Here is a 144,179-nt window from a genome sequence, read left to right as displayed (position 1 = left end):
CCCTCCAGCCGTTTGACACCGCGACACTTTTGCTCACCACGCCCCTATTTTAGGAAGGAGTTGAGCGTCTGTTTGTGTGTACGTGTACGTCTGTGTGTGTGTGCGTCTGTGTGTGTGTGCGTCTGTGTGTGTGTGTGCGTCTGTGTGTGTGTTTGCGCATCGCATCTCCGACCCCCCTCCACCCTTGCTCACCGGCAGCCTGCACGGGCACTCGCGAGTCCAGGAAGGACTCTGAGAAAGCCACGGAGCCTAAGATACTGAACCGCCCCTCCTCCAGATCCGGGATGTCATACACCAGTAGGCTTGCCTGCACGAACAAAACATAGAATGAAGATCCCGCACCCCGTATAGCCTTGACAGACAATTGGGGCAAGTGCTGTTTTAACGAGCACGAACACAAACACACCTCGTATGTGATGGGGATAATTCCCTAATTCAACTCATTGCAACTGTTAACAAGAGGCTATATTTTGATTTAAAGCTTTCGTGACTGCAGTGATTCATATTCCTAGTTATTTCGGTAAAGTCACGTTGAAGGGAAACAATAAAATAATAAAATATATATAAAACAATTAAATTATCACGACGTTTCGACTGCAACACAAGCAGTCATCATCAGGTGTGAAAACCAACGGCACCGCTCCACCCCCTTCGACATCCCCGCCTGCCTTCTTCAACATAACCACGCCTCAAATTTTGATTTAAAGCTTTCGTTGGTTTTCACACCTGATGATGACTTCTTGTGTTGCAGTCGAAACGTCGTGAGAATTTTATTGTTTTATATATTTTATTGTTTCCCTTCAACGTGACTTTACCGAAAGAGCCAAGAATAAGAGGTTATATTTTCCGGGTAGCCAGATTGGAATGCTACCAGAGTGTTAGTGGCAGATGAATGTTCAGCATGTCATAATACCATGCTCACGTCAGAAATATTAATTGGCCAAATCACCAAAGCTCTTCTTCATAACTCCCAGTCGATTAAAATAAGACGATGTTGAACATTAGAATGTGCTATTTGTTGCAGAAATAGTTTTTGTTTTGCTCTGTGATATTTATTTAATGATCATGGATGGCTTTGGAATTATATAATCAATTGCAACTTTATAATTGAAGGTGACATCAACACAGAGACTCAAACCTACTATCTGAGGAAGAGCTAGATGAGTGTTCTGATGTGAAATAATCCCACTCAGACACACAGGCGATCTATTTAATAATCAAAAAATATACAGATGTAAAATTGACACACACTTCAACACATTCATAAGTAGCTAAATGCAAAAAAACATTGTGAAAAAACACTGCCTTCAAAAGGGAAAAATATATAACTATAATAGGCATTGTTTCGGGCAATGGCCCTTCTTAAGAGCACACAAATATGTCGCTTTTCAGAACTGTCAACCCACTGCTCGATGAGAATTGTTTGGTCATACTTCAATACGTTGCTCAGTGCGGGTTGGTGAAAGGAGAGGGGGGAGGGATGAGGGGTGGTGTAGCGGCATTAGTTCAGATACTATCCGCCACGGATGTTGGCTGTGGTCAGGAATTGAACTTGGGTTGCTGGGTTCATAGTACAGTGTGCTAAATGCACTGCCAAAGAAGTGGTGGTGGTGATGCTGTGTTGGCAGTGGTGCACAAAGCACAGTTAACAAAAGCTCACACTTGTCAACAATACTGATTCTTCCCCTATTAAGTCAATGTTGTTGAGAAGTGTATTGAACTTTTAACAAAATTCATGGATTACCATAAAAAAATAAAAATAAATCCAGCATCACATGACTTTGTCCTGTTGGTATCGGTAACCTTTGAGTGCAGTATGCATAAAACGTAAGAATACATGAAAAAAACAATCCCTATATGCTTACAGTTTTCACGTGAAATCTACAAGCATCTTCATCCATAGAACATACCCTGCAAAAATGGTACACATGAATGTAAAAACCAAATAAAAAAAACACATACAAAATTAACCCAAAGGTCATCCGGCAGTCATACATGTTTTATTTAAATGGACTTCACTCAAAACATAACATGCGACAAGGCGTGAAAAACTAAAGAAATAAAACACATCGGGGAAAGTGAAACACACTAATATAAGTAAAGGCTACTCTAGCATGCAGGCCACATAGGGGCACTATAGTGGCGAGATGTTAACTACCTCGCCTGGTATAGAGGAGGTCGTGGGTTCAATATCAACCCTGACGCCTGCTGTATATTTGGAGTTTGTGTGTTCTCCCTGTGACCGTGTGGATTTTTCTCTGGGTCCTCCAGTGTTTCTCTCCACATCTAGAATCAACATGTATTTAGAGTATTTGGCTGCTATAAATTTCCACGCGATAAGGTACTTCGTTGGGCTATCATTGGTGACAGCTAGGTAGTTTTGAAAAACAGCTATTATAGCTCAGTGGGCCTTACTTGGTAAAATAAAAAAAAAGTTTCGTAGTTTATTTCAACATTCAGACCGTGTTGTATAATCACAGAAGTGTGGCAGTCACGCCACTCATTGTGTCCCAACGTATTACATCACATTAGCAGTCATATAATGGATTCACGCACTCGTTAAATCGTCCCCTTTGAAGTCTGACGACTTTACACTTGTAAAAAAGTAACTACAGTAATTAAAAGCGTGGGTAGTCTTACCTCCCCTGGAGGTTTACTGGCTGAATGGTGAATGACAATGCAGATCTGGAACAACAACAAAAGCCCAAACGTACAGTGAGGGAAAATGTATTTGATCCCCTGCTGATTTTGTACGTTTGCCCACTGACAAAGAAATGATCAGTCTATAATTTTAATGGTAGGTTTATTTGAATCCAGAAAAACGCATGTCAAAAATGTTATAAATTGATTTGCATTTTAATGAGGGAAATAAGTATTTGACTCCCTCTCAATCAAAAAGATTTCTGACTCCCAGATGTCTTTTATACAGGTAACGAGCTGAGATTAGGAGCACAATCTTAAAGGGAGTGCTCCTAATCTCAGCTTGTTACCTGTATAAAAGGCACCTGTCCACAGAAGCAATCAATCAATCAGATTCCAAACTCTCCACCATGGCCAAGCCAAAAGAGCTCTCCAAGGATGTCAGGGACAAGATTGTAGACCTACACAAGGCTGGAATGGGCTACAAGACCATTGCCAAGCAGCTTGGTGAGAAGGTGACAACAGTTGGTGCGATTATTCGCAAATGGAAGAAACAGAAAATAACTTTCAATCTCCCTCGGTCTGGGGCTCCATGCAAGATCTCACCTCGTGGAGTTGCAATGATCATGAGAATGGTGAGGAATCAGCCCAGAACTACACAGGAGGATCTTGTCAATGATCTCAAGGCAGCTGGGACCATAGTCACCAGGAAAACAACTGGTAACACACTATGCCGTGAAGGACTGAAATCCTGCAGTGCCCGCAAGGTCCTCCTGCTCAAGAAAGCACATATACATGCTCGTCTGAAGTTTGCCAGTGAACATCTGAATGATTCAGAGGACAACTGGGTGAAAGTGTTGTGGTCAGATGAGACCAAAATGGAGCTCTTTGGCATCAACTCAACTCGCCGTGTTTGGAAGAGGAGGAATGCTGCCTATGACCCCAAGAACACCATCCCCACCGTCAAACATGGAGGTGGAAACATTATGCTTTGTGGGTGTTTTTCTGCTAAAGGGACAGGACAACTTCACCGCATCAAAGGGACGATGGACGGGGCCGTGTACCATCAAATCTTGGGTGAGAACCTCCTTCCCTCAGCCAGGGCATTGAAAATGGGTCGTGGATGGGTATTCCAGCATGACAATGACCCAAAACACACGTCCAAGGCAACAAAGTAGTGGCTCAAGAAGAAGCACATTAAGGTCTTGGAGTAGCCTAGCCAGTCTCCAGACCTTAATCCCATAGAAAATCTGTGGAGGGAGCTGAAGGTTCGAGTTGCCAAACGTCAGCCTCGAAACCTTAATGACTTGGAGAAGATCTGCAAAGAGGAGTGGGACAAAATCCCTCCTGAGATGTGTGCAAACCTGGTGGCCAACTACAAGAAACGTCTGACCTCTGTGATTCCCAACAAGGGTTTTGCCACCAAGTACTAAGTCATGTTTTGCAGAGGGGTCAAATACTTATTTCCCTCATTAAAATGGCAATCAATTAATAACATTTTTGACATGCGTTTTTCTGGATGTTTTTGTTGTTATTCTGTCTCTCATTGTTCAAATAAACTTACCATTAAAATTATAGACTGACCATTTTTTTTGTCAGTGGGCAAACATACAAAGTCAGCAGGAGATCAAATACTTTTTTCCCTCACTGTAGGCGCAAATGTGTTCAGTGTTGAAGCATCAACGCAAGTCTAACCATTTAAATGCAATCTGATAATGATGCGGGCATCTTGACGTGAAGGGGGCGGATATGCAGTTACCTCAACGTGGATTTGTACTTCGAAAGGTCGTACTTGTCGAGGCATGAGAAGAACAGCTGCTCAACTGTGGCCTTGGTCTTGCGTAAAAAAAGCAAAATACGCACATGGGGAAAAGAAAGACGAATTGTTATCATCATTCCATTTAAACGGTAGCACCAAGTGTTACGAAGAGTTCATGAGAACATAATTTAAGTAACAGTGTGACTTATTCTCTTGGAATTCAGGCACGAGGTGACATGCTGTTGTCGGAAAATGCCTCCAAACAAACAATACTCCTAGTATTGCCCACCATACTGAGCAAACACCAAAACAGACACCCCTGTTCAGTATACAGGCATGCAGGCTTCTTTGCAGCATTTCACAATAGTCTACTTACTAAACAATGCAATTTAAAAGCAGCCATGCCCTTAATTCAGATGCTTTGTAACAAATGCACTTCAGTAGTTGCAACGAACCGATGCAGGGTAAATAAATGTACTATTACGTAAGGACACCAATGTTAAAAAAAAATATTCCACCATTGCCTGCTTTGTTTAGCTGTTGAAAATATCCACCTTGGCAATCACTTCAAGGCCAAACTCAGAGCACTGCCACGCCTGTGTTATGTTACAGTGGTTTCTTCCAGAGAGGTCTGACCAAATATGCTTTCTGTCCTAATATATATGTTAAAACCAGTCATTGTCAAAACATGTCTAACGATCACATTCGTTTGGCAACGTTGGAGACATTACATAATCTCAGGTGACAAATAAATTGCACATAACACGTAACATCAGTGACAAACACATACTGTATAAATTTTGATTTAAAGCTTTCGTGACTGCAGTAATTCATATTCTTAGCTCTTTCGGTAAAGTCACGTTAAAGGGAAACAATAAAATAATAAAAAAAATATTTTATTACATACTGTATAAATTAACATACACATCAAAGCACAGAAGTATAGTGAAAATGTGTAGTGCAATATTATAAATAAAATAAAATCAATCACAGCTAAATAAATACTGAATTAATGGTACAGCATTGTCTGTTGATCGCCAAAAAGTAACACTGCAGTCCTTCAACCAGTGGGCCTATCAGATTAAACAATTTAAACTCTTTTGTATGTTACCACTGAACCATGTAGCTCGTTTTAAGAAGCGAAATACTCTAATTACGCGTTTAGAAATGTGGAGGGGAAAATCCACGCGGCCACGGGGACAAACTCCAGATAAACAGCAGGCGTCAGGGTCGGGACTGAACCCACGACCTCCTGCATACCAGGTGAGGTAGTCAACATCTCGCCATATTTTTCCCAAAAGCATTTGTTTAAACAAAATAAGCCTTGGACTGGTTTCAACGTTTCCAAAGGGTTACCCTTGACCATACTCATTAGCACCCAAAACTACTATTTTACAATGGGCTTCAAGCAAGCAAAATTGGACAAGGGGGCTGGCATCAATTCCAAGAACACTGAGTAGTGTCAAGACACTCTTTCAGGGGAGTCCTTCCAAGATTTCACAGTACGGGACGATGTTGGCGTGTAATCCCAGAGTACATCAGTGTACTGTAAAGATCATCATACAGAACATTCAATCAGCTGTTAGAATTCTGTTTGGAAAATCACAGTAGGACCCGATGAACATTGACCACAAACAAAAATGAGCCAAGCGCCAATCACCACATTCAGGCGATGTGTTCGAGGCCCTGGACCGCTCCCCCATGCTTCACGCTTACGACTGCGATTGATCAGACTCGACGTGCAACATGTCACGTCGTTAATCCACACCGCTCGTGATCGCCACCGGTCCCACGTATGATTTCCGCACTGCTGCATTGCCCTCGCAGATCACTTTGAAGCTCGCGATGCCCGCGGCGCGCGATCGAAGAATTTCATCGCTTAGTACCGTCATAATAAATTGCCCAAGTGTGAACCAGGCTTCAGCCTACACGGCCAGAAACGTTCGTAAGAGACACGGCCTTAACGCAAGAGGTTCGGGTGCCATTCAGTGACTTACGGTGAAAGCGTCTCCAGTTTCAGTGTAGTGCACAATGCCGGCCAACACTGCTTCCACGCCAGAGGCGTACACTCCAGACAGCACCCTGTGCACACGTGAAACGTTAAACAAAAGGAGACGAGTCGTAATTTAGGATCTTTGTATTTAAGGACAAATCCTTTTCCCGGCCTATAAAATACACAGAAAGGGTCAATACGTTTCACGATCGGCAGCCTGAACGCGATACAAATGACGCATTGTGAAGTGGCAAGTTAAAAGATGATTCTGAAAAGCTCAACAAACCTGAGCACTGGGTCCATCTGCTGTTCATTGTTGTTATCTGCAAGAGATCACATTAATTTTGTTTTCACCAATATTTTCAATGCAATTTTTAAAAAAATACAGTAAAACCTTGGATTGCGAGCATAATTCGTTCCGGACACATGTTTGTAATCCAAAGCACTCGTATATCAGTTGTGATCACGTGACGCTCGGCAGACAAAGCGTATACGTACTACTCGTATTGCAAGACCTTGCTCGTTTATCAAATATTTATTTTTTAAAAAATTCTCATCTTGCAAAACACTCGCAGACCAAGTTACTCTCAATCCATGGTTTTATTGTATATAGCCAGCTATTTGGTGTTCAACAGCAGGAGAATAACTCACCCATGTAAGGTGTGTGAGAACTTCCGAAGAAATATGTTCTGGCGCAGGATAGCGGTCCTTTTGGGTTTGAACACTGGATAATCTAGGGAAGTGGAATAAAACCAACCGGGAAAAAGTTACCACTCCACTATGAGTGCCCAGTCTACAAAGCCTGGTGTCTCAAAAATTGGGTGACAATTTCAAATTTTATGTAAATTCAAACACCAAACTGCATAGTGAGCATAGTCCATTTCGAAGCGGAAGCAAATTTTAAATATTCCTGTTCTCAAAATGTTTGGCCTCGCTTGCATACATATATATGCAGTGATTCATTTTGTGCAGTGTTTATGCCATTGACAAGTACAATACAGAAGAAATCATTACTTATTATAATACACACAAAGGCTCAAGTCAATCTCAATTTAAAATTGTGCATAGTATTTCAAAGATAGGGGGGCACGGGGAGATACAAATCATGCTTTTAAGCCACTCGTGTGCAGAACAACAACAACAACAACCTACAATAATGAACGACTCCACCGGCGCAGGAATTAAATTTCGGGCACTCCCTTGGGTCAGCGCTCGATTTATGTTTACGAGTTCGCCGTCTGGGCCTGTGTGGACGTTGTGCCGCCCGACAGCTGCGCTGGGACTACAACGCCGCTGCCGCTCCAGCCACCGACCATGTGACGCGCGTGCGACGCCGCCGGTCCCGTGTTGCGCAGCAGGTGGCTCTCGGACGGAAAGCTGAAGTTGTTGTCCTCCTCCTCCATGCCCTGCCGTCCCGTCCGGATCCCGAAGAGCACCAGCGGCTGCCTCCTGCTGCTGCTGCTGCTCGCGCAATGAGCAAATTTAAATAATGGCAATTAAACGCCGAATTGCGTCTGTAGCGCTTGTTTGGAAAGCGTTAAAGTGGTCTGTGCTCTGTACTTTACAGAAAACATGCTGCGATTGTTAAAGCAGCATCGCACCCCAAAAATAAAATTAAGATACAACATTACAGAAAATAATGTTCTCTTTGTGGTAACACTAGCTTGGTGTCAAATGCCAGGCGGTGGTGGCTAGGCATATCTGTAATCCAGCACCATGGAGGTGTGGGTTGGTGGATCACACAAATGTTTTGAAACTCCCTCCCTGTGGGGCGTCGAGGTGCCATACCCTGGCTTGCAAGAGAAGTCAGAATGAATCTCCATCTGTTCCATCTGTATGGGATAGTGTTGCCCCCTTCACATTTAAGAGTTTTATCCGAGTGCTCCAGTTTCCTCTCACATGTATAAATACTCATTAATTGACTGAAATTTGTTTTATATATAAATGGAGGACTGCAGAGCTTGGGGAATTGTTGGCACCGGCGCACTGCCTCCCGACTAGCCTGTGGTTCCTCAAGCCTCGGTGTGTTACAGATTGTAAAGAGTGGTGAGATGTCATCTGCATGAACGATGCGATGTAAAACCAAAATATGATTCTAATACGATTGGCGCTCAACTAATTTATAAGTTATTATATAGGTTATAGCTGTGCAGTAACACTGGGTCACTCCTGAAAATGACACTATCCTATTCTCTTGAGTTCTCACCTAGGGTTAAATAAAATATAATCTAAACTGCAATTTTGTAAAGCAGGTGTTAAAACATACTCTGATGTCACTTGCAAGAGCACACCATTGTCCAGTGTCTTGTTCTATTTCTCTCGTGAGCTGTCAAGCGGACATTTGCAGAGTACATAACTTTGTACTTTTAGTTGCATTCCAAGCGAATGCACATTAATGACCAAGTGTTTATTTTGTAACCATCTGATGATTCAATTAAAACGAAACATTAAATCATTTGAGCAAATAAAAAATGACTGATTACAATTGACAACATTTATCTGCAAATGTAAAAATTCCAGCTAATGTGCTGAGGGAACTAAACAGAAGAGATGAGAGACAGGACAAACAAGACAGTGAAAGCGAAGCTAATTAATCAAAATTACTCTGAATCTTGAAGGTTCATTCAATAGCAGGGGAAGTGGGTACGGATTGGAATGGGGGTGCAATTTTTAGATTCGGAGTCATGCAACTAGGCATGAAACACTGAGCCCACATTCTATTTCAATCGTGAACGCACTCACGTTTTACTGGGTATGTGACTCGAGAGCATTCCATGGTTGAAGTAACTTCTGAAAGGCTGGTGGACAAAGACAGTGCGTACATAAATACTGTAAGCTTCCCAGAAAGACTACCCTGAGCAGTGCGCAGTGATGATTCCCATCCAGCAGAACTTAAATCCGTTGATATCGGGGGACCCTATCCAAGGATCCAGTAACTCTCAGCACAGCGGAGGTTCCACCAAACAATCCGCAAAAAACGAAGCATCGTGGGAGAAAGAGCTGCAGGATCCCATTCATTCACGAAAAATCTGACGGTTTACAGGGGAAGCGTGGGACATGATTAGCGGAAAAGTTAATCTATGATAAATTCAGAGGTTACAATGTTATGATTTTTTTCTAAGACCTAAATGGTGCAAATTTGCCATATGGGTCTGTGAGTGAATTTTGTTGCAATTTCTTTATACTCATCATAAGATTCAGGAATAATTTCTACTTCAGAAATTGCACGAATACAAATTGCAAAGTGTAAAAATATAAAAATTCTTCCTCCGGATTTTCCTGCAGCTCCTTCTCCTGCAGCTCTACTATAGCCCCACCCACATCTAAGAATTGCTGGTAATGGTTTGTGAAGCGTTTTTACTGGTAGGAACCTCCTGGTTACACCACGTCCGTCGTGCATCCAAAAATGGGAGGGGTGGGGCTGGGTGGAGAGAGGAGGGTGGGGAGGGGCTGGGTGGGGAGGGAGGGGCTGGGTGGGGAGGGGAGGGTGGGGAGGGGCTGGGTGGGGAGGGTGGGGAGGGGCTGGGTGGGGAGGGGCTGGTCACCCCGTGGTGCCCTTATAAAACTCAACGTTTAACCTACTCACGCCGGCTTGTGTCCGCCCTCACAGTCGGGCATATTTGCAGAATACACCACGTGGTGCCGCCGTTGACCCTGGCCATTGACCGAGCAACCCAACGTTCCTACCAGCTCCCTCCGCAGGAATGTGTTAATCCGCCGTGAATTAAGGGAGCAGTCACGATCTCGACAAAAATGCGCTAATTACAGGAATTCACAGATTGTTCGAGTTCCGCTGTAACTTGGAATTACTTTCATGTTGATAACCGAGGAGCGGTGTTCAAGATGACCAAGATCACAACGTTGTATGTACAATTTTCAAACTAAACAAGGCTTACACAAGCTTAGATCACATCACGGTGTGTAGTAGGTAATGAAGGGAAAAAAAATGTGACTGCACCTCTCCGACTTGGGCTTCAGACAAGTCGAGAATGGAAGCTGGGCTCTCGATGTCAAAGTTGGAAAAAAACGTTTTCCACTGCCACTCGAACAGTACGAGTTCCTGAAAAAGTTATCAATGTTAATTCTCTGTGCACTGAAACTTTACACTTTAATTTTTGCAAGTTTAAATGATTAGCACGACCAGGGTTGCAAACATGATTCATATTTGTGTACAAGTAAGGCCCACTGAGCTACATAGCTCTTTTTCAGAAGTGACCTGGCCACAAATAATAGCACAACAAGGTGGCTTAATGTATAGCAGCCAAACACTCTACACGCATGTTGATTCTAAACGCGGAGGGAAAAACCGTACAACCCAGAGACAATCCACAGGACCACGGGGAGAACATGCAAACTCCAAATATACAGGCACCAGGGTCGGGATTGAACCCACAATCTTCTGTATACCAGGTGAGGTAGTTAACATCTCGCCACCTCGGTGCTCCAAGTACTCAGGTTTTCCTACAACCTACTCACCCTGAATGCACTTGACCTCATCAGAAGATAAGCAGGTACATCATGGGGCCTCCTTTGTGAGTACCAAAATATGACAATACGTTTTTCCCCTTTTATCTAGCAACAAAACAGGTGTTAAGTTGTTAAAATATTATCAGAGTATGTTTGTTGTTTGCATTTTGACCACAAGTATTGTGGTTAATGCAGACATGATTCCTTGTAAAAGGTTTCATTTTGGTGTTTTAACAACTTAACACCTCATTAGACCTCCTTTGCCAGTGCCAAAACATAATAATAGGGGTTTTCCCCTTTTTTCTGGCAACAAAACTGAAAGCTTTTTACAAGGATTCATGTCTGCATTAACCACAATACCTGCAGTCAAAATGCAAAAAAAACATGCTATGATAATATATGCATTGTCCTTGAAACTGATTGGTCCACACCAAGGGACGGCTTTCTTTTTGAGCAATTAGATGTTACGTTTAAGCGCAGTTGGCTACGTACGGTGCGAAAGAAGTTCAACACACGTACATTACACATTGCATATTTTCTCTTTGTTCCTTTTATTTGTAAACTAATTTGAAGAAGTGGTTTAATCCTAAATATCCATATGACATACTATACCAAGGTCACCCAGTGGAAAGGAGATGATGGGCCTCAGTGGGTGCTCAACTGGTTATAAATAAACAATGTGATTGGCACGAGCTGTAGCGGCAGATAAATGTGTACATAAAACAGACATTGACTGGGTACCTCGGTGATGAGCGATTCGAGAGAGACCGGGTCCAGTCGACTGTAAACCTCCCACAAATCTTCGCTCAAATCGACCAGCTGTGAAACACACCAAAGCGACGCTCAGCCACACCAATATACCGTTTCCCTCCTTCCAAACCCACACCGTTAAAAAAAAACTGGAGTAAAAGGAAAGTGATATATATATATGGATTACGGTGAAATATCGATATTTTCCAGCACACGAGCAAAACGGATTGTTCTGATTCAGAAAGCAATACATCAAGTGACTGTGTGTCAATGAGGGACTTTCATAATGTGATCTTAGACAAGATGGGAGAAGGCAAAAATTGTGAACGCTCTAACGAGGTTTCACTGCATTGATATTTATCCCTAATGACAGTCTTTACCAGAAAATATAGAATGTGGCACAGGTGGAATTGTTTGGTCATTTCATCTGAAGTAAAAATTTGCTCTCGCTCTCTTTACATTTAAACTGGAGAAACGTACATGAAAATGGATGATGACCTTGATGACAATGAATTATTTTTAGTTCTTTGCTGTTGGTTTCCATAAAGTTAAAAAATCCAGGTAATTGCGGGGTTTAATGTCAAACCAAGGGGAATTTATGTTAGAAAAGTTAGTTTAAGGAACGAAAAATAGACTGCATCAACATTTTCCCAGCAATATTAGCCGGACAGTTTCTATGAACACCTAGCTATGTGTGCTATTAAAAAGTGAAATGTCATAATTAAGGTTTTATTGGATCGCATTATACAACAAAAATTGTAATAGAAAAAAATATCATCGTTAAAAACTGAAATCCATAAACAAGGAAATCCAGCCATTCTATGCAACAAGCAAACGCAATCCCATGCACCTCGTGTTTCATTGTGAAGAAGCCTCCTCCACCAAGACCTTCCAGAGCAAAAGCTTGAATCATCGGCCATTTCTCCATCACGAACATATCAAATTTCTGTGGGTGGCCTACATGGAGAAAAAGCCAACCACACAAAAAGGGATGCACAGAGATTAATGACAACCTCCGGGAAGAATTTTCCAAAATGTTCAACTGCCTACGAAACGAGTGCTCGTGAATGGCACCTCAATGTATTGATCCAATGAGTGCCAGGGATGGGACATCATGTATGAATGCCACATGTAATTTCATCAAAGTAAAACAGCATGCCCTACAGCTAGCGCTACATATTTTTCCACGCCATGTGTGGGCCGGATCTTATAGACGCAAGAATAAACGGTTTAAAATAATGAACGCACGCGAATATCCTTTTTCTTAAAGTTTGTATATAATAACACTTTGGAACTCGATCTAACTTCCAAACAGCAACGAGCACCACTATAAGACTGCTCATGACAGATGGCCTGTGACTAAAGTAACAATGTAACGGATGCGAAAAGATCCATCTCATGCACAAACCTTGTGCACTGTATGGGACTCCCACAGTTTTGCAGTCTTGCACCATGTTCACGAAGCTTGTGATCTTGAATTCCTCGCCAGCCTCCTCATCCTCATACTGTGCCAAAACAAGAGGTGCTCTCCAGTTATTTTACTGATCGTCTGTATAAAGTGACTCACGATAGGCTGCTTGCAAAGAAATGGCTTTAGTGATTGGTGGAACATCCCAAAATGCAATTCTCATTAAAAAAAGTCTTGAGACTCGGTGAGGCTTTGCTGGTATAAAGAGTCTAGCCACTTTAAAACACACACCCAGTGGATGCTTATAATCGTAAGTTGTAAATAGCATTCCTATCACATTTAACAAGACTGATCTTATCTATAAATCGGCTTGACATGATCATTTCAACTGACTTATGGAACGGTGGCATTTTTAAAAGATGAGCTGCCGGAGAATATATATTTTTGATGCTAAAGCTTTCTTCACTTCTTATCAGAAGTCACCACTGCAATCCATTTCACACATTTGGCCAAAGTTGAAATACTTTTGGTGACATTTCTGGTGGAGCTCCTAGTTAATCAGTTCTGTTGACCGATGCTCCTGCGTGATTCACTCCAGTCTCTCTCTCTCTCAGCATTATTCAGTCACTTCCTTATCACGACTACCTAGGTTATTTTTCCCATGAACTTCATGCCTTAATACCTCCTGTCAATGTCAAGAACTCACTCTACCAGATTGACTCTGTCGTCTTATCCATACTATTTTCAACAACTTTTTTATATGTAAGGATTTCTCTTCCTCCTATTTTTTTTCTCCTGACGCTCCACTTTGCAAATCTCTTCCGCTGTCTTTTTCTCTAAGTCTCCGTCACCGTGCTGAATTAAATAAACGCGTTCATTCTCATCTGTTATATAATCACAAATGCTGTTTATTGCTGGCCGTTTTGCAATATATGCTACTGGGCCCTGTGTACAGTGAATGCAACTGTATGCGAATTCATTCATATATTTGTCTTAAGGCAACATACTGTAATTTATACACAAATGACACACCATATTTCAATTCACAAAAAAAACTATAAAATATGGTGCTTGTTCTGACATGTCATGTAGAATTAGTTTTTATTATAACTAAATTATTAGTGTAAAACAACATTAGCTCTTAAAGATAGTGCAATGCCAAAGCAAGATTCTTAACAGAGTCTGACCTTCACAGTTTATTGATTGATACCATTAGACACATCCACAGTCACTACTGCCTATATCGAGTGTGCAGCTTTCACGATATACACTCACAAACGGTGACGTAATGGCAAATTCAGCTGGAATAAAGGTCACCACGTTACAAACGCTGGGCAAGAGAGGAGAACAAAATGTCACCGCACTAGAGGGCACACAGCCGCTGCCTTTGTAGGTGCGGGACTATGGAACCCCATTGGATGAGTGGGGGGCATTCCGCTACCTCCATTGCAGTCATGCAGTGGATTTGCAGGTTTCTCCAGCGAGCCACGTACGGAACGAGGTGCGGGTAATTGACGGGGTTACAGTAGAGGTGAACGCTCTCTGGCTTCACCAAGATGATCACGTCTGCGTCGCGCACACAACACAGACCGCACGAACGAGGCGCGCGTTTTGTAATGCACGCGCTCCCTGAAAAGAACATTTGTCTCTAAGCGATAAAAAGTAGATTGTACAATGCTCGAAGGTAAAGGTGGAGCCCTGCAACTGCATGCTCACGCCACCGCTGGAAGAACGGCCTACATTAGAGGGAGCTCGACAAAGCCTCTCTAGGGGGTGTGTTGGCCTCCTCTTCCACACTGGCCAGAAACCGTTGTGTTCCGCTGGGGGGGACAGAGACACGGCGAGGGGGAACTGGAGACCCTTGCATCATCATGTCAAGTGCCATGCCGGGAGACTGAACTGGCAGCCTCTGGGTTGCAAGTCCAGTGTGCTGACAGTGACATCATAGAAGCATCCCACGCCGATTAAAACCAGGATCAATATGAAAACTAGAATGTTGTTTATCTTAACCCTCGCCTGAATGAAAGGAATTACTGCACAGTGCATTGTTGGAAATTTCTTTTAAAAATTTCTACCATTATAGCGGTCACATTATTCACCTGTTAAAATGTGAAATAAACAAGGCACAAAGTAAACAATCATCCATAATCATGGGACCTCCTTTGCCAGTACCAAAATATGAAAATAAGTTTTCCCACTTTTTTCTGGCAACAAAAGAGGTGTTAAGATGTTAAAACACCAAACTGAAACCTTTAACAAGGAATCACGTCTGCATTAACCACAATGCTTGTGGTCAGAATGCAAACAAAAACATACTCTGATAACACACCGGTGTGCTGTACTCGTAACTAATTGGCATGTTCTATTTACGTGACAAAGCTTACTAATTGGCTGTGTCGGGTGGTGGCGGGTTTAACGACACATTTATATTTACGCGATGTAACCCAAACAAACTTTATTATGAATATTGGTCGCGAAAGCCTACGCGTTAAACGGTAAGCAATCAATTGCCATATTTCTAGCTCTTTAACACGTGGAGTCACTTTAGACTATAAATACGCACACATGCAGGAAACGTGGCTTACATCATCTTCCTCTCCACTCCTTCTTGTGGAGGAAAAAACAGCGTACATCACCAAGTTCACGGATATCGGTGAATAATTGTGCAGCGTCCGCACGGACGTTGCACAATTGGCAACGGAAGCAAACGCACAATCTTTTGTCCGGGCCCTTACCGTCCAGCACTTCCTCTGGAAAGCTCTTCCGGTCCAGCTCAGAGTGGTCTTGAGCATAGAAGCCAAACAAGAGGTAGTTGGCCAGTTCGCTGCAACCTTCATTGTATCTGCTGTCAATGCCTTTGAACATAAAACACATACAGACCAACGAGTTTGCATGTCCTCTCTCTGTGGTAGTGTGGATTTTTCTTCGGGTCCTCCGGTTTCACCCTCCACGTTTAGAAACGTGCGTTTATTTGGCTGCTACAAATTTCCACGTGATAAGCCACTGCGTTGAGCTATCATTTGTGGCAAGGTCGTTTCTGTAAAAGAGCTGTATAGCTCAGTTGGGCCTTACGTGGTAAAATAAAATAAACATTGCACTGGCAGACTGCCTTAACTGCAACACCACATACTGTGAATTGCCTTAATTGTCACATAGGAGTCTTCTATGGTGCTGTGCTGTATTGTAACCTAGCTGTGTGTGGATGGGCTACCATGGCCTCTACTCATCTGTCTGTAGCCACAATAAAGCAAACTCTTGGATGCAATTGACAGCGATGGAGTATGGCACAAAGTAAGCAACCCAGTAATTTTTGTACTTAGCAAATGTATTATTTAATATATATAACAATATTATTTGGGTCTTTTGGTAAAGCCACGTAGACAGAAAAAATAATCCAAAAATAGGGAAAGATCTAATAGTTGTGTGGAAACCCTCCCCGTAGAGGTGGTTAAATCTTGACTTAAAGCTTTCGTGACTGCAGGAATTCATATTCTTTGGGTCTTTCGGTAAAGCCACGTAGACATTATTATTATTTTGATAATTTTTTCTATCTACGTGGCTTTACCGAAAGACTCAAAGATTATGAATTCCTGCAGTAACGAAAGTCATTGAGGGTTGGGGAACGAAGAGCAGAGGACCTCTACAGATATCACTGTGCATTGATGTTAGCCATGACGAGGAATGTAACTTAGGTAACTGGTTTTATAGCAGAGTGCGCTCACCGTTATACCACCAATTCACCCACATATGAAATATGGGAAATTACCGTCATGGAAAATTGATCATTGTCCAACTATTTTGGAACTACATTAATAATAAAAGGGACTAATTCCCAGTTATTCGTCATGCTCACTCGATGACAATGGTGCACACTCTTAACTATGTTTCAGGTTAATGGTTATCTTGTAAAAAAAAGTATTTAAAGCTTTCGTGACTGCAGGGATTCATATTCTTGGTTCTTTCGGTAAAGTCACGTAGAAGGGAAACAATAAAATAATAAAAATATAAAACAATAAAATTCTAAAATTTTCTTGCTGTGGTTTTCACACCTGATGATAATTGCTTGTGTTGCAGTCAAAACGTCGTTATATTGCAGATTAAAAGAAGAGCAAGTGTAAAAAAAATTGGTTCTTGTAAGACAAGTTTTATTGAAACATAATGCGAATTTCATGTCCACATCACAGTGGGATTTAATTAAATGTGAAAGCCACTTTGCCATAATTTACACGTGGTATGGGCAAAGGAGGTCCCATGAAATTACACGTGGTATGTTTTGATAGGCAGTCCTAAAATCGCAGACTAAAAAAGGGACACTGCTGTACTTATCAACCTTGGAATATTTTGTTTTTATCAGAGAGCTCACCAATGTAAAATAATACAACATCAAGTTAAACTACTGCAGGTCAACAACGTGAAACTTCCAGAGTTTTAAAAAGCCAGTTCATGGTTGCAGAGTTCGACGAGTGGCTATGCAGCAATCGACAAAATGTTACCTCAAGTTTAGTTTTGTTTTTGCATTCAAAACGTTACAATGAGGGGACCTTGAAGCTGACAAAAGCAATTTGCATAATGTGCTTGGCATGGGTCCTGGTGCAAGGAATTAAATGGGGCCTCACTGTCCACCGCGCCCTCCCTCTTCATAGCCCAGCCGGAAGGGGTCTCCTGTGGGACCTGGTGCAGTTGCACCGCCTACACTCTCCACAGTTTCACCACTGAGGAAATGCCACCATTCTCTAGCGTATTCACTTGCTCTTCATCAGAGTAATGTAAGTAATCGTGGGGCGTAGTTCAACGGTAATTCCCTTTGAACGTGATTACAGCCGGACGGAGTTCTGTTTATATTCTGTGCTTGTTTGTGTCGTACGGTAGTGTTGTCCAAACCATCTAGATCTGATAGAGCTCCATCTCACTGGGAGGACTACGACACGCTCACTGGATTTTCAGCGACTAAGACGCCACAGCATGTCAGCACAAGGCTTTTTCAAGGCATGCAACGATTCACACCCCAGTGATTCCATAAACAACGTCACAATTTAGGGCTGTAATTCAACTTTTAAGAATAAATTTACGCAGATTTTCTACATCTCTTTTGCATCGTTATCCATTATATGTCTTGTTTGTACGGCTGTTTGCTTCATTGACTTCATTTTAACATTGGCATATCATTTGCATGCGATTTGCATGAATTATAAACGTAGTGAAACACCTCCCGTCCATACTATGGGGGAGGGGTGCTATCATCCACATGCATCCACACATCTGACTCCTCTCATCTGTGTGAAGGAGCACAGATAACCAGAGCAAAGAGGATTAATTTCCCACCATTTCCCAGTTACTTCTGTTATTTTCACTGGGTGTGGATAACAGCATCAATGACGGAATTCCAGTCGACCAATTCCAGGTCAAATTAGATCAGGAGAAACCCACGTACAAGTGCAGAGACGAGAACGTTCTGAGATGTCCGTTATCTTGGGGGGGAAATATGACGTGTAACAGGAAGAATGGACGAGTGGATAACAGGGAGGTTCGCAGACCGATTAGGAGTTGCTGATAATAGATAGGGCGATTACTAAGAGGAGGGGACATGGAGTGTTTTATTGTAATTGTTTCACAAGTCAACAATTTAAAGCGTGTATTGCAAAAATCGATTTAATGGACAAATCAATGATTCTCTACGTGCAAAGTTTTTTTTCCCGCTCCAAAATCCTTCAATGGTTGAGTGGTGGCACAAGTGGTCAGCACACGGCACTCTGAACACGGTGAGCTGAGTTTGATTCCCAGCGACGGCTAACGTCAGTGGCGAGTGATACGTGAACCTGTCCTGTCTCCCCCTCGCCTTTCACCAACACACACTAACATGGTGAAGTATGGTCAATTAACCACTCCCCGCCCCCTCCATGAGATATGAAATAAAAAGGTCTTCATCCATTAGTGGATTGAGAAAGGGCTAGTCATCCCTCCCTCCCCATGGCACCAATGTACATCACAGTCCGGTGCTGCAGCCTCATCAGAACAGGTCGGCGTTAACATCCGCCCGACTGCTCCTAAACAGGCCACGTTGGGCTGCGAGACTGGAAAGCAGCAGGTGCTTCGTTTATTGGAAGAAAAACTGGGAAATGGTTAAACACTTTATAAAAAAAAAACACTCCGGCCCAAATGTATGTGGAATAGCCGTTCAGGGAACATAAATGCTCACCCAATATGCACAGCAAAGCGTCTGGTTTAGAGTCCGAGCCTCCCAGTAAGATTCGCTGCACTTGGCGAAGTCTGCTGCACCTGCAAAAGACACGTTTCAAATACAGAAGTCAAAAAAGCTGTTCATCTCAACTACTGACCAATCAATTACAGTACTGCAATCCAAACGGTTGTTTGGTGCTTTCAGTTATTTCCTTCGCAGTAGATTACCGTAGTGTACTGCATTTGCAGCACACGCTAATGTTAATTCCAGTGGAAAACCATTATTGAGATTGATCGTGGAAAATTGAATGCTGTAGTTGATTTGTTATGTTTGATGTCTACATACACTACTATGACTATTGAATAACTTTCTGAGAGTATTAATTGTATGTACTGTATTATATTTATTTGTACTGGACAGCATACCTGTAAACCCCTTAACAGTGCCCTACCTTATTACAGACCAATTCAGGCCTTATTGGTCACCCCGTGTCCTTATAAATCTCAACGTTCATCCTACAAAGTCCCATCACAAGGGAGAAACACAAACAAACATACCATTTTGTTGCCCGTATTGAAACGGCTGTACGCTGTATGGACCTGTAAACTAAATTTCCCTGTTCAAGAATACGGGGTAAACCATATGGGTTGACAGGTATAGTACAGTATTCACCACAATCAAAACTGTCATATTGCAGTCTTTGAAACAAGGTTATGTTCGCAAGCATGAAACATCCAATACTAAATTTTCATTATTGTAGCCGTACTTGTCAACCCATACGGTTTACCCGTATTCTTCTACAAGGAAATTGAGTGTTCAGGTCCATACGATGTACAGCCGTTACAATACGGGTAACAAAAAACCTGTATATATTTGTTTGTGTTTCTCCTTTGTGATGGGACTTTGTAGGATGAACGTTGAGATGTATAAGGGACACGGGGTGACCAATAAGGTCTGAATTGGTGTGTAGTAAGGTAGGGCATTGATAAGGGGTTAACAGGTATGCAATTGTCACACCCAACACGAAGTTAGAGACGACATTGCTTTGTGCGTGCTTCACTGCTACAGAGCTCAATTTAAGCAAAAAAACTCAACACTTTCTCTAATAACACGACCTTAAAATGAAATACATCATTATACAGTGAGGGAAAAAAGTATTTGACCCCCTGCTGATTTTTTACGTTTGCCCACTGACAAAGAAATGATCAGTCTATAATTTTAATGGTAGGTTTATTTGAACAGTGAGAGACAGAATAACAACGAAAAAATCCAGAAAAACGCATGTCAAAAATGTTATAAATTGATTTGTATTTTAATGAGGGAAATAAGTATTTGACCCCCTCCCAATCAGAAAGATTTCTGGCTCCCAGGTGTCTTTTATACAGGTAACGAGCTGAGATTAGGAGCACAATCTTAAAGGGAGTGCTCCTAATCTCAGCTTGTTACCTGTATAAAAGGCACCTGTCCACAGAAGCAATCAATTAATCAGATTCCAAACTCTCCACCATGGCCAAGACCAAAGAGCTCTCCAAGGATGTTAGGGACAAGATTGTAGACCTACACAAGGCAGGAATGGGCTACAAGACCATTGCCAAGCAGCTTGGTGAGAAGGTGACAACAGTTGGTGCGATTATTCGCAAATGGAAGAAACACAAAAAAACTGTCAATCTCCCTCGGCCTGGGGCTCCATGCAAGATCTCACCTCGTGGGGTTTCAATGATCATGAGAATGGTAAGGAATCAGCCCAGAGCTACACGGGAGGATCTTGTCAATGATCTCAAGGCAGCTGGGACCACAGTCACCAAGAAAACAAATGGTAACACACTACGCCGTGAAGGACTGAAATCCTGCAGCGCCCGCAAGGTCCCTCTGCTCAAGAAAGCACATATACATGCCCGTCTGAAGTTTGCCAATGAACATCTGAATGGTTCAGAGGACAACTGGGTGAAAGTGTTGTGGTCAGATGAGACCAAAATGGAGCTCTTTGGCATCAACTCAACTCGCCGTGTTTGGAAGAGGAGGAATGCTGCCTATGACCCCAAGAACACCAACCCCACCGTCAAACATGGAGGTGGAAACATTATGCTTCGGGGGTGTTTTTCTGATAAGGGGACAGGAAAACTTCACCGCATCAAAGGGACGATGGACAGGGCCATATACCGTCAAATCTGGGGTGAGAACCTCCTTCCCTCAGCCAGGGCATTGAAAATGGGTCGTGGATGGGTATTCCAGCATGACAATGACCCAAAACACACGGCCAAGGCAACAAAGGAGTGGCTCAAGAAGAGGCACATTAAGCTTCTGGAGTGGCCTAGCCAGTCTCCAGACCTTAATTCCATAGAAAATCTGTGGAGGGAGCTGAAGGTTCGAGTTGCCAAACGTCAGCCTCGAAACCTTAATGACTTGGAGAAGATCTGCAAAGAGTGGGACAAAATCCCTCCTGAGATGTGTGCAAACCTGTTGGCCAACTACAAGAAACGTCTGACCTCTGTGATTGCCAACAAGGGTTTTGCCACCAAGTACTAAGTCATGTTTTGCAGAGGGGTCGAATACTTATTTCCCTCATTAAAATGCAAATCAATTTATAACACTTTTGACATGCGTTTTTCTGGATTTTGTTGTTGTTATTCTGTCTCTCACTGTTCAAAGAAACCTACCATTAAAATGATAGACTGATCATTTCTTTGTCAGTGGGCAAACGTACAAAATCAGCAGGGGATCAAATACTTTTTTCCCTCACTGCAAGTACTGTACAACTTTCATGATGAACATCCAGCATACTACCCTGACTGATACATTGCTTGAGTTACTAATTACTAACAGTGATGACTGAATGCTATTTGTTCTTATACAAAATACTGTCTTAAATGTTGTATTAAGCAGATTTTTTTTACTGCAAGACACACTCAAGATTAATGAGCACAAATACTGCAACATGCTAGGGTGATGCATATTTTCCTTATTTTGTTATTTGTTTAGAAATGTTACTGATGTACATGCTATAGAGATGGTACATAACTGTATTGTACTTTAATTCGAATGACCACAATCATTATGTATGGAAAAATACCTGCAGACATGTAACTTGTTCCCTACAAACATGCAGCTTGAATAGCCAAGGACACTTTGTATAAATAGTGAATGGGGCAGGTGGGTTGCCAAGTACATTATTGTATGCACAATACAGTACTTGTATTCTCTACAGTAGCTAACCCTGCAAAGCATGTCTGCCTCTTGGTGCTGTAGTCAAATCTGCAATACTTTTGAACACAAAACACTCATTAATGGTCAAACATCCTAATCCAGGACCACCGTGGAGCAGTACAACCTAAGTTTGATCCCCGACCATGGCTAACATTAATTAGTCATGAGTGATATCCAAACGACTGCTGGCACTGGCCGTCTTGGGCTCCCCATTCACCAACTGTCACTGAACAGCGTGGTGAAGAATGAGCTGGTCAAACAAGCCCCATTAATTCAGCAGTGGCCAGAAACGGGCTGTAAAATATTGTTAGCACAGCACTGTATATGCTAACATTAGATCAACAGTGCATTGCCATCACGGTGGCTAAAGCAATTCAGTGATATGTCTTTGGTAAAATGCCACGAGGAAGAATCAAATACACAAAGGCCGATTGAGCAGCAGATTGGACACACAAGTGGGTTAAGCCAGTGGGTCTCGGTGGTGATGTTGGACCACACAGATGGTGGCCAACGCAGGGGGAACACGGCCACAAGCTGTGACTGTGACAGCCCCAAGCAAGTAACGCCTATCTTCTGCAGCGTGACCAGGTTGCTGGGCAACTTGCTGTTTGTGGTTTTAACAGTTGCTAAGTAGTAGTAAGGATAAGGGTTTCTTTCATCATCAACGGTCTGTTTTGTGAGTATTCCTGCAACAGAAGTAACCGCATGGGCTTCACTCATATCTGATTTCAGTAAAAGCGAAAATTTACATGCAATAAAAGTTAACTTTCGCTATTATCCAGCATCATCCTTAGCGGTTCCGAAATGCAACACAATCCATCTCTCAAGAAGCTCCATTAATCTCAAGCTTGCATTTCCGTAAACATTGGTTAATGAAAAAAATATTTTTGCACATCCGTATGGGATACACTACACCGTAGAGGACTGTATAACAATAAAACACAACTCAGTGAATGCGTTTTTGCTCTAATGCAAAGGAAATTAAATTAAGGCACAACACAACCGCCATTCGCCACTAAGCGGCGGTGACATCACCACGATGCTTGTGCCAGGCTATGTGCACTTTGAGGTCACGTGAAGTGTCGAACGCCCGCTGGCAGGAGGTCACGGGGCAGACCCAGATGCCACAGGTCGACAGAGACGACTGGCTGATGCACCAACTGTGCCCCCGACTGTGCCAACTTGCTGTGTGACGAGTGCGGCAAGACGTTTTCTCGCGCTCGGCCTACAAGTATATATATTTTTTCCACTTGTGTGTTAATCTGTGTTTACCCCGGATATTTTAGAGATGGCAATTCTCCTGCTGTGTATCCCACTGCTGTCCCTCCCGGCCATATCTAGTGCCACATTCAACTCTACAAACAGCTACCCTCGTTACTTTGCGTCCATACTTGTTGCTCGATTTGCCACTACACCTGCTAATGAAACAGCTCATAGACACTTCTACACTCCATCATTGTATCCTTTTAAACCCTATCTTTGTCCCATTACTTCACCAGCACTCCTTCCAAACTTAATTCTGCTCTTAAAAATAACACCATCTGCGAACTACTGCTATTCGTCCAAGGTTCGCCGCTCTTCATCCTTTCACAGAAAATACTTGTGCAAACTAATAATTCTACTTTTCTTATTTCTGGGTGGTATTGAGCTTCATCCTGGCCCAAATGACAAGAACTCGTATAATTCTGTAGATGTTTCTGGCAGGAAAGGTGTTGGTGTTCTACATGTCAACATCAGAGGGCTTGTGATTAAATTAAGTCAACTAAAACTAGAAGTGGCAAATCTTGACCCGGACATTTTTTACCTAACAGAAACATTTCTCACTCCTGCCGTCAATGACTTGCAGATTAAGATTGACAACTACAACCTTTTTCGGCTTGACCGAGGATCTAAAGGAGATGGAATTTCCATCTATGTTCGTAATACTATTGCATGTTCACTAGCTCACTCCTTGTTTAAAAAATGTTGCTTTGAAGGTCTGGCTCTCAGAACAACTCTCTCAAATAATCAACAGATATTGGTAGTGTGCTGCTATCGACTGCCTAGTGGGAAGGATGTTGAAGCTGCATCTGCACTGAGAGAGCTTTTTGGAGGCCTCCCTAAAGGTGAAATAGTTTTAGTGGGTGATCTAAATTGGAATTGGCTAAACCCGCCGGCCGTGGCCACAAATTTTGCAGATGAATTTAATCTGTTTCAATCAATAAATGTCCCCACAAGACCCAACCTAAAAAATCCGGGACAGTCATCTCTGCTTGACATCCTATTGACAAATGCCCCTCACAATTTCACACCGACTGGTGTTCTGGGTAATATCCTTAGTGATCACTCCTTCATTTTTGGGGTGAGATCATCAGCCAGACCCAAAGCCCCCCATAAATTGGTTGAGAAGCACTCTATGAGACACTTCAGCAATCAGGCATTTACTAATGATGTGCTTCACTCGGATATTGATAAGGTCTGTGATATCCCCAACCTGACTACAGCTTTGGAGACCTTCCGGTACACATTTCTCCAAATTCTTAACAAACGTGCTCCGTTGGTTAGATTTAAAACTAAAGGCAACCGCTCACCATGGTTTGATCCTTTGATTACAAAGCTCATGAAAACTAAGGACAAGGCTTGGGCATGTGCTCAGAAAAGTAATTTGGTCAATGACTGGCTAGAACACAGGATTTTAAGGAATAGATGCATCAAAAAAATACGGCATGCAAACAATGCCTACTTTTCCTCCACTCTCCTGGAATTAAATGGAATTGCCAGGATTTTCTGGAAAACAATCAAATGTATCGAAAAGGCATCAAAAACAGACAATCTGCCCGCTGAGCTTAACCGAAATGGGGAATATTTTTCAGATCCCAAAAAAATAGTTGACAATTTTAACCTTCATTTTTCTGAAGCTGGTAATCTTTTTGATAATGTATTTGGAGTCACCCCTGCTCATGCAAATTCCTACACCCCTGTCCAAACATTAAACGAATTTAGTTTCTAGCCAATCCACGAAAGTAATGTCCTGAAACAACTGTCCTACCTCAAAGGGTCCTCCTCTACCAGAGCAGATAGTATTCCCGTCTTTGCTCTACAAATTGTTGGTCACCTAATATACAAACCTATAGCCCATATTTTCAACCTGTCCATCAAAGAAGCATCAGTTCCTCTAGAATGGAAACATTCCTATGTCCGTCCACTTCACAAAGGGGGCCCTAAAGATGATCCAAATAACTACCGACCTATCTCAATTTTGTCCCCGTTGATGAAAATGGTTGAAAAATTATTGACCTACCAAATTAGCAGTTTCCTGTCCACCAACAATCTACGACATCTAAAACAATCTGGGTTCCGAAAAAAATACAGCACCACATCTGCTGTATTAGACTCTCTGAATCACATTCACAGTAGCCTTGATAATAAGCAGTACTGTGCCTGTCTTTTTCAAGACCTGTCCAAAGCTTTTGATACAGTAGACCACAACACCCTGCTTAGTAAACTGTATTCACAGATGGTTAGAGGTCAAACAGTGTTAAGATAACAAAAGGGGTTCCACAGGGTTCCATCCTCGGCCCCCTTTTGTTCTCTCTTTATGTCAATTACTTGGGCACTGACCTGGATCATTCCAGGGTAAATCTTTTTGCAGATGACACGAAACTGATTACTGCTGGCCGCTCTCCGGATGACGTGATTGCTAAGCTACAGGGTGATTTCAACAAACTACAACATCAGCTAGTTTCCCTTAAACTAGTCCTGAATACCTCCAAAACCAAGGTGCTATGCTTCTCACCAGGACTAAAGCAGGAAGGTATTTTTCTCCAATTACATCCCTTAAATAATTAGAGCAAGTCCAGATCTATAAGTATCTTGAGGTCATCCTGGATTCAAAACTGAATTTTGAAGATCACATTGATTATATTGGTAAAAAGACAAAAATAAAAATTGGTTTTCTGTATCGACACAAGCAGTGCTTCCCCCCAATGTTCCGTTTGGAATTGATAAAAGCTACCATACTGCCTCTACTTGACTACTGTGACATCGTGTATAAATCAGCCCCAAGTACTGTACTGAAGAAGCTTGATTCCATCTATCACTCGGCCTTAAGATTTACATTGAACTGCCCATATAGGACTCACCACTGTGATCTCTTCAAACTTAACATCTCTTAATGTTCGACGGCTTGTGCACCAGATCGTATTTATTCACGATGTACTTACAAAAAATCCGCAGACTACCTGCTGGATCTCCTCTCTGTTTTAAAGAACAAATTTTACCTCAGGTCTTCGCTCATTTACCAGCTTCACATTTCTTATTGCCGTACAAAAACTGAAGGGCCTTTGCTATTGATGCCCCCAGGGTCTGGAATGCTATTGCCAAAAAACTGCAACTAGAATCGCTACCAATGAGATCTTCTCTCAAAACTGCTCTAGAGGAGTTGTACACCCCTAGCTGCTACTGCTATTCATTGGTGTAAAATTAAATAAAACGTTTCGCTCCGGATGACGCTGCAAAGTATTAACTGTATTTTGATTTAGCGTACTGATCTTAAAGGTGCATTGAAACATTTGATACTCCGACTGATGCTTCTATTGTTATGGAGTAACTCATGCAGCCAGCTATGGCTCTAGGATTTGGTGTTACATGTTATTTATGTAGTTTATTGTAAAAATTCGGTCATAGTCCCTATGATCACTGTTACGTTGCAATTATGGCTTTATTTTTTGGTGATTTCGAAAATGTTTTTTGGTTTGGACATGTTTGTTTTGTTGTAGTACGGAGTTAGACTGATGGCCTTAATCTAAGTTTTCTTGTGGTTATTGTTTGACTTGCATCCCACTAGGATTTTTTTGCACACAGCGTTGGTGTACGGTGCTTTTTTCAGGAATATTTGATGTTTTTTTCATGGATTTTCTGTTTGCACAGTCACATAGTCACTTTAAGATGTTTTCTTGTTCGTGTTTTTGTTTTTTTGTTTGTTGTGGTTGCACCCGATTCAAGAGCCGAATGGCTCACAGGGCTATACCAAAATAAATAAACTGAAACTGTGCTTTAGCCACCCGGCGCTCCACTCGTTGTTGTGAGCGTCGCTCCTCCGCCCTCCATTGTTGTTGGAGGGCGACTGCCTCCAACTGCCCAGTAGCGTCCTTCACGAGCCTCCTCCACAGAGGCCAGATCTTGACACTGCTGGGACCAGTCATCGGCAAGTCCACTCAGCTCCACATCCTCCTGTACCACATCACTCCATCTCTTCTCTAGCCCGTGCCACGCCCGATTAGCCCCCTCAATCCGGCCGAACAAAAGCTGTTTAGCCAAGCGGTGGCTGGGCATGTGGGCTACATGACCCAGCCAATGCAGCTTTGCCTACCGGAGGAGCTCACTGATGGGACTTTGTCCAGATCTTTCAAGGATATGTGAGCTCCTCACACAATCCAGCCTGGTTAAACCCAGGATGGATCGTAGGCAGGCCAGCCTAAATGTTTCTAACCGGCGAAGATGCTTCATTAGGGGTGTCCAGGTTCCCCAAGCAGAGAGAAGGGAGGGAATGACTGTGGCCGAGAAGACCTGAAGCTTCGTGCGGAGCTACAGACCAGGTAGCTTCCACACAGCGTTACGCAACCAATGAAAAGATAATGCCGCTCGACTGATTCGGAGTGAGACCTCTGCTGTTAAACCGGAGCCGGTCATGAGCACACTGCCCAGGTATGGGAAACTCTCCACAACTGCCCTATCACCAATTGGGAATTGTGGGGGTGGAGTGTCCGATGGTACAAAATACCCAGGCAGGTGCTTAGATTTCGTGGGGCTGATGGTAAGGCCCCACCTCTTAGTGATCAAGCTCCAGGTTCAGCAACTCCTCCTCTGAGCGAGCAGCAATTATCAGATCATCGGCATACATAACATGGTTGAGCAATAGGGAGCCATTCCTTGACCGCACCCGGGCATCGATCAGCCTCTCATTGTATCTGTACCAGATGGAAATTCCTATTGAAGGCTTCATGAACTACGTGGTCAAAATAGATGTTAAATAATGTGGGAGCCAGAGGACATCCCTGTCGCACCCCAAGGTGTACAGGGAATGGCTGACTCCCGGCCACGTAGTTTTACCCAGGCCCGCTCACCATCATGAAGGTCCTTAATGATCGTGAGCAGAGGGTCAGGGACTCCAAAAGCACGAAGAACAACCCAGAGCCCAGGCCTACTGATGGTATCATAGGCCTTGACCAGGTCAATAAAGCAGAGATGTAGGTCATGTTGGAATTCCCTATACCTCTGCTGTAGCAGACGGACAGAAAATATGGCATCTGTGCAGGACCGCCCTTTCCTGAAACTGCATTGGGGCTCCGCAAGACTCTCCTCAGCGTGCCTAGCAAGGCGATGTTGAATAATCCTTGCCAGGACCTTTCCCAGCACACTGAGGAATGAGATGCCCCTGTAGTTGTTACAGTCTGTGCGGTCCCCCTTCTTAAAGAGGGGGGACTGCCAGGGCATCCTTCTAATCCTGCAGAACCCGTCCAGTGGTCCAGACTATTGTTATTGTCATATACGGCAGTCTGTGCACAACCGCCACCCTCTCTCTGCATTTCGCTTGGGAGATCATCTCTGCTGCCCGGTGCCTTTCCTGGTCTCAGACTCTGTATTGCCTTCAGTACTTCCTCAACAGATGGCACCTCAGCCAGCCACTCACAGGGGGTGACTTCTTCTTCACATATTTGAGGCACCGCAGCCTTGGCAGGGTCATCCTCACTTTGTGCCACAATGTTTTCCAGGCTGAAGGATTTCCCCTCCCCCAGGACCTCACATAAATGCTCAGCAAATCTGCAAACCTGTTCCTGGGGGTTGAAGATTGGATCACTGTTCTTTCCCCTAATGATGGTAATAGGTGTGGTGCTGCAGGTTACTTTTTTATGTAATTTAAGAGCGATTTGTGATTGTGGGCCATTGAGGCAGACTCCATCTCCTCCGCAACCCGCGACCACCACCCATCCCATCCTTGCAGCGCCTCACGGCTCTCCGAACCTCCGAGCGAAGGCTGTGGTAAGCCTCCTCATTCTCCGACGTGGGATGCTGTAGCCATGAGAGTGGGCCTGTCGCTTTTTCTCAGCCAGCTTGAATACCTCCTCGTCAGCCAGGGTCTCTGGGGAGGTCTGGTCCGTGTACCCAAAGCAGCCATTGCAGCTGCATGAGCCACAGTCCGAAACCTCACCCATTTCCCCTCGACATCAGGAGTGTGTATGTATACGTACAGACCTGCATTTCCTTCCCAAGGCCAACTAACAGATGAATGACTTGTATTATTGTGACGAGACAAAGACCATCAGAAAATCAGGCAAGCCCACATGGCAATCTGGGCCCCTTAATCATTAAACAAAAAAGTCGAATGTAAGCCACCTCTGTGAGCGATTAACAGTTATTCTGCTGGGGAGACAGAGTGTGAAAGCACCCATGAATACATTAATCTCAGCCCTTTTGATTGCATTCATTACTGTATTAGACGGATACATATAATGGACCCTCTTTTACATTAGATGCTCTTTGCATCAGATACAAAGTCATGGCCTCTGCAAAACTAGCAAAGCATAATTCTGTAGCGGATATCCTGGTAATCTACTATTGAACTACAAATAAATATACAATACGCTCCAAGACTGTGTTGCAGTAAGACCATTTACAGCAATGGTGTAACATAGTAATTGTGTAATCAGTTTACTGCATGGCACCATTAAAAACAGATTTTAAATATACTACACTACTTAGACAATACAGGGATGAGGATACATCCTGTGCAGCACTTGTAATTACAGTAATTGGCCAGTCCACTAATAATAAACCATGCTTGGATTATGCTTATTCAGGTGATTAAATATCCCTAAAAAATTAACCGTTAAAGTACATTATTAACGACCAACGAACGTGCGACCTGATAACAATATCCGCATTTTTAAAATAATGTCATTTCCTTTTATTGTTATAGTTTCTGGCTGGGGGGGGGGGGCAGGGAACAAAAAGGAAAGACCGTCTCAACGAATTGTGACCAATATCCCTTCGGAGGGAAAAAATGAAGTCAGGCGTGGAGATTAAAAACACAAATCCAGCGGTGGCTTTGTGAATGAATCTTCCAACACAACGGAGGTGACTCATTCACGCGGCACAGCAACAACGGTACTCGAGAGAGCTAATTACGGATTCTCATGACCTCTAGGGTGCGTAACGAGCGAAGCCAGCGTGGCTGATAACATCGGGCAAAAAAAGACTTCCAAGTGGCACCGCGTCATTGAAATTTAAATGGAACGTGATTACTGCATGGATTTGGATGCTATCGAGAAGGGCCACTGGCCGCAACGTCGCCGGTTATATACTTTTGTCGTTCAAGGCCAGTGTTATTGACAAATGTGTTGCGTTTTGGTGTTATTTACACGTACAGCACAGGACGTTTGTCAATCCACTGCTGGATGAGGGCCTCCCCGGGTCGTGGAGGTTATTTGTGCATACATATAACATGTAGAGTACTGCATCATTTGCAGTGATGTAGTGTACATTAAGTGGTCGCAATGTATGTCTTGTAGTCGTTCGTACTGTCACAGTATAGTATTGTAGTGTATGTAAAATGCAACACCGGTGAACCTGCGTTTGCATCGCAGTTTTTATTTACACCACAATACTGTATAATCATCATAATCACCACCACGAGCCATGACCTATCCACTGCTGGATGAAGGCCCTCGCCATCTCTCAAGAGTTAACGCTTTGTAACAATCCACAGCAGTTTAGCTCGAGTGCATTACAGCACATACAACATTGGGATAGTGTCACAAACATACACACAAATTAACATGTCCACAAATGCACGTCATGTAACTTTTTCGCCCGATGAAGACTGCTTGTGTTGCGATCGAAACGCCGTGGGTTTTTTTACTTTTATTATTTTCAATTTATTATTTTAATTTAAAATTTTATTTTATTTTCTACGTGACTTGACCGAAATAACCATGAATGTCATACAACTGTACTGTACGCCGAGTACACGAGAACAAATCACACACATCTGCACCGCAGTATTTAACGTGCATATACTGGTCACACAGCAGGATACGGTACTAGAGACACATTAAAAAAAAACCCCACGTGGAGTAACTGCTCACACGTTTACACACAGCCGCAACATTCTGTTGCACTCAGCGGCGGCGCCAGTAAAATGTCAACGCTCGTCACACGCAGCAGGGCATGTGGCATGTCAACGCTCGTCACACGCAGCAGGGCATGTGGCATGGCTGCGTGTGTGTGTGTGAGCGGCTTCGGTAAACAACAACACGATGTGAGACAACTCCCGTGGTGCTTCGGCAGAGCGATCAGTGTGGTCCTCTTGTCAAAGTAGGGGATTCTTTATGAGACCTCCTTTGCCAGTAACAAGATATAGTAATAGGTTTTACCCTTTTAACCGGCACAAAAAAAGGGTAAAACCTATTACTATATCTTGTTACTGGCAAAGGAGGTCTCATAATGTAAATGCTCACCCCGAGCCCGCAATACTCTGATAGTGCGTTGTTTTTGAGTTGTACGCCTTTTGGCATCTTCTGGTCCAACACCAGTGGGGACTAGGCTCTAAGAAAAGCTGTCTCGGGTGTGGACCAATCAAATTCAAGGACAGTGCATATTGTTATCAGTTGTCTCTTTTGTTTGCATTTTGACTGCTTGTGTTGTGGTTATTGCAAACATGATGCCTTGGATAAAGGTGTCAGTTTTTGTGCCAGTTAAAAGGGTAAAACCTATTACTATAGGGAATTATTTTTCGTGTCTCCTATCCAACCTAGTCTGTTCCCAATATTCTGCACAGGACCATCGCTTCTGGTGTTGGCATTGCCATATCTTGCGGGAAGTGCATGTGGTGCTGCAGGCCATCTCAGGAGATGAAATAAGGGGCCATTCCCCAAAACGTTAACCCGCTATACTATACGATGTAATATATACACTGAATTATCATGCCTGTCAACCCCTTATCAGTGCCCTACCTTATTACAGACCAATTCAGACCTTATTGGTCACCCCGTGCCCTTCTCAGTCTCAACGTTCATCCTACAAAGTCCCATCACAGGGGAGAAACACAAATATAAAAAACCTGTTTTGCCCATATTGAAATGGCTGTACGCCATATGGACCTGAAAACTCAATTTCCCTGTACAAGTGTAGCGAGTTCAACTGAGTCGCAAACGCACTTCTTGGAGGCAACACATGTATTTAAAACAACACACGGGGTACTACCCCTTAACAAGACAACAACCTATCTATGGTGGTGGACCACCAGGCTAACTACACGAATTACACTGGAAGTAGCTACGACGGACCGGACCCCAGCTTGGGTCCAGGTCCACGTGTTGGTGACTTTGTAGAACGTAGATTTCTTCAGGATGAACGACAGCGCCGGTCCCTCTGGGGGACCCGGCTTATATCCTCCGTGGCAGGGCTGGTTCCGCCCTTAGCCACGCCCACCTTCTAGAATCCTCGAGCAGGATCTCGATCCCTGACACGTGACTACCCCGAGCCCCGACCTGGGGGCCCTGTGGAGACTTTACCGGTCACGTGTCCTTCGGGGTCAACCAGAGTGCCATGGCCCTTAGTAACCCCATTCCCATGGCCGACACACTCACACCCTATCCTATAGGGGTCGGCACTGCACGCAGAGCGTGGTGCCTTCCAGCGCTGTCAGTCAGTGCTAAGCGAGCCCCTCTAGGGCCGGTGGTACTGCACCCACATGTACGTGGTGCCCGCAATGTCAATACACAAGAATACGGGGTAAAACGTATGGGTTGACAGCTATGCATTATATTACACATTACCTACTACTGTATGTATTAATGACCGAAACTTTTCAATCCACTGCTGAATTGACAATTACCACGACCCACGTGGTGGGCGCTATTTGACCACACTTCTCCATGATGCTCACTGCGGGGGATAATACAAGCGGGGAGCATAGAAGAACACAGTATAATATTTTATGTTCTGCGCAGCCCACTGCAGCAAGCATCTTAGCAACCCGGCGTGAATGGTGGCCACCCAAAACAATCTCTCGCCAGAAGCCAGCCCCTTGCTTGGCTTCTGTGACACAAGCTCGGAAGCATGCCCGGTGACGGCTGACAGGTGATATAACGTCACGCGGCATCACCACCGTACCCGTGATGTGTGGGTGAAGCGTTGCCTCTTGATCAACAGAGCACCAAACACGACATAGCGTTAACCATTTCGGGTCTTAATTGATTGTTCACGCCAAAGGTGGCTTTCAGACCGCATCCATTATTTTTCGTCTCTCCCCCTCCTCTTTTCCGAACATAGATGGACTCGTCCATCTGAACAAACTGTCAAATCGCTCTCCGTGGTGCCAACGTTAAAAATAACCGCCACTTTTTTCAAATTTTCTTGCTGTGGTTTTCACACCTGATGATGATTGCTTGCGTTGCAGTCGAAACGTCGTGAGAATTTTATTGTTTATATTTTTTTTATTTTATCGTTTCACTTTTACGTGATTTTACCGAAAGAACCAAGAATATATATCGTTGACCAGTTTATACATCTCCCATATGAACGCCACGGTGTTTTTTGTTGTTGTTACAACATACAAACCGCTCTGTAGAAGCCCTATAAACGAATTAAAACCGCTCGATACACGGATCCAAATCAATACATCAAACTTGTAGTCATAGGCAACGCTGCAAATCCCGTCATTCATATACATTACTGTGATATAAAATACACACACACCTGTGTCAATGATGTCTCAATAGGACATCGCAAACACAGCGGAGGGGGGGTGAGCTCAAGCGGCTCGCGAGTTTTAAATTAACGGTGCCGCTTAAAACCACCACTACCACATCACAACCTTCTTCAAACGCGCTGCGGTGCACACATCGACGCCAACTTACGTGGTCGACCGAGCAGCCGCGTCGCCTTTAGCGCTTCGCCGCACCGCAGACGTTTGCAGAGACATCGCCACGCCGCCTCCTCACGCCTCACGCCGCCGCTCGTTATTTACCTCGCCTTTTAAAGGCACGCCGCCATTGACGCGCGTCACCGTGGAGCGGGCGAGTCCATCACGAGGGGGGGGGGGTGAGGTGGTGGAAGACGATATGACGAGAAAAAAATCACGCAAACACCGCGTTCGGAATGCAAATTAATTTAACTTGTGTAAGCAAAATGTAAAGCATTCGAAACAAAACGGCCGTCTGTTTGGCTAAAATCGTTAACGATTTTAAAGCGATTCGGGAGGGGCGTTGGTCACAACGACCACCGCCGCACACCTCCCCCCAGCGGTGCGAGTGGTAGAGTCGCGGGTTGCCCCAGCGACGCGCACGTGTTGTGCCCGGGATGAATCGCGCATTGGGTGGATGGCGATGATGGTGGCGATGACGCTCAAACAACATACGTGGCACATCGCGGCGAGGGGGTTTATTTCCCCCACCCCCCCCCCAACTGTAACCCCCCCCCCCCCAAAAAAAAAAGCAGGTATAGAAACAAAAGTTTCGTCGCGAAATGTTTTTTTGCAAATCGACTGTGTAGGTTTCCCCGTTTAAAAAAAAACGGACCGTTAAAATGTACAAATGCTCCAATGGTGGTGAAAGCAAATTGTTTTAATTTAAGCCCATACACACGCGTCCACATTGAAATGCAACCTATCTTTTGACATGATGCCTGGAATATATTCCAGTATTACATTTTACGTATTGTTGGTAGTGCAAATCGCTCGTTTTTCATGATTGTGCGAAAATATGTCGCGGGTTTTCGAGTCGTACTGCGTTTGGTCCGACATTTCGCTCCACGCAATTATGCCGAACAGCACGCGGTATAACGAAGAACAAGCTTCGGGAGATATAATACCCTTGTTAAACAATTCATTTTGCACGCTACTTTTACAGTCCTGGCTGTGACCAATCAACATTCGAAAACTTTATATATTCAATCTAACAGTATTTGCACTACAAAATACTGTAATTGGGTGTTAGGGAATATTAATTACTTCCACAAACCTTCGTTTAAATTACTGAAATCTAGTTTTTTCTAGAGCTATGTAAAATGCTTAATTACTGCCATCAATTTTTAAGCACAATTGTTGCAGTTCCAGGGGCAAATCCATTTTTTGTACAACATAACATGCGATGTGACAATGTAAAAATATCTGCCTGCACATCAAAGACCAAACTTTCACTTAATTATGTATATTGTATTACCACACATGTTGGATGTTAAGATTACCAAATGCTTCACGGCATATAACACTTATAGTAATTCCAAATGCAGGACATCAACTGCTGCGTAAAGGATTATGTGCACATTCTTGGAAGGTCAACAAAGTAGAATTGAACCAAAACTAATTAGTCAACAAGGCATACACGATATTCAGAACACTTCTATAATCAATTATTTTACAATTCTAGCATTCATAGCTCCATCGCTTAAAGATTAGCGACTTAAAATTAAAGACACTAAAAAATATATTGATCAGAATGTAATATATTCTTGGTTCTTTCGGTAAAGTCACGTTGAAGGGAAACAATAAAATATATAAAACAATAAAATTCTCACACCTGATGACTGTGTTACAGTCGAAACGTGAGAATTTTATTGTTATATATAGTTATTATTTTATTGTTTGCCTTCAACGTGACTTTACTGAAAGAACCAAGAATGAATCACTGCAGTCACGAAAGCTTTTAATCAAAAATTTAATATATAAACCTAAAAATATCCCTTTAGAAATACCTAGGCTGTGACCAAGGTACAGTCGAGTGTTTGACCAGACACCATCATAGCATCCCAGTGATATTGCTGGATAAAAAATGTTAAAAGCCATCATATCTGGAACTATATGATGCACGTATTTCAAATACCCACATCTACTTACACTTGGGCCCTCACGGGAGAGGAGGTTTTACCCTGTGCCAAGCCAGAACCAATCCGTGATACACTGGCCTCGTCTGGTTTGGGGTCAAGCAGGGCCAGGGGCCGGGCTAATGACGTGTTCATTGCTTGTGCATTCGGTACTCTCCTCTCCGTGCATCTCGACTCATTCAATGCGTGCGATGTCAGCTCCATGGGCTTGGCTTCCGCAGTGTAAAAACCTGGTATTTCCCAAACTGCGCCCGGCCGGCTGAATCTGAATGGCCCAGCACAGCTCGTTTTAACAGTGGAATAATTGAGGTACAAGTATTTTCTCATTTACAAAGATTGAAAATTGTGTTGGACAGCCCAAGACACACAGCCTGGGTACATATCAGACATTTATTTGCTGGGCTGCATCGTCCTTGAACAGCTGCACTTGAACATGTTCATTCAGGGCAGTGCAGATACATTTGACACGAGGCTAATCTTTAAAATGGAATACTCCATTAACGCAAATATGAAACATATATACACAATCATAACCAAGATTTAAATCGGTACCCATGGTACTCACTTTTGATTGCCATTTTGGTAACATATTCGATACGGTCCTTTCAAATCCATCCTATTTGCACAACTGTGTTGTTTCTATTACAAGTACATGCCTTGACACATTTATCCACGTGACCAACTATATCATGTGTACGCTATTCTATATTACACACACACAATTAGTGTACATATTCCTGGGAATTTAAGGCATTTTCACGTTGAGGAGAGGTTTAGTGGAGACAGCTTTGGCATGGAGGTACTTCCAGAGAGGTCCAGGGACATATCCACATTGCTCGCTTCCCCCTCAGCACGCAGCTGGGAGATCTGTCGCAGTAGAGCCTTCCCTTCTTCCCGTGTCTGCTCACCACACAAGACAAACATCCTCTGTTTAGCCTTATACACATTGTTGCCATGAAGTGCCGTTAAAATGATTCTATTAAAGCCAAGCCTGCACAGCACTCACCAACCCTGTAGATCAAGTGCTAATATTACACACAATGCACTTGATACTCATTTGAGGCCAAGTCAAATAAATTAAACCAGCGTAGGCCCAGGCCAAGATCAGAATCCACGTGCATTGATAATATCCACGGGTAGGAAACAAAAGCAAGTTGCCGAGTTCTTAGAGCACAGCAAAATCCACGATGCTACCACTTATTACACGTAAAGATACACCAACAAATCGGCATAATCCAGATGTATATTAAGAGCTACTCATATCTCTTTACACATCTAATAGTCATCAATTCATTATTAAGAATGTTGGAGCCCACAGCTTAATCAATGTATCCATTCCATGGTATATTTGAATGCATTAATGTAGGACAATTTATTCTTTAAAGCCATGATGTATTCGGGGAATTGTATGCCAATCACTGCAAACAATTTCAGCAGCAATGCATTTTCCGATGAGCAATTATAGTAACCTAGCAGGCTCAAAAAATTACGGCTATAACACAATCGTTAAGTGTGCAACAATCATTTCTGATAAACTGTGACAATATCCTTAAAATTCGCCATCAGGTACTCCCCGACAGCCAAAGGTAAGTCCGAGTTATAAATCAATCGTGCAACATCTCGTAAAAACCGAGGTTGAATTTTCAGTACTGCAACAGCACTCAGTCCTATATACAGTACATCGCATAGAGCGCGTGCATTTCTCACATCGTTGTAGCTGCAGCATCTCCGGGCACACACGGAAGCATCCTCCCAGCGTTTGCACTTGAAGTAGTAGTGTGCGAGGTTGCGGAACGCTACACTCAGCTCCTCGTGCTCTAGTATCTCCTGCCCGAAAAACAAACGCATCAAAATTACAGGTCCCAAAAATATTTAGAATTCAAGGTGAACCTTGCAAGCTCTATATGATCTTATTCTTCATTCTAGACTTGTATTAAATCAAGGCAGTTATATAAAAAGGCATGTACAGGCCTATGAACGGTTGCTTTTAGATTCTGCTGAATTTAAAACACGCCAAAAATATGGATGTGTTGAAATGTTATGCTGTCATGTCACTATTCTGAGTTTAACAGAAAATAGAATATCTTCCTCACTTTCAACTCGTATCCTTTGCATGCTTATGAAAAGTACGCCTTCTATGGAGAACACATTCTTGACATTTCTTAACAGAATGTTGCCATTTTAAAACACAGCCATGTGAATTTGAGTGCTAAAAAGGAGTAAAGCAGACGAACGAACTACACAACCCATGATGGCGAATTCAATGTCAGCTTTTCATCTCACAGCTGACTAAGAATGAATGCCCATGCCTATTTGTGGAATGTTCAACAAAATATGATTTGGGATGTATTTAGCACATTGGGGTACAGTGCTAATATAAGCGGACGCATTGCTCTTCAAGAGTTGTGTTGTTTGATGTTAGAATCAGAATCTTTATTCATACTGGAGGAATCCAATGAGCTATAAAGCTCTTTTTAACAGATGTCCAGTCGGAGGAATGTGTTGGTACAGACATGAACAATGTACAATGCAAGTCGACTCACCCCTTCACACATGTCCTGTATATACTTGTAGTAGCAGTGGGCAGCTTGGTCACTCTCACCCAGACGCTCGTGAAGCCTAATGCATAAAAAAAATAAACGTTAATTGAGCGATTGTCCAAGAAGCATTACGCTGCAATGAGTAAGTGCCGCTTGTTTTACAACCTGTAGGAGTTGTATATGCAATTGCCTGCGATTGTTATTATAGTGATAGCCACCAAATACTGTTGGCATGTTACCTTTTAATTTCGTCAACATTTTTACCTCTTGCACAATCTGCATTTCACATCAGCCCAAGTCCCTTTTGTTTGAGTTGACTGTTTTTTCAGTTTAAATTTTCATTTTGTCTATTTTGCCAGGTCCTAGGCACTTCCCACAAAACAATAAATAACAATTCCCATATCTGACAAATACCAAGAGACATACAAAGCAATTGCTGAAGTGATGCTATTGGTCACTCACTTTGCAAGCTTCATGAGGGCTACTTTTTCCACATCTCCAACCGAGAATGCTCTCCAGTAGCACTGTCACAGACAAACAACAACCACGAGTTCAGTGCTGCACGATTTACATTGGAAATTATTTATAGCGCTGCATTATCTTCTTTGGTTCTTTCGGTAAAGTCACGTAGAATGAGAAAATTCTCACGACGTTTCGGCCACAACACAAGTGGCCACTTGTGTTGTGGCCGAAACGTCGTGATAATTTTATTGTTTTATTTTATTCTCATTCTACGTGACTTTACCGAAAGAACCAAAGAAGATGAATCCTTGCAGTCACGAAAGCTTTAAATCGAAAGCGCTGCATTACTTTGGAAGATTCACCATTTTAGAAAAAAATGTGAATGCTGAAGAAATCATACCTTTTTTGCTTCCACTAACTTTTCCAGCTTTTCGTAACTCTCGCCCATAGCCACCAGCATTCGGGAATCGCTCGGCCTTAAAAAGATCACCAATTTAGCGAGCGTACCACACTTTAAATCACTGTTGCAAAGCAGGATCTTCATTGCAGAAGAAATAAAGTATTTAAAAATTAGTATGAAAATTTACAGATCAAATTCCATTTAAAAATTAACACAGGACCACTACAGTCACATTACACCAAGTCCAAAGGCAAGAATATTTGTAATGGAGGATGAAAATATTCTGATGATCAATTTTAAGAAATATTATTCTTATAGCAGAGATAACGATTGTTACAAGTGGTTAAAGTTAATACGCAACAAGCGGATAGAAACAAATGTTTACACATTCGAAAGAGAGTGGATATACCTGAGCTGGTGTGCTTGCCGGTAGTAGTAGAGGCAGTAGAATGGCATCTTGAGGATCTCGTAGGTCTGTCCAAGGCCGTACCATGCACGATAGTCCCGTCTGTTTACTTCTATTGCACGCCTATCAACAAAGAGACAACCAGCAACAACGTAGGTGACCTTCCTATTTTTGTTGCTTTTCCAGTGACTATTGACCTCAAGCTCGATTGTTAACCTTTGGAACACTATACCGTGACTCGGGCAATGATATAGCTGAAGCCTCTTTGAAAACTGCAATACTACAAGCGGACTGCCATATCTGGATATGTTCATTTGAAATACCACCAAGTCGCATAAGATACCGAAAATATAAACCCCTCAACAATTCGCGCATCAAAAATCAAAATTGTTCGGAAACTGGCATAATTACATTGAACATAACCGAAACGGCAACTGCCTTTAATACAATGGCCAGTAGGGGGCGAGATGGTCATTGGCTGAGGTGAGACAAATTAAATACATAAACAATTTTTGTTTTTTTCTACCTACGTGACTTTACCGAAAGAACCAAAGAGTATGGATTCCAGCAGTCACGAAAACTTCAAATCAAGATAAACTATGTATTTATATTACGTGAATAATTAATCAGCCTAGATCAATCCACTGCCCGACAAAGGCCTCCTCACATTTTAGCCATCCCACGTGGGCCCAAACTTATCACTCCACCTCCACGGTGATCATGCTTTGGGACGCGTTTTCCCCTTTGGCGACCACTTCATCATCAGTTCTAGTCCAAGCATTATACCTTCCTGCGGTGTCCTACTCAAGCCCACTTACTTTTCACAAGTCAATGCAATGTCTATACTTTACGTTTATTCACCGATCTATGTATTCCTGTATCTCAGCGTAATTCCCAGTATCCATAACCCATGCTTGGTTGCAGTTTTTTTTTACTTTTGTAAAAAAAAATGTCAGTATCTAAAAACACCGATATAATTAGGGGTAATATTCACGGATTGAAAAAAAATATTAAAATATTATTGATGAACAGTGAAATAATGTTCAAGTGAACGTATGATTTTTTTTAGTTCTCAAGCATACTGACAATGCAACAGGTTAAAGATGGAATCCCGATACCGCGTGCAGCACCTGTAGGCCTGAATGGCAGCGGAGGTGTTCTTCATCTCCATGAATTCGTGGCCAATAAGCGTCCACGCACTGAGGTACTGTGGGTTAAGCTTCAGCGCACGCTGGAAGTACAACGCGGCCTTCTCATGCTGTGTTCGTAAGCTGTAGTAGTTTCCTACAAATGATGAAAGTGCAGTAATTAACACTATATACACGATCATATTACGCACCTCCACAATGTTGACACATGGAGATATATGCTTTCTAAGTTCGTAATTCAGTGAAGGGTGTATGCTACACAATGCGTGTGCCATGGCGGGGGGGGATAACTCTTGTAAATACAAGTGAAATTGTTAACACTGGTAAAACAGGTTGAGAGTTGGGTGTAAATGTGAAGTTCACTGTCAAATAGATAAAATGCAACATGTATAAAAGGTACGAGGTGTCACGAACTGTACAGTTACAAGGAACAAGAGTGAAATTTACCAATGACACAACAGGTCTCCACACGATACTTGTCAATTTCACAAAGACTGTGAGCGAGGTAACTTAGTTCCGGCTTCTTGTTCTGGAACAGAAACAGGACACGCATTTGCTGTGTAATTGAACCTAATAATGGTCGAACACAAAACAATGTGAATATGACCATCGGAAACCTCATTTGCCAGTGACAAAATGATAATTGGTTTTTTACCCTTTTATCTGGCAACAAAACTGACACCTTTTTTTACAAGGAGTCATGTTTACATTGACCACAATACCTGTGGTCGGAACGCAAACAAAAAAAACTCTGATAATGTAGGCGCGCCTTTTGGCGTCTTCTGGTTCAACACCATGTGCGAGGAGGCTCTAAAGAAAGCTGTCTCGGGTGTGGACCAATCAATTTCAAGGACAGTGCCAATACATTATCAGAGTTGTTGTTATTTGTTTGCGTTCCGACAGCAGGTATTGTGGTCAATGTAAACATGACTCCTTGTAATAAAAAAAGGTGTCAGTTTTGTTGCCAGATAAAAGGGTAAAAAAACAATTATCAATGTGAATATGAATTCCTGCAGTCACAAAAGTCAAGTCAAAATTTAATGCGATTTTACATTCCAACTAATTTTGATCCCGTCTCTTTAATTAATCAAATAATGAACACTAAGTGAACTGGAAATTCAGGGATGTTTGGGTTAATAAACAGCACCTACAAAAAAAAGTAAAAATGGTTCCACACTCAATTGAGCATGGGCAACTCGCCTCCACTTCAGAGCCCTGAGCAAGTGGTGGAAAGTTCACATTCCCACGACAGGGACGACTTCCCCACAAAGTGATACTCATTTTATCAACCCCAGTAAGGTGAAGAGCACTCCACTGCTGTGCCAACCGACTGGACATAACACCCTCAATAGGGTTAAATACTTTGAATACATTTCTAAGCTGTCAGGCCTAACTTTGATTTGCGAAATGACCATGAAACAGAATGTCATTGGGCTTGGGATGATTAAAAAAAATAACGGGACCAAATGAAAGAAACTCACCTTCACATACAGCAAATTAGAGTAAGTGTCCATGTTCTCTATCCTGTATGGGTCGCGTTTTCTCAGATCGGAGAAAAGAGCCAATGCATTGTCTATATCTGTTACAAGAAAAAAACACTTCAAGGATTACATTTTCAAAACTTAAGAGTTATTCAGGAAAATGTTTTGATAAAATCTCATTTTAGAAAAAGTAGCCTTGTTAAGAGTATCAGGATGAAGTGGATACAAAAAACAGTTATTAAGTTAACTGTGCAGCCACCTGTAGGGGAGACTATACAACAAAACAAAGGATTACATTTTTCTTGTTGTGGTTTTCACACCTGATGATGACCGCTTGTGTTGCAGTCGAAACGTCATGAGAATTTTATTGTTTTATATGTTTATTATTTTATTGTTTCCCTTCTACGTGACTTTACTGAAAGAACCAAGAATATATCAAGTGTATTTTAAAAGTGTTTTTCTCATGTGCTGGCTGACACTTGCCTCGTATGTTGTGGTAAGCCACGGCGATCTGCGCCACGATGTACGTGCTCCTGCTGAAGCCAGCGTCCAGCAGCGCCTGGTATTTGAGCAGCGCCTCGCTGATGAGCTGCAGCTCCGTGTACATATGGGCCAGGAAGAACTCGCGCATCCAGTGGTCCGGCAGAGAGAGCGACTTCAGCTGGAAACAGTCGTCAGCAAATAGGCTTATACCTCCAATAATAATAACCACCAGGTTTGATTGTTTTACATATATGTGATTTAGTGCACTAGTTAAGTGGACTAAATCAATGTATCCGTATTACATAAAATTACCCAAGAGAACCTTCTTACTTATGGTATGCAGAGGACACAAAGCAGTGATAGAAAAATAATACGTTGAACAGGAAAAAAAAGTTAGTCACAGGATCTAACAACATCACGTACGACACCTTTACCCTGTACTTTTTGGCTATTTACCTTGTTCCTATCTGTAATAAGGCAAGAGAGCTCCTGCCAGGCTCCCCAATGCAAAGGGGTAGCGTGCGTGGCCTCCAACAGAATGGTAATGGCCTCTGACCCTAGATCCAACTTCCGCAGCACTACACCATACCTGTAATGAAAACATGTTTTTCAATTATTCAAATTGTATGCAAGTATTTACAGCAGAATAAAACATTATAGCGAGGACAAAAATCATGCTTGGAAACTGTTACGACAGCCAGAAGGACGTGATTCTGAACATCGTGACACATGCAGTAAATGTGATTTCAGTTCCAGATTAAGCTATTGGATGAACAAGATAAGCCATTACAAGCAGCTGTCTATAGAAATAAAGGTACATCCCAGAGGCGGTACGCACATGTACAGGCCGAAACCATCCAGCTGGCCTTCACGGTGCTTTTTGCCAAGTTCGACACGCAGCTTCCGCAGCACCCCGTTCTTCACCTCCTTCTCCAGAACCCCTGAATTCCAGGCAATTTAACATAAAGTATTAAGGAAATACACCGATTACGTTACTGAATACTGTATTAAAAAAAATATTAAGCATGTAGACAGGGGCAGAGCCAAGATTTTCAGCCCGGGGTGACATTGAACAAATTTTAATTTCAAGAATGACTGAATGAGAAATCGGCTATACCTCATGCCACCGGTTGGCGACACTCTAACAATGCAGTTGCACGGAGGCCGCCAGACCGAGTGTCGTACACTTATACGCAGAATGTTTCAGATTTTCGATTTTTTTCGGGGGTGACAATTGTCTACCCTGTCACCCCCCTGGCTCCGCCCTTGTAGGTAGAGCTTAAGTTCGCACCACACGTAGCCAACCGGAGTAGCAGAGTATGTGGGAAATAAAATATATAAACGTGAATTCTCACCATGACTGTCGAGCGATTCATCCTCTTTCTTTTTTTCTCCAGCCTAAATTATACAAACGACATGTTAATCTTGACAAGTAACATCTGCATTGTGTTTAGTTTAAACAAGCAACGCAATTATGAAACAATATCATCAGAAAAACATGACACGCATCCCAAACTCCATATCAATGCCATGCGAAAATATACATGTCCTTACTAGGTATCGTGAATACATTTGCAGGAAATATGCTTTTGGACTCCGGCAGTCTTTCAGGCTGTGTGCTGCTCTGTCAAACTCCTTCAGATCAAAGTATGCTTTGGCCACTGTATACACATCAAAGTCAGCCAAGTCTTCCTAGAAAGAAAAAAAAGAAGTCATTAAAAAACGTGCGTTTAAGAGCTGAAGTTAATAAATCGATCACATTTCTATTTTGAAATAAACAATATGGAATACTTTTTTCTTACAGCAGTAAAGGGTGCAGGGGTCGGGAATCCATCTTCTGCTTTCAGTGGGTCTAAGCAGAAGGCAAGCTCAGCAGACCTGCAAAGAACCACGAGTAGGGTAGATAGCTCAGTCATTATAATTAAACAAGTGTCTACTCAGTCTGCCATCACAAGTATTGCTCTGGTTGTAATAAGACGAGCACCGCATGTTTAGACGAGAGCACTTTGAGAAGTCAAAAGTGGTTGTGATATAGTGCACTGTTGCACTTTACGAGAATGTTGAACTTCCACACACTCTCCAGTGAGATCTAAAAGTTAGAGGAGCACCACAATGCGTGCAAGTCAAACATGTTACAGACGACAGTATAGGAAAGTAGATGAACACAGACGGAATGAGGCCAGACGGACAGTCGCCAAGGCGCTGGCTGACACCAGACCGGAGACGATGCACATCGCGGGATTCTTCCAAGCCGAATTTAAGGTAAGGTGCTGGGTGGACCTCACGTTAATACCAACCACATAAAACACGAGGGACAGCGTTGGCAGATCTGCATAAAGAGAACGTGTTTTTTTTTCAGAAGACATGCGCCTTTAGCAGGGGGAAACAGCGGAGGGCCTATGTCTCCCGTCTGCATCTCTAAATCTGTGCTTCTCAGCACGCCTCTGCGTCACTGTCGCGTTGTGCGTCTCTATTGTCTGAGCTTCATCTGGTAAGATACAAAGAGTTAATAGTTTTATTTGTATACGTTTTAAAGTTTGTTCTCACCTTTCCTATACTCTGCACTCCTATCATTTTTGTTGTTGCACTGTTGTTGTTGCGACGTTCTTGATCGCGTGCACCCTATCCTGACATCGGTGAACATACAAAAAAGAGCTTTATAGCTCCTCGGATTCGGGTAACCGAATAAATAAACTTTAAACTACGATTCTACCGCAAGGCCTCAGGCTAGGCCTCGACGCGCTCAAACCACACACGCGCGAGAGCCGGCTTACGCTCACGGCTGCCAAGGGATCGAGGTGAGGACTACCTCACCCCACCGCACACACGTACGTACCACTTGGCGCTGTGCAGGAGCCCCCGATCCCGGCAGAGCTGCACCACGGCGAGCAGCTCCCCCTTGATCGCCTTCAGCTCCGCGCCCAGCCTCAAATGCGCCGCCATCTCTCTCAGCGGGGGGCGGGCGGGCGGCGCTCGCCTCCCGACAGGCTCCGCGGCGGTGACTCGCTCGCTTCCTGTCCTCACCACCCGCGACTTCCGGCAGCACTTCGCGCGCTTTTTATTCTTGTGGGGCGGGCGGCGCTGGGGGAGGGGCTATGTTGGGGGGAGGGGCTGTGTTGGGGGAGGGGCGGTGTGGGGGAGGGATTGGGGGGAACGGGGCGGCGTGGGGGGAGGAGCGGTGTAGGGGGCGGGGCGGGGTAAAGGGAGGGAGGGGTAAGGAGGAGGGGCGAGGCGTGGGGAGGGGGCGACTGCCCACGTTTGCACACAACGAGCTTTGTAGCTCATCGGATTTCTCCAGCATGAATACGGATTCTGATTCTGGGGTCGGGGCGAGCGGGGTGGAGGCTGAGAGAGCCGCGTGGCTCTGGGGAACCAATCCGCGTTGCCGCTGCCTTGCAACATGTACAATGAAGAAGGGTTACTGCCTGAAACGTCGCCTACGATATATATAATTTAACGGATATTGACGTATGTGTTGGTTTTTTGTTTGTTAATTGTGCTTGTGCGGCACTGTCAACGCAGCAGCAGCATATAATAGAGTAAGTCGTCCTGTGGTGACATCCCCAATGATGGTTTACAAACTGCAATTGTGAACGCGTGCCTCTGGGTGGAGATGCAGCACAGCTCCTGGGCAATAACTTCACCACGAACTTCTTGACCAACCCCCGGGGATGGGGTGATGTGCCGAGTCGGTGTTTACTGGGGGGCACGAATCAGAGCGTTGAGGCTCTAAATCAGCGTAGGGATGGAGCGATGCAATCAGCCCTTGTGCAGCCGATCACTGACATCGGAGGATCGTGCGAGCCGGCGACGGCTTGGCGAGCCTTCGTGCCGACGTGGATTGACCCTGGCTGCTGACGACGACGACGATGACGACGATGACACTGATGGCGATTAAAGTACGGGCGGGTGATCGATCGAATGCTGACTTTTTCGTGAAAATCAGAGCGCAAATAGACGGAGATCACACAATTCGCGACCGTCTGTCTCCCCCGTTGATCTCCGCTGTTCTCATCCTGCTGCTGTTTGCACCTCTTCATATTTAATGTTTGTTTAAGGGGCGCGGGGGGGGGGGCGGTTATTTGCCCCCTTACTTTAAATCGATGTTTGGTATTACCGTGTTTGCCCCACTCGCGTTGTTAGCAAGGGGTGATTTGATAAAATTAAAGTAAACTCGCTGATTCGCTTACCTTCCCTAGACGTTGCACTCCTATCGTGTTTTTCTATTGGGGCCCGTCCATTAATGACGTCACGCACCGAGGGAGGGTCAGACATTTGTGACGATGTGTGACGAGGGGGGGTGGGTTTGGAAAATGTGGCGTCATATCAAAATGCGCAACTTTAAATAAATACAGACAACACGTTCTACTTATATTCTTGGTTCTTTCGGTAAAGTCACGTAGAAGGGAAACAATAAAATAATAAAAATATTAAACAATACAATTCTCACGACGTTTCGACTGCAACACAAGCAATCATCATCAGGTGTGAAACCACAGCAAAAAAAAATGAAAAAGTGGCTTTTTAACGTTAGCACCACGGAGAGCGATTTGGCAGTTATTCAGATGGACGATGCGGTCTGAAAGCCACCGTAAGCGTGAACAATCAATTAAGACCCGAAATGGTTTATCAAATACTTCCAATGATTACTAAGCCAGAATCCATCCTCTCGGTTGAAATTGTCTGTGTTTGTATATGTGGATAGCCTCATGAACGAATCTCTCATGGTAGCCAGATGGCTTGCAGAGAACCTCTGTCTTGGAGAAGTCAATGTCATGTGAGCCTACTGAATTATAACAGTGGTCTGCCACGGCCGAGGTGTTGGTCCTACCGTGTTTTAGGTCTGCTTTGTGTTCACGGATGCGGTCCGAGACATATCGTTTGGTTTCTCCAATGTAACTACTACCACAGGGGCAACTTACAGACAGAACCAGATCACAGATTTTATGTAATGTGTTGAATCGGACCTGGATCTTGTGTTTATTCAAGATTTTGGAGATCTTTTTTGTGATCCCCGCAATGTAGGGTAAAGTGATGGTTTTGAATGGCTCCTCAAGAGAGTCCTTCTTCATGGTTGGAGTGATAGCTTTGCGGATTGTGTAGTCGGAGTAACCATTAGCCTGAAGAGCTTGGTGTATGTGCTTGAGTTCACTGGCTAATGTGTTCCTGGTCGGATATGCATTGGGCTCTATGGTGTAGAGTCTTGATGAGGGAATTCTTCTGGGATGGATGGTGGTGGGAATCCGGTTTCAGGTAAGCATCCGTATGGGTAGCTTTCCTGTAGTGGCTCATTGAACCATCAGGTCTCTTTCTACTTAATGAAATAGACTTTTTAATAAATGTTTTCTCCTACAACATCAGAGTGCAGCACCACATTAAATACGCACTACAATGACAATAGTTTAAAGCGATTTGAAGCATGTTTTTTTTTGGGGGGGGAGGGGGCAGAGCTTTGTGACGTCATATTTGAGGGGGGTCTGACTTTTTGTGACTCCGTGTGACGAAGGGGGGGGGGGTCAAAAATTGTCGAAAATCGCGTGACGTCATTTATGGACGGCCCCTTATTTGTTTACACGTTCTGATCGCGTGCCCCTAACTGGACACCTGTGGAAAAGAGCTTTATAGCTCATCGGATTCCTGCAATATATATTAAAAAAAATAATCTGCTGATCATGTTGCATTTTGCAACGGTGTGTATGATTATTATATTCTTAGTTTTTTCGGTAAAGTCACGTTGAAGAGAAACAACAAAATATATATAAAACAATACATTCTCACGACGTTTCGACCATAACTCAAACGGTCATCATCAGGTGTGTATGATTGTTTGGTGATGCATGGGACGAACATTACCAACACACTTGAGCAGGGATTAAGCAGATATTGTACCATAATCTTGTTGGAGCAAAATCACATAATACCATTGGCAAGTACTGTGTCATCTATCGGGGTGCAACGATTCAGGAATGAATATTGATTCGTAGGCTCGCGGTACATGCATCAAATGTCGCGAATAACAATCGATGTTATTCATTTAGTATTCGTGAAACGGATTCACGTGAACCCTCCAGCCACCGTAGACCACTACATTTACCACAATTTTGAGAGAGAGCGAAAAAAAAAGACACGATTAGAAGCGAAAATATGAATTGTAACAATGTTTTTAATTGTGTGGTGGGCTAATAAAATCAACTATAATTATCAACGTTGCAATACGCCAGAGCAGTAACCAGAGTGATGAATTTCACCCTTGCGCTTTGGAAGGGTCTAATGAAACCTTGGTATTTGCTCAGGGGAGGCCACCACCTCTCAGGTATAAAACACTGGTAATGAACCCTTCACATTTTAATAGCCGGCCCTTGAGGACAATGCAATCTGGATTCCTCAACTCCCACTGCAACCACGTGTGAGCAGTCTTCTCCAAGCAGCAGCAAAATAGTTCGCAGTATAGCAAGCAAACCCACTATATTAACACGTTAAGCATATGCTGCTTCAAGCATGGTTGACCTTGCAGATCATTTCGATATGCACATTACTGTGCCCTATCCTCTATGTGGACCACTCAAGACCACACAACACTGCACGGAGTGTAAATGTAAAGCTGAGCCGACCTGGGAATGGGCCATATACCACGTGCATTGACGTCCGCCGTGGCTGGGATTTGTGTTTCCAGAGTAGGAGGAGCTTGAGAAGAAACTGCATAAACAGTCGCAGGGAAAAAAATCGGCTCAGGTAGAGAATCTGCAGAAACAGCAGCAGGCGAAGAAGCTGCGGTGAGGGTCGGTAAATGGAAGAGCTTTGTGAACTTTGGAAATCTGTGGTGCAGCTTCCAGTCACAATACCACTATCATACAATAAGACAGTATATCTGAGAGCAGTTTTAACATATCCAGATTAATTAGAATACAAAGATTCACTTTAATACAAATGTGATACCAAACATTGCCAAGTTTAACATGCCACAATTTTGACTAAATTGGAACAAATTTGTGTGAATATAGAAGTGCTTGCACACTACTACAGTGCTTGTACTGCCTTGTTATATTCTTGAGCAACGTTTACACGAGGAAGGCTTAGAAACTCGTACGACTTGGCGATGGAAACATATGATCGCAATCATAGCACTCATAAAATTGTGTTATTCCAAATCAGCAAAATGCACTTCAGAAAATGTGGCACCGTTTAAAATAACAATGCGGGACCCAATTTATGAACTCGTTTTTGTTTCGTTAAAGTTTTTCAGAAAATCTGCTGACAATTTTGTTTTCTTTCTGGAAAAGTCATTCTGCCAAATTCACTAAGATAATTTGCCACCAGTTTTCCGGAATAAATGGGCATGGTGCTAAAACGAATTTTTTCATGAACTGCTTTTTGTGCTAGGTTCGTTGTCCTTCCACCCGCAGCTCCGATTAAGCACAGCTGGCTATGCACGGCGCGAAATAAGTTTTACATACATAGAGTACATCTCCTGTACGTGTCAGTGTCTATTCCACCACGTCGACCCCTCTCTGCGATGTTCGTGGTACAATTGCACGCGCGGTGAATAGCGCACGGGTCGGGGTTGATAGGTTGACGGCACTCCGCTCAGTGAGTGGCCACGCGATTCCTCCCACCTTTTAAATAGCAACTTCAGAAACATCCTACACTTATTTTTGGCTCTTGCCCGAATTTCGATCCAAGGCCTACCCTAAACCTTGCCAAACCGTGATCCATTTCTGGCGCTCCTCCAAAGGTCGGAATCAGAAGCACCCCTCCCCCAATCCCCATCATGTGAATCTCAAATGTAGACCTGGCCCGAAATTTCAACAAAAACGACTGCAATTCCTCTTTGTTTTTTTCGGTAAAGTCACGTATAAATAAGAAATAATAAAATAACATAATAGCGTACGACGTTTCGGTTGCAACACAAGCAGCCATCATCAGGTACAGAAGAGCTAAATTTACGAGAGAGAGGAAACACATAACCCCAGATGTATATACAGACACCCAAGTAGGGGGAAGTAACACATACAACAGGGGACACAGAGAGAGAATCACACCAAACAAACAGGGTTTAGCAAAATTTGGAAACCATATAAAGCAACACAGACGGTCGATCAAAACACAATTAACGCATAGTCTGGTTGATTACGCTATTTCAATTCCACCAAAATGTTGCAGGACCGCCAAAACATTGCTTCGTGAATTTGACCCTGTGTTTCTTTTGGTTGGCTTCTCCAAATGTAATTGTGACCAACAAGGGTGCGTTTAACCTGAGCATAACCAGTCACAACAACCCTCTGCAGCACACCGCAAATATACAATCGCACCAACATCCGGGGCGACAGCTGCGTTCTCTTTTTGTTGAGAATGAATACTGGAATAACATTTTTTTATTTGACGACTTGCCTTTGGAAATAAATGCACTATGCACTCCTGTGTGCAATTCAAGTGAAATTCAATGCTGTAGTTTATAGAAACATAACAGGCACTGCATTAAAAATAAGTTGATGTAAGACCCACAAATGTTCCCTTTGCCAAGTATTTACACTTATAATTTGTTCGGAAATCTTTTTCACATTTCATAGGGCTACAGCCGGCAGTATAGCAGCACTGATTATGCTCTGTGCCTTTGGCTGTTTTTGTTTTGGAATTAACAGTTTCATTCCAGCCTCCATAGTGGAAATTTCGAGCTCGCTTTTGTATACCTATGCAAAGTGGCTCCAGTCCACGTAGAATCTCACGAACGTTTGAGTCTTATGGCACACAAGCCAGCTGGTATGTGCAGGTGCATTCATAATTGTATTTCATTAGTGAACAAAGACCCACTATTATGAGTAACATGAAAATAATGTTCATTAGGCTGTTCACAGCCTTAGCTTGGTCTGAGTTTAACTTTCAGAAGAAATGCAGCCATGCTGACAACCAAGTATTTGTAAAATTTGGATTTAAAGCTTTCGTGACTGCAGGGATTCGTATTCTTGGTTCTTTCGGTAAAGTCACGTAGAAGGGAAACAATAAAATAATAAAAATATAAAACAATAAAATTCTCACGACGTTTCGACTGCAACACAAGCAATCATCAGGTGTGAAAACCACAACAAGAAAATTTGAAAAAAGTGGCGGTTATTTTTATACAAACACAGACAATTTCAACCGAGAAGATGGATTCTGGCTTAGCAATCATTGGAAGGATTTGATAAACCATTTCGGGTCTTAATTGATTGATCACACTTACGGTGGCTTTCAGACCGCATCCATTATTTTTCGTCTCCTCCTCTTTTCCGAACATAGATGGACTAAATTTTGATTTAAAGCTTTCGTGACTGCAGTAATTCATAATCTTAGTTTTTTTGGTAAAGTCACGTTGAAGAGAAACAACAAAATAATAAAATATATATAATATATGTAATATATATTTTATTATTTTGGGATATATATTTTATTATTTTGTTGTTTCTCTTCAACGTGACTTTACCGAAAAAACTAAGAATATAGATGGACTAGTCCATCTGAACAAACTGTCAAATCGCTATCCGTGATGCTAACGTTAAAAATAACCTCAACTTTTTTCAAATTTTCTTGTTGTGGTTTTCACACCTGATGATGATTGCTTGTGTTGCAGTTGAAACGTCGTGATAATTTTATTGTTTAATATTTTTATTATTTTATTGTTTCCCTTCTACGTGGTGACTTTACCGAAAGAACCAAGAATACAAGTATTTGTAGTTTTTATTCTTGGGTTCTTTTGGTAAAGTCACGTAGAAATAGAAAATAGTAAATTACATATCATACGACTTAGGTTTGTTTCTTTCATTTGTACCTGATGATGATTGCTTGCGTTGCAATCTAAACCTCGTATATTATGTAATTTATTGTTTTCTATTTCTACGTGACTTTACCGAAAGAACCAAAGAATAATTCCTGCAGTCAAGAAAGCGCCAAATCATATTTGTAGTTTGTTCCCTGCACCGAGCAAAGACGACCACTAGGGTTGATTCAGCCTGCAGTGACTAAAACCCGTCTGTTGCCAATGGTACGTTCATTCATTCATCTTCGTCACGAGTTTAAATGTTTCCTAGTACAATAATTTAACACGAAAAACAATTCACGGCCCTTTCATTAATCAATTGCAGCATGTGAAGGCCTCCCTTGCACCGTGTCAGGGTGGTTTTGGCTTTACTTCACCACGCTGGTCAATGTCAGTTGGTGGGGCCTGGAACTGGTTCTGATATCACTCAATATCAAGCGTGGTTCGAGTTCCTCTCAGATGGGGGTGGCCGGTAGAGCTGTTGTTTGGGGAGTAAACATGGAAGGGCCATAAGGGGCATTCGATGGTGCAGGGCCCATCCAAGTGTAGTGGCCTTATCGACGTCGGAGATTGTTCTTAGAGGCAACACGTATTTATTATAAACACTTCTGTTTCAGTATCGAATCTAATACTTGAAGAGATAACGGCCTCTTCACCCGTTCTCTACAGAGGGAACGGTCCCCGAGCTTTAGCCCACGCTAGCTCCCTGGTTCCCTCTATCCTGGTCCTCTCTCATGAGGCTGTCTGACCTGGCCCAGCTTCGGCGCAGGTCCCGACCACCAGCCACACGAGTCCGGCCCTCAGAAGGACATCGGCCCTCGCGGCTCTGGTGTCACACCCTGGCTTGCTTTGCCCGGCCCTCAAAAGGACAGCGAGCCAAAGGAGTTCCAGGGTCTAGCGAGTCGATCTTTTTTCTTCACTGGCTCTTCATCTTGTTTGAGTCGAACTGCCTCTCAGCTCCCCATGTCCCACCTTTTATACTGTCCCTCACTGAGGGGTGGGGCTGGGAGGGATCCCAGCATCCCCCACAGCCCCCCAGGGTGGTGGCCGTAGCGGACGTGGTTGTAGCCACCGCCCGACAACCGCGTGTCCCCGTCCCATAACACCTCTACACAAGCAAGCCCTCGAGAGTAAGCCCTTTTCGCTCTACTGTTGCTAGCTGTAGCCACGCAATCAAACTCGGGTCATCGGACTCGTAGTGCAGCATGCAAAATGTTCAGCCGCAAAAAAACCAGGTATGGGGGAGGGGGTCACAGCAGTCGAGTATTCCTTCCGCGACGTTCGTTTTGCAGCAAGAATCGCTGCCAGAAAAAATCCGCCGGCAGAGGCCACGGGGCCCCACGGGACCCATGTGACTTGGCTTTTGCCTCGGCGGCTCTTGCAGATTACTCCTTAATCCCTCGGCAACACTCTTGATGTGCCTTGCCAACTCCTTGCAATTAAATCAGAAGCCAAAAATTAAGACAATGAGTAGACAGGCTTAACTTTATTTTTGAAATGCACAAAAGCGTTGTTGATCCCATGCAGGAGTGAGTAAATCACACAGGCTTAATGGTCACGAGTTTTTTTCTTCACGCTCGCATGGTTTATATGCTAACAGCAGTTCGGAGATCATTATTCAAACCACTTTACTCTGAACATGCCGAAGCAAAAACACAATTATTTCGCCAAAAAAAATCGGAATTGGTCGCAGCTTAATTCCCGATGTTTTGGGGGGCAGTGTGCAACCGCCATCTCTGTTGGGGGAGATGCTGCTGCATTTGAGGACAAAGTCAAACTGGGGCAGCGCAGACCTCGGTACCCAGTTGAACAGAATTACTTTATTTGGCGAGGCCTCATGGTCTCGAAGGGCTGTCGGGAAACCCACAATGCTGTGGGGGATCATAACAGCTCCTGGACAACGGATGCAGGAACGCAACCAACCTGTGCAACATTTAAAACTTGAAAAACAATAAACATTATACACCTTCGTTTAGTAGGAATTAACTACAAGATTGTTTCCAAATCCAACAATTTTGTAAAATTTATCAATAAATTAGGTTAATAAATCTAATAAATCTTTGTTGTAAATTCTGCCATAAACCATACTGTAATAACTGCTTTGCTCTTTAGAAGGCAGACACTTACATGTAAATATATTTATATATTTTTTATATATAGGAATGCTCCAGTACAAATCTAAACCATAGTGTTACAGAGTATATCCCTGCCTTACACAGGAAATTGTAAATGTATGCTCTTTGTATCTAAGAGCCAATATTATTTAAAAATTTATTTCAATATACATATTCAGATATAGTTCTTATTAAAAGTAAAATTGGTCGTTGATATTAACCAAACTTGCGTAATATTGTATTAAGTGTAAGTACAGCTTTGCTCTTTAGGCACAATGGCAAGAGATCGGTGTATTGGCACTGCAAACGGACATTCACAAGGAAACCCAACCATAGCCTGCAGAACATCCCATGTAGGCTTGTCTTGGAAGCGCCACCATCTCCAAAGTATTGCCATTCAAAGTATAGTAGTTGTTAAAAACGCACGTGCTTGCCTTGTCTGGATTCCATATAAAAATTGTCACTGGTACATATATGCAGAGAGTGAGTTTTCAGGTCCACGTGCTTGCACCACTCTTGAAAAGTCCACCAAAGAGCCACGGGCAGCACAATCTTCTTTTCGCAATGTGTGCGGGCAGAGGCGCATGGACGAACACAAAACGCCGATCAGCCTGCAATTTTTCTTCCTCAACGTCACTTCTTATTTCGGCACGCTGTTTGGGGGCAGCAGGCACTGGAATGTCCACACGAACTAATGTACAAACTATAGACACGATCAGAGTTACAATCTTATTTTACAAATCACTAACAAGAGGAATAATACGGTTAGCATTCAGACTTCAGGAGCCCCTTAACTGTGCCATCATGGTGAATATACATCTACTGCTACGTGTGTAATCTTAAGCCTCGCTTTAGATGTCAAATATACCAACCACTAGCAGCGTTGTATTAGTACTTATCAATAAGCCTGTAATTGTGCATAATACAAAACTGAAAGCTGTTAATTTCAAACAATACAATTTGTTAAACATGTATTCAGTTTGCTGTAAAAAAAAACCTCCTTTACCGTTTAATCGTGGTTAGATTTCATCATGAATGCAAACTGGCCTAACATTTAAAACATGTATACACACACATAACCATACGTACGAATGCATCTTAAATCCATATACAGTATAATGTGCTGTATGTCATCGTGAATCGCCAATGAATTGTACCTAACTTTGTAAGCGGGTTGTATTACCTCTTGCTGCTTTCTTATGGCGAAAGCGATATGTAAATATTGTTACACCCCGGCTCCCGGAAGGCAGATAAGGTTGAAACCCTGAGAGCGTCCGCACAAATGGCTTGTGTTCCTGGTTCACAATCGGCCAAAGGGCATGAGTCTTGCAGAATAAATGTGTGCCTTTTCCATTGTCCTAACTCATTTGCAGTGCCCTGTTATCTTGTTATCTTCTTCTTCTTCTGACTAATCTTATTTCCAGCGCCACACACGAGTGGCACTGTCTTGAGAGCACAGATGTCCGCAAAGTTGAGTGTTCATTCAGATGATAAATATTTTTTTTTTAAATGTACATATCTAGTGTCATTAGTACTAAAAAGGTATTTCAGATGTACCGTGAAAACCGAGGCAATGCAAAAATACATTTTAAAAAAGATAAAATATCTGGCAAATACAAATTACACCAGTCATTAAAGTTTAAATTAAGCTACAAATTTAGCATGTTTTTATTTTTGTTAAAAAATAAATAAATTACTGTAGTTCGAACATTTAAGTTCTCAAATTTGTGTTGCAAGTTTACCTACATTCAGCCATTTCATGTTTCAAGGAATCAAACGTGTACAAATGAGTGAAGTCTGACGCTACGCCCAACAACAACCGCTGTGGTGGATGAAATTTCTCCAAAGCTTGCAGTAGCACCCCTCCGCCCCTCCTCATGTTTTCACAGAAGCCTCATCGTTTCTCCCCTCCGTCTGTTGCTCACTCACGAGGTGAATCGCACACCAGAGTGGCGCTGCTTTGTTTTTTACTGCCATTGGAAACAAGATGCTCCTTTGGTGGTTCTTCCAAGGAGCTCATTTGGAGGCAGACGATTTACCATTCATTCTCCCAGACCACGGGTTGTCACTTGCAAATATATTAACGAAGAGACAACAATAGCAGGCTGCCCCCACCACCAATCAGTCTGATGACGAGGCATAAGGTGTGATGGGCCACCCACACAGAATGTGTTCAATGTAGGCTGCATGTTGAGTCGTTTCTCAAAATATAGCGGCATCTACGGGGGTGATTTATCCAAAGAAGTGGAATATAATGCGACCTGCATTATTATTTAATGCCGGGGCCAATCAAGCGATGGCGCCGCATCCAATTTTGAGCCCCCCGTCAGCTGCTGACCATAGCAAAGGTGGCTGCAATGAAAATGCGTAAATATTTTCTTGGTGTTTCACTTCAAGTCCAGTCCGTATGGTATATTGCTGTGAGATATGAGAACCGCGGACAGGCATAATCAACCCACGAGAGCTGACGACTGCTTTGCCTCAAAACGCGTTCAGGCGACGGTGCGTTTGCACTACGGGAGCCGATAACTGCTCCTTTACGGCTCCCGTTTGCAGTTTTTCAAACTCCAAAAGCGACTGTGTGGGTGCCGTCGCATTGGCTTCTCAGGCTCCCCGAGGGTTACAAGAAACATACCTGAGGCCACCATTCAATTGGCAACGAAAATACATTCAGTCCCGCTGGCCACCAAATGAACTGTATAAACGTAGCCCAAGGCACCGCTTTGAAGATAATTTTGGGAGCCCCCCCCCATCCCACCCCCGTCGGTTGTCATGCAGTTGGAAGCTTCACCGGGAAGTAAGGCCACCTCTGCTCGTCCACTCGGGTCCGACACAGGCATCCCGCAATGCACAGATCCTTTGCGTACGGTGATAAAAGGAGAGGGGCGAACGCACGGATGAGCGGGGGTGGGAAACGCGTTAAGGCCTGACCGGCATCAAGGCTAGAAGATCGCACAGCGCTGCTTGGAGGATTTTCGGCTGTCACTCACGATTGCTTCAACAAAGCAGTGACTGCAGGAACCTAAGTTGACGACTTAACCACGGGCCGGCTTTTGGAGTTACATCTGGGCTGGCGCTCTGCCAAGTGTGATTAAACGGAGACGCTTGTCACACGAGCATTAAATCCTTCACGGATTCCCAGCGGGCCTCGTTCAAGGTCAGGGAGGGCTGGCTTGTCGTACGGGGGCCCTCTCACCGAGATTCGATAACAACAACGCGGCAGGCAGCGCTCGCAAATGCCTGCAATAGCTGATCATCGAGTCCCTTTGAATAAATTCTCCCAGCGTCTCATTCATATCCGAGCGTCTCTCTCGACCTCGCTTCGCTGAAGGCGCTAGCAATGTCCCGTATGTACACAGTTGGGTCGGCAGCGGCGGCACGGCTGCTGCGCCTCCGTTACGTTGAAAGCTGCAGGGAGGGCGACAGGGAGGTTGGCATAGAGGACGCCAGGGTGGGCGCCAGGGTGGGCACCAGGGTGGGCGCCAGGGTGGGCACCAGGGTGGGCGGTAGATACGGAGGCGGGCTTGGCTCGTCGGGTAGGGGCTCGGTGGAGAACACGGAGTCGTCGCCGGAAGAGCAGGTGCTGTGAGTGTCGGGGAAGCTCGGAGAGTACTGCTCCAATGGGGCCGACAAGTCCAGGTATTCCTAACGCATGCACGTAGAGGGCCACACAGTACCAAAAGGGTTAACATTTACTCGGTGAAATTAACGAACATTCGTCGATGCCATTAAAGTATCTCTCGGTGCAGAGTGGTTAAATGATACAGGGGGACTTATGAAGGGAGGGTGGTTTTTACTGGTACATATTTGTTTTAAAAACATTACTGGAAAATAAAACTTAAAGAGACATTGCACAGTTTAAATCGTCATTGGTCAACAGCCACAAAAGTAAACAAGCAACTTTAACAGTAACGTTTTGATAGTTGTAAATGTATTCCCGATTCAGAAACTCGTTTGTAACCTTAAGACTTTTCACCTCCGTGAAACAACCAGCACACGACGCTCAAGATCGTCATCAGCAACGCATGGCTGCATTCGTGGACTCGGCAGCTCACACGCGCGTTTGCGTTATACCTCCTGAGCGGTCATGGTGAGGATGCGATCCAAGTCTTCCACCAGCTGCTTGAACGTGGGCCTGTGCGAGGGGACAGCTGCCCAGCAATCCTTCATCATCATGTACCTGTGCACGCAGACAGCACGGGCAGCCGTTTACTCCAGGCTTTGCCTCATAAAAAAAAATATAAGGTCACACTCATTACACACACAAAGGAACTGCAATACCTTGCCGATCTCCATCAAGGAGCATCACGCAAACTCTGGTCATCCTCGCAGCGGTGGCTTTTGGCTGGCCATCGAACCAAGATGGTCACCGCATCGCACGCTTTCGGACGTTCTTCCAGGGCCGTCTGGAACGCTCTTCCTTCCTATATTAGGAAGCCACTGGAGCTATGGACTTTTAAATCTCGATTGAAAACTCATTTCTTTAGAACTGCTTTTTGTGTTTATTTTCTTGTCCTTCCCCTCGCACATCCGATTAGTACGGTTGGCTACGTGCGGTGCGAAATAAGTTCAACATACATACATACAGGCCTGGGTCATGCAGCTTGCACACACACACGCGCGTTGGCACTGTTGGACGTAACTTACTGCAATGCAGCAATGAAGCACCCGGCATTCAAGTGAGATGCTACAAGTCAGAATCAGAATCTGTAGTTAGACGAGAAGATTCTGATGAGCTAGGCAGCTCTTTTTCACAGATGTCCAAGTAGAAGCACGGGTCATAAAGTTCCAACGAACAATACAAAACAATACGAAAACCTAAAGGGTTGCAAAGTATAGGAAAGCGAAGCAAGTCACTAAACATAAATTAAGCATACAAGTACAAATTGTATATCTCATATCCCTTTCATGCCTCAATTTGAGTGTTAAATTAGACAGATTAAGCACACCACCGGTACCGTGTGTTTTTTTTTCAGTCGCTACGATAAAAGCAGCCGCTTGTGCAGCAGCAGGCAATACCAACGGAGGAGGACACGAAACCGCAACGCGTCAAAAGCGCGCAAAATTTCACAATCTCCGCATCGACCCCTGGCGACCCTCGCCGAGTTCACGCCCTTCCCGTTTCGGCGCGGCTCATTACTCGCAGCCGGCCTCCGCGGCACGCGCGCGCCACCAGCGGCGACCGGGGGATTTAAAGCATCGGCCCACGTGACTTCTGAACGCGACTTCAGAACGCGGTTTCCGAACGCGGTTTTTCCGATTGAGATTTACGAGCGCAATTTGTAAACGTGATTTCTGAACGACCAAAGATGAGCAAAGCCACCTGAGAGAGTGTCCACCGGCCTACGAGAGGCTTCTGCGTTTGCCTTTACGATTCCGTTGAGAAGGACTTCCACAGCTGTATCATGTTTCCCGGTGACTCGTTAAATGTGTAACACACTGGTTACAAGACTATAAAGATATCCACATGTCAGCGCTGAACATGGTTGTTAATTGGTCGATCATTGTTCACACTGATTAAAACCAAGTGACTGGGGAATAATGAATTAAGTGGCAAATTAGCGTAATGCTTAACCCTGTTCGCATAAACACTTAAATCAGTTTCCATTAGGCAGAGAAAAGGTTTCCTCAGCTTAGCACATAAAAGTGAATATAATACAATGTGATATAAATTTGACAACTTTGCACGCAATTTTCTGCAGCGTTCACCCCCCCCCTTCCCCTTATAAATCACGACCGTACATAACTGTAAACTGTGAACTACACCCTCCCTAATCATTTACCTCGTGTATTTAATTTTCTTTCTTTTGGATTTCTGCATTTAAAATACATGCACATTTCTGCCAAACAAAAAATCCCAGGTAATGCATCGCTTAATAGCTGACATCCTTCGCTTTAGGTGTGGAGCAGGAATGCGAAGTGGCCGCAGTGGAGTGAGGGGGGATAGACGCAGACAAAAGAACGCGAGGGTTTGAGCCGTGCCACTTTGCACGAACTTTGCTCGCTCCAAATTAAATATTTCACACCTGCACGCACTTGCAGTAAATCACCTACGGCATCCCAATTCACACAGGGAGGTCGAGGAGTTTGGAATGCGAAGGGGGAGGAGGGAAGAAGGATGTAAGGTTAGGGCTAGGGTTAGCTTGGGGGTAGACATTGGCATCTGATCGCAGGCCTGAAGATAAAGTAAGATAGGCCATCTTCCACACAGACACAGGTTGCTTGTGTCACCGAGCCAGCCAGTCTGAGTATGCCAGGGTCAGAGTTCAACAGGAAGGTTCAGAGAGAACCAACCTAGCATGTGACCCAGAGCCAACCCACTGTATAACATTCCATCTCTCAATCAGTCCATTATCATGCCATTTCAGGCCAATGCTGTTTATCAGCAGCCTGCATATTACAGCACACATTCCTCGCGCTCACTCACTGCCGTGTTTACACAGCACCCCCGAACGGCCCCCCTCCTGCTCCCCGCCGTGTATAAATCACCGGACGCAAGAGATTTCAAAATCTGCCTTGCTTCATGCTCCCATGTCGTCGGTGCTTACGCGATTAGTACCCCGCTGTGGACAGACAGCCATTTGTTTTATGTCTGCGTTACACAAGGCCGGGCCGCCCCAGCGCTGTTTGTGTTGGTGCAAGACCCTCGTTGAGTGACACAAGTGATTGTTAAGTAAGCCAAAGTAAACATTTAAAGGTGATATTTGCTAAATATTGGAGTAATAGATCTGATTTTTAAACACTACTCGCTTTTTTGTGCACGCAACTTGGAGGGGCAGAGTTGGTTGTTTTTAGACCCAAAATGTTAATACGGCAGTCACTTTGTTTAAAAAAAAGGTACACAATACAAGAAGTGACGTTTCCAAAGTGTAGCGCTTCACGTTGAAATGACGTTAAGATAATTTTAATTACAATATAGCCAAATTGGCAAAGGTGAAATCAGTTAAAGGAGAAAGTGCCAAACAATTTCTCTTTGTGCGGCGTCCTTTCTCAGAGGCGTGGCGCCTTCCTTACATTTAGTTCTGTCCATGATATTTACTCAAGAGCTTTGCATTGGATAGCCCTCCCAATTGTACCCAATTGCTTATACAGTATATTTAATGAAGTCCACACGATATTAAATGTCTTGCTTTCTCATTTTTTGCGTCCAAGAATTTGTACTTGCCTTGCTTTAATTATTCTAAATACCATTGTTGGTAGGTATCCTACTGCTGTCTGTAATACATTTATGTTACGCATATTTGTCTGTCTGATAAATGTTTAACATCCTTCTTAAAAATAGCCTACCATCTCAAATAGCCTACATACTATTTGACATTTTATACGTGCCAGATTTTGCACAGGATCTTTCTTAAATAAAAAAACAGTCAACACGTGCCGGCCTATTCAAGGCAACTCCTCCTGCGAGGCATGGTGTTTTTTTGTCATGCTGTAGTGGGGATGCTGTTTTTGTCATGCTGTAGTTGGTGTACTCATAGTCATGCAACAACTTGGCTCTGTGCCCACGATTCCATTCCATGTTTTGTTTCCACAAAACTCTGCGATGGACAGCGCCGCTGCAGAAGGATGGGGATAGCCCTGTAGGTGTCGGGGTAACTTATAGTCATTCCCAAAAACTTTGTCGAGGAAAATCACGAGAGACCGAGAAAGGGAGCTTAGAAACATAACTTCTGCTGTGAAGAGCTCGACTTTATACTGTAATTCATGATCGTCGCCATAATCATCATCATTATCGTCACTTTTGCAGAGCCGAATCATTTCCCCTGCGATGCAACGGCTGAATTTCAGCGTCGTTGGGCATAAAACCAATTCTTGGTGGCACCGCTTTGGCCGTGTCCAAGGTAACGAGGGCAGGCAAATAAACTGTATCGCTAAGGGCAGCCCATTCATTGTGAACACTGACGTGACTGACCATGTCCGTGGACTGGGATAAATGCTTTTGTTAGAAAGCTTATCTTGCATGGCTTAGTTTTGTGGGGGCTGTCATCGAGTCGTTTGCTCGGTTGAGATGGCTAACCTGCGATGTTGTGGCTCCAACACCAAGTGACAGTTTGGAATGGATCAAGCAATGGCCGGCCCAACAATCTGCCCACGCATACGGCGGCAGTGATCCACACGTCCGGCAGATCGTGACATCGAACGGGGGTGGGTGGGGGGGGTGTCGTCAATGAGTTGCCATTGTGTTTGGATTTTGGGGGGGAAATTCACGATGCTCTCTCGTTATCCATTTAAATTTGGAAAAAAAAAGTGTTTGTGATAAATTGCTGTTTGGTGTTTGGAGCATGCACCGATGAGTAGCAGTCCATTGCTCTTTATTTTTCTGTACCAGTGTCCAATTAATGCGATGATGCCAAGTTGTGGCATCATATCCGACTATTATGTTTAAAAGTCGTCCCACGAGGCTCGGTTTGTCACCATCAGAAGTGGACGTGGTGCTACGTTGGTCGAGAATATTTCTCTTTCTTCGTCGGGAGTTCAACATGGCGGGGACATAAGCGCTGTCGATGGTCGAGTCGTGATTATTTTCCAAAAGCAGTTGGAAAAACGCGCGATGGGTTAACGCGTGCCTTTGGCCAGGTTCTTATGTTTTTTTAAACGATAACGTCTTCCGTTTGCTAAACCAACACCTGATTGTTAGTTCAATGTATGCAGTATGCACAACAACAATGCTACATTAATAGGAATTGGACCAAGTGAGCAATAAGCAGCAATGAAGCACACAAGTAAACAACTGGTAGGATTTTGACTCAGCCAGGTATAGCTGTTATACCAGCTTGGTGATCTGCTAATTATCCTGTAGTTATGGTTAACGTAGCGCTCGGAGTGGCAAATCTCAAAGAAACACGACGCTCACAGGTTAGGTTCGACGCCGCGTGTATCGTGAGCACAAGCTGTGGATTTTAAGAACTGATGCATCAGTGCATGCTTATGAACTGTGGTTGACACCTACGGTTGCTATGACAGAGCCACACAAACGGACACGTACGAAATAAATAAACACACAATATCTCATTTCACAGAACTGTCCCTCCACGTAACAAAATAAAAAAATACACTTCCCATCAACCACAAGACCTTCTGGGAATGCATAATTTCTCCAGCATCGGTTCAATACAAGCAAAGCTCTGGATCAGTTTTTAACACAAAATGTTTCATCAGCAGAGTCGGGCTCGCTTGAACCAACGCCGAGTGAACTGCCAGACGTTATTGGCAAGGATGCTCTGTGTAAGACACGGGTCCTACTTACAGCTCGGTGGAGCAGAGGGCCGGCCTGTCCATGCGGTGTCCCTCCTTGAGGAGTTTGAAGAGCTCCTCCACGGGGATGCCCGGATAGGGAGAGCCCCCCAGCGTGAATATCTCCCACAGTAGCACCCCGAACGACCACCTGAATGCGACGAACGTGGAGCAACGGACGTGAGCGAGCAGCAGACAGGGACACACGCTCGCACACTGCCATACTGCCCACACTCTCTAACTGACGGTCGCGCTGTTCTGTACGGCGATGCTGTATGAATGCAATTTGTTCTGTAAGGGAGAATGCGTTCCCACTCAGATGTGTGTGGCCTGGTGGTCATCTCCATCCACCACAACAACCGCACATGATGATCCTCATCTTCATCGTTGATACAGCATCTTACACATTAACAGCGATGGATTTGCAGTCTATAGGCATGAGTTTTAAACTTGTCAGTCGTTACAATTACAATCATTTTTTTTTTCATTTACAGACTTGAACAGAAGTTCCCATAGCCGGGCTGCGCGCAGCAAGTTATGCACGCGGGTTTACGCCATCGCCGGCTGTACGGCAACGGACGCTTCTTGCCGCGTCTCGCACCGGGCCAGCCCCTCTGCGGCACCGGCGAGCGAGCGCCGATAGCCGACAAACCGGCGATATCGCAAAACGCGTTCGGCACTCGGTGGTCGTGCCACTGGCTCACCTGGCGCTTAAAAGTTAAAGCCAAGTTACCACCCCCCCACCCACCAACTCCCAAGCCCGCTGCGGAGGTGTACTCACACGTCGCTCTGGTGCGTGTACACGCGGTCGAACAAGGCCTCCGGCGCCATCCACTTCACCGGCAGACGGCCCTGAAAGGCGAGAGCGACGCAACGATCCGGTCGGTGGAATCCAGGCAAAAGCACACTCATTTTGGGGCAAGGCCAGCTGTGCTTATATCCAAAGCAGTGTGTTCGTATCAGAAACTTTCCCCTTTGCCTTCCCCCACCCCCCCGCCACCGTCACTAGCGTAATGTAAGCGCGTGTCTAGATTTTATCGGAGGCGTGCTTATATAAATTGCACTTAGTGTCCAGCGTCTACCGTCTATAACGGCTTTGCGGCAAAACCACGTGTACCAGCAACATGTCTGCCGCTCCGGAGCGAGTTACGTCTTCCTGTGTGTGTGTGTGTGCGTTACTGCGTATGCGTGCCTGCGTGCGTGCAACCAAAAGCGCCGACAGATGCCCAAGTCAAGTGAGCCACCGTGCTGTGGCTACAACGCCGAACGTGCTTCTTCTTTGTTGGGGCCTTTTAAGCGGCGCGATTTACCCACGCAGCCTGGCTCAGCTGCAGCACGGATGCCGTTAACAGACGTCTCTTTTGGGGAACGGCGCACCACAGGTCTCCGTTTTCATTGCAACAATCTACATGCAGCGCACCTGATCCTCTTTACGTGGACGTTATGAATGCCTATAATCCCTCTACTTTTTTGGGATTTGAGCGGTGTTAATGAAGTGCACCTGCATTATTAGACTTGGCCAATATGTAAGGAGGCAATGTGACAGATCAGGCTCAAGAATGATTAACCTGTGAAGGAACATTGCATGCCGATCTGGAAAATAAGCACCATACCCTGCACTGCAAAGTAGAACGAGTAATATTCTCATGTTAAAATGTAAGGAATATTCTTGCCATCATCTAACGTAATTATTTTGAACTTTAAAGAATTTAGTTTTAGGAATTGTCTTAATCTCAATGCAAGTTATTAGAACAGGAATTTTTAGCGACAAAAAAAGCAAAAAAATGTTCACGATAAAGATATCTATGGAAGGAAATCTGGTTGGGTTTTGGCACTGTGGTATGTACAGCCTTTGTTCGTGTTAATATACTCATATACCAAAAAAATCATATCCAAACAACCCAATAAAAACATTCAAACTCATCCTTGCCGACCACAGCAAGCCTAAAAAAAATAATTCATTTCCCATGAGCTACACAAACGGTTTCAAAGGTCTCTGCCCTCCTCTTCTTCCAATATAAAATGTTCAAGAAAAATAAATAACCGTGCTTTCCCTTCCTTTCACTATTTCATGACCGTGACAAATATTCTGTACGCCGGTGTTGGTGTCGAACGTCGCCGGTGAAAGCAAAACAAACTCACCTCACGGGCCACCTCTCTAAACCCGCCACAAACCGCAGTGACAAAGGGGAGGGACTGATGGGGGGGGGGGGGCATAGTGGGGGGGGCATGGTGGGGCTCTCCAATGCCTGCACACAAAGGGCGTAAGCTAATCTGCTTGACCTGTAGCTGTAAAAATGACCGGTCATGAAAAGTGCATAAAGCCTTTTTTGAGGAAATCGTGCAGAGGGAGAGTTGGGAGAAAAACAAAACCTGCTCGTGCCATATGTTGAAAATTGTCGTTTTTTCCCTAAATGTCAAAATATTCACGTAAAATATTAGACGTGAACACATTTATAGACGCTTAAGTTAACCGACAATGTTATTCACTCACTTGGCATTGCTGGCTTGGCTTAAATTTACTTGGTTATGCAGCTGGGCGTTACTACGGCTACTGTAAAGCCCAACTGCACACGTGCTACACAAGGCTATTTTATGATAATGATCATTGCATTTTCAATTGTAATTAAAGCACATTTTCAAAAGCAATTAGAACCGCAACTGTACCAAAAGTGGATGTTTCAACTACCTGAAATAATTTAATAGAATTATATTGTCATCGGGTGTCAATTAACCGTAATTACATTTTATATAAACCCGGATTAAGTTTGTTTGCAGCGGTTAACTGGGTTGCCGCTTAATTTTAATTCGGGTTCATTACTCGTAAAAACATCTTTGATGACACGTATGCACGCCGACGGCTAAACTGACGGTGCATAAAATCCACCGGATGTTTTGCCGCACTCCCGTTTTAAGATTTAGTCAAATGATGTTCACCAAAGTTAAAAATGAATCCCATGTTGAATTGGACCAATGACAACTCACCAAGTCGCTACGGGAGGTGTACCGCTACACCATGAGAGAGGTAATTACTTGTAGCCATTTAGCAAAAGAATATAATAAGCGTTGCGTTCATCAGCCGAAAGCTTCGGCAGTGCTCAATGGTTAATGTGATGGTGGCTCTGAGCTGCAAACAGCCAAGGAAGCAGCCTCGCTCTTTCTGAACCACAAACATAAACTATTAAAAACTAAACTATTTTTTTATTTTACCTGGTAAGGCCCCCTGAGCTACATAGGTCTTTTTCAGAAGTGACCTGGTCACAAATGATAGCTAAACGAAGTGACTTATCATTGGTAAGTCATGTTTCTAAATGTGGAAGGAAAAACCAGAGGACCAGGAGAAAAATCCACGTGACCACTGGGAGAGACACGCAAACTCCAAATACACAGCAGGCGTCGGGGTCGGGATCGAACCCACGAACTCCTGCATACCAGGCGAGGGAGTTAACATCTCGCCACCACTGGGCCAAGGGGCTCCCACCCAATGCCGTCCACCCATCACGATCCCCCGCCGCCTCCATCTTGCGCGCTCCTCCAAATATTCTACCCTCGCACTGCCGTTTCATTTACTATCGACCTCCCTTTCTCGCTCCATCGGCCTCCATTCTGCTGTTCACGCTGCCCATCTGTCACGTGATGTCCTCGCTAGATGTCCTGCCCAAATCCGTTTCAATATATATTTTTTTATCTTGTGAATTACGCCCGTTATTCTTGTTTCCAATTCTCCGTCTAATTGTCGTCCCTCTTCGTTACGTTCGCAGCCTCCTTTCCCGTTGCTCTCGCGGTTAAGTGGGAGGCCAGTACGAAGCGGGACGAAAAAGCGCGAGACGCCAGGCAGTACGAGGCCACGGTGGTGGGGGCGGAGGCGGTCGAGTGGCTCGAGACTCACGTTGGACGTCTTCTTGTAGTAGTCAATGTAGTTGACGTCACGGGCGAGGCCAAAGTCCGCGATCTTCATCACGTTGTCGTCCGTCACGAGCACGTTCCGTGCCGCCAGGTCTCGGTGGATGCACTGCGTCGCACAAACATCATCGCGAAGAGCGCGCGTGACGCGAATCGACGAAGATTGGAGGCAAAAATGCGCAGCCCTGCAATTGCTCGCTCATACCACTGTGGACAGGAGGGGCCTCCCAGTCGAAGGCGCTCGAGAGAGCCCTTGCAGAGGGCATGCAGGCCTACTCATCCATGCAGGCCTACTCGTCCATGCAGGCCTACTCGTCCATGCAGGCCTACTCGTCCATGCAGGCCTACTCGTCCATGCAGGCCTACTCGTCCATGCTCGTCAAAACATCTTGGAAGAGGGCGGAAGTGTACCCACGGTTTGCCCCACCACACGTGACCTCCTCTTGCACAACGAATGTGGTGTGCCCGTTTATGCCGCTGGGTGGACAGAGGCAGGGACTTTGGAAGCATCTAAAACAACCGCGTGTGCAAGTGGCATAATCGCGTTCATATACGGCAGTACCAATCATGATAAATAATAGTGGTTTAACTCACTCTATGCGGGTTTGGTCCGTACGGTCTACCGTATATCCTATTTCTACCCAAAATTCCCTCCATCTGGTTTGAATTCACCCATAACGCGGCTATGCGATCGGACGTGGGACAACACTGTGTGTGTACTGTACCGTACGTACCGTGTGCGCTACTCGGCAGCCAGCCGTGCCGTGCGCTTTCGCTTTGTGGAACGCATATACTGCACCGTATCAAGCGAGGGAAACCTGTAAACTGTCGTCGATGCATTTTCGAGCAATATCGGGGAAAAGAGACGTTTGTCCGATTCCTTGCGGCAACGTCAGAAAGGAGAAAGGGGAAAAATTTTGACGCGAGCAACGTCCTCGGGCGTACACGGCGAACCTTCTTGGAGGCGAGGTACTCCATGCCCCGCGCCACCTGGTAGGTGAACGACACCAACTCCTTGATGGAGAGCTGCTCGCCCTGCGCGGCGGCGGCGCCCTCGAACGTGTACTCCGTGCCGGGCGGCCTGCGGGCGCGCAGGAACTCGCGCAGGTTCCCCTTCGCCGCAAACTCCACGATCACGTACAGGGGCCCTAGGGTGGGGTGGGGGGGATTAAGGGGGTTGGGGGGGGGGCAACGGAGGTGGTTGGATAAGCGCTGGGAATGACAATTATCAGAATCTACATTTTGAGACCGAGTTACGATGACTTAACACTGCTGTTGTCAAATCACTTATGAATCCAAATTGCAACCGGAGGGTCAAGATGTCAAATCGCAGTCGTGGATCAACTCGGCCCATGGTGCCTCTGGGTCGACGTGCATGACTCTGCGGGAGCTAAGAAGCGGTTTCCCGCACCTCCGATTAGCAGAGTTGGCTACGTACGGTGCAAAAGAAGTTCAACATACAGTACGTGAATGGACTGATATAACTGTCAGGGGAATTCCATCTGCTGAAGTAGGACTGACAATGAATATTAAAACCCCCACCGCCCACCTCTCAATGTTTATACGAACATCAAGACTCGTGATTATTTTTTTTCCTTCAGTCATCCGTTACGTAATGCATCACACAGTATGCGTCTAAGTGAGCATCAACTCATTACCAAGCGCCTCTGATGAGCACGCCTGGCTAAGTAGGGTGTCAAAGAAGTTCAACGTGCGTGCATGCATACATACATACGAGCGATCGGCTTCTGTTCCTGCACCACATTTGTCCGCGTTGCCTTTGCACTAACGGAACTGTGCAAATCCCCCATCGCGAGGGAGTCGCCGCTCCACACTCACCGCCCTGCGTGCACGCGCCCAGCAGGTTGATGATGTTTTTGTGCTTCCCAATGTTCTTCATCATCTCCATTTCTGACACCAGGTCATACAGGTCCTTGTCTGTGGCATCCTCTGCGTGTGGGAGATTGGACAAAAGGGGCGAATGAATTAAATCACTGCGGCCAATGGAGCTATGCCATTAGGTCGAGTAACAATACGTCGGTGCATTTATGGTGCAGTTAGAGAGTGCGTTGTGAACAGACACACGCGACTGTCAAGAGCCCATGGGTGAAGTCGATCGGTTCAGACAAAAACACAGAATTATAAAAGCGGTCACGATTTAATATTTGTCGACGCGCGTCAGCGGCAACGGTTCGTGCGTGCGGAGCGCACGGCGTGCCCGGAACGCGTGGCTCACCCTTCAGCATCTTGACGGCAACGCGGAGGCTGCGGTTGGGCTTCTCCTTGTCGATGCCCAGCGCCTCGGCCATCACCACCTGTCCGAAGCAGCCCTCGCCCAGCGGCTTGCCGAGCGTCAGCCTGCAGACGCGCACGCAATAAAGACAATGATCCCACGCGTGTAGCCGTAACAGACTGTTGGGGCAACAGCGAATGCCGCGACCGCTAGGCCACCTGACGAAGGACCGATTCGTTGCTTCACATCGATTCGCTAGCTCACGATACGGCACGATCCATCGCGTGCGTTGAGAGCGGCTCTTTTCAATGCGTGTGTTTTACCGTATAGCATGGGTTCAGCCGATCCCTGCAGGAACTGGAGGCGATACATTTAACGATAAAATAATATAATATACATAATCTTGAACTGAATCAGGGTAATAGATTGTGACTACAGCTGGGTGATTCGTCTATTAAGGCGACTAAAAATAGTAATCGGCTACTTTTTGTGGTCGATTACTCGGGACCGTTTATAAATTGTGGTTGCCCTGGCATCCTGGATCCTCATGAAGGTGGGAAACCCCCTACAAGCCACGCCCTGCGTGACGCAGCCAACGGTGGAATCTTCCCCCCCCCCCCCCCAACTATTATTCGTACGGTTAGCCCGGCTCTACCTCGGATGGCAGGGCAGGTAAAATCATTTGCTTCGTGCTGAGTAACAAGCGATAGGAACAAGAATAATAAGATAAATTATCATGATGAGAATAACAGGTGACGAACCATTCCCGAGAGAACTCCCAGCGTGGATCTTCGGTCAGCTCATACTCGGAGACCCCGGCCAGCGTCGGGGAGTCTCCCGACGAGAAGCGGCCGCCTCGCATCACGAGCGGGACGCTCGAGTTCATAGAGCCGTTGGACTCCACCGATACCTGGGGGCAGCGGGATCCCATATGTGGTTAATAATGGACGTCGATGTTGAACGCACGCATGGACACGGCATGCCCACGACCATACATAATACCCAGAGCCACACACACCCGCAATCACAAACTCGCACACACTTGCACACCCACAGCCACACACACAGACTGAGACATTTGACATTGTCGATTTCCTATTAGAACTATTCTAGCAGTTTAGGAGAGGGCTTCAGAGATAAAAAAAAAACGTGTAAATCCCTCGGTGCACAGACCTGTTGTCCATGCGCAGCAAGTGCTGTTAGTGAGCACCTCTGAAGGTTGGCGCGGCACATGAAAGTAATTTAGCCAACACCAAACCTGGCCTCCTTTGTTTACCCAGGCAGTTTGTTAACACACCGCTGCTAAAGATCGTCCGGCATGGTGTGGGCTTCTTGCTGCCTTATGCTCCACAGGGAGCGAAGAGGAGTAAGTAAGCACCTGGAACTCATGTAAGGCTGAGTCGACAAAGGGGAGGCCCAGAATCAGTTTAGATATACCCCACTGATGTTCGCCGCAAGTGGGAATTGATCCCAGGTTGCCGGGTTCGTAGCGCAGTGCACTAAACTAATATGCTACCACTGACACACACACATGGTGCGACTGTGAATGGTGGCACCACCACCAAAGATCTCCCGTGTAGCCTTAACAGACTGTTGGGGCCAGTGCTGTTAAGCGAGCACGTATGAAGGCCGACACTGCACACGAAGGGGTGGGTGGCCAGCACCACGCCCGGCCGCCTTTGTCTCCCCAGTGGCGATGTTTACACACTGCACCAGGTACTCATTTGAGGCTAAATCGACAGGCAAAACACAAGGCCGGTTCAGATAATCGTCACTGGTGTTGGCCGTGAGCGGGAATTGAACTCGGGTCGCCAGGTTCGAAGCGCGGCGTGCTAACCGCTACACCACCGCTCCCCATTAACCACTACGCTACCACTGACACACACACACAACACAAACATTGTGCGACTGCGACTGGTGGCGGCACCACCACCATCATCATCACAATCACCTGTCTCTTGAGAGGGATGCCCTTGGAGAGCTTGCAGAGCTTGGGCTCATTGAAGGGCGGCTTCTGCGCCTTAGGCGTCCGCATTCGGCAAAATACCACGACGGCAATCATCATGAGTACGAGCAAGCCGGCCGTGCAATAAATGCCAATTTCCAAATAATCTGGAGGAGCGAGGCCGACCTTCACCTCGGTGCTCTCCGCTGTCGGGAGGGGGGGAAATCATGGTGGCACGAGGTCAAGCAACGCAGTGTGAAGCAAACGCCCGACGCAACGGTGCCGTCCAGTAATTACGCGATGTAACTATGTATGCATTTCTGTGTTGATAAGCTGCATATAAATAAGTGCTAAATGTTAACGATTAAACAATGCATTTGATTATGGCAGGTAGGAGCACCTGGTCCTTAGCACTGTACTGTGTTAATCTCGTTAAGTTTGCTAAACAAACTCAATGCGATTAATAAGCATCACTAGTTACTTAACTAAAACGCGCTGACTGCACACACAAAATGAAAACAAAAGTAAAAGAAACATTCAATATCTCAGCAATGTTTTCCTGATAATCCAGTTTGAAAATCTCAAACTTTCAACCGTGAACATGGCATTATCAGGAATACCGAAACGCGGGCTGCTTTAGCGGACCGAGACTGCGGAATGTGTCAGAAATGCGTTAGAATTTGTGAAAATATTTTTTATGAGTCCCCTCTCGTGCACATGTTTCAAAATATTAATTATTTAATAATAAAAAATCAGAACTTTTATTATAGCTTTTCCTCAACATAAAGTTGCATTTTTTAATGTTGAGCTTAATCAGTGAGACCCACCCTAATTGCTAGCCTAATATCTATTTCACAAGATCTAAATAATGTACCAATAGTGTTTAAATGAATTATTAAATCACTCTAAAATGTAACTTAAGGCCAACATTGCATGTGAGATGTTCATAATAATATGAATAGCCTTTGTGATTATTTAACATTGCATTTTTTCACGTAATTTAGCATTCGTACATATACAAAATTAGCATTTCAATTGAAAAAAAATATTCAATTGTACTCCAGTACTGTAGTCAATTATGCAACCCTAAAAAATAGACTTGACTTGTAAAAAAAAGCCATATTTGGATCAAGTGTTTGTGTTTCGTCAGCTAAAGCAGTTCCGGTTCAGTGCCTAGCAGCCCCTCTCGGCCAGATAATCGAGTTTAGAGCAGCATCTGCCCAAACCGGAGGCTCGTTTATTATCGAGGTGCCGAGAGGGAACAACTGCTGCTACCGCTGCTTCGTAAAATAAAGACAGCGGCATCAGCTGCTAGGCATCAACACCCACATGCAGAAAAACAAAACACGCGAATGTATACAAACTGCACACTTTCCACGGCGTTACAAAGTGCTTCCGATTACATCTGAACCCATCTGGACACAGGCTTTCTAAGGACGTTTTCCTGGGGTTTTTGTTGTTGTTGTTGTTATGTCCTTCTCTTGGAATGCATTTTAAGAGTGGCTGATCAAAAAAAAATCCAATCTGGTTGGTCGCCTTGGCGAGGGATGGCTGCTGGAGCGCATGAACAATCTGTTGTTTCCGCGGCAACTTTTCCTGCTCAAAAGTCAAAAGGGGACCTTCTCGCGAGCTTCAATGGGCAGCCAGTACCTGTCCCACACCTAACCAGGTGATTTCTGTCGCTCTGAAATCCGTGAAGTAATAATGCTGGCAAAAAAAAGCACGTGTGTAAAAATTTCTACTTCGTGTGTACGGAGAAAAAAAAAGCAAGCCTCATGTTACGGGCTAAACTGACCACCCGATGCTTCATTATTATGACTGGAAAGGAGTACCTACAGGCAGCGATTTTATGACTCTTATAAATAGTATTTGGCACAAATCCCAAAAATAACTAAATAAACCTAAATCCACTGCCAATTAAAGTATGTTTCTAAATATAAGCATCTACATCTATAGTATTAAAGTAAATTATTTTTGTGAACAATAAATGCATGTCATAAGGCTAACCATATAGTTTACAGGCTTATTAATAGTTCACCCCTTAAGCGATGCGATGAAGTATAACACGAATCGGGATATACGATTTAATTTCAAGGCCAATTATTTGTCTCACTTGTGTTCGCTCCATTAGCCTAGATGCAGCAGGCCTACCTTTCGCGTACTACTTGGGACAAATCGTAAACCCTCCTCACGCCCTCCTCGACACGCGTATCGCAAGCGTAACGATTCATTCCAAATTGACGAACCGATGCCATCGTTAACTGCCAAACGGTTGACCCGGAGGTCGAGGAGCGTGTGTGCATACTGCCCACACGGAGGCTCCCCTCTTGAGAGTTCTGCGCCTTCCCACCGCCACCCCCCCGCCAAACACTGGATGCAGAGATTCCCAGCTGCTGTGTTCAGTGGCTGCGCGTAGGCAACCTGCTCCGAAGCCGGTCCAAAAAAGCAACTCCTATATTAAATTCAAAGGCGGATTTAGCGTCGCGTTTGGGAGTCAATGGGGGCGGGAGGGATGCCGGACCGTGGGAGATAATTTGGGCGTAGACACAGACGTGGGCGCCGTTATCTGGCTGCGCAACTGCAGGAGCATGCGGACGTTTTGAAGCCGTGCAGACTGCGCCGTTGAAAGGAAATGTGAACCGCCGTCTTGCGGGCCAAAACAACGTAATGAACGCCGGATTGGGCGGCAATTCTCAAGAGCCGAGCGTCACGCTGGTCACCGCTTAACGCTGAAAATCGATGTCCCACATTCTGACGCAACGTGGATAAGCAGTTCTATAATAAATGAGCGAAAAATTTTAACTGTGCGCTATGCCGCAGAACCGCTGGGTGTAATGTGCCTGTGTTGGTGCGCGTCTATCGATAAAGCATAAAGATATTCGACAAGTATAACATTAGTTAGCAACAAGGAGCCAGCCAACTGCCGAGCATGAGCAGCCAATTATTATAACACCACCACACTATGCAAAAACGAGATGGAAGTTTTTTTTTAAGTCCGTAAAAATGTGCAATGTAATAAAAAAAATTTCACACAATGAAGTTGGGATTGAGTTGTCCTTGGAGACCGAACCCACGTGCCTCGCCGCCAACTTTGTGAACCGTGTTTTGCGTTTCGTGCACCTAATGCAAATTGCTCGTGCCCAGAGAAGCCACAATATAAGACACTGAAAGGACCCCCTGCAACAGGGCTCCGCTGCCGTTTGTTTAAAGAGACGCCGTGTTCCCAAGTTTCAGTGAATCGGAAGCACTTTGTAGGAAACTGCACGCGTATAGCATTTATCAAAGAAGACACCGCACATAAAATGTGACGTTACCACTAGAAACGCTGCTTTGGTAGCCACAAGGCCGTGTCGGAGTTTAAGGATCGTGACTTAGCTCTCACTCGACGGACGTGTGCAAAAACCAAAGAAATGTTGGGGGATTTTTTATTTTTTTGGACCGGAGAAAACGGGGTGGCATTGTCTGACTTTGGCACAGTTTGGCATTAACATTTTTTAAGTTGTAATAATAATAATAATGACTTTAATTTAGAATTCGTAACATCTCTTCAGGGTAACCTGACCTGACGGCGGAAATTGCAATTTTGCAAATTGAGCGATGGACATCATTAATTCTTTGTGACGACATAGGTCAAGATGCAATTAAGTTAACGGTGAGCTGCCGGCAACGGCGATGATAACGGTAACCTGAAGCGCCACCGATTGTTACCGGGATGATAACCACGGCTAAAATATAGAAACATTAACTTAAAACACAGAAAACCAAGACTGTGCAAGTCCACGCTTCAGCTAAGAAGCCATCGCAAGACTTTGCCTGATATGCATTGGCTTTTACACACACGCCAGTGGTTTTTTTTCTTTTTTTACGGCTCATTTAAGCGGCTTCAGTGCAAGCCTTCTGGCTCGAGGCCTTGGGACCATCTGTTCAAAGCAGCGTTGTAGCTAGTGGCTGCCTTCCTGAAGTTTGTCCATGTATACCTGGGATGACAACCAGCCATGCAGAGTGGTGAGAGATCCCAATGGAATTACCCGCCAAACAAGTATATTCCCCAGCATCGTCAAATGTTACATTCTGTAAATAGAGGACCTCTATCTCCTTGTCTGTGGTATTGACTCCGGCCGTCTAAAAAAAATAAACAATGGAAAGAAAAAACGGAAAAGCACAAGAGAAAGGTGAACAGGGAAGGAGAGAGACACAAAACAAAAAACTCCATTGAAATTCCAACAGCGTATGGGGTTTCTAACGCAGCCCCATCACCCTGCAGAAGTTTTTTGAGGGTGCATTGTGGGAAGGGAGGGAAGGGCGGGTGGGAGACAGGGGAATGGCAATTGGGGTAAACGGGGAGAGAGAGGGTAAATGCAACCAACATCTACAGCACCAACAACAAACCATCTCCTTTGCACCAGGACGCACACACCTTAACCCCTACACCACCAGGGCAGACCCTCTCGAAGGGCCATGCCAGGCACCTCGGCATGGAGAAATTGGCCCACAGTGCAACTCATTCATCGCAGCCTTGCCTTGGCCTGCACCCTGTGGCTGCCAAGGCACAGGGCGAGTGGATAAGGACAGCAGAAGCAAGAACAGCAGGAGGGGGGTCACAACCGAAGTCATGTGATGCAAGGAGTTCTATAAAGCAGTGGTATTAGAGAAAGGCAGGTAAAGACTGATAGTTTTGTCACGTAAAGTGGATTAATAAAGTATTGTTTAAAAAAAGAAGAGTTATGCAATAACAGAACGTGTTTATATTAAAACCAACTAAGAGGTAAAATAGTAAAAAGAGAGATACTAAACAAGCTCCATTCTTACTTAATGTTGCATTAAAAATTATATAGCATGTCAAACATATGATTCAAATATCAGAAATGAGAAAGTGAGAGTGGTTGAATTTTCTAGGAACAGAGGTGAATGGCAGGAGGCAGGAGAGCTGTAATGAGCCATACTGTGGGGATTTTTCCATGGCCTTTGATCCGTGCACTGAAAATAACGTCGCTTCGGGAAGAGTCGACCTTATTTTGCAAGCGGGGGAATCCAACCGAACCCACCGCCCATCGGGGCCCTGCGCCCGGCCACCCTGCACAGGGAGGGTCGGAGCAGACGAAGAGGAGGCGGACGGGCGCACCGGGAGCGGGGGGGCAGCGATGGTGGGGGGGGGATAGGGGAGCCCCTCATGCACCCAGCAACACGCAGGGCGGCCGTGGCGGTCATGCGGGCGGGCGGGCGGGCGGTCGGGCTGTAGCGTTACCTTCTCGTATTGCGAGCCAGGCCGACTGATTAGCCTCGCCTATATAATTGGACACTTTACACACATACTCTCCGGCGTCCGCCTCGCTCACATTGTGGAGCGTCAGCACCTCCAGGCTGGGGCTATTTATCCCCGATCGCTACAACACACAGACCGACCAACAACAACACCGACACACAGGAGACCGTGAGCCACGGTGGAGACGAAGCGTACGGGGCGGGCGGGGGGGCGGGTAGCCAGCCATCGGGAAAGATGGGCCGCGACCCGCACCGTGTCTCCATCGCCATTCATTCCGACGGACGGGGCGGTAAAAATCTAACATTTTGTCGTTGGCTTGTTTTAAGTTTTTTGTTTTCTTTTCAGGAAGCAGTCGGGGGGCGGGGGGGGGGGGTGTCCACGAGTGATTCCGTGCGCTTTTTAGGATTAATCCGAGCATCAGTCAAGTCGGCTTCGGGTTTAAGCCTCCTCACTCTCTTGTCTCGAGAGAGCCAGCGGGGCCCCCCGCCAGAGGCCGGCACTGTCACCGCATCGGGGCCAACGAGGGGATGGCGATGCGTTTCACGCCGACGGCAATTTAAGTTATGTGTGTGTGTGTGTGTAGCCGGCTCGGGATGCTTAAAAAAAAAAGGCACAGAGGGGGGTTTAATGGCGAATGTCACACATTGCACAGATGTCGCAGACTTAGATTTATCATTTTTCCAGAGACCATAACACACACACGCACTCTTGAACATACAAGAAAATTAATATATTATCCACAAACACAAACACTGCCTACCCCATAGCCTTGACAGACTGTTGGGGCAAGTGCTCTTAGCGAGCACCTTTGAAGGCCAGCACGGCACATGAGAGGGTGGGTGGCCAGCACCACGAATCGTTGCCTCCCTAGTGGCGATGTTTATACAACGACCTCGGGGAGGCCCGGGACCAGTTCAGATAATCATCACCGGTGTTGGTAGCCATGAGCAGGAATCGAACTCGGCTCTCCTTGGTTCACAGTGCAGCGCGCTAACCGCTGCACAACTGCTCTCCATAAAAACACAACACACACGTGTAACTTGAGGACATCCAATAATAAACACGTACGGCACGCATTCGTCTATTAATAAACAGCCGTATACACATTCCATTTGAACGTTTAAAAAAAAAAATCCCAATTGGCCATTGGGGAACGCGCTTTCAACTCGCTTGACCGGGCCGCCCCATCGTCTCGACACAACGAGCGCCGTACCTTCAGGATCTGCACGTAGGGCGAGCCGTCGGGACCATAGCGGCTGCCGTTCACCTCCACGTGCTTGAGCCACTGGATGTGCGGCTGCGCGTCGCTGTACACCTTGCAGTGGAACTCCACATTGCTGCCCACGACCGCCGTCTGGTTGGCCGGCAGGCCGGCCTGCAGGATGGGCCGGTGGGGCGAGCGCTCTGCATGGCGGGGATGGAAAAGGGGCCCCGAGGTTGTGCGAGTCAGGATAAATGAGTTCTCTAGGGGACGAGGTTCAAAGGGTTGAAAGATGAAGGAGGCGAGGGACCGACCCGAAGCATTGAGAACAAGCGCCATGAGAAAATGTCGGACTATCATCATCGTCATCAAAGCCATGGCTCATGCACTGCTGGATGAAGGTCTCCCCAAGCTGCTGCCGTCTCTCACGATCCCGATATGTAATAATCCACCGGGCAACTGCACACGAGCTGATTTCATCGTTCCATCGCCTCAGTTGAATGTTATTAATGGAACAAGCAAAAAAAAAGTTGCATTGGTAAAATGTTGTTCTTGGTATATCGTTGCGAGTGTTGTAGCGTTTCTGGACAGCTTCGTTTGAAATAAAACAAAACAGAACCCCACCAGCCAAGGTCCATATCAGGTCGACTCGGCCTCAAATGAGCACCTGGTGTGGTTTGTAAAAATCGCCACTCGGGAGACAAAGTACGGCCGGGCGTGGTGCTGGCCACCCACCTCCCCCGTCGTGTGCCGTGCCGGCCTTCATCGGTGCCACTCGCTCAAAGAACTTGCCCGAAAAGTCTCTTGAGGCTACACGGGGGACCTTAGTTGTAGACGTGAACACGTGTGTGTGTGCGTACATGAGCGCGCGTGCTGGCACATGGGGGGGGGGGGAGGGGGCAGGAAGTCGCGTACTGGCACGCAGCGAGGGCCGCGTACCGGCGTAATGAGGGGCCCCTCGGAAAGCGGCGGGGCGGGACGGGATACGGGCAATCATCATGCCCGCCGCGGCGGCGGCGGCGTCGTCGCGACGCCCGCCACGTGGGAGGCCCCTGCCGCGGCGCTCGCGGCCGCCGTGGCCGCTCGAGCTGCGCGTTCTCGCTGTTTGCGATTTTTTTTTGCCCCCCTCTCAAAGCTAAAGTTCGCCCGTAAATTTGGGCATAAACGGCCAATTCCCCTTAACCGCAAAACCACACCGGTAAATGTGCACGTTTTTAGAACGCTTTTGTAACAACAACAACAAAAGAAGCACTCCTGAACAAAATATAGCCATCCCGAACAGATCCTAAAACGTTCTATTATCATCACCATCGGCCATGATCAATCCACTGCTGGATGAAAGCCGCCCTGAGCCGTAGCGATCTCTCAAAAATCTGCATCCCTGGCAACGGCAGATAAGTAACTGCAATGACCTAAAAATGGGCCGTGAAGATGATTGATCAAATGGATCATCACAGGAGGGTCCTGCCAGGTTTTCATAGGCGGCGGGAGGCGTGATGCTGCTGCCCTGTGTAATCCAAACTGCATAATTTATTTCGGGAATATTTAGGCATCGGGATGTTTGGCCACTACCAGTGAAATTGTACGTTTGTTTTACTTGTGGTAGGTAACAGAACACCTAAAAAAAGAAAACCGATGCAAAAATATCAGGAGAACGTAGAACCTCCGCACAAAAAGCTGCCCGAGTCAGGAATCAAACCCGGGCCCCTCTTGCTGCGAGGCACGAATGTTATAACCACCACGCCCACCTTGCCTGTGTTATGGCGAGGAGGCAGGCCCTGGGTAAAGTGCTGTGTATCCATGGACGCCCAGCGTGTACAAGCTCGGGCGATATAAACACAAGTAACACGATGCAGATTCCGTTCCGCTCACGGCTGATGGGATGGTCCTTCTTGAGATTCCACATTTTGTTACGAATCTATTTTACAGCGGACACGTAGCGCGTGTCCGTGCAAAAATCCGACCTGGTGCAGGCGCGAGTGTTTTAATTCCGGTTAAATCGGTGACCGTCGTAAGTGGTATGCATATAAACAAGTGCAGACCTAACATCATTAATTGTGATTAAATCACAAGTAGAAAAGAGTCACGTTATAAACTGGCTAACTAATTTCAAGCTTGAACAATGTTTTTGTACTGGTCTATGCTCAGTTCGGACAATAAGACGAAACTCCCCATACAGCCTTAAGAGGCTGGAGGGGCAAGCGTTGTTAGCGAGCACCAATCAAGGCCGTAAAGGAACATGGAGGGATGGGTTGCCAGCACCATGCTTGGCCGCCTTTGTCTCCCCAGTGGCGATGTCTACACACCACACCAGGTACTGGTGTTGGCCATGAGCAAGAATCGAACTCGGGTAGCCGCTTCGTAGCGCAGCGCGCTAACCGTGACACTACCGCTCCCCATACGGCACAAACGTTCCTTATAACTGTACTGAAACAGCCTTGGAAGTAATGTTTCCATGGAGCTTGAGCAAAGGCGGTGCTCAGCACTTGGCATTATATCATTTTGATTGCAAAGTGTCTGCCTACAAAGCAAGCCGATATCTATTTGCACAAACAGCACCTCCGCCTGCAGTTAGAGAGGGAAGGCACATTCAAACAAAAAAGCCGCGTGTGTGCGTGCGTGTATCAAGTGACCGAGGCTGCAGCTCATTTGCACGAGCCAGTGTTGAGATGTACACTTCACAAAGCTCTGTGATCCAACTGCAGCTTGGTACATAGCACATGCACTCAAGATAGATAAACTATCATCACGCCAACGCCGGTCATCCTCGCAGCAGCGGCTTCTGGCTGGCCGTCGAGCAAAGACGGTCACCGCATCGCGCGCTTTCAGATGCGCTTCTGCGGGCGTCTGGAACGCTCTTCCTTCCGATATTAGGAAGCCACTGGAGCTGTGCACTTTTAAATCGAGATTGAAAAATAATTTATTGAGAACTGCTTTTTGGGTTGAGTTTGTTGTCGTTCCCCCCGCACCTCCGATTAGCACGGTTGGCTACGTACCATGCTAAAGAAGTTCAACATACATGTTTGTATGTATGTAGAACTTATTTAGCACCGTACGTAGATATCGTTTAATCTTCCCAAAAAGAGGGGAACAAACACACGTGCACGAGGAGCAAATGTGCGACGGAGGTTATTATATATTTTTAAGTTGATTCTTTATTCACTGTTGAAATATTTAACGTTCAGCAGACCTACGTTACGTTAACGGACCAAGGGCCAGATTCGTATCGTGACCACACGGATGAAACGTGAGACCTCGGTGTGATTTGCCCTCTTCGTCGCTCGCAATGAAGGGTGGGCAGCAGATTTTCACCGAAATTCAGACACGTCACCGACTCCTGCATTGCACCTAGTCTCGTACAATTTGGCCGAAACTTTATGGGTGTTTTTCACATTTACATATGGTGTAAACCAAAAAAGACTGCAAAATTATAAATTACTTAAATAATGAGGGCCGGACGGGGAAGGAAAGATGGCTCATCGTGTTGAAGACAGACGGGAGGACGGGATATCTGTCGATGGGTGACATCGATCCCCGCCGTACAAACACCCGGCCACCATGTGGGCCGCACTTGAGCACGTCAACCATCAGCGGCGTTAATCCGCTCGCATCCCTTCTCCGTCACTTTGGTGCCAGGACCACGGCGCTGCCGTCGCCGCAGTGTCCAATGTCGCCGCAATTATCGCGAGAGCGGGCAACAAAACACCCACGTGTGTCTGAGAGCCTTGTGTTTTTCACAAAAACACAAATCGTACACACACCTGTAATCTCACGCATATTACGACCTTTGTTTTGCACACCGATGACAGCTTCTCAATCTCCGCCCCCCGCCCCCCCCCCCCCGCACACTCCAAATGTGTGCAAAGAGCCGCTGGCGATATCTGAAAGCTTCGGCAACGCAGCCGCGCGCCGTACTCGCAGCAGCGCCGTGCACCATTCGCTTTCGGAAAGGACACGTGCAGCAATGACCCGATGGCTAAATGCAGCTTCGTTAGAATCGTCACGAGGAATTGTGGGTAGAGGGTGCTTCGTGGTCCTGTGGAAATATGCCAAACGTAAATAATAATAATAATACGATCTCCCGTGGATGATGACTTCGATGTATTATCGGCGAAAAAGGGAACGGAAGGTGATCCAATGGCTGAGCACTGAGCCAGCGCTGCTGAGATCAAACTCCTTACGCGTTGTTATGGAGCATTACGGGTAAGATAGTTTTATACAGGAGCCAAGTTGCGTGCGTCTCTCCGCATATAAATACAAAAATATGTCGAGTCCATCGGCCTCTTTGTCCATCCAGACCAATGTCACCGAGCAGTGATTGTGTAAGAAAGCAAACTCTGGACCAGTTTTGACCTTCTGTTGAGATACTGGGTTAGAATCCAGGCTGCGGTCAACCATGGGTAGGTAACCCAGGTCCTCCAGCGTAGGGGAGGAGCTGTTATAATCCTGGCATTAAATTCGTTTTTTTTTCTCACTTATTTTTTGCAAAATTCCACTGAGAAATAAAAATGTCAGTTTGACTGTCGTGTCAAGCAGGGCCAACATGGGAAACACACCTCCTGTCTGGGACAATGATAACCTTGTAGCAATCGCTGATGGACCTCTTTAAAATTACTCAGGCCATCCCCGAACGCATGGTCGTCTCGCACCGCTCCGTCAGATTGCCGCGCGCATCCTTCGTATTGCGACGAACGTTTGTGAAAAAAAGACGAGGTAACGGCACGAGCGTTTCGCGAGCGGGTCGCCAGTGTTTCGCGAGCGTTTCACGAGCGGGTCGCGGGCGGGCGCTCACCGACGACGTCGAGCTGGTAGGAGTGGTTGACGGTGCCGTGGCGGTTGCGCACCACGCACGTGTAGTTGCCGTGGTCCGAGGGCACCACGCTCTCCATGATCAGGCTCCAGTGCTGGTGCCTCAGCTGCAGCCACACGCACAGCGCGACAGCAGCACGATTCAAACAGCCATCGTCGTCGTCATCGTCGTCATGATCTACACTGCCCCAGCCAGGGGGGGGGGGGTGGGGGGGGTGGGGGGGGGTACGTGGGGGTGTGTGGTGGTGGGGGGTTAGGCAGTGGTTGGATGGAAGATACAATAGTGTATATGCCTGCCTATCCTTCAAAAAAACGTGTCCAAACACGTGGTTTGACAGATTATGTCGTCTTCTTTTGGAAAGTCACAACAGAGGTATCCGAATGTTATTTTAAAGCCTGGACGATTAAAGTATATTCTACGAGGATTAACGATTTAAATGAATTGCCCACAAGTGATGTCATTCTTTATTATTGCTTGTTGTTATGGTTTAGTTCCAAATAAATATGTTCGTGACCCTTTTTGAAACCAGTTTGGCAAAAAGTCCAGTGTGTGTATATCTCACCATTTTCACCTCTTCGTAACATAACACACAACGTAAAAAAAAAATGATTCGCAAACTCCAGAGTTTACACCTCGGGTCGGGAGGCAGATGTTCACAACAAGACAAGCATAGTTCATTCAACACTAATCCCATGCAACAACAAGAGGCACCTCCACCGCTGCAAGCAACCAGGGGCCTCTCGATGGCCACGAACGTTGATGAAATCACACAGTGGGGCCATTGTCTGCAGCTCATTGATAATGCGACTCCTTAAGTCTCCACCTGCGTTGGCGTCTGAGCCAGGTTCCCAAAGGTGTAATTACGGGCCAGCCGGCTACGCACCGTTCACGTTCACCGCGGTCTACGCCTCACCACGCCTCCCCGTTACCTTCACTGAGGAATCACCGTCACTCGCATCCCTTTGCAATCACAAGTTTTTCTTAATTTCTACTTTCCATCGCCAGCGCCTCTTTACACGCATTGCTGCCCCCACCCCCCACCCGCCCGTGCCCCTCTTCCTAAACCAAACACGCCTCCCTCGGCTAAACCGCAACACCGCAAGCCGCTCGTGCACCCCAAGGAAGGACGCGGCAGGCCGGCCGTGTGGAGAAGCCTCCATCCTGGCACGCACGAACAGAAACCCTCTCACACGGTCACCTGTACGGGCGGACCGGGCGATCTGTAAATATTTCCGAAAAATGTCATTTAAAGGTTACGTGGAAGTACTTTTAAGACTCCAAGACTGCGTGTGCGTGGCTATATAAAAACGCAGCTGGCCACTCAAGCTTCTTTGCGTGATCCGTGCGTTGGCAGCGGTGCACGAACGCAAACATAAAAAAAAATAACTCATTTGTCAATAACACTGGCCGAGAGGAAGGGGGGTAAAAAAACCTAGAAATGTACTACGTTTGGGGTCATGGATCTTCTTCTTCGTAGATGGCCGGAACGTCCCCGGTGACGGAATGGTTCCGTTTCAGTGCCGCGTTACGGACGGACACGTTTGGGTTGCAGGCATAGCCTCGACCCACCGTGGGTCACCACCGGTCCCAGGGCTGCTCTGCAGCACCCTTCACGGTGCAGACAGCCACCGGCTGATACTGCGCGGAGGCATCACCAGCACCCTGGGCGGTCAATGGCGATCCACTGCCGCGATAGTCAACAAACTATACTCTATTTAAAGCTTTCGTGACTGCAATGATTCATCTTCTTTGGTTCTTTCGGTAAAGTCACGTAGAATGAGAATAAAATAATAAATTGATAAAATAAAATAACACAATAATATTCTCACGACGTTTCGGCCACAACACAAGCGGCCTTCATCAGGTGAAGGGGGGCGAGACTGTCTGGTAGGACAGCGCTGGAGTGAGAGAGCCACGTTCAGATCACGGCTTTTAAGCTGTGTGAGAGGAACAAAGAGCCTTGACACAGGAATTAGCATAAAATTTAGCATTGAAATGGCTGAATGATTAGCTTGTGACTGGTCACAGAAATAGCTATGTTAAAAGTTAAAGCATACACATCCGCAGAGGCACCCATTGTTAAAAGGAATTAGCATAGAATTTAGCATTGAAATAGCTAAGTTAAGGCATACACATCCGCAGAGGCACCCCTTGACAATGGGATTAGCATAGAATTTAGCATTGAAATGGCTGAGTGATTCGCTTGTAACTGCTACAGAAATAGCTACGTTGAAGTCAGAGCATACACATTCACCGAGGCACTTAGTACAAATCAAACAGGAGAATTTAGCATTGAAATAACTAGGCGAATTTAGCATTGAAATAACTGGGTGATTTGCTAGTGACTGGTCACAGAAATGACTACACATCTGAGCTATTCACAGTACTATATAGTGAACCAATAAAAACTAAAATATAAATTACCTTCATGTTATCAATAAACTCTATATTCTCCAATCAGCTAAGCCACCAACCATAAGTCGTTATATATCACAATGCTATATGGCGAAAAAATGGGTGGATTCTTACCCTCAAATTTCCGTACCACGGATAGCTATGGGCCCCGTTCAGACGGACGAGTTCGTCCATGGTCGGAACAGAGGAGGGGGAGAGAGACAGCTGCGAGGCCCTAGTATGCTCCATGTTGTAAACCATACCATTAACCGTGGTGTGAGAGGTATTAAGAGGCAATGCTGGCGAAAGAGCTGCGGTCTGAAGGACATCGTAAAATTACAATTAATTAAGAACAGAAATGATTTAACACATCTTTCCAGTGGTTACTAAGCCTGAATCCATCTTCTCGGTTGAAATTGTCTCTGTGCTTGTATATGTGAATGGCCTCATGAACGAATCTCTCATGGTAGCCGGTTGGTTTGCAAAGAACCTCCGTCTTGGAGAAGTCAATGTCATGTGAGCCCACTGAATTGTAACAGTGGTCTGCCACGGCAGAGGAGTTCGTCTTACCGTGTTTCAAGTCTGCTTTATGTTCGCGGATGCGGTCCGAGATATGTCTTTTGGTTTCTCCAATGTAGCTACTACCACAGAGGCACTTTAGTTTGTAAACGCCTGGGTACTGTATGTCTGGAAGAGCATCTTTTACAGATGGAACTAAATCACGGATTTTGTGTACTGTGTTGAATCGGACCTGGATCTTGTGTTTATTCAGGATTTTGGAGATCTTTTTAGTGACCCCTGCAATGTAGGGTAAGGTGATGGTTTTGAGTGGCCCCACAAGAGGATCCTTCTTCATGACTGGAGTGATGGCTTTGCGGATTGTGTAGTCGGAGTAGCCATTAGCCCTGAGAGCCTGGTGTACGTGCTTGAGTTCACTGGTAATGTGTTCCTGGTCGGAAATGCATTGGGCTCTATGGTATAGAGTCTTGATGAGGCAGTTCTTCTGGGATGGATGGTGGTGGGAATCCGGTTTCAAGTAAGCATCTGTATGGGTAGCTTTCCTGTAGACAGAGTGGCTCATTGAACCATCATGTCTCCTTTTAATTAAGACATCCAGAAAGGGTAGTTTGCCATCTTTTTCGACCTCCATGGTAAATCTGATGGCTGGGTGTATGGAATTGATGTGGTCGCGGAATTGGTCTAGAGCAGGCTGGCCATGTGGCCAGATGACAAAGGTGTCATCAACGTACCTCTTCCATAAGGTCGGGCGTAGAGTGGCAGTCTGGATGGCGTCAGTTTCAAATTTTTCCATGAATACGTTGGCTACAACCGGAGATAGGGGGGAGCCCATTGGGGTGCCCTCAGTTTGTTTGTAGAAAGTTCCATTCCAGGTGAAGTATGTGTTGGTTAAGCAATGTCTCACCAGGGGGGGTACATCAGTATGCAGTCCTTGATGAACCAGGTCTTCAATGATAGCGATGGTGTCAGGTACCGGGACTTTGGTGAACAAGGACACCACATCAAAACTGACAAGCAGGTCGTTTGGGGACAGGGAAATGTCTTTGATTGTCGATACCAGGTGAGTAGAATTTAGTACCGCAGAGGTGGTTTTTCCAGTGAAAGGTCGCAGTATATCAGCCAGAAAACGTGCCAGTTTGTAGGTGGGGGAGCTGATAGTAGAGACGATGGGACGAAGGGGTGTATCTTCTTTGTGTATCTTTGGAAGGCCATATAATCTTGGTGGTCTGGCAGCAGAGGGTTTCAACGAGAACTGTTTGATCTCATCAATTAATGCTGTTGAATCAGAGATAATTTTGTTCGTTTTGGTGACCAGGCTGTTGGTGGGATCTCTTTTTATTTTTGTATAGCTGCCATCGTTGAGTAGTTCTTGAATTTTGTTGTTATATTCTGTTTTGTCCATGATGACAGTGGCATTGCCTTTGTCAGCTGAGAGAACGACAATATCATCCCTCTTTTTTAATTGAGATAATTCAAAACGTTCGTCTTTGCTGATGTTGCTGGGTGGCAACTTAGCGTTTTTGAGGGTTGCAGCGATTTCAGATCTTGCTACGTCTGCAGAGATGTGACTCAAGCCCTTGAGTGCAACGTCAACATGGGCAATGATATCATTAACCGGTAAGTGTCTCGGTGTGACAGCAAAGTTAAGACCTTTAGCTAAAACGGATTTCAGACCATCAGAAATGGAACTGTTACTGCGATTAATTACGACTTTGTTGACGTCTATCTTTTCGGTGTGTGGATCCGATTTTTTGCTGGAGAGGTGATTGAATTTGGAAATCAAATTGTCCCTACATTTGTTCGATCAGTTAGACAAGACACTCTACAAATCACACTTAAAATTGACAGCAACAATGTCTACATCGGATTGGGAACATGTAGACAATATGACTACCTCTTCGGCTGCCACTATGTCGAACAAATGTAGGGACAATTTGATTTCCAAATTCAATCACCTCTCCAGCAAAAAATCGGATCCACACACCGAAAAGATAGACGTCAACAAAGTCGTAATTAATCGCAGTAACAGTTCCATTTCTGATGGTCTGAAATCCGTTTTAGCTAAAGGTCTTAACTTTGCTGTCACACCGAGACACTTACCGGTTAATGATATCATTGCCCATGTTGACGTTGCACTCAAGGGCTTGAGTCACATCTCTGCAGACGTAGCAAGATCTGAAATCGCTGCAACCCTCAAAAACGCTAAGTTGCCACCCAGCAACATCAGCAAAGACGAACGTTTTGAATTATCTCAATTAAAAAAGAGGGATGATATTGTCGTTCTCTCAGCTGACAAAGGCAATGCCACTGTCATCATGGACAAAACAGAATATAACAACAAAATTCAAGAACTACTCAACGATGGCAGCTATACAAAAATAAAAAGAGATCCCACCAACAGCCTGGTCACCAAAACGAACAAAATTATCTCTGATTCAACAGCATTAATTGATGAGATCAAACAGTTCTCGTTGAAACCCTCTGCTGCCAGACCACCAAGATTATATGGCCTTCCAAAGATACACAAAGAAGATACACCCCTTCGTCCCATCGTCTCTACTATCAGCTCCCCCACCTACAAACTGGCACGTTTTCTGGCTGATATACTGCGACCTTTCACTGGAAAAACCACCTCTGCGGTACTAAATTCTACTCACCTGGTATCGACAATCAAAGACATTTCCCTGTCCCCAAACGACCTGCTTGTCAGTTTTGATGTGGTGTCCTTGTTCACCAAAGTCCCGGTACCTGACACCATCGCTATCATTGAAGACCTGGTTCATCAAGGACTGCATACTGATGTACCCCCCCTGGTGAGACATTGCTTAACCAACACATACTTCACCTGGAATGGAACTTTCTACAAACAAACTGAGGGCACCCCAATGGGCTCCCCCCTATCTCCGGTTGTAGCCAACGTATTCATGGAAAAATTTGAAACTGACGCCATCCAGACTGCCACTCTACGCCCGACCTTATGGAAGAGGTACGTTGATGACACCTTTGTCATCTGGCCACATGGCCAGCCTGCTCTAGACCAATTCCGCGACCACATCAATTCCATACACCCAGCCATCAGATTTACCATGGAGGTCGAAAAAGATGGCAAACTACCCTTTCTGGATGTCTTAATTAAAAGGAGACATGATGGTTCAATGAGCCACTCTGTCTACAGGAAAGCTACCCATACAGATGCTTACTTGAAACCGGATTCCCACCACCATCCATCCCAGAAGAACTGCCTCATCAAGACTCTATACCATAGAGCCCAATGCATTTCCGACCAGGAACACATTACCAGTGAACTCAAGCACGTACACCAGGCTCTCAGGGCTAATGGCTACTCCGACTACACAATCCGCAAAGCCATCACTCCAGTCATGAAGAAGGATCCTCTTGTGGGGCCACTCAAAACCATCACCTTACCCTACATTGCAGGGGTCACTAAAAAGATCTCCAAAATCCTGAATAAACACAAGATCCAGGTCCGATTCAACACAGTACACAAAATCCGTGATTTAGTTCCATCTGTAAAAGATGCTCTTCCAGACATACAGTACCCAGGCGTTTACAAACTAAAGTGCCTCTGTGGTAGTAGCTACATTGGAGAAACCAAAAGACATATCTCGGACCGCATCCGCGAACATAAAGCAGACTTGAAACACGGTAAGACGAACTCCTCTGCCGTGGCAGACCACTGTTACAATTCAGTGGGCTCACATGACATTGACTTCTCCAAGACGGAGGTTCTTTGCAAACCAACCGGCTACCATGAGAGATTCGTTCATGAGGCCATTCACATATACAAGCACAGAGACAATTTCAACCGAGAAGATGGATTCAGGCTTAGTAACCACTGGAAAGATGTGTTAAATCATTTCTGTTCTTAATTAATTGTAATTTTACGATGTCCTTCAGACCGCAGCTCTTTCGCCAGCATTGCCTCTTAATACCTCTCACACCACGGTTAATGGTATGGTTTACAACATGGAGCATACTAGGGCCTCGCAGCTGTCTCTCTCCCCCTCCTCTGTTCCGACCATGGACGAACTCGTCCGTCTGAACGGGGCCCATAGCTATCCGTGGTACGGAAATTTGAGGGTAAGAATCCACCCATTTTTTCGCCATATAGCATTGTGATATATAACGACTTATGGTTGGTGGCTTAGCTGATTGGAGAATATAGAGTTTATTGATAACATGAAGGTAATTTATATTTTAGTTTTTATTGGTTCACTATATAGTACTGTGAATAGCTCAGATGTGTAGTCATTTCTGTGACCAGTCACTAGCAAATCACCCAGTTATTTCAATGCTAAATTCGCCTAGTTATTTCAATGCTAAATTCTCCTGTTTGATTTGTACTAAGTGCCTCGGTGAATGTGTATGCTCTGACTTCAACGTAGCTATTTCTGTAGCAGTTACAAGCGAATCACTCAGCCATTTCAATGCTAAATTCTATGCTAATCCCATTGTCAAGGGGTGCCTCTGCGGATGTGTATGCCTTAACTTAGCTATTTCAATGCTAAATTCTATGCTAATTCCTTTTAACAATGGGTGCCTCTGCGGATGTGTATGCTTTAACTTTTAACATAGCTATTTCTGTGACCAGTCACAAGCTAATCATTCAGCCATTTCAATGCTAAATTTTATGCTAATTCCTGTGTCAAGGCTCTTTGTTCCTCTCACACAGCTTAAAAGCCGTGATCTGAACGTGGCTCTCTCACTCCAGCGCTGTCCTACCAGACAGTCTCGCCCCCCTTCACCTGATGAAGGCCGCTTGTGTTGTGGCCGAAACGTCGTGAGAATATTATTGTGTTATTTTATTTTATCAATTTATTATTTTATTCTCATTCTACGTGACTTTACCGAAAGAACCAAAGAAGATAAACTATACTCTGTATGTGTGTGTGTGTTAAGAGCCTTCATAAACTAAACACTTCAAGACAAATCCAAACATTTTGAAGTGTGCTCATTCGAAGAGTTGATAAAATAGTTTCACTGAATTTGTGTACAGCACCCTGGCCTCAGCCGTCGGCCCAAAAACCCACAGACCTCACACCCCCCCCCCCCTCCAAACCCCCATCGTCTTAGCGCACCAGTGGGGGCTAACAGACACCGCTTTGTCCCTTAATGCCCCCCCCCCCGCCGCTCCACCCAACACACCGGCCTCCAGCAGCCCTTATCCTCGCTCAGCATCACCTCCACGACTCGGGGGTCCCACAGGTGCTATAAGCCACCGCCGGCTTTAGTAGGGCTCGCGTTACGGTCAGAGGCGGCTCTGCCCTGGAGGTATGGAGGAGGCGGCGAGTGAGGACAGGCCCCACCTGCCGCCCCCCCCCCTCCCACGGACCCACTCGGGCACCACACCCACACCGTTACCCAGCAGCATTCCTCCTCCTCCGCCTCCTTCCTACGCTGGGGCCTTCGGCCCGCGACGTGACCCACCACCTGCAACCCACGCCGGTCCGCTCCCTCGTGCCGCCGGCTCGCCTTGCTGGGCAGAGCGACACCGCGCTGTAAACGCATCACGCACAGCAGAGAAGCTAAATTTATCGTAATTCGCTGCGGCTCCTACGATTATCCCGCTTGGCTACGTACTGTGCACGCTGGCACAGTGGCTGGCGCGCACTTGCGCTTCCATCCTGGCGACATGAATTCAATTTACGGTCGTGGTGAGCATTGACCACCATGGTGAAGTATGGTAAAAAACTAAAATCCGCCATGATAGACGCTGCGTGGGGAAGGCTACTGTGATTGTTGTACAAATCGATTGACGACAATTATTTCGAAGCGATGGAAAGAGCACCGATGAGACGCCGTATCAATTGTTGATAAGGGTTCGGTGGGGATGGGCGGGACACATCGCTCGAAGTGACGGTGGTGATGATGGACGCGGCCGGTGTTGAAATGGCAGTCAAGAGGAGAGGAGAACACGCTCAAAGAAGAGGACCGCCACGGAGGAGGAGGAGCGATGGAATCGGGCTCGCGTGCAGAAGCAAGGCGCATCACGGATCGCAGGACCACGAGAGGGCGAGGACTGGGGGAGGTGTCATCCGACATGGCTCATGGCTGACCATGATGATGATGATGGCACACCTCCAGGACCATGAGTATTTTGCAAATTGTATTGCAGGAGAGAATAATTGACTTAAAGGGGCACGTTGTAAGCATGGCCACGCGCACACAGTGCCACAATGATACCTCTGTACAACGTGCAGCTTGTATTCTGCGTACAGTTATGTCCATGAGTATAATGTTCATAATAGTTGTAGTTGTGCGGTTTGTAATGCGTACAATGTTGTTTAACGGACATAGATGAGCGTGACCTCTGGGAGGTGTGGAGCCAAGCTTATTTGTCGCTCGAAGGCCAAGCGAAAGAGGTGGGGGCTTTTTATGTGTCTCTGGAAAGTAGGTGTAGATACACAGATTAGATATTTAAAATGCATAGATATAAATCCGTTGAAATGCAACACATCACTTGCATGCCAATTAGAGCAAATCAAGGTGCTACACACACACATCAACATTTTTATGGAAAAACTCATCAATATTCGAGCTATGAAGAATGTCATCTAGAAAGTATTTTAATTTCTGCAACTTGAAACTATATCTGAAATGTAAGGGAGTATATTTATTTCAGTGTCCTATTTTACATTAAATATATATTTTTAAATTCATAATATTTATTTATACTGGAGGAATCTGATGAGCAATGTAGCTCTTTTTCACAGACGTCCAGTCGGAGTAGGTCAGCGAGTTACCATCAACAACAAAAAATTCTAAAAGAGTAAATGAAGAAAAGTTAAACAAGTCATTAAGAAATAAATACATGTATACCATGGAAACAGAAATTTCGCTAGTACATGCATTGCTGCAGATTTGTCAACACCAAATGCAAGCTTGGGGCAAGGCAAAAAAACAACAACAATCCAAGATCCATACCAAGACAATACAGAGTCCTGATAACACTGCACTTAAAAAAAATTGACTACCGATATGCCCTCCCTTAGCCAGACCTATCGCAAAACAACACACGACAAGACAAAGGCACAGGGCTCTTGCGAAGCCGGCTGGCGCTTGCAGGCCGAGCCCCTGAATAGACACCGATGATACCGCAAGGGCAGGAGCACACACCCAGCCGCCGTGACCTCTCAGACAAGCCAGCAAAAACACTGCTTTGCTTCTGCTTTGCTTCTGTTTTGGCCCCATTAAAATTTGCACAGCAATAATGAGGTCAATGCATTGCCAATTCTTTTATAAGTTTATCTGGAAATCTCTCAATTGTCCTCTCCATTGTTTTACTGCGACGTTACGTTGCGTGCTCGCGCATGCGATTTTGTTACGCTCTGTGGCAACTATGAGAGCCCGTTTCATTTGTGTTACAGTTGTGCGTGTCTCTGCGGACCCCCAACAAAAATCCAGTTTGGGTTTTCAAGCCAGCAGCAGCATCTGAACCACTTTGACCCACCACTTGGCTCCCCCTCCGCTGCCGACCTCGCAATGCGGCGACCAGCGCGAGGGCTCCCTCACCTGGCACGGGTCATGCCGGCGGTGTCTCGATGTTCAAGTGAATAGCCCCGAGCCTGCGAGGAGCAATGAAAATAAATGTTCTCAAAGACACCAGCCCCCTGTGGGGCCACACTCCGGGGGCCCCGCGCCGTAACTCAAGCGAACGGGGAGCGCCGTTTGGCACGGCACGGGCGCCACCGCCGCCGCGCCCCCACGCGCGACCCACGGCTCACCCGCAGCTCACCCGCAGCGGCGCTGAGATCACTCGGCTGGAATCCCGACGGAGCAACGTCACGCCGTGGCGGCGGCCCGGTTAAGACAACACTCCGCTCGGCAGGCCCTTAAAGCTTTCACCCCCGTTTCGAGAAAGAATGCTTACAACGCCGTCCGGCTCTCTGTTTTGAATAAGTTCTCCAGAGCTCAACGAACTGCAAAGGGCCGAGCTCCAGCAGGCCCGTCCGGAGCGGTGGGATCCGTTAACCCAGCGCCGAACTTCTGGGAACTACGAGCAACCCTCCACAGCCGATGTGCCACGTCGTCCAAAGCTGCATGGCGAGAAGCGACGCGAACGACTTGCAAGAGCCTTGACCAGCAGCGACGCCGCGACAGAACACGGACTACAACAATGACTGTGGGACGGCACCGAACACTTTCCAAATAAACACGGACACAGATGTCACATTGATGATAATACTCTGGGATGGAAAACAGCTTCATTGTCATGCTTTGTTTTTTTCCGTGTTTTTTTGTACTTTAAAGTTGAGTACAATAACTAAAAAAAAAATCTGTGGCATGTTAGTTAGTTATCAGCTGTAATTTGTACGTGTACTGAAGTTATCGTTTTATTCATTTCTAATAATTGCCAAACTTTGGATAAATCTTCCGTCTCTGCTGCAAATATTTTCGTCCTGCTTTAAACATGCACCACATTCCTTTGCGTTTGATAATTGTCCCATGCTTTACTCTCGGTAGCAGCCCATGATCGTTCCGGAATCGATGCAAACATTATCGCTTTGTGAGAAACAGCGCTCTTCCTTGGGAGAGACTGACCCCAACTGTGGCAATGTGGAATTTCCACCAATGCCTCCGGGCTGCCATTGGAGATAATTCCACGAATGAAGAAAATTCCACCTTTGGTTCGACTGATACCGAGAACGAAAGTCGTAGTCCCACTGCGATTTCTGTTGCTTTAACGAAGTCTCGTTGGGAGTGCGACAGTAGAGTACTAAATCAGTAAAAATAAGGTTTTGTACTTAAACTAATTTTTATAGTCGATGCCTCAGTCCACTGCAAGTTATAACTAGGGTAGCATCGCGAAAAAAAAACCACAATTCTGCTTACAAACGCCGTGCACTGCAAAGATGAAGATCTCCCAAAAAAACCTTAACAGACTGTTGGGGCAAGTGCTGTTAGCGAGCACCTATGAAGGCCGGCACGGTACACGAGGGGTTGGGTGGTCAACACCACGCTCGGCCGCCTTTGTCTCCCCGGTGGCGATGTTTACACACCGCACCAGGTCCTCATTTGAGGCCGAATCGACCTAACGAGGGCCCAGGATAATCGTCAGTGGTGTTGGCCGCGAGCAGGAATCGAACTCTTTGCCAGGACGTAGAGCAGCGTGCGCTAGCCGTGACGCTACCGCTCCCCACCACGCACCGCACACGCGCTCTAAATTAATACAACCGCGTGGCAAAATCCGCGCTGTCGTACAAGCGGTGGGCACCGCCGGCGTGTCTAGTGTGCGCAGAGGACAAACGCGAAAAAAAATACACATACAGTCGGCTGGGGGGGGAGGCAGCGAGAGGGCAAGAGCCCTCCACCGCCACCGTTCTGTCATCACCACGTCCGTCCGTCCGTGCATGCCGCGCCCGTCCGACGACAGACGCCAGCAGCTCGCTCCGGCGGAGAGCCGCACGTCAAAAGAGGCGCAGCCTGATGATAGACGCTCCGTGTTTTACAAAGCAGGCGACTAATTGGCCTGAACCAATTAGTCGGGCCTAAGATTATGGGAGACTATGGGGGTGCGTTTCTGCGTGGTAATCCCTCCCCCGCGTCACAATGGTTTTGTTTGTTGTGTTTGTGGGAGCGTGAGCTTGTGTGGGATTGGTTAAGTAAGTAATTGGATTTTTTACGAGTAACCGGAAGCTAGAAGTGTGCATCCAAGTATCACCGTTACCAACAGGAATGGTGTTTGGAACGTTATGTAAAATGGCATACAATAAATACGCGTTATGCGTATACGGATTATATCATTTAACAAGGTATATGATTGATTGTGCCCTTTTTTCATGGACGGCATGTGTATAAAAAAAAACTAATTATTTTGCAGGGCAAACACGAATAACTTTTGTCGTTATTCTCCACACTAGGTCCCGGCGAAGCACAATAACTCTTATAAATAACCTCAATAAAAAAAATGTTTGGCACAGCTAAAAAGCAACCAACCAAAACTGTGTGTTTACTGCAGAATATGCAAAATAAAACGAATTGCCGAAGCCGCAAACCCGGCTATGACCAGCCCCAGCATCCGCGCAGCACCGAGTAACCAAACTCCCCGTGCTTTTCACCCACGAGTCGCACTCACAGACGGAGGGAAAGCGAGCGGGGAAGGGAACGCCGAGGGCGCTAGGTTTTCTCGTGGGCTCAACCCAAGACGAAGGCGAGCAGAGCTTGGGTCTCCCCCACCACAGCCACCACCACCGCCGCCGCCGCCACTCCCTCCTCCACAGCATCGCTCTGCAAGGCCGACCTCTAACCTCCACCAAAATAACACTCTGGAATGTTAAGGTTTGCGGACTTTCAATCAACGGGTAGTTACCGTGGCAACCTTTAGTCTCCGAGTAAAGAGGCAGACAGGGGCTGTTGAGCTGATGGATTTCTTGAGCCGGGGAGTAATGCCGTCAATCGTTTTACTTTTGTGCAGCTGGGATCAGGTTTTTTTTGTCTTTTTTTTACCGTTCGTGGAAATTAAATGAGACTTTACTTTTGTCTTAGGTTTCTTTTTACTTTACTCCTCTACAGCCATAACTTAAGAGTTGTTCAAAGAATGCATCACGCATTCTTTTTTAAAATAAAACATTTCACTTGTGAACACTTTAAAATGACATTTCAAAAGTTACGTATATTGTGATAAAATAAGGGAGCACATGAGCGCTTTGGTACAATGCTTTTTGTCTAAACCCGCTAGAAAAGTGACACATTGGGGCAGCTATGACTATCGGATAGCGTATTCAAATTCCGTCTGTATAACCCACACGGAAAAAGAATAAGCAACACTTTATTACATCGCTCGGTGAATGCTTCCTTCCGAAAATATTATCCCACATAATTCAACTGGCTTTGTTCGAAAACAAGTGCTGTTGACAGACAGGCGACGCTGACAACAGATCAACAGCAATAATCCGAACGTAAAGCTGAAGAAATTCTCTCTCCCGTTTCAGGAGGTGGCTGGGAGTTGCGAGGACTTGCACGGTTTTTGTCACCTCCCCCGGGCCCTGTCAAACCACAACATAAATCCCTTCTGCGTGCAGATATGTGCCTTTAGATCATATGGGGGGACCTGCTTTGCCGCGGGATTAGGGCCACGTCCGTCAGCCAGCAAGTGCTCACTCGCTGGAAAAGTAAAAAAAATACCAAAAAAATCGTTCAGAAGCCATTCCCACGTAAAATATTTGGCGGCGAAGTGTCGCGATGAACACTGCTTCCGCTGACGTTCACGGACAACTCAATGAAAGCATTCGGACCCCGTGTGAACGTTCGGCAAAGAGCTTTACGTGTGGGCAACATGTGACAGCTTAGCATTAATATTTAAAACGTCCGAAGTTGTTGTTAAATGTGGTAATTCAACTGAAGACTTACATACACTTCTCACGAAAACACGAATCTATGGCTTTATGCTGGAAGATCTGCCGAATGTATGAGGTCCTTTATTTGAACACGACATTATCTCAAACACGAAACCCCATGCCTTCCAAATTCATTGAGTGGGCCATATACGTACAGCCCAGTCACGTGTGTTCAATTCAGGGTGCGTGATCTGTGCGTGCAATCACCGTACACGTGCTGCTCAATGGAGTACGTACGTGATCACGTGTTTTCCATTTGAACGTCACGCGTGTGTTCGACACAGTCCACGTGTGCGTCACGTGTGTGCTCTGCGCGCGCCACGTGCGCCGTGTGCGTCACTCGCCTGCTCTGCGTGCGTCACACGTGTGCTCTGCATGCGTCACACGTGTGCCGTAAGCGTGGGCCGTGCGTGCGTCGCGGTGGGCCACGTGCAAGAGCCGCTCGTCCGTCACGCATGTCACCTCGTGCTTGCGAACCCTCGCGACTGTCCCACCGCCCCCCCACCACTCACCCGGATGCCCCCGATGCGGTGCTCTCCGTGGAACTCCCTGCCATTCTTGAACCACACGATGGAGGGTATCGGCATGCCGGCGGCGGGGCAGCGGAACTTCACGGTGTTCCCGGCGGGCACGGCGTGCAGGCGCTTCTCCATCTTCTCCGGATGGGTCCAGTAGGGCGCGCTTGCTGGGGGGGGGGGGGGGGGGGAGGAGACAAACGGGGGGGGAGGTAGTGTGTGAGGGTCACGCTCGTCACATACAAGGGGCTCGCCACAAACGAACCGCGACACCTTGCCGATCTTGTCAAGGAGCGTAAACCGTGGCTAACCGCTGGACAAGGACGGTCACCACGACGCGCACTTTCAGATGCGCTTCTGCGGCAGTCTGGAACGCTTTTGCCTTCCTATATATAGAAGCCACTGGAGCGATGCACTTTACATCATCTCGATTGAAAGCTCATTTCGTTAGAACTGCTTTTTGCGTTTAGTTTCTTGTCCTTCCCCCACACCGCCAATTAGCAAGGTTGGTTACGTGCAGTGCCAAAGAAGTTCAACATCTAGACAGCACTTGCAGCACTAGGGTGCTCCCCAGTGGGCCCATGTACCCCACCGTTTTAAAGTCTCTTTATTGGAGCCTTCTGCCCATTCATGTCTGGAATCCAAGGTCTGACAAATGGGTTGCTGGAATCCAGAATTTATACCCCTTTTAAAAATCAGCTTTCAAAAGGAGGGCACGCGTGGCTATGGAACCGTCCGTGGCTGCGGACACAACGGCGTAGGCTGTCCCTCCGCGAGCCTCACGCTCGTGTTCGCACGATTACAAACAAATTTCTTTCTGCGACGGCAAAATGTATTTGCACGATTGAACTTACGTGGATTTAAAAAGACGCTGCCAAGCGGATAGATGGATCGTGATAGTTTAATACCCGTTTAAAAACGCATTTTAATATCTTGAACAACACGCAAGGATGCAATTGCCAACGGAATTATTGGAATTAAATCTACGTGAAAGAACAACTTCTCAAAATCACGCACACAACGCATTTCTGTCTCTGCTTGTGTCCCACGAAGATTTACCGAATAAACGGCGATGCTCGGTCATTGGACTGGTCTGGGTGGCTTGCCGGGTTTGACAGCACACACTCCGGTATGTCATATTCAGCATTCCACTGCTACATTGCTGGAAAGGCAAGACGGCCCCACTCTCCTTTTCTACTGTCGGCAGGACAATGACAACAAAGCCGGACCATGGCTACGGCTTTTGAGACGCCACTGCTGCCAAGCACATGGGAGCGCGCGGCAACGTCGAGAGTTGGCATGAGGGCATCGAGGGATTGAGCCGGCACCACCTGCGATACTGGGGTCAAAAACATCCAAGTGGATAAGCTCGGCAATCGTTTTCCTCTCGCGCAAAAACCCTGCCCGTCTGCGGCGAGACGCCAGGGGGGGGTTTATTGTTTTGGTCAGCTGGCAGGACTGTGCACGTAATTCACTCAAACGCACAAGAAAAGCCCCGCAGTGTCACCCATGGGCTGGGCACACTCCGCATCCGTACCTTTTCCGGAGCGTGTAGGTGACGACCACCGCGTGGGACAGCAAGGAGTTACGCATTTCCAAGGCACATCCCGTAAAGCATCAACGTACCAGAGGGCTGGCAAGAGTGCGTCGCTTCCCGCATGGGTCGCGCACAGACGAAGAGACGATGGTCACGCGCCTGCCAGTTTTTTCCCCCCCACGTACGGGGTAACACGCACACATGCTAATCTTACACGTGTTTCACATTCGGGGAAACGTTTTGTCTCCGTATATTTATTCAAGGACAGCATGCGCCAATAAGGAAATATCTAAAGGATTTTAAGAGCTCAGCAGATGTGCTCTCGGTGTATTTTTTTCTTCTGCACATGCATTTCCCAATCTGCATCTGGGAAATGAGAGAGCGCAATCCACACAGGTGCTCACACACACACACAGGACTCAATTCTCAACCGCCCGTGTAAAATCGCCTTCCCCAATCGAACTCACGTCTACGCTCGTCATCACTGGCAGCGCTGAGCCACTGGTGAAAATTCCACATTTCCAGTGGCGAGTATATCTAGAGGCGAACCATAGCGGACTTCCCACAAAAGTGAAACTTATTTTAATCGCCCCTGGGAGGAGGGCTGAAGGGCCGACTCGATCTCCGACCAGTGCTTTAAACCCGGCAGGATACGCACACCAAAAAAGAGCAAACCGTAACCAAAATGTTCAAAGTCAACTTCAACGTTGAACCTCAATTACCAAAATATACAGAAGAGGAAACCATGTGAACATCGGACAGACCTCTCTGGAGCCCAGTGGGGAAGAAGCTGGGGGCGGCGGTGGCCCTCATGGTTAGTAGCGCTACAACTTACAAACTCCCAAAGCACACAGAGAAGATTGTTCAGGCTCAAACACTGATCCACCCCAACGGCCTCACACACACACACACACGTGTAAAAACAAAATTCTAAACAATTCTGCTCATTGCTTCGGCAATCCGCTGAGACGAGCAGTCTCTCTTCACATGTACATCAAGACCCCCCCACCCCCTCCACCCCCCCCCCCGTGTACAAAACCTCATGGATTAGATCGCAAATGTAACGTTACGGTCGCGAACAAACTTCTCCATTCCTCACGCCGCCTTGGCCGTAACGTGGAGAGAGAGAGAATGCTCGGCCTCCAACGTCCACTGAACGTGCGTGTCTGCCGTTCGCAAGGAACATCTCGGGTTGGCCGAGCTCTGAACAACACACGGGTGAAATTTAATACAACGTACACACGGCGTTGGCAAACACTCCTTAACGCTTTGCAGCAATGACCCGAGCCCATCGCGGCCTACGACGGGCGCCGAAATTCGATTCCAATTCACGGTTCACATCCCGCGATGATCCACGCTCCGCCGGCAAGCGACACGACCCTCGGGATTAGCCCCCGTCTCTCACGCCCGGGGGGGGACAGCGTCGTCCCTGAAAAGGTCGTGTCACGGTCTGCCCACGCGACAAATCCGTGCAAGTTTTGGCAGGGCCGCGTTTGCGGTCGCCAAACCTCGCGCGCTTCCACCATCAAAACGCCGCCGCCCCCCCCCCCACCGCCACCCCACCCCCACCCCCCACCAAGCGCCCGCAGCTGTAGCCATTGAGAAATTGGGGGAAATTCTCTGCCGTCCGCCCGCGAGTGCCATCGGCAGCGGAGTTTCTCCGAACGCAGGGCGCGCAAGGAGACGGGGAGACGAGGGCGCGCGAGGAGGAGGAGACGAGGGTGCGAGGAGGAGGAGACGAGGGTGCGCGAGGCGACGAGGGTGCGAGGGAGGAGGAGGCGACGAGGGTGCGAGGAGGAGGAGGCGATGAGGGCGCGAGGAGGAGGCGACGAGAGTGCGAGGAGGAGGCGATGAGGGCGCGAGGAGGAGGAGGCGACGAGGGTGCGAGGAGGAGGCAACGAGGGTGCGAGGAGGAGGAAGCGATGAGGGCGCGAGGAGGAGGAGGCGACGAGGGTGCGCGAGGAGGAGGAGAAGGCGACGAGAGCGCGAGGAGACGAGGCGACGAGGGTGCGAGGAGGAGGCGACGAGGCTCCGCAAACAAAAAGGCTCCTGGGATCATTGCAACCACTCAGTCAAGATCCTTTCATTTTGCGCTATCTTTGCTCCCGGGTTTTGGGTAAATATTTACATCCTATCTAAATGAGTCCAAGCCTATGGTGTCCGTCCAACACAAATATACAAGGGAACACTTACGGCCGTGCCGAAGCATAATTCATGCCCGGAACAAAATAACAAGTATCTTAAATACTCCCACCTGGTAATCAAAGCAGGTTTGATCCGAGTGCCATATCTTTTTTGTTTAAACATAACCTCCATTGCTTTGTTTCAAGCTGCATCAAACTCCAGTAATGAATTTATTTTCACTTGCCCACTGCTATATTTTGTGAATTAAGCTTCAGTGCTATAATGCAAATCTACCTATTAAATGGCAGGCCCTCGGCAGGAGTAAACACACACGAGAGTAATTGTTAGTCTCTCAGACTTCTGTAGACATTCTCCCTGTAACTTACAGTACACTATAGGGTGTACGGTCTGTTCTCCTACAAATGCGGCAGTAGTTGCGTTCCTGAAGAACACCGGATTATGCAAAAATCGCGTTATAATAAATAAAGTATTAACATAGAGGTAAAAGCACAGTCCGCGATAACACGTCAGATGCCACATGCAGCCTCAACAAAGACAGAGGTGCATCCAGCAGCATCCCGCCTTGCGTGATGCTACGCCGAGCCAGCCGTACGACCGCTTATTCCTCATCGCGTGACGTGGCTGTTCGCTCGATCGCGTCCTATACAATTCGCGTCCACGTCGGAAAAATTGTGTTCGGTAATGGGTTCAACGCGTTATATCCAATTCGCGTTATGAAAACAACAAGCGGCATTAAATAGTCGAACGGACTTGTACATGCGTTGCGATGTGACCAGTGGTTCAAAGCACTGCGGCTTAGCTTCAAAAGTGACGTGAACGAGCAGAGCAGAGCAAACGCGTGGAGGTGAAGTGTGGGTTTGTATGGGCAGAGAGCTTAGATGTGAGGGAGCACAGAAGTGCAGCGCAACGAAGGATTTCACCGCACTTCCCCCCCTGCTGATCCCTAGGTAGCCTCGCAACCCTATAACACCTGTTATGCACGATAAAATCGCCCACCCGAGCACAATCCAGATTGAACCCTGCATAGCTTACGAGATTGGGCACGTTCCGATGACTCCCCCTCTTCAGGACATTTTCAATTCCCCGGCCTCGGATGAGAAGATGTAAGGCCCCGTGGCTGGACTTTGCCTTTAGGGTCCGGGCACAGAATGAGAGCTCACCATAACAATGAACGCGCGCGAGAGTTAATATTCGGGCGTGTATGGAACATTAGCACGTGTCTGTGCACGGGGCCCACTCCTTCAAACTCGAGTCTCTCTCCATCGCAGCGCATGACATCGGAGGGCATGTGGTCACACACGGGCAAAATGTTTCATGTCAACTCATGCCAATGCCCTTTTTTTTTTGTCAGGACGCAAAGCCACAAAGTGCCAACTGGGCCACATTATTTATTAGCAGCCTCGCCCCCTTGTGGCACGGAGACAAAAAGGTCCCCGCGCCGCCGTGGGGGTTCAGATGCAAATTTCCGATGGTGTAAACGCCCAAGATTCGACAGCCAGGTTACCAAGATTGCATAACTCCTTCCGTGCACGGATGAGCACAGCGCCACTGTGCACTTTGACATCATTCGTAGAGATTCAAACAGCGCTGTAATTGAGCAGGTACAAAAATATTCCCGCACGTAGTACTTTCATAGCATCACGACCAGCTAACTTAGTGCTTCGCTGTTCGACAAAATCGGACAGATGTTGCCAATAGCCTTTTTGTCAATCCACTGCTGGATGAAGGCCACCGCACGCGGTGTTGGTCACGGAGAATGTTTTGACCATACTTCCCCGCGCTGGACAGTGCGGGTTGAAGTAAAGGGGAAGGAGAGGCCAGGGAACCAGTTTTATCACTCCACCGATGTTCGCCGTGGCCAGGAATTGAACTCGCACATCAGGGTTCAAAGTGCAGTGCGCTCACCGCTGCACCGATGTTCCACACGCCACCCCCGTCTGGGAGTACGGACACCGGCGCCTACAAAGCACTCCGCAGGTTTGCGCTTTCGCTCGCGGCCCAGAATGTGGGCGCAAGGGTCGGGGGAGTTATCTCATGCGCGGTGGCGGCACGCTTAGTCCCGTGAGTGCGAGTGTGTGTGCACGTGACGTGCCCCGGGACGGTCAGTGGGTTATCTTTAAGTGCCCAAGGGGTCGTCAAGCTCTTAGCCTTAAATCCCTGACCATTCCCTCTCGGTCGTGACCCACAGAGACCCAGGCAAGCAGCACACGCACACACCCATCATTCATCATCACCCGCTCCCCCTCGCACACCTTGCGGTTGTGACGCTGTAATCTCTGTCCCAGCCCCGTGGTGTACAAACTCTCTGGCTGCTTTTCGCCCCTGAAACCACCCCCTCACCCTCCACCCCCACCCTCACCCCCAACACTCAGCCCCCCACCCCAAAACCCACCTGAGATCATCTGCCCAAACTAAATTCAAGGCTGCTTTCAGTCACTTCTGCCAGACTGAGTAAACGCCCGCCCTTTACAGAGACGCTACCGCCGCCACCACCGCCGCCACCCCGATGTTGATCCCCTTCAAATTCCTGCTGTCGCCTCCTTTCGGCACACACACACACCGAAACGCCGCGAGCGGTGGGGGGGGGGTCGGCTCGGTAACGGCCCCCCCCCCCTCTCGCTCGCGCGCCCGACAACACCACAAACGCCTCTCTATTAGGTGGGTCCACGGGGGCAGGCCCACGGGGACTCTAACCGCAAATTCATCTTGCTGCCACTTACGAGAATAAAAAATGTACACTAATAATAATAATTTGTTGGTGCGCAAGGGAGGAGGAGAGACACGGCACAGTAACGTGGGCGTGCGTTAACGTGCAGGTGCGCGTACCACGTGCGGGTAACCACGTGGTGCGGGCAGGCTACGGAGCACCCTCCTTTGGCTCGGGAAAAACAACCAAAGGCGCATGTTCCGACAAAGGTCGCACAAAGAACTAGACAGATGCATAATTAATCCACATTCGTGCTGCACTACGAGACAGAGCCTAGCCGTACACGGTTGTTACGTACAGAGGTTGTGCCGATACAGTCGATGAGCGCATCGCAAGTGAGCCGTTGCGTACGGCGAAGCGGCGACGTGGTGTTTAGTAGCGCCGCGCCATGCACCTGCGGTTGTGTTCCCGCCACGGCTGACAACGGCGGTCTAGCGATATTAAAAAAAAATGGTCCTGGATCCCCCTCTTTTGCTAATCCACACCGATCAGTATGGCCAAACAATGGCGAATGACAGCGGCGTGCGATGGCGAGGTTGTTGGAAGTGGATTACTGGAGATGGGCGGGTGCCGCCGCCGGTGGAGGAATGAATCGTTGGTAAAAACTATTATTATATAAACAATAAAAAACATGCTGCGATATTCTCGCAGTGCAGAGACGACCTAAGACAAATTGAAATGGCACGAGAGTGAAAAACTCATGGCAATGGTACCTGTGTGGGCCCGCACATCCGGGTTAGACTCTTGGCCATGGTTCACGTCAGTGGCGAGTGATAACCGTGCAACCTCCTCTTCCCCAACAACACAAGGCATCAATCCACACTGACCAGAATGGTGAAGTATGGTCAACCCCCCCACCCCCATGGCCAACACAGCATGGGGAGGTCTTCATGAAGTCATGGACTGACAAAGGGCCAAACCATTACAATCAAAACAATATACTGTATTCCAAAACGTGAAAATTGCTTCATAAGTTTCCCAATATTTACACATTTACTTCATTACTTTAGCATCACGTTCCACATGTTGTAGTATGATATTGAATGGCGATGGGTTTATCAAAAAAATACATATTCTTGGGGTCTTTCGGTAAAGTCACATCGATGGTTCAAAGAAAATAGCAATCTGATGATCGCTTGCACTGTGATCGAAACGTCGTAGTTTTTCGTTATTTTCTTTGAACCTATCTAGGTGACTTTACCGAAAGACCCAAAGAATATTAATTCCTGCAGTCACGAAAGCTTTAAGTCAAGATTAAAAAGAAATACACTTTAGCAAACGTAAGAGTAAACTCTGAAGGTGCAACGTTCATTGCCCTCTTCTCGTTGTGGTCCCCTCTCCTTGCCGGGCGTGTGCCAGATAAGGCCTCTCTCAGAATTAGGTCCTCTTGATTATGCCGTCTGCCACGTATGCCGCGCAGCTGCCAGGGAATGCTCGGCAGGCGCTGAATGCTGACTGCAGAAATCTGGTAAGCATTTGTCTGCCCGACGAGGCAATCACTCATTGCGCTGCGCGATGAAACAGAGGCTGGCACTGAATGCGAAGCACGCACCGGCCGCGAGAGTTGCACGAGAGCTCTGTCCGTCGGTGGCCTTTTTATGCGCATTCCTAGGTTATCGTGCGCTTGCGCGCACAAAGTGCGCTGCTGCTGCTGCTGTGAATTCCGGCACCAGGACGGTTCAATTACGTGCCAAAAAAAAAGCAACAGCGGCGCACGCTCGACAGAAATCGCCAGCGAACGGAGTGGCCGGCGGGTTCACGCGCTCGCGATCAGCGTTGGCTCGCACGAGGAGTTCGATCGTAGTGAGTCGACTCGACCTCAAATGAGTACCTGGTGCGGTGTGTAGTAAACATCGTCACTGGGGGGACGAAGGCGGTCCGGGCGTGGTGCTGGCCACCCAAACCCCCTCGTGTGCTGTGCCGGCCTTCATTAGGTGCTACTCGCTAACAGCACATGCCCCAACAGTCTGTTATAGCTATATGGGACAGTCTTTGTGTGTATGTATGTGTGTTGAACTTCTTTCGTGCCGTACGTAGCCGACCCTGCTAATCGGAGGTGCGTGCGCGCAGTGAATTAGCAAACGGTGCAATTACAAATCCTTCTGCGTTATTTATAGTGATGACGTGCATCGAGCCACAGGCAGCCTGCACGGATATAAGTGAGGGGCCTAATCGTACAAGTTAATCAAGGTGAAGGTGCAGCCCTGCAACTGCTCACTAACGACACTGCTGGCGGAAGGGCCTCCACTAAAGGGTGCTCTACTAGCGCGCAACTTTGGAGGGTATTTGGCCTCTTCCATTCATGCCTTGGAAGAGTTGGGAGTAACCACACTTTATCCCACCACAAGCGACCTGCCGATCTCCGAACATACATGAATGACATGACGTCTAACGAGGTTGCACTCGTCAATTTCGTGACAAATTACGTTGTTATAAAGAATTACACGTTTGAAATGCAAGTTTAAGCATCAAGAGGCAGGCGGTGATGAGGTGGTTGGAGGTCTAGCAGCTGTGATGTGTGTGTGTGTGTTCACCGCTGCCTAAAGTTTCCAATGAAGAAGAATAGTTTGTTCAGCAACAGGAAGCCAAAAATATAAAGTCGGACAATAACACTTAAATAATAACGTCACGTCATTTCAACCAAAGTTATATGAAATACCGTTACGCATTCAATTGTTAAAGTAGAATGCACAATGATGTCTCGCATCAAATACACACTGGGCACAGGGGTCAACAATACACTTGTTGCACGGACACTAAGTGTCAGGTAAACACAGTTGAATGCAACATTTAGGACACCAATAATACTTCTGATTATCGTGCCAGGAATCTAGATGTAGGGATGCATCGCATTTGCCTAATACGTGTTTGTACTCAATTACATTGTATTTATCACAAATATATATTTAAGTGACAGCTATCATACTTTGCATGTATAGCTCCAATGCCTACAAAGCTCCACCCATACTCCCACTTCACAAGGACGTTTCTGTAAAATAACAGGAGGGCTGAAGTTAATATTTGAAGTTAATATTTGAAGTTAATATTCTAAAATGAAAACCACTTCGAACGATCATATTTTAAGGACTAGGTTCGATAAAACGCGTGCTTATTTTTTACAATTTTTTAGGAGCCCCCCACCCCCCCCCCCGGGACCCCCCACCCACCCCCTCCATTAAAAAAAACACTCACCCCCTTCATCAGGGTCCATGGCCGTTTCATCCGAGCCATCGTCACCTCCCTCATCGTCACCCGAGGAAAGGGATTCTGCAACGAGCGGCGGGGTTGGTTAGAACTATCACAGCAGCGGCGGTAGCGGCAGCGCCACGCTCGCACGTCAGCGCAGGCGCTAGGCGCTTGGCTCCCCCACTACGACACCACCGGGCGCACGGTTGCCTTGCTTCGAGCTTCCCTCACCCTGGCATACGATCAACGCCGCTTGGTGTAACAACACACACAGAGAGAGAGACGTGCGATGGATCGACAAAAGCTTTCCTCGGACTCTTCCGCCATCTCCAAAGAACTTGCATGTTTGTGGCTATTTAGTCGTTTTCGAACGCCAGCCCAACTGAGAAAATGTAACCAAAAACACAAATGGACACATTTTCTGAAAAATACTTTTTAGTCGGTGGTCTACACCAACAAAATGCCCCTGCATGCAGTTCTTCGGAGCCGGTGGTCCGCAGAAGGCTGAGACAACTTTTGTACAGGCAATGCACGTCCTTGTGTGTTGTTAAACCGATGCGTTGTCCGGCCCGCACTAATCGTTCTGTCGCGATGGGTTTGCTCTTCATTTACAGATTTGAATAATCGCACTTCTCTAGCCTGATCTAACAATCTAAGATGGCAACAATAAAACAATATTCAAGTAAAGCAAATACAACCTCAAACAACCAGTGAATAAAATTTTGACTTTAAACTTTCGTGACTGCAGGAATTCATATTATTGATTCTGTCGGTCAAGTCACGTAGATAGCAAATAAAATTAAAATAATAAAATTTTATACGCCTTTTATTTTATTATTTTATTTTCTATCTACGTGACTTTACCAAAACAACCAAGAATTTGAACCAGTGATTTATTCCTTTCCCAAGTACCACAGCCATTGATTATGAATTCCTCAGCAACGCTCCGGGAGACAGGGAAGCAGGAGGACAACCCGTGTGCCACATTAACTTACGAGGAAAATTTAAATCCTTAAAAATGGAACCCGTTTATTTTTTTACTTACACAAGTTACATTTCACCTGTGTAAGAAACGATGCACCATTCTCCCGTAGAAGGCGATTTTGACATTTAGTCCAACAGGGCTCAATGGAAAATAGGCACAACCTGCAGTCCTTCCTAAGCTACCCGTTTTTGCAGCTGCATTAAAAAGCCAGTTCGAATGTGTATGCTCTGCGTTTTTAAGTAATTGTTATAATGGATCTGCGCGGGGAGAAACGAGAAGGTGGAATTTTGGCGACTTTATAATGCGTAGCATCAACAACATCGGCCTTGGTGGTCTCCGTGACAACAACAAAGAGCAATGGGCCGGTGTCATCAGAAGCCACTCAACCAACGCCCTACTCTGGGTCGCTATATTATTTTTTTCCGGACAATGGAATGATTGAGAGTCAAAGGGAGTTTATCTGGCAAACATGTGCCGAGTGCTATTTTTAAATGTTAGTACAGCAAAGAGCTGCGCTGTTGTTGGCAGTGGTATTTTCGAATGTCCTGCTGAATGCATCTGTAAGGCAAACACTGGGCCCACGTGTGCCGCATAAAGGCCACGGCCGGTTGTTTTTGGACCAATCACACGTGCATCAATCTTCACACCTCGTACCCCGTGTGTCAGCGCTCTTACGATTGCTCTTTTACCAGTGCGAGTTTTGATGCTGCTACAACGCATATTTAGTGTATTTTCTTTACAAGGTTATTTTTAATCTGCAAGGCGGAGTAGGTGACATTTTAAGGCATTCATCATCGCTGGCCAAGGGATCTCATCAACATCCAGAGTAATGAAGCACCTCGCTGATGAACAGAACTTTGAATGCAATGTAAAGTGAGTGCTGGGACATGGCAACTGAACCTGTGAATCTTGCTTCATTTCAACATTCCATACGCCTTGTGTTTGTTTGCAAAGAGATTACTAGCCATTAACTAACGTATTTGTTCAGCTGGACAACCTGGTGGTCTGTGTTCTGCGACGGAATAAATGTTCCACATGATTCAGCAGTTCCCAGTACCAAGGCCGCAAGGCAAGTTCTACGTGGAATTTTCACCACAGTGTGCCACATTGGCATTAAAGCCAGCCCCCAACCCTCCCTCCGAAGCCACCATTCACATTAGCGAAGCGACAAAGTGGCAGTCGTAACACAGAGTGCCGGCTATTTTTGAAAATGACCCAATGAAAATTGGGAAAAAGGGTAAGACGCAGCCGTCTCTACACAACGACCATTACACGACCCACGTGACCCACGGAAGAAACAGCAATGACTCCGTGGGCTCTCACCGTGCCAAATAAACGAAATCAGTCGATCAAGAGAGTGGTCGTTTCATTTTTCGATTTAAAGCTTTCGTGACTGCAATGATTCATCTTCTTTGGTTCTTTCGGTAAAGTCACGTAGAATGAGAATAAAATAATAAATTGATAAAATAAAATAACACAATAATATTCTCACAATTGTGTTATTTTATTTTATCAATTTATTATTTTATTCTCATTCTACGTGACTTTACCGAAAGAACCAAAGAAGAAGAGTGGTCGTTGCATTATTAGGAAGCCACTGTAGCTATGCACTTTTAAATCTAGATTGAAAACTAATTTCTTTAGAACTGCTTTTTGTGTTTAGTTTGTTGACTTTCACCCCCCACCCCCGCACCTTCGAGTAGCACGGTTGTCTACGTATGGTGCAAAAAGAAGTTCAACATACATACAGAGATTGAGAGATCAAACATAGACAGGGTTTCTAACATTCCGCGCAGCTGCAAAGTGCGAGTGCCCCTTCACGGAGGCTGCTAAGGTTCCAGTGGTGACGAGTAACCACCGCCGGCTGTCCCCGCTCTCTTCTGCGGGCGCTACCCCCAGAAGGAACCGAACCCATTCAGTTGGCGCCCGCTGCCCTCGATCGTGAAGCCATCTGCCCCATCGTTCCGTCACAAATGTGCATCTGCTCCTAATCTGTCCATCTGTCAGCACGCAACGCGCGTTGAAGTCAGATTAAAGAGTGGACCGGCCACTCCCCACGGAAGACGTCCTCCGTCGTGAACACACACCTCCTCCTCAATGGACTGCCCCTGCATCCCACCATGAATATATTTAGCTATATTAAAAGGTAAAGCTATTTACCAACTCGCTACATTGGCTCATTTAATTTACAGAAATAATGTGAATGATCTGTTTCTTCAAATATATGCATGTAACTGTGCAGCCCTATGAACAAAGTGTATTAAAAGGGATGCATTGGCAAACAGTGGAGTGGTGTGGTTCGGCTAATGTTTTATGATCTCCAATTGAGGGTTCATGAATGTTAGGAATGATTCATGTGGCACAATAGCGATGAAGCAAGTTAAAATACAGTAAATATACACACATAGATACACATATCTTACTCCTACACGGATCAACAACAACCACCACCACCGTTCATGACTAAGCGGCGGTGACATTACCATGGCGATTGTGCCATGCTAGGTGCACTTCTAGGCCACGCCAAGTGTCGAAGGCCCGCTGGCAAGAGGTCACGGAAAAGACCCGGGTGCCATGGGTTGACTGACTGAGATGACCGGCAGATGCACCAACTGTGCTTCCCACTGTGGCAACACCCTGCGTTTTAGCCGCCCGGTGCTCCGCTCGTTATTGTGAGTGTCGCTCCTCTGCCCTTCGTTGTTTCTGCTGGAGGGGGACTGCCTCCAACTCCCCAGCAGCATCCTTCACAAACCTCCTCCACAGAGGCTGATCTTGACACTGCTGGTACCAGTCATCGGCGAGTCCAATCAGCTCCAACATCCTTCTGTACCATCTATCCGGCCGAATAGATGTTGCTTGTGGCATGGAGTAGCTGAGAACGCAAGCTACATACACAATGCAAGCACACACACACACCTACATGTGTGTGTATGCAATTACGAATAGTTTATCTCCCAATAAACTGCCACAAAATGTTCACGATACTATCAATAACGTCCATTTGCCAGTCGTATATTGGCTACGTTTCTATGAAAGAATGAAAGAGAAGCCTCAAAGTACGGAAATTATTTTTCAATGAAAAGCACAAGCACCGTATCTCCAATGCGAGTAATGAACTGCAGATGCGACAGCGATGCAGCATTCGTGAAAGTTTAATGGCTTTGCAATGCATGCACACACACACACACAAAGATGGCTTCTGTAGTTTCGTTAAGACTGTTGAGGAAAGTGCAGCTCACGAGCACCTGTTGCACACGGGGCTATTGTCGTACACAACAGATCAGGAGCTTATAAAGCAGAGCTGACTTTGTGACGGAAGGTTCACACTGAACAGACGCGTTACTATTCGTCACCCGCTGAACGTGCAGCCGAGGACGTGGTCATCCGTTGGGGACGGAGGTTGCGCCGGCCAATCAGGCCCACAGACGTGCTCACACTCTGACACCTACCTGCTCATCCTCACGCCAGAAGCCTTAGGCCTCCCTCGCGTGTGAACACACCCCCCCCCCCCCCCCGTGTGTGTATACATGCGTCGTGCGCGTGCGAAGTAAGCGCATTAAGGTGCATCGCCTCGTCAATTGAAATCAGCTCTGACGCTCGCGATACGTGCATCGAATCATTCATTTGGAGAATCGCTTATTTATGACGTAAGAAAATTAGACGGGAATTATATGCTAAGGTTTAGGATACACCAATGGTGCGAATGAACAATACTTTACATGAGAGACAAAGAACCAATGAGAGACAACGCAAACGAGCGATAAAAGACGAGACGCAAAAAAAAACGAACGCAAGTCGAATTGCTACCTCTAATAGTGACTCTTCATCGAATTGCGGAGGTGTGCGAATCATTACGTTCCTAACTCGCGGCAGAGCCCTAACCGACTCGGGAGAGAGAGTGGGGTGGCCGTTTCCAATGCAACCGGCGGGGTGGTCCGGAGAGCGACGCTGGCGCATGGCAACGTGAAAATAAGGGGGGGGGGGGGGGGAGGGAGGTAGGACGACACGCCACCTACCCGAGACGACGACCGTGAAGTTGGCCCGCACGGGGCCCGACGGGCCGGACGTCGAGCAGCTGTAGACTCCCGAATCGTCGAGGGACAGCTCGGAGATGTGCAGCTCGAGCGACGAGAGGCGCGTGCGGTTGGACGCGACCAACGCGGCGCCGTCCTTCGTCCACCCGACGGAAGGATCGAAGCGGTAGCGCGAGGCCGGGCAGCGCAGGTGCAGGGCCTCGCCCACTGGTAGCAGCAGCTCCACGGTGGCCAGCGGCGGCCTCTGCAGTGCGGCTGCGGGACAAACGGTGCACAGACGCACGCGATCGTGAACCACCAGCGCACGCACGCACGCACGCACACACGCACGCACGCTGGACCCTGCGGCAACTATGTTTCGTTAAAAAAATATATTATTTCCAAAGACGACGTCGCCGGAAAATTTCGCTTGGCTTTCAAGTACCAGGGCATGTAAGTGCTGTAATGGCACACAAATGCGTCATTATAAATCGATTATTGTTATTACTAACACAATAATGCTTGGAATTGTACGTGTCAGAATGTCCTACGTGTATTATTTATGCAAATTACGAGCAAGAGATGTAGGTTCCTGTTAGGAGTTAGGCCAATGGAGCAAAACATGAAGTCACAAATATCTGACAGAACAATCGTGAAGCAATACAAACAAGATCGTATCATGACCATGGACCTCAAACCATAACAACTGTTCAATGCCTTTCACACAGATGAGCAGAGAGAGAGAACGATATCACAATTTCTCCTCCCGCCCACACACACACTTCAAATGATGCACTGGACTGCAATTAAAAACCTAATACCGCAGGGAATGTATATACTAATCAATCAATCAATGCTGCACATAAACCCGGCAAAAGCTAACCAAAATATAACACAAAGTGCTCTTCTGTTGTGATGGGTTTTCTCGTGATTCATTACAGATTTGACTAAGCGGGAGGAAAGTGTGGGGGGGGGGGGGGAAGAATGTAATGTGTTGGGATCGGCCACGATTGGAAAAAGTGCATATTCAAAATAAATCCTAAACGCGAGGACAGGATCACACGCACGTAATAATTGTTACAATAAATGGTAACAATCACAACCCGTTAAAGTGAAATGGAGTCGAATGCCTGCTTAGCCGAATATATATTTTAAAAAAGTAGCTTTTTTGAGATGCCCCACCCGTCCACCCACCCCCCCCCCCTTCTCCATCTGTCAGCAGCTCTGGTGTTTGCTTGGATGTGGAGTCTCCAGATATTATCGGAGCTGCTGGGCCCCTGCTGCTCAGTGGGAGCCACTGCGAGTGTCTCTCTCTCTCTCTCACACACACACGCATTGGTCTGGAGCAGCCCGCCCTCCACCGCGTTACTCCCACCGGGCTTACCTAGAGAACCATCTGTGGTCACGTGGTGCATCCGTGTTTGTGCGTACGCATGAACTGCGCACCGGTGCAGGTGTTTAACATCTGCTCACTCCCCCATGTCATTCTTTCAGTCCCTTTTTTGTTTGTTGTCAATCCCATTGCTCATCCGCGCCGTGTGGGTCACGAGGCCGATGGTTTGGTGACGGGAAGGAGACCTCCAAACGGTTTAGTTATCGCTCGTGTTAGTTGTGACCAGGATCAACGCTCGGGCATCTGGATTCAGTGCACTGCACTGACATATATGCCGCTGATCCACCTCTTTACATACAGTACAAGGTTGCAGTAATAAATAACAAAAACCCAACATAACTTGCGCAGCGTTTATAAACCTTCATACGTTAGGAGCCAGTAACCAGCCTGTCGGTACCAGCCCAGCACGGAGAAAGAGCCTGCGTGACAGAAATTACTCAAGGAAGTGCTGCGACTTAGGCCCAGAAAAGGACCAAACGGAGCTTCACAACCTAGGTGCACCTTGCATGACAATTACCACGTATGTAAAATGTCAAATAATGTATAACATTGTTCATTCGTTTCGCAAGTCTTGCTTTTTTTAAGGCTTTTTCAGCAACCGCAAAAAATCTAAATTGCAACGCAGGCGACGAATTCAGACCACATGGTTTTGTTTAAGGAATAAAACCACTTTTCTTAACAGAGCATGTCGCACGCGTGCAACGGGCTCTTGGGATTGGCTATCGAGTGTAAGGCAGGGCCCACAATATTAGAAAAAAATTGCACTTTGTTAAAACAGTCCGACATCTATTTATTCTACGTTTTTTCTGAATAATCATATATATTTGTGGGGGCTTCAAGATCAAGAAAGAGGCTACCGTGCAGAATGGGCAGACGGGAGGTTGAAGATGATTTTGAAACCCTTCCCCGTGTTTGCGTGTCAGAACAGTGCTCCTAAAGTAATCAATCATTGTGGTATAACTACTGATCTTTTGGCATTCAGAATCCCACCTTACATTGTGGCCACCCTACCCAACATCTCCGTGCCAGTATAATTAATGATTAATCCCCAGATACGTTGCTCAAAAGCCTCTCTAATCAATAGGCCTTTGCACCCAGAGACGTGCATCTTCCCTCGTTAACTAATCTCTGCGCGAGTGTGCGCGCGTGTATCACTCGAGACTGAGAGGACACGACATGAGTGCCCCATCGCACATCGGTCCCGTCAAGAAAGGCAACTGGGCTTTGGCGGAACGCGTTGAAAGAAGGGATATAGTTGCCGACGGTTAAAGAATTACAGTCCGAGAGGGCGTCCACCGATGAGACGAAGCGATTCAATCAGCTCCTCGTGCGCGCAGCTCCCAGGTGGATTATGACACTGCTGGGGCGTGGGAGATGAAGACGGATTTGCAAAGCCTTCGTCCAGCAGTGGATTAACCATCTGGGTGGCGAGGTGCTAACCGCCCTCGCCTGGTATACGGAAGATCGTGGGTTCGATCCCGACCCAGATGCCTGCTGTATATTTGGAGTTTGCGTGTCTCTCTACCCGTGGTCGCGTGGATTTTATCTCCGCATCAGAATCTTGATAGAAACTGGGAGGAATCCGATGAGCTATGAAGCTTTTTTTCCCTGGATGCATTGATAGTGAGTCACCTGGCTGGCAATACTCATCATCTCGCCCGTCCCGCCCCTGTCACGAATATCCACCTTGTTCATTGGCGTGGATATCTACATTTTGTAAGAACTAAGTGTGTTGTTACTGGTTGGTTCAAGTGTATTTGTTTCTATATGTACGGTGTTGTGCGTATGTCTAAATTATATTGTGGAGACGATTACTCTGCATTGTTGTATGTACCAAGATAGGCATGTTTCACACCTCCGATTAGCACGGTTGGCTACACACTGTGCTAAAGCAGTTCAACATACAATTTACATACATAGCGCAACGGTAGCATACCAACCCCGCCAAGTTAGCCTGAAACTGATCGCATCGCTATTTCATCTTCGCTCAAGATGCATATATGAAAACTCGATATTTGCCGTGTAGGAACGGTATACATGGAAGTACGTAACTAATTAGAAGCGTAAAAAAAAAGAGTAATTAGAAGCGTGTTTTTTTGCGTACAACATTAAACAAAACACATTACCACACAACAACCAGTGAACGAAACAGTTATACATTTGATTAAACTGATGTGAAAAAAAAATTCATGTGAAAAGAACACTAATTCTTATGTAACCAATAGACGCATCCACTTGATTAAACAGTGCCTTAACGCGGTCACTCGGTACTTGCGAATATTTACAACGGCAATCCAACACCGCTAATTATACACAGAGGCCAATCTTGCGGCCGCCGCAGTGTGTCTAAAAATGTCACAGCGTGGTCAGAAGCAATGAAAACAAGGTGCAGAGGTGGAGTGGACACTTGCTTACATGGTGTGACTACGCAACAGGGCAGGTCACACCGCCGCCACTATGCAACAGGGCAGGTCACACCGCCGCCACTATGCAACAGGGCAGGTCACACCGCCACCACAAAGTTAGCACTCACGCTTGCATGCACACGGATGAACCACTCATCCCATACCTTCTCACACACACACAGATGAACACTCGCATACCTGCAGACACGCGCGCACACACACACACACACTTGCAGATGAACTCTCACATACCTTTACACGCAGGTGAACACTCGCATAACGCTTACACCTCCACACAAAAAACAAAGATCCCCCGTATAGCCTGTAACAGACTGTTGGGGCAAGTGCTGTTATGCACACGAGGGGGTGGGTGGCCAACACCACGTCCGGGGCGCCTGTATCTCCCAAGTGGCGATGTTTACGCATCGCACCAGGTACTCATTTGAGGCTGAGTCGACCTAGGCGAAGCCCAAGACCGGTTCAGATAATAGTCACCGGTGTTTGCCGTGAGCGAGAATCGAACTCGGGGCGCCAGGTTCGTAGCGCAGCGCGTTAACAGATGCACTACCGCCCCCTCCTACACCTCCACACAGACACACGCACCTTCACGCACACAACGCCTCGCTCGGTTAGCACGCGTGCATTACACCTACACACGCAGATAATACACGCATACCTTAAATGCACACAGACACAAAGGGCACCGTTTAGTTAGCCACGTACGCCGCCACAGTGAAAACACAAAGAGACTCGTGTCTGGTCTGTGCGACTCGGAAGTTCACAGCGCCGAGCTGGTAATGCTGAGATCCTGGGGCTCGAATGGGGGGGGGGGGGGTAGCTGCTGGTAATGAATCGAGAGTCCGCAACCGCAGCGAGCCAATGCACCGATTTCTGGTCACCGAGCAATTGCTGCATTTATCTGGGGCGTAGACACTCCACGAGGACACACACACACAGACACACGTAGCAAGGACAAAGCAAGCGGTTGCCTTGGCTGGCCACTGTTGGGGCAAGTGCTGTTGGCGAGTTTGCACCATCGAAGGGCGGCACGGCACACGGAGGGGGTGGGTGGCCAACACCACGCCGGGCCGCCTTTGTCTCCCCAGTGGCGATGTTTACACACCGCACCGGGTACCCATTTGAGGCCGAGTAGACCTAGGGGAGGCCCAGGACCAGTTCAGGTAATCGTCACCTGGTGTTGGCCGTGAGCGGGAATCGAACTCGGGTTGCCGGGTTCGTAGCGCAGCGTAGCGCTAACCGCTACACCACCGCTCCGCATATTCATAATACGCTGCCCCCACCCGCCGCCACCTCCAAACCCCTTTCCTGAGCCCCCTTTTTTCTGGCACAGCATCACTTTTGGAAGTGCGCCTTCACACACACGCACACACACACACGCGCCCGCACGCCCACCCACACTCAACTCGCTCACTCACGCGCGCAGCGCTGACAATAAAAAAAAGCCACCACCACCAGCAGCAGCAGGAGCGAGCGAGCGAGCTCGTCTCCCCTGGCGCATCAATCATCCCCGCCGCGACGGGCGCTTGGCGAGGAGGCGCAAGCGAAACATCCACACGTCCCTCCTGCTCGCAGCAGCCCGCAGCAGCCCGCAGCGCTCGTGCGGATTCACCGGCACCCACTCGCCCCCCGTGCGCCGTGCGAGAGCGAGCGCGAGACGCATGGCCGCAGGGGCACACTCCATCCAGCATCGGCGCTCGCAAACGGCGGGGAACCAAAAACCGGTCCGGTCTGTGCATTCCACAGCCTGCTCGCCGCCGCCGCCGCCGCCTCCTCCTCCTCTATCTTCATCTCTTTGGCGAGATTTCACAATTTTTGGTGATATACGCTTTCTTAGTGGTTGACTTTTTTTTTGCATTTGCCCGGACACGTTATTTTTTTCTATTGAATCACACGACGTTTATTTTTTGTAATAATTATACAGGTATAAAGCGGTCCATTGTTATAGAAAAAAACTCCACAGCCTCATTCCTTAATAAATGTCGTAATTATCAGCTTAATCTTACGTGCAATTAAATTGCCAAATGTTCATAGTTCCTGTCTCTGCAATAAAGTCAATAGCTTCTCATAGAGTTTAACAAAAGCCATCAACTTATCAAAGATTTTAAAAAAGCACGCATCCTTCGTGATTTTCACATAACACAACGTGCAGACCAATGCCTAGCTTCGCTTAAAAAGGATTTGCCAATGCGCATCATCGCCTAAAGTGGCATTGCCACTGGTCACGTGACCACACAAACTGCCAAGCATGCGGGGAAGCCGGTGGTCTCCACTGGGAATGAAATATCCTTCATCATCGACGTTCATTCATCCAGGCAGCGTGAGCAGGACATCATAAGCCATGGATGTGCGTCCACAACTCCACACGCCTTAGAGCAGTGGTTCTTGACCTTTACTGCAGCTTTGCACCCCTTTGGTTCTCAATCGCTAACAATTTATAATGTTACGTTCTTTCGGTAAAGTCACGCAGACAGGCTGACGGTCGCTTGTGCTGTGATCGAAACGTCGCAGTTTTTATTTTCATTTAATTTACTTTTATTTTTTCTATCTACTTGACTTTAACGAAAGAACCAAAGAATATGAATTCCTGCAGTCACGAAAGTTTTAAGTCAAAATTAAATTTATGTGAATAAATACATGGGGTTTGATGAAGCAAAGTAGTTGCACTTACGTGCCTGCGCTTAAATTTGTGGTTTTGATTATTTACCTTTAAAAAAATCTGGCATGACTCCCACCCCCAGAAAGGGTGTGGACACCCCCAGGGTAAAGAAGACCCACTGCCTTTGAGGTTCAGTCAATCCCGATGTCTCGTGCAACCTTCGATGGAAACTCAACTGGGAGACTAGAATATCCAAATTCAGATAAATGAGGGAAGATAAAAGTTTGGCCATTTCCTGTTATAATGGGCTGATAATAGTTTCAGGATCACCCCAAATGACTGGGGGATGGGTTGGGGGTGGAAATATTTTCTAGAGCTCAGTCCCAGACGTCTCCGGATAAAACTGAAAATTAATCTAACTTGGGAAACTACATATCGTTATCAAAGCAGAGCCACACACGAAGACTTTCGTTCTAATAGAAGTTCAAAATCTCTCACCGAAACAAGACCACGTGCGCAGCATGCAAAAACCAGCATGGGCAAAGGTGCGGCACATTACAAAACGTAAATGAATAATCGGCATTGGCAGCGGAGTGCCGGCGACCGGTTTCCTGCATATGCGGCCGCAAGTTGGCCAGTTCCACTCCCCCCATTTACTGCAGCGAGAGAACCACCGGGCAAAGTTAACCATTAGTGACAGCTCTGTGATAAACATCGTGGGGTGTCATGTAAAGAGGCCAGCGATGCTGTGAGGATGTTGCGTAACAATGGCAGTGTGACACGGGGGGGGGGGGGGGGTCAACAGCTGAACTCCTGGCGCTGTTCGGCAATGCCACTGAGAAGTGGACGATGAAGACAACGTCCACCATGCGCGTTGCTACGTTTGCTTGTACGGCATTTTTGTCATCCACTGCTGGATGAGAACCTCCCCCCCTTATGCCGCACGGGTGGTGGGAGTTGATTGACCATACTTCGCCACGCCAGTCACTGCAGACACGAATCATAAGCGTGGCAACATAAGTAAAGTACAGCAATGGATTTTTCTCCAGTGGCCTGTTTGCTCGTGCTCTTGCCAAAATTCTGACTTTCAACGTTGGGTACTTGCCGAAAGCATTACTCACTCCCGAAACGGGGCTTGAAATGATGTCAGAGTCAAGCATGCTCAGCGCTAGGTTCATCAATCCATGAGATTTTAAGCAACTTGAGTGCAGCAGTAGAGTGTTTCTCTGCACTGCCCCACTGTGTTGTGGCATACGAGCATGCGTGATGCCATGCCAGCGCTCACAACAGGGCAGCATGTGGCCTCGGACTCTGGTACTGTGGACCCGTGGGACAAAGGCAGGCGTTTAAGCCAACGTTCAACGTTGCACGCATTACCACAGACGATATCAATAATGTTGAGCGTATATTTGGAAGGATATTTATTTATATTCGTACGACGTTTTTATAGCGGATCCATTTAGCTACACTAAAGCGCTCTCTCACAATGAGTCTACGTTTTGTTTAACTTTAGATTTGTTTCTTTATTCCTAACTCAATATATAAAAGAATGTAAAGAAAATTCCTTTTTTCATAATAAAGGTTTTTGGGTTAGATCGCGTTATTTATAAATGTGTCGTAACTCTCCACCACCCGACACGGCCAATCAGCAAAAAAAAGTGTCACGTTGACAAAAGACAAATAATTCACTACTTTAGCCCACCGGTGTGTTGAAGAGTTAATCCACAACATTTACAGTTTGAGTACAACGTTTCGCCAGAATTGCCCGATGATGCTGGATGTAATTACCACAGGTCAACATTGCTGGCCGATTATCAAAAAACAGCCTTTTTGTATGCAGCTGTTTTTTATAGCGGCCTTCTCTGGTATAAACATATATATTGCTCGAAGTTTCACAAGCACTGCATGCGCTGCATTAGTCCAAACGTTCATTAAAAATCGGGCTAATACCACTAAACTTTAAAAAGATGTCTATTCTAGATTTAAAGCTTTCGTGACTGCTAGGATCCATACTCTTTGGTTCTAGGATCCATACTCCTTGGTTCTATTGGGTTAAAAAGATGTGTCATTCCACTTACAGCTCGAGAATCGATTGAAAGAAGGATGAGCAATTTGACCGTTAAATTAGCAAAAGAAAACTCCACATTTCCGTAAGAGAAGAGTTTGCGTTTTTGAGAGGGTGCCACCCAACCTGGGAAGCGGACCATAGAATCAGAATATTTATTCATACTGGAGGAATCCGATGAGCTACAAAGCTCAAGATGGAGCGATTTGACTGGTTGCGACACCTGAAGGAAAACGCGCGAAAGACAATAACCTTCAAATCATCTGGATATTTATTTACAAGGCTTGATGTTGTTGGTTGTCGTCATTCCACCCTTAACCTCGAGAACAAAATGGAGTACGCGGATGAGGCCCTCCCCCCCCGTTTGTAAATGGCCACAGTGGCAAGACAGCGCCGAAGCAATCGCCGAAGCAAGTTTACCATAAACATTCCTCCGTGCAACACACTTTCATGGGGCAGAACTCAGCGCGAGAGCGACGACGACGGCTCATCACGGTGCAGCTATTTTCCAGCAGCTGATCTGGATACCTGCCGGAGGACAATGACTCCACTTCACGGAGGGCGTTACACGACGGACCGCGTGAGCAAAAAACAAACACCCCCAGTGTGAAACGAAACATCTGCAGTTACTCCCGTGACTCATTTTTAGTTTTACACAACAGTGGCGCAATGGGGCCTCGCCTTCTCGCAGCCGCCACCCTGCGGCAGCCCCACACTGCGGGGCGACACCGTGCCAAGGTTGTTCCGCCATTGTGACCATGAACCAGTGGGTAACGGCTGGCCACTCTAAACTGGAGCCACGGCAATTCCATCCCCCCCCTCCCGCTTTAGAGTTAATGTTCAACGTCGAGCCCACTTCAAAGCTTGGTCTGCACTAGATGCTGACTTGTTGCGGTTGGGTTATGCCAGGAGAAAGGTGCCGAAAAGTCAACGGCCAAACCCCGTGGCTGATAAAGAAGCCGGTGCCTTTATTTCGGGCGTGAAGCAGTGGCGCAATAGCTGTTAGCCGCACTGCACTGCGAACCCAGGTGAGCTAAATTGATATGTCCTCTCAAGGTCCCTAAGATCTGGGGATGCAGATCTTCTCTGTATTCCCAGGTCAAGGTTTCGGTCGATGGGTGACCGAGATTGTTTCCCGTGTAGCTCCCAGGCTATGGAACGCTCTTCCACGAGACATCAGGATTTCTGAGTCTGTGGACGATTTTAAAATGCACATTAAATCCTATTTATACGCGTCTGCTTTTTAAACTTTTAGTTCAATTAGTAAATTGTTTTTGAGATCTATGATGAAAAGCCGCTATATAAATGTAATTATTATTATTGGCAAGCGATTTCTGAACAGGTCCTGGGCCTGCCTTCAGCACGCTATGTTCAAGTATAACCTCCACAGCCAACATGGTGTGGGGATGGGCGTCATCCAGTCATGTATTCAAAAAGGGTCGTAAATATGCACCAGGTATTCACTTGAGGCCGAGTTGACCTAGGGGAGGCCCAGGACCGGTTCAGACAATTCTCACTGGTGTTGGCCGCGAGCGGGAATCGAACTCGGGTCGCCAGGTTCGTAGTGCAGCGTGCTAACCGCTACACTACCACTCTTTCACACGAACGCAATCAAACAGGGCATTATGGACCCACATCTTATTTTCTAATCTGGCTCTCCTGAGCGTGTGATGAAACTTCAGTATTTTTTTTCTTCAGCAATTTTTCTGGGAATATACGCGTGCTTTAAACACAACCGATTATTCCACACAATTCCGCTGAATATACGAAACAGCTTTTCGTTTTGCTTTCAACTTGTGTATCGTCCGCTATGGCTGCGACGCTACACGCAGAGCAGAGCAGACTGGGCGTTCTCGAGCTTAACCATCAGTGTTCATCAATTACTCCGCGAATCGTTGCCACTACGTCTTCCCCCACTACCTCTGCTGAATCAGCGCACGGCAGCGAAGTCGGTTATCAGATTGCACGAGGGTGGTTATTGTCCCCGTCAATACGCAAAACAGGACGCACCCAAACCACCAGAACCTTGCAGCAACAGCGTTACGACGACGTCAACAACACGCACAAGCACTAATCTTTATTACAGCGCAAGGTACTCCTTTAAATGGGCTCCTCCACCCCGGGGGAAGCCTGTATCCCACGAGCCGCGATGGGCGTTGGCGGCACCTCTCGGACGCTGATCTCGGTGCGGCCTCTGCAGCGGGGAGGGGGGGTGGGAAGGCAGGCGGCGTCCGCCCAGGGCCACCGTAAAATGCTTCCGTCCCGGGCCCTGCCCGGAACGGCGATCCCGGTGCCGTCGCTAGCCGCGAGGCCGTACCGACCGCCGGTTCTGACGCGCCGCTCCGCTGCGGCCAGAATGTGACACGCCGCTGTCGGCCGTCATCGGCCAGGCGGGGGGGGGACGACGCGTGGCAGCGGCACGAACGCGCGCCAGTTTTTCGCACACGCAACCAAACAGGGCATCATGGACCCACGGATTTTTTTTTTCTCCCCAATCTGGCTCTGCCGAGCGTGTGCGATAAAACTTCAGTAGAAAAAAAGTTTCCTTAGAAATTTTTCGGGGAATAAACGAGTGCTTTTAAACGTAACCGTACGCGCGGCAGTTTTCGCTCGTTGCGCTATGCTCCCTAAAGGGAGACTTGTTGCGCTTGTATGTCAGTACCGGATGTACGTTGAACTTATTTTGCGCCGTACATAGAGCCAGCCGTGCTAAAATCGGAGGTGCGGGCGTCGAATGGTGCGAGGAGAAGATTCGTGGTCCTTTTTTGATTGGGCAAAGGTACCGTTTCCATTACACTACGTGTTTAAGAACGGCATTTGGCTATCAAGGAATGCAATAATATAATTACAAATAAGCTCATGCTGGGCGACAGATTTCATGGCCGATACTAGCGATGCTGGCTACGGAACAACTTTCCGCATGTGCAATCTATCGAATGAGCCTGTGCCACACGCCAGGTCGGTTCGTGGGCACAGAGGGTAGAACAGAGCCAGCACAGTGGGTGAGAGTGATCCGCCTGCCAAGCACAACAACAACGACGACGATGACAATATTGATGCTCCGAAATAAAACCTGAATTCGCTGAAGCAGCTAAAACTGCCATTGGGTTACTGCGTGTTAAGTGTTGGTGCTGGATTATTTTGCCGGTGAATTATCTGCCCAGTCCCTTTTATCCTTAAATAAGGGTTTAAAGACTTCCGAATGTTGGTCCACCGGACTTAAGGAGGGGAGAGACTTCGGCACCTTAGGCGGACGCGCCTCAATAAACACGCACGTTAAGACTTTAATTCAAATACATCGCTCTGCTAGGCGATGACGACGACGACAACGGTGGATTCTCAATTAAAAACTCGATACACTAAGCGCACGCATCCGATCCCACAAAAGCACATCTCCTGCTGGTCGAACCCCATGTGAAACCTATCCCCCCCCCCCTCCCAAGCGCCGTCCATCACTCCACTAATACGGCAGCTTTACGGCCCCCCACCCACCCCAGCCCGCTCTCTCCACGTCTCTGCCCGCGTCTCTGCCCGCGTCTCTGCCCACGTCTCTGCCCACGTCTCTGCCCACGTCTCTGCCCACGTCTCTGCCCACGTCTCTGCCCACGTCTCTGCCCACGTCTCTGCCCACGTCTCTGCCCGCGTCTCTGCCCGCGCCTCTGCCCGCGTCTCTGCCCGCGTCTCTGCCGACGTCTCTGCCCACGTCTCTGCCCACGTCTCTGCCCACGTCTCTGCCCACGTCTCTGCCCACGTCTCTGCCCGCGTCTCTGCCGACGTCTCTGCCCACGTCTCTGCCCACGTCTCTGCCCACGTCTCTGCCCACGTCTCTGCCCGCGTCTCTGCCCGCGTCTCTGCCCGCGCCTCTCCCGATGCCGGTAGCGCCCACTGCTCAATGCACGCGCAGGCAGCCACCCCTGGCAAGCGGCGGTGGCGCGCAGCCCAGCAATAGGCAAAGCAAATGTAGCGAGGCGCCAGAAACCTGAACTCATCCCTGCTCACGCCTTGTTGACCTTTAACCTTCTTAGTTCCTTAATAGCTATAATGTATGCTGCGTGCCAAAATGTAAAAATGCTGATCTTAGAGCGGATGGTATTCACTTCAAAACGGTTATTAAAATGACCAGCGATCAAATGCAACTTGGACACCATTGATAATTTCGCCAACGAATATGCAGTTCCCAATGCAAGCCACCACCATGCCTCGAGTCGCGGGCCCTTATAATATAAATACAATGTTTGCTTTCCTCACCTTGAGAGCTTTGCCATGGAGCAGTTCGGCATTCATTTACTGAAGCCCACAGGAGAAGTGATCACGTTTAAAGAACAATGCGGGGGAAATAATAGCGGGCACTCCCGATTGCATTCGTTTCGGGGTAATATTTCATCTCCGTCTCTGCGTAACCAGTTTCAACGGCCCGCTTGCGGTCTAGAAGCCGAGCCAAACAAATGTGCAATTTATGTTGCCGTTTTAATTTGAAGCGCTGCAGTAATTTTCCGCTGGCAAAACAACCGCTCGTTTTGTTCACGCGCTCCTCGGCCTCTTCGCCTTTTCGCGTTGGGAGGGTGGGGTGAATAAAAGTGTTAGCCATTTTTTTTTTTAAACCACATAAATTTCACTAGAGTCAATTTAGACAAACCGGTGACAAGGTTAAATATCCCGCGTAACTTTTAAGCAGCGTTACACGTTACGAAAACAAGACAAAAGCTGACTCAAAGGCCAAAGCAAACACTACGGTTACCAAAAAACATCTTGATCTGCTCTCTATTTGGTATCTGCGTGCGAGCGCACAGAGCAGCGCATTGTTTTGATTTTCCGTTAACTTGGGGTGATTCTTTTTTACGATTAAATGACAGTTACTGTTCGCATGGCGAAGTGGATCCGGTGATGTCGTCTGCGCCCACTAGAAAGTGGAATTTCACCTTCGGCAAAATCCTTACAGTGTCGCAGACACATTAACCCATGGCGGTGCTGACCTGTCCACCATTAACCACCCCCCTCTCCGGGTGCGCCAGCACCACGCCCGACCGCCTTTGTCTCCCCAGTGGCGATGTTTACTACACACCGCACCAGGTTCTCATTTGAGGCCGAGTCGCCCTAGGAAAGGCCCAGGACCGGTTCAAATAATTATAGGTCACTGGTGTTGGTCGTGAACCGTACTTTATTGTTCAGTAGGAAATGTAGGAAATGTTCATTTAAAAGATGACAAAAACGGGAGTTGACGGGGTGGCTAAATGTTTCAGAGAAATATGCATCAATGTACGACATATCCGAGGATCGTAAGAGGTTGCGGTAGATTGGGGAGGCCTTCATCCATCGGGGAATGAACCATGCCTGATGATGCTAAGGAGAAGTATAAAGCTAAGTCAGTCACCCACGATGTTGTCAATTGCTGATAATTAGAAAGCCGACAAAAAATAGACCGAGAGTTATTCTCTTGTTAACGGATCTCTCTCATAATTAAACACTGTCATACAACATACAGGGCAGATTCATTTGTTGTATACCAGACAGTCAATAATAACAGGGCAATTAAGGCAACTGCAGTTATAATCTTGAGCAAGCCAACTTAAAACTGGCACTGTTCCCCGGGCAACAATAGCAAAGGAACCTCCCCAAGCACACGTGCCCATCTTAGTGGGGCAGATGGACCGAGCACCTGCAGGGTTGAAATTCTATGCCTCCGTTCCGTTCGAACGTGTGTAAAAAAAAAATATACGCCGCCTCCCTCCACCATCCATCCATCCATCCCCGACCCTCCCAACCAGCAACCTCCACCCCCTTCCTTCCCCACCACCACCACCACCACCACCACCACCCCCCCCCCCCCAAAAAACCCCTTCACCCAAAACCCCACTTACTAATGCCCCAAAGCCAATACAAAAACCACGGGGCCAGCTCTGCTTGCTCACTCCCCCGCAGTCAGCCGGCATCCGGCTTAGCGTTAACCCGATCCCCATTACCAGCAGACGAGTGTTGTTTTGAAAGTGGCCGCCCCCCCCCCCATTCCAGCCAGCCAGAAACATGACCTTTGACTGGGCCCTTTCAAAACCATCAGCCTCACTCTCCCCTTGGCGGGGAAAGATTTATTATTTCTCATGCTCGCGTCTGTTCTGCGCTGCCTACTCACGAAAGACAATCAAACGTCAACTCTCCTATCGCTCGGTTGAGTTGCCGCTCAAACACAACACGACAGGAATGTATAGCGCAGAAGCCGTGGTTATTCGAACATGTGATTTCATTCAGAAGTTTAATTTCAGAGGAATTTCCACAACTCGCATATAAAACCTTCAATGGAGACATTAAGATTGGCAGACAATGGCTTATTCTTAACTTTCAGAAACCTTCCCATGAATGTGGGCATGTTAAATAAAACACGATGTTGCGGTGCGGCAGATTAATACGGCACAAATTAAGGAGTGTACAGAATTTTAAATCTTTCACGGAAAGCAGATACATTATACAAAAGTCACCAACGTTTTTCAATTAATTAAGAAAACTGTAACACCACAAAATGTTTCGGGTCAGATTTCAAATGACCCTAACCTACCACAAACGTTCGTGTTCAAGAAGAGGCTTCCACTACTTTAACTCCACGTCTAAGTCTTTTTTTTCCTGGTGTCCTGACATTCATTTTCCATGTCGGTCTCAAACTCGTTCATAAAGTTTGAAAAAAAAAACAACCCACCAAATGGTGACTCCACGCGGGATCAACTGTATCATCCCACTAAACAAATGAGCCTTTCAAAACCGAGAATCGCCGTCCGCTTCTTTTTGTTCCTTTGTTTGAAACAATGAAAAAAAATGGGAGGCAAAACCTGCACGGTTATCTTTTTAGTGGCGTAAAGATGTACAGTTTAACAGATGTCCTTCCAAATCCCCAGCAATCCCACTAAAACACATCTCTGTGAGCATCCAGCTAGATTAAATCGCTGGACTTGTGGTTCCAAAGCCTGGGGTTTTAGGTAAGAGAGCTTTGCCTTTGTCAGGGGAGTTTAGCTTTTTGTACTGGAAATAACAATAGCTGCTACTCTTCCACAGTGTGCCATTGTATTTGAGAGGGCTTTCATCTCAATATTTCACGGTGAAGTATGTAAACTTTACCACCACACTCATCAAACGTGCTCGCCACTCCTGTGCAAATGTCTGTGAACCAATGCACAATATTTCAAATCGATTAAGCGTTCTTTGTACAGTCCAATTAAAAAAGAATGGCCATACACTGTATGAGGCAGTAAACACATTACTGACAGGAGAATGTAAATACATTTTTTAAAATTTATATAATGCTTGCAAGTTCCCAAAATTGTCAGTTTAGTATAGTACAACAAGGCATTATGGGAGATGTGGGGCTATTTTTAAACAACTCCCCCCGCCCCTTTCTCCCTGACTTAATTTCTTCTTCCCTCACCTTCCCCTCTCCACATAAAAGTGCACGCACACCCGCTCAAGGTCCCCACTCGGCGGGGCAGCGAGCCCAATCTCCTCCCTCCTCTATATCCAGGAGCAGAGTTCGGGACGTACGTCCACGGAGGTTTTATACTCCCCAAACACTGCCCCCCCCCCCCCTGCTCCCCATAGCGGGCTCCTATTGAAATATATATAAAAACTTTTTTTATTAAAAGCTTTGGTTACCTTGGAATTCTTCTCAAAAATATCTATAATATTCTTACATCAAGAGGGCAGTAGCCAAGGAGGGGAGGTACACTCTCTCACTCTCTCTCACAGGGCTCAGTTGCCAGCCCTATCCTACAACCTGCAGAATCTTGATTTAGTGAGTGCATGCACTGCTTTAATAGAGAGAGAGGAATTTATGAAGCCCATGTCTGGGTTTTTATTTTTACAGATTCATACTTTTGGACACCGCCATGATGGAATGATTAGCTGCACTCTGAATTAACTAATCCAGGTCACATGCTCGATCTTCTGGCGCAGCAGCTGAAACAAACGGGGCTAGATTCTTAAATTCTCCCACCATGCATCTGTCCACCCAGCAGTATAAATGGGTACACCACAGTGAGACGATCGACAGGTCACGTGCGGTGGGGGGGGGGGGGGAGGTAAATTGTGGGCACTCCGACATTCCAAAAGGTTTGGCCAGTGTGGAAGAGTAGACCAAAATACCCTCCAGAGGGGCTCTATAGAGCTCCCTCTTGTGGAGGCCTTCCCTCTGCAGTGGCATCGGCAAGACATTGCACGGCTGCACTTTTTGGGTGCTGTGATGTACAGGGGTCGGTGTCTTAACACTGGATCATTCCTCGCTGCTATCCCCATCTGCAGGCTGCTGCCTGGGACATTATTGTAACACTATACAGACATCAATCCACATCCTGGTGTTGCCGGGAGAGCCAAGGTCAAAATCAGAGTGGTTCGCAGTCATCTTAATTGTGCCGAGGCAGCAGTGTGAGCCGAGCCTCGGTGCTCGTGGGTTAACGGGTCAATCGGCGATTGATATGACAAGCGGAGCAAAGACTTCTACGGTGACAGATGTGCACACACACACACAAGACTCACAGAGTACCATGAATGGCAGAAGCGTGGAAATATACTACATAGTATACATTAAGACAAAGATAGCCATAACAGCCTTTTGGGGCAAGTGCTGTTCGCGAGAACCTATTAATCGCTGGCATGGCACACGAGTGGGGTAGGTCGCCAGCACCATACCCGGCCGCCTTTGTCTCTTCAGTGGCGATGTTTATACACCGCCCCAGGTACTCATTTAAGGCTGGGTTGACCAGAGGGGAGGGCCCAGGGTCATTTCAGATATCACTCGCCACTGATGTTAGCCGTGACGGGACTCGGAAAGTGAGCATATTTCCACACCACGTGGATACGTATTAGCACAGGGGAAAGGGAAAACAAGAAAGAAAACCTGCACGCACACTTGACATACCCTGAAAGGAAAAAGTGCTTCCTGGTTAGGGCAAAAGGTTCCCAGTGGGGGTGGGAATCACAGCAAGGGCAAGATCAGTTCCATTCTTTGAGGAGAGACGATGAAGAGGGAAGAAAAGGCTCTGGAAGAGGGGAGTGGTGGCTCAAAACGCGAGAAATAAACCACTCGCTTGAATAAAACCAGGAAAACGAAGGGTACAGCCCTGCTTACTGGCTCCATAAATAACAAGTCAAACCCCAGGTCTTAAACGATGCTGAATTGGCAGTGGCGCGCAAGAACAAATAACAACAAGTTCATCAACACTGCCATAAAGCGCAGGGGAAAATAAGAGATAGCAGACGGCATTACAGACAATGGGCCCTCCATCATGACACCTCCGCACCTCCGATTAGCACGGTTGGCTACGTGCGGTGCGAAAGAAGTTAATCATGCGTGCATACATAACAGAGAGAACAACGCCATGTATAGGCATGGCCCTTTCACTCGGGGCCCCGAATCGGTGACTTCGTGCCCATGGCGGGGGGGGGGGGTACACGCTGGCTGCACACCATGGCAGTCAACGAGGTTCAACAGTGCCCCCTTTTCCCGGTGTTCATAACTCGTTGTTTACGGTTTATGAGAAACGAATATCTGGGATGCCAATGACGAAAGCGTGGAGCGAGCAGAACACTGGGCCGGGGGAAGACTGCATAGAACTCCCTCGAAGTACTGTATATGTTAAACAGCCATTCGTCACGTACACACGCGTACTTGCAGTCGCGTTGTCCATGACCCTTGGCATGCGTCTCTTTGGACAACTTTGAGTCTCGTTTATAACTTTCCATAAAAATAACCACGACAAGATGGGAGACTTATTTAACCACACGCTGGGACAAAAAAATATCAACAATTTTTGGCCTAATCCTGTAGGTCAAACTTCTTCCATAAATATAGAGATCGTATTTTTTATTTATTTAACAGCTTTGGAAATTTAAACCACGTGCAATCATATATTCATTTGAAATATACCACGTAATTTTCACGAGGGTGCTTTTAGATGTTGACATTTTACCTTTGATGTATTTTTATATTTTATAGCAAATTAAACATGTATACACTTAATAACTGCACTGCATATTCAGTACAAATATAATTATTGAAAAAAATCACGTACAGAGCCCTCCTGTAAATACACCGCTGGATGAAGCCTCCGCACGTCATATAGGTCAAGGAGGAGGATATTGGACGACCCTTCGCCACGCTGGGCAGTAGCGAGTTAAGAAAAAGTCTCGAGGGCCCAGGACCAGTTCCTTTATCACTCGCCACGAACATGGTCGCCAGGGTTGATCGTGCAGTGGCAGTGCACCAACTACCGCGCCAACGTTCACTCCCCCCCGCTCCCTCCCCCACCCTATATTCTCCACCCTCTGATAACTGTAAATATGGAAGTTTATCACTTGTTCCATTTAGTCTATTTATATTACTGCGTGTCATCAAATAAAACAAGTGCATCTATTTGGTGCAATTAGCACGGTTGGTTACGTACGGTGCCAAAGAAGCTCGACTTACATACACAAATGCAAGTGCCACAACGCCTCAAAGCGCCTTGTAGAATCCCGCGTAACTGCGTGCGGGCCGCGTGTAACGAGTCTGTCCGTGGGGTCATTCGGCCGAGGAAGGCCGAGGGCAACGGTGGTGCATACACACTTGGCGGGCGGGGCGGGGGGGGGGCGGCGGTGCACTGCGGCCCCCCCCCGTGTTGTTCGACAGGCCTCGGTGTTGTGTTTGCCACCGCATTAAAACACGGCGATGGTGTTTAGAGGAGGCGCTCTCAGGCCACAGTCGGTACCGGCACCAACAATAGCGGCGGGCACGGTACATTAGGCTCGCTCTTCAAACAGAGGCCTCTCCACCTGCTCGGGGGGGGGGGGCGGGGGGCGGGGCCCAGCGTGTCACTTGCTATTCTGTTTATCTTGGCCGCTTCATTTGTCGAATTCAAAACACATTAACAATACATAAGATGCGTGCACGCGCGCGTGCACACTAAACGAACTCGAGCGTGAATATGACTTGCAAGACCGTCTGTGGCACCCGGCGATGGGTCATCTTTGTATAAATATAAAATCAATAAGACGAATAGGGTCCCAAACCCCACTGCCCGCCCACCCTCCCCTTCCTCTAAGTCGTGCCATGCATGTACCCCGATACAGGTATAAGCCTTCAGACAAAAACACGTCACATCATAAATCCATCTGGAGGATACAGTTACGTTTAAGACTTCCTCGCCGTGTTGACGCCACTGCCTGCGGCTCAGCGTCTGTAATCAATCTTACACCTATAATATATTTATTTACTTCCGAAAATGTATCAATATTACCCAACTTAATAACGAACGCCAACATTTTTCTTTTCGACAATCTACAGCGACGCTAAAATTACGTGTCATCTTTTGTCAAAGGCAAGGCGTGTGTGTGTGTATATATATGGGATTTGATTGGTTTAGAATTACACGGGTATCAAACAAAAATATTCAGAAAAATGTCACACGTCAGTCCGCTCAGGCTCAGCCTCTTCCAGAGGGGGGGGGGGGGGAGGGTAAAAATTGTGACCAAGTGCTTGCTCGGTTGATTATGATGTGACAATTTGATTTTCCCCTTTTTGCAACGCGATTGGACGTGGTATTCTTTAACCACTGACAATGAACGAACAACAATGGGAGGCTTTATCCGCCGTGTTATTTGGTCACCTATTTTGCTTTCCTTGGAAGAGCTACAATATGAAAGCTAACTTGCCCCACATGGGTGCCGAATAAATCTGCGGAGGAAACTAACAAGCAACACATGTAGGCCAAAAACCGAAATTTCACTTTGGAAATTCCTTTGCTTGGAGAGCCAGTAAAGTTGACCGAGAATAATTATTTATTAACAATAATGCCGATGAATATTTCTATTGTGGCTTTTATTTTAACAGTCATCGTTTGTGTTGCAAGTGTAGTTCATGCCCGTCTCAAATGAAAAAAAGCTGCGAATGCAATCGAGTGCGAGGGAACGCTCGCAGCAGCCACATGAGGGTACGGAGACGCAAGCAACATTAATGACCCACTGGTGCGAGCTTTAGCGTAAACACAAATTGTTGTGTTCTTTATAGTCTCAGAACTTTCCCAGCACCTTCCCAACAAACAGCCCCAGACCCCTCGCTGCTGCCCCTCACATATTTATTATTTTTAACACCCCACGTTCCCAAGCAAGCATCTATCAGCTTCTTGGACTCGCCCGTCACACTGTAATCTCATGGAACCAGAGACCCAGCTACGACACACATGGCAGCCAAAAACCTAAACAATGTCGATGAAATGTATGCTGCGTATACACACAAAGAAGGGCACTTTAAAATGACTTACTAAATTGGACGATAACAGTTCAAACACCAACACACATTATACTGTTAGTTTTTAAAATGAACGAACTTGTTGTACAATTACTGTGTGGAAAACATTATGGCGGGAGGCGGGGGGGGGCATTCCTTGTGAAAACATTTGAACACCCCTAATATAGCGGGGTCGAGCGGTGGCACAGTGGTTAGCGCATCGCGCTATGAACCGCGTGACCTCAGCGAGATTTCTCGACCACGGCTAACATCGGTGCCGAGTGACATCCGAACCAGTCCTGGTCCACCGACGCCCCACCTCGCCCACTTCACGAACCTACACTGACCAGCATGGTGAAGTATGATTTTTTTTTTTAAATGGTTATAATCAACATGGTGTGTGGGTAGGTAGGCCTTCGATGCAACAGACCACAGTTTGGCAAGCCAGAAGAACGACAGTTGTTGGCAGATTACTAATGCAGCAGCACCCTTTCGTGGGTAAGGCTGCAGCTGAAAAATGTGACTTTATTTGTTTAAGCCCCAAATGCTGAAAGTTTACTCTCAAGATCAATGCCGTTAATAGGTAACACGTTCCCCGTGGTTTTTTTCTCTCTTCCATTTCCCTGAAGGCCAGGGCACTCGTCAATTAAACATGCTCCCTTTCCCATACATTTATTATTATTATAACTGCTATCACAGTTGGGTTTTATAATGTAGTTTTTGGCCTCGGCTCAACACTCATTCCAGGGCAATGTCACATAGCGAAAAAACCTCTGCGCACAACAAAACAATCATTGACGTAACTGGTCCCAGATGCTGAACAATTGATAACGCAAGGATTTTTTTTCGTGAAATAACGCTCGAAACACACGCAAGTTCGAAGGCACGAATGCAAAAAGACAGGATGGCGGCTACAGATTAAATACGCCAGGATTTGCCTGAAATGTTAAGGCTGTCGTTTTCGCGAAATAAGAAACGCGAATTGGCCGCTGCATTTCCTACGCAATAATGGTGCAAAGAAGCGGTAAAACTTGAAAGCACTTGTAATAATTTCTGCAAATACACGGTAGATGACGACAAGTGGCTTCAGCTTTTTTTGTATATTAAATTGATGAAACGTTTTTTTCTTGAAAAAGCTGTAGGCTTGAACAAAATGTTTTTATTGGGCAACAACGTAATAATCGAACGCGACAAACAAAAAGGGGAGAAAGAAAACTGACTCACGCTTCGCTAACCGCTTTCAAAAACAAGAACAATCCTGGAGATGGCCAAAAATGATTTTTTTTTCTTTCTAATAAACGACTGGGAAATTAAGCAACAAAAAGTCACAACGGGGCCGAATAGAGCGCCATTAGCTCTGGTTAATAAGGAGTGACTGTAAACTAGCCGAAACCCGAGCCCCCCCCACCGCTCTCCGGACCTAATTGCTCTGTAACGGAGACGGCGGCGTGCTCAAAATGGCAAGCGTCTGGGCGCACGGACGTCTATTAGTGCGCCGCTCCGCTCAGCGGCAGGCAGGACCTTGGGTGCTGACGCTCAAACAGAACGGGAGAGAGAGCAGGAGAACGTCGCCCGCCCGCTTGGCCGTCCGCACACGCACGCTCGCACGCTCCGTCGCTCGTTTAAACCGTGGAATGGGGCCACGGGGCCGGCCGCTTATTAAAACGCAGCCACGCCCGTGACGAACCCGCTAAAACTCAAACACAAGCGGGATTTCTTAATCTTGCTGCCTTGGCCAAGATGAATGGCACAATGGCAGGGCAGGGGGTCTCAGAGGCTAAACCTGCCAACCCTCCTGAGTACGGCTGACTGGCCCATGGCCCACGACCCCGTGCCTGAAAAGGAGCCCCCCCTCCACCCTGCCCTCACAGCGCCTTGCCCACTCACTCCCCTCCCGTGAATGTAAGGGCACAAGCAGAGCCGAGGCTCCCGAAACAATGCTGGTCTTGTGCGGCCTGGGTTAATCTGTGCCTGGGGGAAAGCCGATCCGGGCAACTTGTTTGTAAACTCTTGCTTGCCAAGAGCATTCCTTGGATGGCTTTGCTTTCCCTCCCTCGCTGCCCTCCCCTCCTCCCCCTTCTTTCCCCATCTGAACACCCTGACGGGCCAGTAACCACACTAGAGATATGATGGAAGCATTTACACAAACACCAACACAGGTAAGAGAAAACCTGCACAGCATGGCATCGTAGCATTTACGATGGGCAGCAAACTGATGGGGCGGAAAACTACATTTGCAGAATACAAAATAAATATACCGTCTAAACATGTCTTCACCAGCAATCGCTTTGGTCTATAATGTGACATTCAAATCAATCATACCTCAAGGAAAAAAATTAAATACTCAGGGTCCTGTTAGTTTTACTCGTAGACATGGCATTTTAAAACCAAATATTTAAGCTTCTATAATGTATTAATTTGAACTTTAGGAATACCGGCTTAACAAGAGCACAGCCTTTAGTTTTCACGTCACACGTTGCTTGCTTAACGACACCAGTAAATGTATCAACAGCTCTTTTTTCAGAATAAAAAAACGTGCGTTAAACTTCATGGCAGACCTTGACAGATCAAAAACTTGGCTCTCAATTGCGGGATGACGCAACTGAAAAGAATGACTAATACATGACTTATCGGCAATCAAACCAAGCAGACAAAACTGTTTACACAAAAACTGGAGGATCTCTATTCTTAATTCCTAACAAGTCGCCTATGATGTAATGTTTTGGAGAAAAATAATCTGCAATCTATTTGTTTTGGCCTCATTACAGGCCATTTTGAAATTAAACTAAGTTAATTTTATTTTACCAGGTAGGGTCCACTGAGCTATATAGCGCTTTTTCAGAAGTGACCTGGCCACAAATGATAGCTCAACGTAATGGCTTATCATCATGTGGAAATGTATCGCATCCAAGTACTCTAAACACATGTTTAAAAATGGAGTGAAAATTTGCCAACCCGGAGAAAAATCCAAGCGACCACAGGGAGAACATTCAAACTCCAAATATACAGGCGTCAGGGTCGGGATGGAACCGACGACCTCCTGCATGCCAGACGAGGGAGTTAACATTTTGCCAAGATTCCTGGTCTATTGGTAAGAACATATCGTGTTCTCATTGAGAACCACGGGGTGCAAAGTTATCAAGGGCCGATTACAAAATTGCAACTCTTGTTCAAGCGTGTTACATTTGATATGTCTTCACGTATGATCATTTTTTCGTATTTTCACACCTAAATACCAGCGCCAACCACCCCAAAACTCTAACAGATGTCAACACATTGAAATTCAGAAGATGAAAGTGGCAAATACATAACAATAAGTACTTTATATTCTTGGTTCTTTCGGTAAAGTCACGTTGAAGGGAAACAATAAAATAATAAAATATATATTAAACATTTGAAAAAATGTTCTTGCGGTTGGTTTTCACACCTGATGATGACTGCTTGTGTTGCAGTCGAAACGTCGTGAGAATTTTTATTGTTTTATATATAATGTATTATTTTATTGTTTCTCTTCAACGTGACTTTACCGAAAGAACCAAGAATATGAATCACTGCAGTCACGAAAGCTTTAAATCAAAATTTAATGAGTGCTTTAATTGTAAAATACTCAATCTTCAACACAAATGAGACTGTGAAACTTATTAAAATAACGTTATTCCAGTGGCTATTTGTACACGTGAAGGACTATGAAAGATATTCCTTCTTCAGACTATCCTCATTCAAAATACATTTATGGCTGCGTATGTTTTTCTCATTTGTTTTTCGGCTGTCCCTTTTTTGTCAGCGGACGATAAAAGCGGCCACAATATTGGACGCGATAAAAAAACTCATAAATAATGCTGCAGCAGCTTTATTATAAATGCCGAGCAAACTTACCACACTCTCCCAAGGAATTTCATTTCATACCATGCAAGGCACAGTGTGTGTGTGAGATGTAGATTTTGGACTAGAATATCACAAGCGAAGCCCCCAGACAACACGTTAACCCTTTCACATACATAACTACGGCTAAGGTTAACTATAAACCTCAACCTTTTTCTTTTACGAAATATACTTTTACTTAAAAAAACACAAAACATACGCAGCTAAAATCCAGCAGTTCACTACAAACCAACACGACAGAACACACGCAAGAGTGAAAGAAGCGGCGTGGCAAACGAACCACCAGAGTTCACCTTTGCCAGTTAAACACACACGGACAGGGACGTTAGGGGGGGGGCTCCTCTGTCCCTGTACTGAAGCATGAATAACAAAGCCCAACCCGCACTTAGCTGCTAATGATGTTCATTTGGATTGTTGGCCGCACCCTAAATCTCACCTGGCTTCTCTGTGCAACGAGAGATCGGTGCCACCAGACAGAGATGCATATCTGCTTTTTGAGCACATTGCGCATGAACGTACCCAGCTCAAAAGGAGAACTACCCTAAAATGTGCATATTGAGCAAAGACGCCTAAGGTCTTGGTAAGTTTGTGCCGAGTACAGTTTTATTGTTATGGTAGTGCTTTTGGAAACAACAAAATTATCATTTCAATTGGCCATTATTTGGGGGGTAATCTTGGTGGAATGTTTTAAAGTACTGTATTGAACAGAACATATTTATTTGTATTAACCCATGTTAATAATATTGTAATTGGCCGTTTGTTAAGACCATTCAGCGTGGAGAAACGTAGAAGTATGGTGAAATAACCCCCACCACGAAGACACTCACACTGCATGCAGAGGCCCTCATCCAGCAGCGGACTGACAGATGAGGACCATACACTTGCCCACACACATCACACAACAACAACATTACGTCACACCTGCTGTAAAACACAATAAAAAACACACACACAAAAAACAGCAATGCTATGCAATAGTCCTGTTAATCCCACGTCGAATTTACACACCACACCAAATCAAATGGAATCTCACGGAAGACGGGCGGCCGTCATCACCGCAAGCTGCATCACCACGACGGAGACTCACCCGTGGGCGCGGCGACTCTGCTGGACGGTCCCGGCGGGCGAGACGAGGCGAGCGTAACAGCGCACGCGAGCAGCAGCAGCAGCAGCAGCAGCTGCTGACACGAGCTCGAAGTACGGCAGCAGGCCATGGCTGGAGAGGGCTGAGCTGGCGAGGTGGCTTTTGGTGGTGGCGGTGGTGTGTGTGGGGCAGGGGCTCGCTGGGCTCTCAAGGTCTGCGCTGTGGCGTCTCCATCAGATGCACGCTGGCGCGCGGCAAGGACCCGCGCTCCCTTCCCTGCTGTCACAAACTTCCTCGCCCTCGCCCGCCCGTGGCCTGTGTGCGCTTTTGTCGTGCTGATAGAGGGGGCCTGCAGGGTCAGATCTCAGCAGAGGGCTGACCGCATAATGGATGGCCCTGCACATGGGTACAAACACACGCGCGCGCACGCACACACACACGGAACCGCAGACAACTCTGTTAAGAGTAAACAAAGGGCGAGAAGCACTGCATAACATTTAATTCAACACTGTTATTCGAGTCGCATTGAACAAAGCAAGACCACGCGATGTATCTGCTCCTGCCACTCGTGCGCTTTTGAAGTGTGTGCACCAGAACTAATTTACACATGAAATACACAAACACTGTGTATGTATAAGCAGTCTTACAGAATTGTTTCCAAAAATAGCACAAGCAGTAGCTTTCGAAGACTCTTGAGTATTTGGATCAATACTTGAAGAAAAAATAGAACGCTTATTAAACATGAAGAAAAGTAAGAACGTTGTCATTTATTTAGGTTTAAAGTCACTCTCTCAAACACATTATCTGCTTCTGCTGCATAGTTGGACCATTGATAACAAATGCATTTTAATCCAGTAACCACAGCTTAAAGCTGCATGCATATATTTCACGTTGCGCCACGCACACCACTGTAGTTCCACGTTCCCCTGTGGGTTGCTGTTTTGTTTTCACTTAAACTTTTTACATTTTTTCCTCTGTTAAGCAGAGACCCAAAACTTTTGTGCGCGTAACTTTCAGAAAGTTGCACCACACAACGTGGCGGAGCTCGCCAACACGGTCATTGCGATCATAAAAAAAGCAGTTTTTTTTCACCTAAAAGTTTAGATGTTTTGCCGTCTGTTAAGCAGAGACCCAAAACTTTTGTGCGCGCAGCTTTCAGAAAGTTGCACCAAACACCGTGGCGGTGCGCGCCAACACCATCATTGCGATCATAAAAAAATATATTAAAAAACCACACACACAAAACAGCAACAACCGAGCTGAGCGCACATTAAAAAAATATTAACTTTGTGTGTGTGCCTGTGCTGGAAGTTGAACTTTGTAGGGGGAGGCTGCGAGTTGTAGGCTGTGGGCCACTTGCTCTCAGAGCCACAGTTTGGGTTTGCTTTGCTTCGCACGCTGCCCCTGCCGACCTCACTCGCGTCTGGCGGTGGAAAATTGTGGTAATGCGTTCTCTGTTTAACCTACTAGCCGTGGGTAGAAGGCTACCCACGGCTGGGTAGAAGGCTGTGATGCGAAAAAGAGAAGGCGCTGCTAAAAGCCACGGCTTTGCTGTATTTTGGTGGTTTTTACACTCCACCCGCATGTGTTTTTTCCCCCTTTCTCTTGTCAAGCACATAAAAAAAAATTTAAAGTGATTTTCTTGTTGTTGTAACGTTCCGACCCACCCCTACTGGACATCTGTGGGAAAAAAAAATGCTTTATAGCTCATCGGATTCCTTCAGTATAAATAAATTTTCTGATTCTGATTCACTGGTTGCTCACAGCATGTACATCTGGAAACCTGGCGATGAGAATGGGGCATTATTACCGATGGCGATGACGTACTCTGGAAGCGTGTGCCACGTGGGTATAGAGCGGCCGATATATCATGTAATCGCCACGCATGTTACGAGAAACTCAAACAGGTTGCCGGTTTTGTAGGAGCAGTGAAATACTTGTGGCTGGTGTGTTGTATGGCACTGCCGAGTGTGTGCCGTGCCGAAAAATACTTGGGATTTGAAATTATATTCTCGTAAGCTTTGCAATTTCATCTTATTACCCAGATGTCATTATGGGTCTCGCTCAGCCGCGTCTGGCATTCCGACTGAGATTCCCACACGGCACACAAATGCACCACAAAATTGCTGCGGGAAGCAACTTGCTAACAACTTCCATTGCTTTTTCCAGCAATAGAACGTCAGCGAGCAGCAAGCACTCTTGAAAATTATCACGTGCAGCCGTGGATTTTTTCATGGACCCGCAATTGTATTTTGTCCATTGATGGGATTAGAAGCAGCAAACAAATGATGTTTCCACGAGATAACGTATCACCACTGTGCTCACAAACAGGCTAAACATTAACCCCACCACCACCAAGGCTCCACAGCCACCACCACATTTTTTCAAAAGGTGGCTTTTTTTCTTTTACACCCATTAATCAATCCAATACTGGATCAAAGCCTCCAGCCATGCAGTGTTGGCCATGGGGGGGGGGTGGTTTGTTGGACCATACTTCACCACTTTGATCAGTGCGGTTGCTCAAGTCAGGCGCCCAGTTAAATGGTCACAGCCACTGATGTTAGCCGGGGAATCTAACTTGGCTTTCAGGGTCAATAGCACGGGGCCAGGAACCGTTGCGCCAACACTCGACTCGCTTTTTTGTCTTTCAAACTTTTTAAAAATCCCCCACGTTGTTACAGGACCCATTAAATATTTGGCATTTCATAAAAGGGCCCTCAACAAAAGAAATGCGTGGCGCTAACGTATGAAGCCTTCACAGAATGTCAAATTGATGTTGGCTGCTGTCAACATTAATGGAAGGTAAAACCCACCCATTACTTTTTTTTTAAGAATCTCACGAGCAAAATCAAATTCCACTGCTATGCCTCTTCTTCTTCTTCTTGACTCATGTCCAACCTCTGCAGTCTTCGCCCAATATTCTGCACAGGCCCAGCGCTTCTGGTGTTGGCATTGCCAAATCTTGAGGGAAGTGCATTGTGGTGCTGCAGGACATCTCAGGAGACGGGTCCATGGTTTGCCTTCTCCTGACAAGCACATTGTGATGATGCCATCCACCGCACATCGGTTTACTTGAAGGAGGACGACGCAGTAAGATCGTGCGTTGCTGTACACTCAACAACGCGCTGACACCGAACCCATTCCAAGAAGACAAACGCAGTTCGGTACAGCCGTGATGCACGTTCAACTGGCATAGCAAAGCAGCATTTGATACATACACATTAAAAGCGCGAAACAAGACTCCACTTAACAACCACTCGCATACCCGTACATGAAGCGCTATCATTGAAACCCTCGTGTCGGTCCAATGCTGAAGTATTAAGGTCTCCCCCTTAATTCGTTTGACCATACTTCACCCCACGGGGTATTGATGAAACAGCGGGCTAACCAACAGAGACCGGTGCAAATCATCACACCAGCCGACCGCCGTTCCAAGCCGGGACCAGGAGTCCAACCCTCCACCGATCCGGTGTTACATAGCATGGAGTGTACGCCGTCTGCATATTATGCAATAAAGTAGTAGGAGCCGTGGGATATACGGTACACGTGAAGTAATCGGATCTTGAGTATTGCGCTACTCCTAGTAAGCAGATTAATAACATCACACTCGTAGTAAGCAGATTAATAACATCACACTCGTAGTAAGCAGATTAATAACATCACACTCGTAAAGACAAAGATCCTCCCCCCCCGTGTAACCTGTAACAGACTGTTGGGGCAAGCGCTGTTAGCGAGCACCTATTAAGGTCGGCACTGTGGCACACGAGGGGGTTTGGGTGGCCAGCACCACGCCCGGCCACCTTCGTCTCCCGACTGACGATGTTCACTACACACCGCACCAGGTACTCATTTGAGGCCGAGTCGACCTAAGCCCAGGACCGGTCCCGATTAAATCGTCACTGCCGGTGGCCGTGCCCGGGAATCGAACTCGGGACGCCGGATTCGTAGCGCTAATCGATACGGCCACCGCTCCCCACTGATAAAGACATCACACACAGTAATCGCACACACTCGCACACGCAAACTAACCTGCCGCTGTGGTGTCGCGTCGCTTCTTCCTTCGAACGTTCGAGTCCCCACGATTGTCTTCAAACGCTCACAAAGATCTCCGCAGAGAGGGACAGCGCTTCTCGCGCGTCCTCTCGGAAGAGAAACCTAAACCCCCCCCCCCGGCCACTGCTACCTCGGCACTCGACAGAGAGTCGAGAAAATAACAAAGAAAATTGAAATAAAAACAAGTGGTCCCCCACGCAGGCAGAGCCACGGAATCACAGCCTACTCCTCCTCCTCTCACGGATTCTTTCTCACAGCCCGGCGGCGGCGGCAGCAGCAGCAGAAACTCTTCTCTCCTGGTCTTGCCGCTCACGACTCACTCGTCTAGAGTCTAGAATAGCGCAACAATGCGACACAAGCCCGCCGCCGCTGATGTTTGTCTTCTTGTTTGGCGTTGGCCGTCCCTTTGTGCGCTGTTCCTCTGCCCCCACGCTCCGACTTCACGCGGGAGCGCATGCGGCGTGGCTCCCCGTGCGTCTTCTCCACCACCCACCACGGTCTCACAACAGCCCCAAGTCCGTAACTCCCTCTTTAGTATTGTAGCGGTGGTGGTGACGATTGAAGCGTCTGAGCGCGCACGTTGAGCGGTGCGTTGCCCGCGCAGGAGCAGCGTTCACGGCGAAAGCGCTTGCGGACTAAAGCAGCCGGATCTCATTACACTTACACTTTACACACAGACACACACACGCTCGCTTACTTACACACCGCACGCCGCAACACGTGGGCGGTCAGTGCGCGGGACTCCTACCTCCCCTCCCGGAGTAGACCCGCCCACTCACTCCGCCACGCCTATTACCATACTCGCCACGCCTATTCACACACCCGCCACGCCCACTGCAGCACTCGCCACGCCCACTAGTTCGCGTCGCCCCGCCCGCTCGGTCGTTTCGCCCCGCCCATTTACCCGTTCGGTCACGCCCACTCCCACGATAGCCACGCCCACTCCAGAAATCGCGCCGCCCATTAGTGACCGTAGTCCCGCCCACTGGTTCACCCCCCCCCATCCAACCCCCTTTGAACTTCTTCGATAAAACAAATTACTGCTGTGTTTACGTGACGCACAAAGCACAATTATTAGCAGACTCAACGCGATCGCCAATAACATCTACGGCCTTAAAGGGGGGGGGGGGGGTAAACAATGAAAGGCGACGTTTCGGGCAACGGCCCTTCTTAATTTCCACAAACATAAAAGTGGCCAGAGGGATATAAGAGTTTGAGAGACTGCGCGTTTTTACACCATAGGGAGGAGGGAGGGGGTGGTATAGTTCAGTTGTTTTTTAATATAACAGAATCACGTTGATAGTACTCCTGTTGTTGTCGCGTCATTCCTGCTGTGATCCCCCCTCCCCATCCACCCGCTTATTCAAGCCCCAACTGGGCCACCACCATTATTCAATTAAACCAATGAT

General features: G+C 46.5%; 3 protein-coding genes across 9 annotated transcripts in view; all 3 read right to left on the bottom strand.

Moving 5' to 3' along the window:
- The window catches only part of DNAAF9 (dynein axonemal assembly factor 9), a 70,622-nt gene extending 35,782 nt beyond the window's left edge, over positions 1-34,840 (bottom strand). The window contains exons 1-17 of one of the 3 annotated variants that reach the window (XM_076065922.1): positions 34,300-34,840; positions 19,214-19,293; positions 15,753-15,872; positions 14,459-14,583; positions 13,018-13,114; positions 12,460-12,566; positions 11,601-11,678; positions 10,351-10,452; positions 9,135-9,190; positions 7,706-7,856; positions 7,044-7,125; positions 6,679-6,715; positions 6,397-6,481; positions 4,400-4,476; positions 2,641-2,685; positions 1,866-1,911; positions 193-307 (exon numbers count right to left, since the gene is read on the bottom strand). In XM_076065922.1, the coding sequence (XP_075922037.1) occupies positions 193-307; positions 1,866-1,911; positions 2,641-2,685; positions 4,400-4,476; positions 6,397-6,481; positions 6,679-6,715; positions 7,044-7,125; positions 7,706-7,856; positions 9,135-9,190; positions 10,351-10,452; positions 11,601-11,678; positions 12,460-12,566; positions 13,018-13,114; positions 14,459-14,583; positions 15,753-15,872; positions 19,214-19,293; positions 34,300-34,364 (1,468 nt within the window). In that variant the 5' untranslated portion in view covers positions 34,365-34,840. The remainder of the gene's footprint in view (positions 1-192; positions 308-1,865; positions 1,912-2,640; positions 2,686-4,399; positions 4,477-6,396; positions 6,482-6,678; positions 6,716-7,043; positions 7,126-7,705; positions 7,857-9,134; positions 9,191-10,350; positions 10,453-11,600; positions 11,679-12,459; positions 12,567-13,017; positions 13,115-14,458; positions 14,584-15,752; positions 15,873-19,213; positions 19,294-34,299) is intronic. The other 2 variants (XM_032950368.2, XM_032950369.2) reach the window with 2 other exon arrangements.
- Positions 34,841-34,983: 143 nt separating this feature from the next.
- On the bottom strand, positions 34,984-46,225 carry CDC23 (cell division cycle 23). The gene is made up of 16 exons (XM_032950370.2): positions 46,019-46,225; positions 44,985-45,060; positions 44,737-44,874; positions 44,538-44,580; positions 44,021-44,123; positions 43,639-43,771; positions 43,183-43,360; positions 42,700-42,797; positions 41,666-41,747; positions 41,201-41,354; positions 40,074-40,193; positions 39,665-39,740; positions 39,265-39,326; positions 38,806-38,881; positions 37,970-38,089; positions 34,984-37,162 (listed from the first exon to the last, which is right to left on the bottom strand). The coding sequence occupies exons 1-16, from the start codon at positions 46,123-46,125 to the stop codon at positions 37,019-37,021; spliced, it is 1,710 nt and encodes a 569-aa protein (XP_032806261.2). The 5' UTR covers positions 46,126-46,225; the 3' UTR covers positions 34,984-37,018.
- An 8,214-nt stretch (positions 46,226-54,439) lies between these two features.
- Positions 54,440-143,529, bottom strand: LOC116940485 (fibroblast growth factor receptor 2-like). 5 transcript variants are annotated; one of them, XM_076065920.1, is made up of 18 exons: positions 142,747-143,529; positions 138,721-139,113; positions 113,037-113,309; positions 108,042-108,116; positions 98,458-98,630; positions 83,658-83,781; positions 78,878-79,068; positions 77,647-77,785; positions 72,408-72,607; positions 71,218-71,366; positions 70,460-70,581; positions 70,063-70,173; positions 69,169-69,371; positions 68,210-68,332; positions 65,102-65,172; positions 64,334-64,471; positions 59,161-59,266; positions 54,440-58,731 (listed from the first exon to the last, which is right to left on the bottom strand). In XM_076065920.1, exons 2-18 carry the CDS (start codon positions 138,845-138,847, stop codon positions 58,483-58,485), a joined length of 2,574 nt encoding a protein of 857 aa, XP_075922035.1. In that variant the 5' UTR covers positions 138,848-139,113; positions 142,747-143,529; the 3' UTR covers positions 54,440-58,482. The 5 variants fall into 5 exon arrangements, with proteins under 5 accessions (XP_075922035.1, XP_032806266.1, XP_075922034.1 ...); XM_032950375.2 differs by having other exon boundaries at positions 69,178-69,371; XM_076065919.1 differs by lacking the exon at positions 77,647-77,785 and adding an exon at positions 76,379-76,523 and having other exon boundaries at positions 142,747-143,528.
- Positions 143,530-144,179: the final 650 nt, after the last annotated feature.

This window comes from Petromyzon marinus, chromosome 9 (genome assembly GCF_048934315.1).
Source record: "Petromyzon marinus isolate PM22_M1 ecotype Great Lakes invasive population chromosome 9, UKy_Petmar_22M1.pri1.0, whole genome shotgun sequence".
Classification (NCBI taxonomy): Eukaryota; Metazoa; Chordata; class Hyperoartia; order Petromyzontiformes; family Petromyzontidae; genus Petromyzon; species Petromyzon marinus.
This window is presented reverse-complemented; position numbering and strand designations above follow the sequence as displayed.

Bases quoted from the DNA above. Each gene is read 5' to 3' on its own strand.
- CDC23 (XM_032950370.2), bottom strand. From the start codon at position 46,125: ATGGCGGCGCATTTGAGGCTGGGCGCGGAGCTGAAGGCGATCAAGGGG. The intron at 41,355-41,665 runs GTAAATTTCACT...CATCATTTGTAG, and splicing joins GGAGACCTGTTGTGTCATTG to GAAACTACTACAGCTTACGA. The intron at 39,741-40,073 runs GTATATCCACTC...GATCTTTTTAAG, and splicing joins CGGCAAGCACACCAGCTCAG to GCCGAGCGATTCCCGAATGC.
- LOC116940485 (XM_076065919.1), bottom strand. From the start codon at position 138,847: ATGGCCTGCTGCCGTACTTCGAGCTCGTGTCAGCAGCTGCTGCTGCTG. The intron at 70,582-71,217 runs GTTCGTCACCTG...GCGCGTCTGCAG, and splicing joins TGGGAGTTCTCTCGGGAATG to GCTGACGCTCGGCAAGCCGC. The intron at 64,472-65,101 runs GTGAGTACACCT...CGTCGCATTCAG, and splicing joins TACACGCACCAGAGCGACGT to GTGGTCGTTCGGGGTGCTAC.